The sequence below is a fragment of the Triticum aestivum genome, chromosome 6B (assembly GCF_018294505.1).
Source record: "Triticum aestivum cultivar Chinese Spring chromosome 6B, IWGSC CS RefSeq v2.1, whole genome shotgun sequence".
NCBI classification, from domain to species: Eukaryota; Viridiplantae; Streptophyta; class Magnoliopsida; order Poales; family Poaceae; genus Triticum; species Triticum aestivum.
Window position 1 is genome coordinate 664,784,672 of NC_057810.1, and position 144,179 is coordinate 664,928,850.

The 144,179-nt window shown below is 45.9% G+C and overlaps 4 protein-coding genes across 6 annotated transcripts; 1 reads left to right on the forward strand and 3 right to left on the reverse strand.

Annotated features, from left to right (window-relative positions):
- The first annotated feature begins 5,637 nt into the window (after window positions 1-5,637).
- Window positions 5,638-8,308, forward strand: LOC123138889 (eukaryotic translation initiation factor 3 subunit G). The gene is made up of 2 exons (XM_044558738.1): window positions 5,638-6,085; window positions 7,583-8,308. Exons 1-2 carry the CDS (start codon window positions 5,755-5,757, stop codon window positions 8,119-8,121), a joined length of 870 nt encoding a protein of 289 aa, XP_044414673.1. The 5' UTR covers window positions 5,638-5,754; the 3' UTR covers window positions 8,122-8,308.
- Window positions 8,309-8,668: 360 nt separating this feature from the next.
- Window positions 8,669-10,444, reverse strand: LOC123138891 (uncharacterized). 2 transcript variants are annotated; one of them, XM_044558739.1, is made up of 2 exons: window positions 10,251-10,444; window positions 8,669-9,499 (listed from the first exon to the last, which is right to left on the reverse strand). In XM_044558739.1, exons 1-2 carry the CDS (start codon window positions 10,379-10,381, stop codon window positions 8,878-8,880), a joined length of 753 nt encoding a protein of 250 aa, XP_044414674.1. In that variant the 5' UTR covers window positions 10,382-10,444; the 3' UTR covers window positions 8,669-8,877. The 2 variants fall into 2 exon arrangements, with proteins under 2 accessions (XP_044414674.1, XP_044414675.1); XM_044558740.1 differs by having other exon boundaries at window positions 8,669-9,496; window positions 10,251-10,423.
- An 8,495-nt stretch (window positions 10,445-18,939) lies between these two features.
- On the reverse strand, window positions 18,940-22,411 carry LOC123138892 (protein SMAX1-like). Its single transcript, XM_044558741.1, has 2 exons — window positions 20,950-22,411; window positions 18,940-20,842 (listed from the first exon to the last, which is right to left on the reverse strand). The coding sequence occupies exons 1-2, from the start codon at window positions 22,173-22,175 to the stop codon at window positions 19,147-19,149; spliced, it is 2,922 nt and encodes a 973-aa protein (XP_044414676.1). The 5' UTR covers window positions 22,176-22,411; the 3' UTR covers window positions 18,940-19,146.
- Window positions 22,412-37,421: 15,010 nt separating this feature from the next.
- On the reverse strand, window positions 37,422-60,922 carry LOC123138895 (amino acid transporter AVT1A). Of its 2 annotated transcripts, none has more exons than XR_006469361.1 (12): window positions 60,715-60,922; window positions 42,783-43,006; window positions 42,496-42,710; window positions 41,694-41,717; window positions 41,361-41,541; window positions 41,060-41,279; window positions 40,847-40,982; window positions 40,743-40,762; window positions 39,140-39,285; window positions 38,203-38,246; window positions 37,900-38,013; window positions 37,422-37,799 (listed from the first exon to the last, which is right to left on the reverse strand). XR_006469361.1 is itself a non-coding variant. In XM_044558743.1 (12 exons), exons 1-12 carry the CDS (start codon window positions 60,882-60,884, stop codon window positions 37,707-37,709), a joined length of 1,536 nt encoding a protein of 511 aa, XP_044414678.1. In that variant the 5' UTR covers window positions 60,885-60,922; the 3' UTR covers window positions 37,427-37,706. The 2 variants fall into 2 exon arrangements, 1 of the variants encoding a protein (XP_044414678.1); XM_044558743.1 differs by having other exon boundaries at window positions 37,427-37,799; window positions 37,900-37,962.
- Between the last annotated feature and the right edge of the window lie 83,257 nt (window positions 60,923-144,179).

Here is a 144,179-nt window from a genome sequence, read left to right on the forward strand (position 1 = left end):
TTTTTGTAAAGTAGCAGCCGTACACTCTGGTACGCCTTAATATGCCAGGGGCTTCGTTGTACCCATAATACGGCAAGTAAGTCCGAACACCTTCACGGTCGTTCGACACCCCGAACTTATAGCATTATATGCATCAGCTCTAAATCATGTCTTTGGTCAAATGTTGGGCTTGCCCGACTCCCATGTTTTGCTACCTTACGTTCCACTATATCGGCTAAGGTGGCACATGGAGAACTACTGCGATTGTGTATCGGTTCTTCCGAACGAGCACCTCAGTAGAGAAAGCCGAAAACTGACTGTCATGATGCGGCGAGAGTTGGTCCGCTGTTTGAGAGGTTACAAAATCTTTAAAGATTTCTTCCGCATTATGCGATAACTAATGCAGCATGCGATGGATCATTTTTTTATTAGGTGCTTATAGAGCCCCTAGTTCGGTCTTCCGAACACTAGGGGTTGTGCCTACCTTTCTTTTGTCAAACTCCTATGGCTAAATGAGGATGGTAAAGCCTTATAGTCCGATTGCCCGGTTCGTTGCGCTGAACACCTCCTTAAAGGACCCAAAATTGGGGTAAAGAGTGTTTAGATTTATCCCGAACACCCCCATACTTCCTACATGGGGGCAGAAGCCGACGACTGGCCAACTCTCAGAATTAATATAAGTAACAGCCGCACATGAGGTAATTTTTTTAAAATAACAAGCACTACATAGTAACCTTGTTTCATATTACAACGCCGAACAACATGAATATATTCATGGGAAAATAATATCCTTGGCACACTGTTCCGCCACCAGGCAGGATCCCTCCAGGACACTCTCGTAATACAATTCGGGTTTGCGATGCTCCTTCCCTTCGGGTGGTCCTTCAGTCATCAGTTTAACAACACCCATCTTTGCCCAGTGCACCTTAGCGCGGGCAAAATCCATCTGTGCACCTTCAATACAGACCGACCACTTGATGGCGTCAAGCCGAGGGCAGGCACTAACCAGCCACTTCACGAGCCCGAAGTAGCCGCTGGGAATTGCTTCGGCAGGCCATAGCCGGATAATTAAGTCCTTCATGGCTAGTTCGGCCGCCCTATGCAGCTCGACCAGCTGTTTCAGCTGATCGATAAAGGGCGCGGGATATTCTGGTGCAAGATATTGCGACCAGAACAGCTTCTCTGTAGAGCTCCCTTCTTTGGCTCGATAGAATTGTGCGGCATCAGATATGCTGCACGGCAGATCCGCAAACGCCCCTAGAGAGCCCCGAACTCGGGTTAGTAACAGGAATCTTTCCTTCAGATACTTGCTTTGCATAGAAAAACCCTTACCTGCCATAATCTTTCTGGCCTCCTGGATTTCCTGGAGGGTGCCTTGGGCCTCGCCCTGGGCATCGCGTGTAGCTTGATGAGCCTTGGTGAGTTTGGATTCTTTATCCGACAAGCCCCGAATTCTCTTCATGGCCTCTTGGAGTTCTTGTTGAACTTAACCGACCCTGGCCTTGTGTTTTTCATGAGCGTCCTGCTCCTTGGCTACCTTCTTTTCAGCTTCAGCCACCGCCTTCTTAAGAGCCTCGACTTCGGACGTCGCTCCTGGTACACATCACGACATTTTTTCGTCACAATCAATCATTGATTTGTACTGAATACAAACAAGGTTTTACATACCTTGGTTATCCTCCAACTGCTTCTTCACGTGGCCGAGCTCTTCTTCAGCCCGCTCCAGACGCTGCTTCAGTCCGGAGACTTCTGCATTATGAGAGGTGGCAGTCAATAAAGACGCCTGCTTAGACAAAAAACACAAGGGTATTGCATGGTAAGTCTCCTGCGAGTATATATTCGATCCTCTGTCCAGCTTTTAAGAGGCTGGTGCAGGCTTCAGTCAGCCCGCTTTCCGCAGACTGAATTTTCTCAATCACCGCACCCATAAGGGCACGTTGTTCTTCAACGATGGAAGCATTCTTTAGCGTTGTCGACAAGGTATCCGGCACCTCTGGCTGGACAGAGGTCGCCGGTGGAACAGCCGCACCCCCTTCTGTTGAAGAAGGTTTTCTGCCTGATTCTGGAGCCGTGTTGGTCTCCGGAACTATGTCCGGCTAGGGGCCGAATTCAAGATGGCCCCCGCCGTCAGTATCCATGGGGGTCTCCTCCTCCATGTGTCCGGCTGCCGAGGTTCGACCCTCTGGCGCCGCCTTGACGGTCTCCCCAACTCCTCCTTGGCCCGGGCCCTGTTGGGACGACACCTCGGTGTTGTCCACATGTTTGGGGGAGGAGGCCGTCGGGGAAGTCCCGCTGTGCATCGCGTCTGAGCCCAGTGAATTCTCCGATGAGGATCGCTCGACGCAGGACCTGGCCGGACTGCAAGATGCGGCACTCAATGCGTCAACATTGTGCGATAGTGAGTCTGGATATACGAATGTGTCTGGATTTTATGCACTCACGATTTAACCAGGGGCTGGACCCTGGGATCCCACTCTGGGCTGCTGTCGGTGGTGGTGGTGGAATCGTCTGGAAAGGAGGCTTTCCCCCTCTTAGATGACTCGGCCTCGAAGCGTATGGAGGCCGTCCTCTTGTTTCTCCCCCTTGCTGGGGGGGGGGGTTGGCTTTCCTCCTCCTCTTTCTCATCCTCTTCGGAGGAGGAGCGGGCCTCAAAGTCTTCGGACACTATGTCTGAAGTACCCTTGCGACGAAGGCCGCCCCTGGTCTCTTTGGCCTCCTTCTCGGCCTTCTTCTTCGGTGCCTTGTAAGGCGCCGGGACCAGCATCTTCATCATAAGTGGGCCGGCTTGTTCTTCTGGCAGTGGGGCCGGACAGTAGATCCACTCCGCCTTCTTCGTCCAGCCCTAGGAGAATTACTGGAAAATATATTAAGCATTTCCCTCAGAGTACGCAGATAAAGCGTACGTCATGCCAATATATGAAAACTTACCGAACTTGGGGGACGGGACAATTTGTTCCAACGGTCCTTGGCCGAGTCCGGCCACGATTTGCCGGACTTGAAGAGCACCTTCCAGATATCTTTGTGCGTTGTGCCGAAGAACTCCAGCAGGGTTTGGTGCTTGGCTGGGTCGAATTCCCATAAATTGCAAGCCCTGTGTTGGCATGGGAGAATCTGGCGAACCAACATCACCTGGACTACGTCAACAAGCTCGATGTTCTTATCTCCCATGCTCTTGACGCGCGCCTGGAGCGTTGCCAGTTTGTCTGACGAAGACCAGTCCAGGCCCTTCTTGGTCTAGGACATAAGCCGCAATGGGGCTCCAGGTCAGAATCCGGGAGCCGCGGCCCATTTAGCGCCGCGTGGCTCAGTGACATAGAACCACTGTTGCTGCCACCCTTTAACGAACCATTAAAGGTACCTGATGGCCATGTGACGTTGGGCATCTTGCTCACCATGGCGCCTCCGCACTCGGCGTGCTCACCGCTCACCACCTTGGGCTTCACATTGAAAATCTTCAGCCACAATCCAAAGTGTGGAGAGATGCGGAGAAAGGCCTCGCACACGACGATGAATGTCGAGATGTTGAGGAAGGAATTGGGGGATAGATCATGGAAATCGATCCCGTAGTAATACATAATGCCGCGAACAAATGGGTGGAGGGGAAACCCCAACCCGCGGACGAAGAGGGAGGAATACAACCCTCTCATGGGGTTCTGGAGTAGGGACGATCTAACCCGCCGTCGGGAGACGGTGGCCGATCTTCTTGGCTAGATACCCGACATCCCAAAGTTTCTTTATATCCTTCTCCCGGACAGTGGAGGCCATCCACTTGCCTCCAGCTCTGGATCCAAACATTTTTGGAATGCTCTTGTGGGCGGAGAAGGTGAATGCTTGGGCGCTGGAGCTCGAGAAAGAGAGAGAGAGAGAGTAGGCAGAGGAAGAAGAAGGTGTGGGTGAAGGAGCGGAATCCTTATCCCTTTATAAAGGAAGTAAAATCATGTGCCTCCCCGCATGCCCTAAAACTCGCTTATTCCCCAAGCGCCATGCTAATGGCATAGTTGGGTTACCCACGCCTGTATTGATGAGGATCCCGTGATAAGGGGACACGATCTCTACTCCGACAAGACGTGCCAATAAAACCGCCTCGCGAAACGTGTGGTAGAAGGTTGGGAAAACGGTTCGAATAATGACCGGGCCATGGCGTGATGTCACGCTATGAAGAAGTTGTCAGCAGATTAGACTCGTGGAATATTGTTCTCTCTACGGTGGTATGTGGAATTTGTTTTGCAGAGCCGGACACGATTCTCGTGTTCAATATCTACTTTGGAGTATTCGGAGAAGGAACCCGCCTTGCAATGCCGAAGACAAACTGCACGCCGGACTCATCGTCATTGAAGCCTGGTTCAGGGGCTACTGAAGGAATCCTGGATTAAGGGGTCCTCGGACAGCCGGACTATATACTTTAGCCGGACTGTTGGACTATGAAGATGCAAGATAGAAGACTTCGTCCCGTGTCCGGGTGGGACTCTCCTTTGCGTGGATGGCAAGCTTGGCGATTCAGATATGTATATTTCCTTCTCTGTAACCGACTCTGTGTAACCCTAGCCCCCTCTGGTGTCTATATAAACCGGAGGGTTTAGTCCATAGGACAAGAACAATCATAATCATAGGCTATCTTCTAGGGTTAGCCTCTACGATCTCGTGGTAGATCAACTCTTGTAATACTAATATCATCAAGATCAATCAAGCAGGAAGTAGGGTATTACCTACATAGAGAGGGCCCGAACCTGAGTAAACATCGTGTCCCCCGCCTCCTGTTACCATTAGCCTTAGACGCACAGTTCGGCACCCCCTACTCGAGATCCGCCGGTTTTGACACCGACATCCATTAACACTGAAGCTAAAGATTCAGGATCTGTCATCGTGCCCCCGTTGCGGGAGCGGCTGAAGTCAAGCGCAAGAGGTCCAAACTCTTGCTGCAACGCGATAATCCTCAAGTGCAAGGATTTCTTGTAGCACTTTTCATGATGGAACTTTGGATTTTCACTCGCCTAAATCCTGCAGTCTCATTGTATCTGTGCATAATTTTTGATGTGTGGTTTCCTCCCGTCAGCGAATGAAGAAGAATCATCTTTCCTTCATTTGTATAAAATGGAAATGGAACAAAGAATAATCATGAATACTGAGAAAATTTCTCTTAATAATACAAAATACTTGCAAAATAATCTGTGGTTGGATGGTTATGTGGATAGTGGTATCCCAGCTCACCAGAGTTTAAGTCCTGATGCTTGCATTTATTCTGAATTTATTTCAGAATTTCCGGCGATACTCGTTCAGTGGCAGGAGACGTTCCCGTCGACTACGAGGCGCCTACGGTGAATATGTAAAATCTCAAGATAATTTGCTGGCTTAGTCTCTCGGAGGTGCTCATAGGGGTAGTGTGTGAGTGTGCGCTTTCATAGGGATGAGTGTGTGCGCGTATATTATATATGAGCGCTGTTCAAAAAAAATACAAATACTTCGAGTTAGCAGATTTTTCTATAGGGGTCACAGATTTTTTAATTTTTTTGATGAAAGTAGATTTTTTTTTTGAGGCAACGTGCTACCAGCTGGTCCCGATCCAATAAGGCCCACCTGAGACTTGCTGCCGAAGCCCAACAACTGCATCCCGTAGCCCATATCCAAGGCCACGACCTCGCCGAACAAAATCATCCAGAAACTAATCCGAGCCACACATCCCATTCTCGCAACCAAAGCCAGAGCGCCCGTCTCTCCCCCCTCCCACGCCGCCGCACACCGAACCCTAGCGCCCCAGCGAGCGAGCGAGCGACAGCCATGCCGGCGGACGCGAAGATCCGGTGGGGGGAGCTCGAGGAGGACGACGGGGGCGACCTCGACTTCCTGCTGCCGCCGCGGGTGGTCATCGGGCCCGACGAGAACGGCTTCAAGAAGACGATCGAGTACCGCTTCGACGACGACGGCAACAAGGTCAAGGTCACCACCACCACCCGCGTCCGCAAGCTCGCGCGCGCGCGCCTCTCCAAGGCCGCCGTCGAGCGTCGCAACTGGTCCAAGTTCGGCGACGCCGCCAGCGGCGACGACGCCTCCGCGCGCCTCACCGTCGTCTCCACCGAGGAGATCCTCCTCGAGCGCCCGCGCGCCCCAGGTCCGTCGCCGGCCCGCGTCTCTTTCTTTCGAATCAGTTGTTGTGTCGTTAGTCAAAAATGGGGATCCAGGTGAACTGGTGTTGATCCAATCAGAAGTCTTATTCAGTCGAGTGGCTGTGTTATGTTTAGTGATTACATGTACATCTAGGAAATATACATGTGTATAGTAGCATTTCTAATATTAGGTTACTGGAAGGACAGTAAGAGGTAGAGGATATTGGGAGGAGAGGAAATAGATCCGTAGCTGTGATGTAGTACCGAACATTTCTCCTTAAGTTTTCCGATTGATGTGCTTTGAAGCAGTGCCGATATTGGGTACTGGGGCAGAATACCAGTTTCGTACATCTGCTACAAAAAAGAATCTGTTATACATGAAAAGAAGCTGCAATTTTTTTTTGAGTTGTGAGGTCTAGATAGGTTCTTCGGATGATTGTTCTGTTTTGGTCAGGCGGGTGATTGAAGTGTGTTGCATGCAGGCCCGTGTAGAATGCCTTATCATGGGATTTCCAGTTGCAGTCCTAATGCACAGCTGATTTTGGAGTGCACAAGAATTATAATTTGAATACATTACTGTCATCAGAGAACGACCCCATTCTCCTTGGGCAAATTTCCTGTGCCGGAGTGATCATGTTTACCAGAAACCCCAAATTTAGTTTCTATGTTTTGTTTTAGATGATGCCTTATCTAGGTGATCATATAGGATCCTGTTACTTCAGTCCAGTTAATGGAGGATGACGTTGACTAGGTTAAACATTTGTTCGTTATATAACACACGGGTTCTATGGCATGTTAACTAGTCTTTCTTCCATAGCCCACCCAAATCTAACCATGCATCATTGTCTGATGGGTGTTGTATGTCTATTACTCTATTTTGACATCACTTGTGTTCAGGTCAAACTTAACATGGACATTCATAACATTGGTACTAATTTTGTACGTCTTCTTTAAAACTTTAGGATGCTGGTGATTGACGTATTTTGCGTGCAGGTCCATGTGGAATCCTGATTATGGGATTTCCAGTTGCAGTTCTAATGCAATGTTTTTTTAGTGCAAGAATTATAGTTTGAATACATTAGTATCACCCGAGTGTCCCCACATTCTCATTGCAATTTCCTGTGATGCGGTGATTATGTTTATCAAAGAAACAAATTAACTTTCTGCGCTTTGTAATAGATGATTTCCTGCTCTAGATGATCATATATCTTAGTTAATGGAGGGTGTGGTTGAGTAGGTTTAATTTTTGTCTGTTCAGTAACTGGGGCATTTTAACTTGTCTTTCTTCCGTAGCCCACCCAAATCTAACCTTGCAGTATTGTGCCTTGGATGTTGTATGTCTGTTATTTAGCCATTATTTGTGCTCTGCTCAAAATTTAACATGGACCTTAAAAATAGACCTTAACATTGCTAATGTACTAATTCCCTGCTGATTACCTTCTCGTTATTGAAGCTTTGCTGTATCTTTTTGCCCTTATTTTTAACACTTCACTTGATTGTAGGGAGCAAAGCTGATGAACCAAGTGCGTCTGGTGACCCACTGGCAATGGCAAGCAAGGGAGGTGCTGTTCTCATGGTTTGCAGAACCTGTGGTAAGAAGGGTGACCACTGGACCTCAAAGTGCCCCTACAAGGACCTCGCTCCACCAACCGATGCATCGGACATGCCTCCTACTTCTGACGGCCCTGCAGCACTGAGTGGCCCTGCCAAGGGCTCATACGTTGCTCCAAGGCTAAGGGCTGGTGCTGTTCATACCGATGCTGGGCACGACATGAGGCGCAGGAACGACGAGAACAGTGTCCGTGTTACCAATCTGTCTGAGGACACCCGCGAGCCCGACCTCCTCGAGCTGTTCCGCACGTTTGGCCCGGTCAGCCGTGTCTATGTCGCGGTGGATCAGAAGACTGGAATGAGCAGGGGCTTTGGGTTCGTCAACTTTGTTCACAGGGAGGACGCCGAGAAGGCCATCAGCAAGCTCAATGGGTATGGTTATGATAACCTCATCCTCCATGTGGAGATGGCTGCACCTAGGCCTACTTAGTTACTGCCTACTAAGCATCCAGATTTCCTACAAGTGTCGTATCATTATGGTCTCCGAAATACCCGTACGTTTGTGTCGTGAGCTTGTGTCATGTTTTGCCTTGTTGAGAATAACTACACTCTGGTGGTGAAAAAGTGAATTTCTTAAGGGATGGCACTTGAGTTTATATTTCATCAAGCTTTGTATACCTGTTGCTTCATTTGGTTACTATACTCCACTTGCTTCTCTTTGCTACCTGGATGGTCAAGATCAGTTGAGAATCTGCCGATTTCACTATGCTGTTTTTTTAGCTCAGATATCATTTCGCGAACTTTGTGTAACTTTTCTACTTCTAGTAAAAATTCTGGTGTCCTTGCCTGATAATAACTAATAAGCACTAGCTGGTGAAGAATAATCCTCGCGTGATGGAATGCTATACGCTTGGTGGGTTCTCCTGTGACATTTCATGGTGACCAGTAGACCTGAAAGAAAACAACTTCCGTCACTTGAGCATTGAAATCTGTCATGATACATCGGTTTGAGCGACAATTGATGTGGGACGAGGGAATAGAAAAGAGTATATAATTCCTCAAAACAGGATATGTATTGGATTATACAAAAATAGCATATGTATTTGATGGTGATACAAAAATGGAAGAACTAGAAATGATAAAACGTCTCTCAACTCTGCCGAATGGTATGGCCTGTAACTCTACGCTCACGTCTGTACCGCGAAACCTCCTGTGCTCGAACCCGGTCATCATCCATCTTCGATGATCATTCGTCGTCGTCGTCGTCGAGATGGGAGGCATGGTGGACGCACATGAGCCACTCGCCGGCGACCTTCTCGAAGACGTTGGTGGCGAGCTGCTTGCCCCAGCTGCCGCCGCTGCCCCTCGTCTTCACCATCTCCAGGCAGGTGACATACCCAATATCCCCCTTGACGTGCACCTCCACGTCCTGCAGGTCGAACCGCAGCGGGAACTCGTGGTCGGCGTCGCACACCATCTCCCAGCTCCGCATCACCGTCTCGTAGCCCGAGATGCGCCCCGCCGACGGGTGCACCACGTACACGTGCTCCCCCTTTGCCCACACCGCGTGCATCGCTGCCAGGTCGCCGTCCCGAAATGCGTCGTAGAACCGCGCGTTTGCCGCCAGCAGCGACGACCGCCCGTCCTCTCGCAGGTGTCGGAGCTCATCCCGGAGCTTGGCAGCGCGCCCGTAGTCCTCCTCCTCGATCGCCGTCTCCAGGTCGTGGCGGAGGGTCTCCTCATCGACAACCGGGGCGGTGGCGATGGCAGTGTCGGCGTCGGCGTTCGGGCTCCCTTCTGCTGCCTCCCCGCTCTTCACGTGAGGGAGGATGCTGCTGGCTCTGCCTGTCATTTGAAGTCCTGTACTGCTAGAAATGTTTAAAGATAAATTGCAACATGGTCAGCCACATTAATCATAGTAACATTCCTTGCAACAAACAGAGATCATGGCAACATGTTCCAAATTGTAGAAGGGTAATAATCGATGTGGAAGTAGACTTGAAATAAGAGTTCCTTAATCTAAACAGGGTGAACGGAAGCAACTCAACCAAGTGGCAAATAATGCGATCAATAAGAAGATTTTACACTGAGGACTAAGCATACCTCAGTTAGACTATTACTACATTGAGACTAACGAGAAAGTAGTAGAACGAAGCTATTTACTGGTATGGTGACTGCAATTTTCACTTGAATTGGGACTCGAATTCCTCCCAGGATGAAAATTTCCAAGGTCCAGTCAAAGAAATGGTAGTACAATTTTATCTTTCTGCCTACTACTTGAGTTCATTTTTCAATAGAGGAGGAGAATAAAACTGCAACTGGCTTAATTATCATTAACCAAAGCACTTGACACTTTGACAGTAAAGTGTGTAACTAACTGCAGAAGGCCAAGATTCATAACTGCAGAAGGCCAAGATTCAGTAAAGCGTGTACTAACAAACTGCAGAGGACCGAGATTCAAGAATCCCAAGATCCCACCTTTACCTGATACTACCGGCCGGCAAACCGACGTCCTAAGTTGCCAGAATACTACAGCACGTACAGTACTATTTTTGCTCAATTCAGCGCAGTAATTGGAGATGGAAACCCTGAAATTAAAGCTTAGGGGAGAGGCCTCACAAGCGTTTTCCTCCGGCACGGAAGAAGCAGCTGCCAGCAGCGGATGCGGCGTTCGCGGGGATTTCCGGCCGCCACCAGGCCCTCGCCGCCGCCGCCGCCGCCATAGCTGGGGATGGATTAGGTCCTGCCATGACGGGATTGGCATCAGGGTAAGGTTTTCTGCTTCCTGTTCCTTTGTTATGTTCTCCTCTCTTTCTGTTCCTTTTCTGGGCCTTTGTAAGTGGCTCTTAGCTAGGCCCATCTCGGAGCCCAGGATGGTGTTGTGACTAGGTAATCTTAGGCCCACCCCTAAAAAAAGGTAATCGTTGGCCCAAATACTATTATTCATGCATGTTCCTAAAATTACAGTACTAGGCCCATCCATTCATTTGCCACAGATCCTATCTTTTTCACCTACACCACTCCTATTGTCTCAAAAAGAAAAGAAAAAACCCTGCACCACTCCATTGTCTAAAAGAAAACTCGCACCACTCCTTCACTAAAATAGAAACTTGTCACCACTCCTACCTTTCTTTTCAACAAAAAAAACTCCTACTTATTTTTTTAAACGCAAACAGAGCTTACAGTACCAACAGTGCTCGACGCAATATTAGCGTTGGTCTCCTGACAACATGACTAGATGTTCTTGCACACCAATTCACCAAGATGCGGCGGGGAACGATGACGACACACATCATGAGGTGGCATTGGTGGGTAGCACAATGCAACCACCGTCATGGGATGATCGTCACAAGGCTTGTGCGATGTTTTGCTTTTACAAGTCAAATCATCAAAATTGGAGTTGCGTATCCGCCGATGTGATGGTTGGTTGTATTGTATCAATGGGCATGGATTTGCGGCGTTCATTGAAATGTTCCATAGTTTGTTCGTGGTGAAGTAAGAGCGATCGACCTACGGGGCAATGGTGATGATCAGGGTGGTGCATATCAATACACGAATCACCTCAGCGACATATATTGAGGTTACTTTGTTGTGAAATTTTGGTTGGTGGTGTTCTAGGCTAACTTGGTAGGTAGTGGTGCGTTTATATCGTTCATGTTTTTCTGTCGCATTTTTCTCTAGTTACCTAGGCAACGACTTCTTAGTTGATGGGGAAAATGCAAATCCTTTTTACCTGTTTCTAAAACAATTTACTACATCCATGACAATTAACTCCTCCACTGATGGTAGAGTTATCCATGCAACACTGAACACAGTGCTATATCACTCTTACTCTCCTGTCAAAATCTTCTGAATTGCAAGCGATATCCCCTGTTAATTCTTGATCTTGATGGTGGGCTCCTCAAGGATACGAGGGTTACTACAAATGGCTTGGAAACTAGAATCATTGTTCACTGCAGCCGGACAATGCAAACAACTCACCCGATTAGCTTTGAAGGGTGAACTCAAGCTATGGTTTGGGTTCCTTTGACCGTTGCAACAATTTCCACAAAGTTTTGTAGCACTAATTTTTCTTTTCTTTAGTTTCACTATGTTTCAATATCGATGGAAAAATAACGAAATAAAATGAGTGAGTGACTATATTTAGGCTGGCTCGCAAAATAGTTATTTCTTAGGCGACATCAATAGTCGTCCGATCAATATCCTCTTGTTTCACTTGTCCGTCTTAGACTCCTAGTTAGTGGCGACTTAAATGTAGATAGTTGCTTCTCAATCCCATTAAAATAGCAAAACCAAAATGCACTAGATACCACCAGCCTAAAAGAAAAAAGAATAGATGATGCTCTTTCCTCATTGCTTGTTCCCTCTAAGTAATAAGAAACACTGAACACTAATCATGCACTAGACACCACCAGCCTATGCAATTTTTTTCTTCTGAAAAAAGGGCCCATGCAACCTGGAGCGGTATGTAGCTCTACATGTAGCCGCTGCTTCTTGGCACAGCCCCACTGTCCACTGCCCCCGCCGCCGGCAGGCAGCACCTCTCCCCATCTCTCCCTGTGGTCACTGGTGGTCGCTCAGTGGAAGTTTGTTTACCGATGGCACTGAAAGTATGGGAGGAATGTGGTCCGGCCCGGGGGTAGAACCAAAAATAAATGTCGAAAGCTGCCGTCGCCATGCATGCATGCACGCACGCACCGCCGGCCATCGCCTCGCCCATCAGCGGCGCTCACTTTGATGCGGCGCCTATAGCTACGCACCACCGGAATGGAGTGGAGCAATCAGTACCACCTCTCTCTGCGCATCTGCCATGCTACAGATGCTAGCCATCTGTTGTGTCCCAAAGGCCAAAGCAGGCGGGGGGTTCCGCGGAATTTTACTTAACGACGACCGCCGGCGGGCATGCCGCTTTATCAGTGGGTAGCTGGTGGCGATTGGCAAATAAAAGGTGGTGGTGGTTTCGTGATGTGATAACGTGCGTGCTCCCTCTTGGTGTTGGGTTTGTCCTCTGGCCCTTGCCCCCAAACCCCCAGCAGGCTTGCCCTTGGCGCCTTGCCCATCATCATCCACTTTGCCGCTACTATTTGTCACTTGTCACCCCGTACGGTTAGATTAGCTAGCTACCCCGCGTGCACGCACCTACTGCACCTCCAACTCCGAGGGGATAAACCTGTGAATGATGCCATAGCAAGAAACTACCATGCATACGTGTCGTTTTTTCTAGCAAAAGAGATCGCTCTCCCCTCCGATTTCATTAACGAAACCACCGGTCCGAAGAACCAGCAACCATACGTGTCGATGTTTTAGTAGTTACTTCAAATAGGGACCTAAAACGTCTTATAAAAGTTCACAGAGGTACGTCACTCTAGTAGATACGCTGCATAAATTGTTAATTCATCGCTACTGATCGATAGATAGATAGGTGTACGATGACACTGTCTGAAAATGAAGTGAATCTGCGGCTTGGTGCGGTGGTGATAAACTATATCACATGATCTCTCTTCTTTTATTGAATTTACGGGCAGTAGATGGGCAAGCACATGGGCCAGCTGAACGCTTTTGTTCATTAATGCGTGTCGTCCGAGAGCCTCGCAGCCTCCGGCCTCAGGGACCGTGGCCAAAGTTGCACTAATTTGTCCGGTGGCCCTTATCCCTAAACAAGCAACCATTTTGTCTCTGGCGTCTTCTATGCTCCGTATCAGTAGCTAATCACCACCAACTGCTGCAGCAGCTAGATCAGACAGACAGATCTCGTTAAGCAGCAGGGGAATAAACTTGGCCCGGCGACAAGCCATCATTCCATCTATTCCCTTCCATTTCAACCCACGATGTACCTGCCCTGCCCTGCATATGTATCTACTGCATCAACGATATGATATATATACTGCACTAGAGTATTGCTATTGCTCTGTTTTAGGGGATAACGTTGGTCGTCGTGTACGCAAGCACTAGTCAATTGCCCACACCAGGAATGTTCAGAGAAAAGAATTGGCTGCAGCAGGGTTTATGCAGTACGTAGCAGGAGTTCAGTGTTGGCTCTGGTTAATATCTTATGCCTTGCTTAGCTACACCAAGAAACAAACACGTACAGCGAGCAATCTTTTCAAGCAGAGAGACACGCACACATATACAATATACTGTATGGGCTAGCTATAAGCTAGCTACGCAGGGTTTTTAATTGCCAAATGCTCCGACCAAATATTCTTCAGACCAAAAGTAGAAGTCTCTCTATATATGATGAGTATTCGAATCTTGCATGAAAAGATGCAGCAGTACTGCTCCTATGATACAATACGAAATTACGTACGTACGTACACTGTTAGATATTCAAGCGTACATGCAGCGATGATGGGGGGGAAGGAAATCTCTGGAGGCCCCAGCCAGCCGATCGGAGGAATCTGAATGTGCGCAGCAGGGTTCAAACGGACTAGCTAGTCGATCGTACCGCGCAGCGCACGCTGCTGCGGGGCAACTTTTTCTCGCTTCTCCGGTAGTGTCGTGGCTTTTGCTTTTGGCCTAGCAACCCGCGCGCGCGCCATGCAGATGCGTATGGGTCTTTATTTTTCCGGTTGAAAAGCGGCAGACAGGGAGGGCAGGCGCGTGCGAGCTTCCCGGCCGCCTCCTTTTGGGCCCTTGCCGGCCTCCCGGCCGCATCGCATCGCATCCGTCGCCTAGGGGCTAGCCAACGGACACAATGCCTCTCCTTTCGTCGCCAACTTGGCAACTTCCCCCTGCTGCTTGGCTGCTTATGATTCCTGGCTTCCGTCCGACTGTTCACTGCTGCTACGTACTCTGCTGCGCAGTCGGATAGACGGATACGTCGCTAGCACTGGCATCCAGAGATGTCGGGAGGCAGCGAGAACAGTGCCGGTGGGACCATGGCTGGAGCATCCCCTGTTGAACCACTGGGGTATTCCTCTCGAATGATCCATTTGGCATGGCAATTTTCTGAAAAAAAATTTGAGACCGGAGCTTTTTTACTCAGTCCATCGTTTAAAAAGAACAAATTTGCCCGGTTACTCGATGAAAATTCTCATCAATCCCACAGAAATCCACATACTGCCAAAGAGAGGAACACTGTCGGGGTGGCCATCTTGATCGATTCTCGTGGTCTAAAACATGAAATAAGACCAGATTTATTTACACTACATGCAAATAGATAAGGATTTGGCAGAGTCTAGAAATTTTACTTTGTCGAATTCATCTGTAATATTGTCTGCAAGTTACATAATGTTTCTCTGTAATGCCCTCTCTAAAATCTGTTAGTGTACACGAGTGTTGCGTGTTACTGTTTATTACAAGGTAAATAGAGAGAAAGAGAAGATCTTAGAAATTGTTGAGATACCTAGCTATACATACTCATTAATGTGCCCCTCAAAGCCACTGGGAGAATGGGGACTAATTCCTTTTATACAATCTAACGTATTACTACTAATTAGCTTTATGAACCCAAAACACCCTTTGCAGGGAAAAAATTAGGCCGGGAGTGGGGGGGGGGGGGGTGCAGTAATGCATGTCTCACAAATCTCAATCATGATGAATTGTTGTTAAGGTTTTCTATTTTTGATAAATGAAAGATCCCTTTTATCACTAAACATCACACCAACTAACTAGGGATGCATACAACTACATCACTATAAATGATATTAACTCACCGAAATAAAAAATATAGCATGGAAGTTTCTCTAACACAATATATTCCAAAGCTGAGCCCCTCTTAGAACCCCTATGCTCAGGGCTACCGAGATCATCCACATGCTCGGAGCTACACAAGATCGTCCACAAGAAACCCCTGTATCGAGGGATATGACACTCATCGTCATCACCAAATTTGGCCAGGACCATTTCTTGGAATTCCATCTCAGAAAGCATGTCAATGACCCACAACAACATCTTCGGATATAAAACATTATATTGCATATCGTCATTGTCGTAGTTTGGTCCAGAAAGTAGCCAGGCCTAGGTTTTCACTATGGATACAGAGGATGTTGGTTGAGCCCTCAGTGCACCACCAGTGGTGGATCCTGACAATGGCTATACCACCATACCATGCATGATCCACCAGCCCCGGGTAACTACAAAAAACTGACATTTCACCAAAACTGGTAAAAAACCACCGAGATTTCACCAAAACTGACAAAAAACACTCCTGATATCCACCTAGAGGATCATGACGACTACCAAAAGGATGACTAATACTGACAAATAGAGATCATGACAAGACTATTGTATAGTGTTCATGTAACAAAAATCAACATCCTTCAATAGCTTAATCATTTCTGAAGGCTCCATTTTTTTACCTTTGAAAAGTAGCATATATGTTGAAAAAGCATGAATTAAGGATGTCTTATTTTACCCATGGACATGAATACCCATGGATATCCGGCCCGAATGGATAGGGTTTGGATATACTTTTGTGCCCATGGACGGCGTCCAAACCCGACCTAATTGCTCGTGGGTAGGACATGGATGTAATCTTGTACCCATGGGTATACCAAACCCGACCCGATAGTACGACTTAACGGGAAACAGATTTTCTATCCCTACCCCACGGTCACATGTTCCGCTGTAATTTTCCACTTTGTTTTCTAAAGCATGCAAAATAAATTGCACAATCTCCGCCATAACTTTTATCAGTTGACATTTGGTCCCCACTTTAACATACTCCAGTGCCCCTTTCCTTATTTTTATCTCCTTGTTAAATGACTTGTCATTCTCATCTTTTAGAAAATACTAAATGATATTAGGTTGTTAGTGGATGACGATTTACAATAAGTTGATTTTTACCATAAGGGAAGCCTAGCCTGCCATGAGGTGAAGAATGGAAGAGCTTATGTTAACATTGTGCTATGTCTTATCTATATGTCTTGAGAGGACCCAGTGCATATCCAGCGGGTATGGATATCCATTGGGTTTGGACATGGACACAATTTTCCATCCATGGATATTTTCATGGGTGGGCAAAGACTGCCTTCATCGATATGGATATGGATTTGATATTGTTTCAACCCCATCCAAACCCAACCCATTGCCATCCTTAAGCATGATCTGAACAAAAGGTTGTTTTAACCACCACGAAACTAAAGGAAGGCGCGATGAGGAAGATATGATAGCCATGTCGATGAAGAATATGGCTATCTATTTATATATCTATATGTACAAGTATATAACACTAGAAAATAGTGGTTGAAAATGAACTATCTATATTATCGTGAGTTCACTTCCCAAAGGGTCATTTAAATGTTAATTAGTGTATAAATTGGTCTTATGGTAAATTATCGTACAAAGAGGTTGTCAGGGTTTCAGGGGCATCACAAAGTATTCCTATTAAATTTGTAGTTCCACGATTGTCCCAACAACACAACTTCGAGGCTTCCCACTGTTATGAGCTCAAAGCAACTTTTCCATGACTATTTTTACAAAATCCAAAGCACAGCCAAACATACCAAAAGTAAGGCAGATATTCTAGCATTTAGATCATGCATGAATTCCTAATCCCCTTGGTCATTGGATTGCAAAGAGTTAGTGATAGGGTATCAAGAGTTAACACCTTTGCTCATTTTATTTCTATTATATTTGGCTATATGCTAAACAACATGCATTAGGCATAGGCACTATGATTTTTAATTTTGGTTTCAGTAATATTCATGGCCACAACAAAAATCATTGAGTTCCATTAAATTTTAGTGTTTCAGGTTTCAGTTTGGTGAGATGAACGAAATACACTAGGATTCAGCTGAAATCCAACCAAATACTTCAAAAATTTATTATTATTTGAATTTGTATACTACCATGCATACTTACCAAAAATATGTTGACGATGAGGCAATTATTGTAGTATGTACCAAAAAAACATAGACATTTTCGTAGTTCCAATGAAATTTCATCGGAAATGGAAAGCATACTATTTGCAGAAGCAGTTGTCACAATGTTTACTTGATCACATCTTTTATCTTCTGTTTTAGTTTTTCTTCCTAGATGATGCAAGTAATAAGTTGCATGTCTGGGTTTTAGTAATTGACACTAATTAACCGAAGCATCATGTTTGTTTTCCACCTATAGTTTGATTTCACTCTGACACACCCTGTTTTCCACTTATATGGAAGATTTTTACCGATTTAATTTATAGGTTGGTGTGGTTGTGCCACAGTGAAAATCAAGGGGCCAATCGAAATTAGGGAGTGGGAATAGAGCAAGTACAATAGTGGGCTTATAGCCCGCCTACATGGCATTTTTTGCCTATATGAAGGAGAGAGACATGAAAAAATTGTTGAAGTGTTCCTAGAAAAAAGTAATAAATACAATGAAAGAGAAAGAGAGAAGAGAAAAAAAGTAGTGGTCTAATAGCCAACCTTATTGTAGGAGTGACTATACATATTGCTTTAGATGACATGGTAGCTTCATATAGCCAGTAGCTGGCTATACTATTAACCATGCTCTTGGGGGAAAATGGCACACAATCTTGTAACTCCCATAATTCTAGAGCAATAATGCCACATCAACACTTAAGGTTTGATCTTGACCTGGCAATTTTTTATTGGATTAAGGGGGTTGAAGGGACCCCACCTCGATGAAATTTCGAGGGTGGGGGTGGAGAGAATTATTGGAACGCCTCATAATAGTCATGTAACAAACCCCGTGTGTTTACCATTAATTTTTTATCCTTGAGAGAGCTTCCTAGCATAATGGCAAGTGCGTTATGTCTTCCAGTTTAACTGCACGTCAGTCGCGTGAAAGCGGAATTCGGGTCAGTCGATTTGTTGAAGAAGAAAGAAACAACCGCAGAGCACATGTCAGTCGCCTGAAAACGGATTTTGGGTTACTCGATTTGTTGGAGAAGAAAGAAACAGCCGTAGAGCACCGAGGCAGGTTTGATCTCGTCTATTGTAGGGGGAACAAACAACCTCCTTGTCTGTCTTAAGGTGAAGGGGGTGCAGAATGGATAGCAGGTTCACCGGAGAGGGATGGGTGGGGCGGCGGCAGCACGATGGTGGGGAGAGGCCGAGGGAAAGGCGCCGACCCCGCACGCGGGGGGGGGGGGGGGGGGGGGGCAGACGGCGGAAGAAGAAGAACACGAGCAACAACGATCTGTTTATTAGAAAGGAAACGGTTGGAGGAAGAAGACGCGGGAGCGTTTGTTTTTTATCTAATGCTTCAGATTGATCCTCACAAAATAGGCTGACCCAATTTTTTTTTTCAATCGACGGGCTCCTAGCCATTCCCTATGTTTTCACTTAAGCCACCTCTTCTTCATCTACCTAATACCGAAAAGTTGAGGGAGAAAACTCTCCCCTTAACCATGTTTTTCTAACTCTAATCACTAGGGTTTCATATGTAAGTTTAGCATTTTGGCGCCGATGTGGTTGAAATAAAACCGGAAATGTGAACATACAATTTCTAGTCTCGTGCCTAATTAATCTCCGATGCTGAGCATTTACAAAGCACTAATGTACACCGACCATGATCATATTAATGACCAAACCAAAAAAACAAGATGCTCGCCGGACTGCGCGCGTCAATTTCCGTCGACGGCGACCGTCACCGACGTCGGGAATAGTACATCGCCGTCCATTCTTCGACGGCCAATGCCTTCCACGGCCGACAAACTCACCGTCGTTGCACCGTCCACGTCGCTGCTGCTCAAGCTACGCTTCAGCTGCCGTATGCTAGGGCACAGCACCTCGTCCGCCCACGACTCCAACGACGTGGCCGTGGCGGTCGACGCTCCTGCCGCCGTCCACGCGGCTCCGGCGAGCCTGTCCAGCACGCCGGCGTCCATGTGCACGGACCATCCACCACAGCCGGCGGCGTCGCCGAACTTGGCCGATACCACGTCGGAGACACTCCGTTTGAGAGGCCCGAAGTCGACTGATCGGAACACCACTGTCCCGTCGACGGCTCTGATGAGCTCGTGCACATTGGACTGTGCCGAGCGCGTCGAGGCCGAGGGCGGTTGCGCGTACTCCTGCTCGTGCTCCACCGTCAGGTCGCTGGACGAGTTACGTGATCCCTCGCCGCCGCTGTCCTCGCCGTCGTCGTCGATGTGATCGTCACACATGGACAAGTTCAGGTCAAGCGGGAGCGGCTTGCGTGGTTTCACGCGCCGGTATCCATCGAGCTCCTGCTCCGGCCTGCGCTTCGGCGTCGTGTGCCGCCGGACACGGAGCTCCAGGTTCCATGGCGAGCCGGTGGGTTGATCCGGCGCGGACGACGACCAGCTTGACATGACGATGAAGATGGCGCTGCCGAGGGCGACGTCTCGGCCGTGGGAGTCCGTGAGCCGGCCGGACTCGACGGCGTGCACGATGGCACCGTGCACGATGTCGTCGGCGTGGTCGAGGTCATCAAGCACCACGACGCGGAACGGGTTGGCACGTACGGTCTCAGCCACGCGGTCCAGCGCCGTCCTTCCGCGGCACGACACGACGGATTCTTCCCCGCCGTCGACGTCACCGGCTGTTGCACAGCCGAGGCGCAAAGTGACGGGGCCGGCACCAAAGATCGCCACGGAGAGCGCTTTGGCCATCCTCCTCTTCCCGACCATGTCGGCGCCGGCGAAGAGGACCCACGTGTCGGCCTTTGGCCCTACTCGTCGCCGCTTTCCGCCGCCGAGCCTGGCCTTCACGATCGTATCAGCCACCGCAGCCGCAGCCTCCGGTTGCCATCTCACCGCCTCCGTGAGCCGTTTCGCGAGCACCTTTTCGTCCGTGTCCCATGCCGATGTTGATGCCGATGCCGGCGTCATCGAAGGCACCGGCGTCCCCAACGCGAGGTCGGTGTCCACCACCGTGCCTCTAGCCGGCGCCGATGGCCTGACCGGCAGCGCCGCCTGCATGCTGCCGATAACACTTGCGCCGTTCCACTCGGAGCTCGTAACCGCTGGCTGCCGGCCGTGGGAGTGCAGCTGCGCGCACCGGTCCAGCCACCGACGCCACAGCTCATCTGCTTCCCGCGCCTTGTCCTGAAAACCAACGATGGGCGACGGCCGTGCGCTGGCCGGCGTCCCGATCTGCAGCCACCGCGACATGGTCTTCTCGGCGGGGTTGAGAGTGCTAGCCGCATCGGCGTACGGCATCTCGGCGCGCTCCCGCTCGTAGCCGTCCATGCAGGCGCTGCACATGCCCGGCGCCGGCCTGTGCGTCGTTGCACCGGTCATCGCCGACGACAACACCTCCACCGAGCTGCTCAGGATGCCTCGATTGACTCCAGCACTGTGGCATCAATATGACAGTTAATCACACACTCATGGTTTGCCAAAATAAAATCACATATACTCATGTGGGATTCGTGACATAATCAAGAAAGATTTGTTTACAACCTCGGCGAGAGCCCGAGCGACGGCGGCTGCGGTGGTCTCGGCGTGATGGGCACCGCCTGGATGTCCCACTCGCTCTCCAGCGCCGGGTGGTACACCTGGCACTTGAGATACGTGGCGCACGTTGCCGTGCCGATCACCCAGACGCGGCGGCGCTCGCCTTCGGCGCCAGAGTGCTCCAGCACGCGTGCCATCTCGGCCACCGCGGCACGCGCCGTGTCGAGCACCACCTCCCTCCTCGTTTCCTGCGGCTCGCCGAAGGCGACCGCACATCTTTCCTCGACGAGCCATTGGAGGTTCCCGAGGTTGACCACGACACCGGCGGTCTGTGACACCATCGCCGGTGCCAGTAGCTCAGATGTGATTGCTTCGCCGAGCTCCCTGATCTTGGCGACCAGCTCTGACCTATCCATGTCGGCCAGGTTGCCGAATTCGATGACCCGCGCATTGCCGAGGCGCTGGCGCTGGATCATCGCGACGACCTCCTGCACGACGGCGTCCACGTCCGCCGTGTCGCCGACGAGCACCGGGTTGCGCTTCTTGGCCCTTTTCAGCACGTCCACCACCTTGGCCACCTCCTCGTCGCGGTTGATCGGTGCCTGCCGGTGCTGCAGCGACCTGGTGGCGCTGACGTAGACGCCGGAGTCTGGGGCCGCGGGGTCGGAGAGGGACCGGAGCATGGCCGCCTTGACGGCGGTGCTGGAGAAGGAAGCCTCGCGCATGACGCGAGCCACGGACGGGTCGTCGAGGATGGCGAGCACGAGGTGCGGCACGCCGACGCGGTGGTCGTCGCCGCCGGCTGGCTCGACGGCGCTGCCGCCGATGCGGCGGTGGTGCGCGTACGCGCGCTTGAGCGCGGCGGAGAGCGCGTTGGAGAGCGGCGGGGGCTGCGGGCCGCTGCGGAACCCGGCGCCGTCGACATGGCCGCCGTGGTGGTGCTCCGTGGACGTCGGGAGGCGGTCGAGGGCCACGGCGAAACAGAGGTCAAGCGCGCGGCACCGGAGCGGGTGCGGCGACGCGAGGCCGGCGACGCAGGCGTCCCGGAGGAGCGGCGCCGGGCCGGAGAGCAGGGCCGCGGCGGCGTGGAGCGGCGTGGTGTGCGCGTGGCGGCGCCTGGACGCGTCGCCCGCGGCGCGGGACAGCACGGCCGCCGCGTCCGGGGTGAGCGGCGGGGCCGCGGCCGACGGCAGCGAGACGGCCGCGGACGGTGCCGCCGAGTAGGCTCTCATGCCGGTCGGTGGGCTCGATCGGTCGGTGGTCGGTCTTTGCTCGGTCTCCCTCGGCTGCTGGGGCTGAGGTAGCCGGGGGGTCGAGGTGGTGTTAGTTATAGGTTTAGCCGCGCCGGGGCACTGCGCACGTCGCTGTGATGGCGAGTGGAGTTTGGTTCACCAGAGGCGGGCGAGGTGAAAGGTGAAGGTGCGCGCGAGGAAGGGAGGGAGGTGCCACTGGAAAAAGTGGCGGGGAGGAGACAGGAGGAGATTGTTTAAGGTGCAAGCATTTGTAAGTGCTTCTGGCAGGGTGGGGCCGAGTATCTTGTAGCTTGGATTTGCATCGACATTCCAACCGTATCCTCTGCTCGTGCCCATGTATTCCTTCATTTCTTGCTTTTCTTTGAATTCCTACAGTTTATTTATCACAAATGTCAGATAATTTACATTTTGAGATTATAATCTACGTAAAAATTGGGAGTGGAGTTTGTTGTAGTCTCACATTCTATACCTTCAAGACCTTTGATTCAGTTAACTGGGAGAGTCTCCGTTCCATTATGGAGGCTCGAGGCTTTCCGGCTGCGTGGTGTGACTGGATTAACGAGATCCTCCGTTCATCCCGCTCGGCGGTCTTGCTGAATGGAGTTCCTGGGAGATGGTTTGAAATAAAGTGTGGGCTCCGTCAGGGTGACCCGCTCTCGCCTTACCTCTTCCTGATCGTTGCAGACGTGCTGCAGCAGCTGATCCGTCAGGACGCAGTGCTGCGGCATCCGCTGGTGCCCGGCTCCCCGGCTGTTGTGCTTCAATATGCCGATGACACACTGGTTATCACGAGGGCCTGCGAGGAGGGCGCGGTTCGTCTCCGTCAGATCCTGGATATGTTTGCTGATGCAACCGGGTTGCGGATCAACCTTGCCAAGAGCACGCTCGTTTCGATACATGTTGATCAAGAAACCCAAAGTGTGGTCGTTCGGGCGTTAGGCTGCGCGGTGGGGGCCTTCCCGCAAACGTATCTCGGTCTGCCGCTGTCTTGGGAAAAACTGAAGTTTGCAGATTTTCTGCCGATGCTCGCCAAGGTCGACAAATATCTTGCTGGCTGGGCGGCGCGCCTCCTCTCTCCTGCTGCGCGTTTGGTTCTTATCAACGCGGTTCTTGACGCCTTGCCAACCTACGCAATGGCGGCTCTGCTCCTCCCCCCCCCCCCCCCGCTTTGATCAAAGAGTTGGATGTAATGCGAAGAGCCTTTCTGTGGAATGTGGCCGAAAGAGCCTCGGGAGCACAATGCTTGGTTGCCTGGGATCAGGTTTGCCGCGCGAAAAGTGAGGGAGGCCTGGGGGTTCGCAGCCTTGCGGCTCAAAATGAATGTCTCTTGCTGAAAATGGTTCATAGACTCCATGCTGCTCAACGTTCGCGATGGGCTGCTTGGGTCTGGGCGGAGGCGAATGGACGATCGCTACTTGGGAATGGTGGCCGTGCCCTGGGGGAGCAGGGCGTGGTTCTAGCCAGGCTAATCCCCCTGTACCGCGCTCTCTCAATGGTGGACGCGAAAGATGGCCGCACTGTCTCCTTCTGGATGGACCGCTGGCTGCCTTGCGGTCCTCTTGCGACAGGGTTCCCTGCACTCTTCTCGCACTCCGTTTCTGTTGAAGTGACGGTCTGGCAGGTGCGAGCTGACGGGCTCCGCCGACATCTTGTCCCGCGCCTCACACGGGTCGGAGAGCAAGAACTGGTTGTGGTCTCAACACTGATTTCGAGCACGCCAGTCCGGGGAGGGGAGGACGAGAGGTCTCTCCTCCACATCACCGGCCCAGAGGGGCGCCTGTCGTCTGCCAAAGCGTACCGGCTGTTGAGGTTTGGTGGGAGGGCTTCGCAATGGGCTCAGTTCATCCCGGATGCGTGTGTGCCGTCCAGAGTCAGGTTCTTCTGTTGGCTGATGGTGCAGCGACCCCTTCACACTCGAGACGTGCTGCTGAGAAAACACATTGTGGAGGTGGCCGAGGCCGGATGCCCCATCTGTGAAAGGTCGCCGGAAAGCGTGGACCATCTAGTCTTCTCCTGTCCGTTTGCGGCAGCTTTCTGGAGGCATGTTGGCGTCAGCATCAATGGTGCGACGGTTGACTGCCTGGATCGGCTGGCTTCTTCGGCGAGCTCGGTCGTCAGCTCCGCCCGAGACTTCGCCATGCTCTGTTGTTGGCACTTATGGAAACATAGAAATGCGGTGGTGTTTCAGCGACTGCGGCCCTCTCTCGCCCGGTTACTGGGGTGCTGCCGGGAAGACGGTCTCCTATGGTGTGGGCGCCTGAAAGCAACTGACCGGGGCCATGTCGATACTTGGTTATCAGCCCTGGGATAGCAGTGGGGTGTGCCTTGTGTGTGTGACCGTTCTGGCTTATCTCCCCCCCCTTGTATTTCTCTCTTGCTAGGCGTCTTGATTGATGCTTGTAATCTTTGGGGGCCCCGCCTCCTTGATTAATATATTCAGGTGGGGGAAGCTCTCCCCCTGTGAAAATTCAAAAAAAAAACATTCTATACCTTCTTTTCTCCCAAATGCATGCATCTCGTTCCTTCTATCAATGAAAAGATACTAACTCGGTTTTTTTACTCCACATATATGATTTTTTAAATCAAACTATGCAAAATTTAACCAACTTTATATTAGAAATATTAGCATCTATGCTACTAAAGTTATATAATATGAAAATTAATTTCATGATGCATCTAATGATGGTGATTTTGTATTGTCAATGATAATATTTTTCTGATAAAGCTGACGACACTTTATGAAGTTTGAGTTCATATAAATCTAATATGCAAACTAAAAACAAACAGAGAAAGTACGTAAGCTTTGTGTATTCACGAGAAAATGCATGCATATCTAATTAGACCAAGAAGGAGTTGGATATCCTTGTTATCTTCTCCTCACACCGTCAAGTTTGATTGTGATCCAACAGGTGTTTTCAAGCACAAAAAAAGTGTTGTCAAAAAAACATTGGCAGAGCGAATTCTGGTTGCCTCCGTGTTTTTATATTTATTAGGTAGCTGTTGTTTTCCTTACAGATTCGAGGATTGATACTATTGTGATTTGTGAGTTTGACATAATAACTAGTAATATTTTGTTGAGTTGATCTAGTACTTTTGTAGCTTTACATCTTTGCACTAAAAATTATTTACTGAATATTTCTTTGAATTTCAGCACTATCGTGTTATCTAGCAAGTATGAATCCAACAATGAAAAAGGAAAAAAAAAGAGGAAACAAGTAGATGAGTTGATATAATCATGGGGATGAGTTATTGATATTTTTTTTAAGAATACAATGAACACTTCTAATTCAGACAAGCCGATGATAGTTCTTGTGGAGGATCGAAATAAAATTAATCTCCAAATCAGAATGTTGACATCAACATGAATAACAACAATGTGCAAGATCATGAGCACAATTTATTCCTCTACTAGTAAGTCTGGTAGTCCTAGTGAGAACTAATTTTTGGTAATTTGTATGATTTGGGGTGTCCCAGGCCGTCCAATCTCCATTCAATTTCCAGAAGCTGCCTATTTTTCACTTTTGTGGTCTAGATTTTTAAAAAGGAGGTTGAAAACCCCAGCCTCTGGATCATTACGATGCACACAACCATTTTCATTGATTATTAAGTAGAGTACATAACAAATACAACTAGGGCATGAACATTACAAGATGTAAAAAAAAAACTATGACTAAGTCGACTTGTTCCGCAACAATGCCTTAAAAAGGGATAAACGTCCTCACGCCATCGCCGCCACGCCCGCCAAAGAAGGCATGGACAAGGATTTTCATCATGGTTGCTGAGACCAGCCAATGAAGACCAACACCACAATAAGTAGACAATGCCTTCAACAAGGTAATGACTCAAGTTCATTAATGCCGAGCCCAACCATTAAAGGCAAACACAAAAGCTTTTACCCCGGATGTGAAGTAGTGTTTCATCTACTTGTTCTTCTTTTTTTCCCCTTCTTTCACTGTTAGATTCATACTTGGTAGATGTTATGATAGTGCTATTAAAAAATAGTTAATAATTTTTAGTGCAAAGACATAAAGCTACAAAGTACTAGATCAACTCAATGAAATCTCACTGGCTGTTATGTTGAACTCACAAATCACAATAGTATCAATACTTGAATTCGTAAGGGAAAATAGTTACCTAGATAGAAATTAAGAAGTGCTCTCTCCATCCTGCAATATAAGATGTTTTTGCAGGCTAACATGGATTGCAAAAACATTTTATATTGTGGGACAAAGGGAGTAGATGATGGAAGTACAACTTACTTGTGAGCTAATGGAGGCAACCGGAATTTACCCTGTCCACAAATTTTTGAGATAACTTGTTGTATCACAATCGAACTTGCCAGTAGAAGGGGAAGATAACAAGGATAGCATGGTTCCTAGTTAGGACGAGAATCCTACACACCAAACCATCCCCAGTTTGATCGGAGATGCATGCATTTGGTAGAAGAGGAGAGATTTTTTTAGAAATAAATCATGTGAAGTTACAAAAAAAATTGCTTGATAAAATTTTCAAACAATATTTTACAAATGTTTCGATGAATTTTCGTGGATTACATACAAAGTAGTGATTTTTCACAAATATCCCAATCCATGGGTTTTAGAAAAATCAATGGTTTTCAGACATGTTTCAGTAAATCTTTGAAAAACTTATTTAAGTATATTTAGTGAAATTATGAGCAAGTTTCACTATGCTTTCACATCTTCATTGCATTCCGAAAATGTTTCATCATGATTTCAGTATATTTTACGTAGGTTTCAGAACATTGCCAATATTCGGATGGATCAACATGAACAATAAACAAACCAAAATGTATGTCCCCGTGAATTTAACAAAAAAGATCACTTAATTATAGTTCCATTAAAGGATTTTCCATAGAATCCATCTGGTGTCGGAGAATGTTGAGAGAGATTTCACATCATGAATCATTTTCCAAAAATCTATTACAAACGTATTCCACAAATTAACCAACTCTCACGATATTCCCCAATGTTCTAGACCTGACGGAGACGAAGAAAGAAAACCGCAACACATGATGCATTCCTAGAAATCTCTTCTTTCTAACGTGCATAGAACATAATATGCATTAGGCACACATATTGCATATTGCACCTTAAATAAGAATTGGATTTTTTAAGGGAAAATAAGAACTGGGTTGGTGATATAGTGGACCACATATATGACGTGCTCAATGAACCGAGGTCATATGGGGCCTTAGCAGGATGACTTCCCGACTGTCTACTACAACAAGTTGCGTCCGACTACGGCGAGGGAGGGGCGATGACAGCAGCGCGCATTCAGCTTGCTTCAGTGCTTGTAGTCCTCGCTAGGTGGTCTATGAATCTGGATGTAATTTTTTTATTATTTTGATTTTTGTTGTACTGACATGATTGAAGATGAATAGATTGAAAGTTTTTTTTAAAAAATAGCGTATGCAAGCATATACCTCCGCCCATGTCACTAGAAAATGTTCAAGCTCAACCAGGCCGCATATGCATGTGACCTGAACTTTACGTGGACCATGTACATAGTAAGTTTCCTGTCTTGATTTTGGTGAAAAGGGATACACCACTTCCGTCTAACGAGCATGACATGCGTGGCATGGGCGCACGCATGCATGCGGTGGAGTGGTTATTCATCATCACCAGGTAGAACAGATGGACGCTACACATAACCAACCACGTACTACTAGTACACCGTTTTGTTTGCGAGCAAGGCACGGCAATAACAGCATGAGGGCATATGCTACTCGCACAAGACGCAACACAACAAAAATACACGGAAACGGGGATCCAAAATGGGTCGTGAGACGTTAAAAGCTTACCCTCCGTTCGGAATTACTCGTCCAAAAGATAAATATATCTAGATGTATTTTAGTTGTAGATACATCTATTTTTATGACAACTAATTCCAAACGGAGGGAGTACTACCTACCCTCGCTTGGCACGCTCCCCTCCCGGCCGCATCCTCGTCTAGTCGTCTAAGCATGCACAGCGTGTGCGTACGTACATCCGGGAGAGGCCCTAGATTGTACATGCACGAACTAAGTAGCTGTGGATAGCTGGCTGGCCCGTCGAGGCTCAATCCTCCCCGATCAACATGTCTGGGAGGCTATCCTCACATCAACCCCTTTGCACCACCTATGTAAGAATAACCTCTTGAACAACCCATGTCATCAAAAAAATAAAAAAATAAAAATTGGCACGATCGTCTCACTCCGTCGCCTTGGATAAGACGGTCCTTCTCAGGCCAACCCTCTTCCCCGCCCTCCTCCCATGTTTATATCTTAATTTTAGTGTCGATTATGTGCCATTCCATATATTTTTTAGATAAAAGGCTCCAGGCATAACTTTATAAATAAGGGAATAAAGCCACACATCACTCCATACTTCTTTTGTTTCTCATAACTACGATTGTCAAGCAACGAGATCATCACCACCAGACGCTCGCCCTATCATCATCCTTCTAGTATACTCATCCTATGGCAAGAGATCCTATGCCACTTGCAACCTGTGAGCCGCCCTGTCTCCACCTCTACAACAATAGGTTCATCATCGCCTATCCCACCAGGGTTAGGTAGCTCTGGTGATCTGAACCCAAAAACTTGAACCATAACCACCACAACCATTAGAGAAGAAGCTACCACCGTCACTACCTAAGAGACGAGTGCAATGTTGGAGAAAGACACACAAAGGCATGACAAGATCGGTCAGTTTTGCAGCATCTCAGTCGTTTTTTTATTGCAGCAAGCATGTAAGTAAAATCCGTCAACACATCCAACTTAATTCGTACAAGGTGCTCTCAATTCTCATGTTCTATTCTTTATCCCTTCCTCCACTCTTCGTTGACTTTGCTCGTTTTTCACCACCGAGCTCCCCCGTTGATCTCAAGTGGCTCGTTCGGGCAGAGATGTATGGGGGAGGACTTAGGTACCTACCCCTACTGTAAATTAAAACCATTGTTGTGCCCTTGATGATTATGCTTGGGTGTTCCTAGCCGGATTTGTGATGCCCCCATTTATAACCGTGCACTAATCATATACGCAAACATGCAGGATCAAGATCAGAGACTCACACGAAGATATCACAACACAACTTTAGACACAAATTCAAACAAAAAGCTTTATATTACAAGCCAGGGCCACGAGGACCCGAATACATAAGTCAGCGAAAGCAACGATATCTGAGGTCCCATGAAGGAGGCCTCGCTTTTCGATCTAGTGTCGTTGTTTTGCTCAGCCATTTTAAGGCAAAACTTGTCTAATTATGTCTATACTCAGATATTGTTGCTTTCGCTGACTTATGCATTCGGGTTCTCATGGCCCTGGCTTGTAATATAAAGCTTTTTGTTTGAATTTGCATATAGAGTTGTGTTGTGATATCTTTCTGTGAGTCTCTGGTCTTGATTGTGCATGTTCACGTGTATGATTAGTGCATGGTCGAGGCGGGGGCGTCACAAGATTAGAGGCTCCATAAGCTCCATTCATGCTCGAAGTTGTCTTGCCGCCTTCATGGTTCTTCTCGGTGTCGCTCAACCTTGACCCGTCCCATAGGCAGCCCCCCTCCTTTGTCTTGCGAGAGGGGTGTCGTGACTAGATCTACGATGATTGCTCCTTCTTTTTTATTATGGTCTCTGGTATCAATTAATCCTTTCTTTCCTCTACTTTCCTCGTAGGATTTTATCCCTCGAATATTTATATTCTCGTGAGTCCTTTGAAAACCTTACATTTGCTTTCCGCCATATGCCAAGAGGGTACGATGTTCACTCTTTTAGTTAATCCTCCCCCCCCCCCCCCCACCCACCCACCCACACACATCCCTGAACAATTTGTTCCTTCCTCTTGTCATGCAATGTACTTTCTAATATTTGGGCATGAGTTCTTGTCCATCTTAGGGACTTCTTCATTTGACAACTTCTTGTAGTTCGGCTGAATGCCACAATCTTCTTCTACTATGGAGGCGGCTTCAACATCCCAAGTACCACGACAATCCCTTTACCACGAGTGTGCTTTGATTGCTTCCTTCTTCTACCGGATTCATCGCTAGAGCATGGAACTGTGGCGGGTGAACGATGTGTTGACGTGGTAGCTCAAGTTGTGTGTTGTTAGGGCTTTCTTACTCGCAATGTGATTCCCAAGTCACGCCAGCTTTTTCCCGCCATATACCCTGAAGAAGAAACTATGTTGCCCAAGGGCCTGGTTGTGATTTCTTTTGTTCTTCGAGGTCCTGGCTGTAACGTGTGTTGCACCTCTCCGTGCGCTCGGGTCTCTGCTTGACATGATGAGCTAGCTTTTCCCGCGCGCAGCACCCCCACTGCCCCTGCCCTGTGGGCCCGCGCCCATTCTGCTTGTCCATGTGTGCCGAATCGAATTCACATCGGTCCATCAGCACTTCAGCAGCATCATACCGTAATCATCATCTTTTTGCCCCCACGCTTAGCGGGGAAAAGGCATGCGCTGATGGTATATGCGCATGCATGCGCACTAAGCTAAGCTAGGCTATGCACACTGAAGAGCACGACCCCACCTCTCCTCCGGTCATCTTTATACCAGAAAAATGAAAAAGACGGCGAGTCATCATCTGCTCGCCAAGGCCACTGTTTCGAACTACATGTGTGCAGTTCGGAATGGAAATTCGGTCGCTGTAGAACTTTATGTCTCTACGTGTATAGGTATAGGGCCCAAGGGCTGATGATGTATCGCCGGACAAAGCGTGCTCATACTGTATCCGGCACAACTGTGTACACTGTAGGTATGATGATAGCTAGCTCCATATAAGCTTCTATTGATCTATTCGTACAAGGAGCAGCCGGACGTGTACATGCATTGCAGAAGGAACAGTGATATATATATATATATGTATTCTAGTGCCAGTACCTTGCATGGTACGTACGTACGGGACTACTCATGTATATCTATCTACATTGTGCATGATGGGCGTTAATAGTATCCTGTCTTTGAATGATTAAGCGATCAATCGAAGACATTCTTAAAAGTTACGTGCTCAGTGAACAAGTGTCAGCGTTGCATGCGGATTCCCAGGTCAATTAGGGCACCCTACCAATGAACCCATAGTGCTGTCTGAATCGCCGTGCGCATGCATGCACGCACTGTCAGAACCCCGTAACTCGCACGCCGCGTGGTAATTAGCTACTCAGTGGAAATCAAATCGCACCCATGTCTTATGCACCAAGTTAGTGAGCCCACTTTTTTTTGGTTTGCTTTTTTCTCCCACTCTTTCTATCCATCTTTCTTTCTTTCAGAAACGGCAGGTCGAGCGTGCGTAATTATTGGAGAAAGGTGAGAAAAAAAGGCGAGCGGAGCACGCATATGATTCACGTAAGCATCAATGATTTAAAGGGAGCCCGGCCGGCTCCGCTCGTGGTTTATACACGCATAATTTCACTAGCCTTTTCCACGTCTCCTTGAAGGAATAACACCACCCCAACTTTCCCTTGAGTGGATGGCAACTTTGGTGGTGAAATCATGCCACCCCCCTCCCTCCGTGCCATGGGATGCAAGCAAAGCTCCAACTTTGGTAGCACCACAGCAAGAAAAAGGAAGCAACTATGGATGGGGGGCACACACCTTGGCTTTGCTTAAGTTACCATGCATCTCCCACAACTCGAAGCCCGGCATCATGAGGAATCATCACCGCATCTGCATCTGCAACACCGATCATCGATCCATGTATTTGATCGACCGATCGAGTGCGTGCCCGTGCGCGCGGTGGTCGACCGATCGGTCGATCAATCCTTGGCTTGAAGAAACGAGCAAAGTTGGTGCAAAGTGAAAGCGTAAGAAAACGAGGAGCATCATGGCCAACCACACCACACACCACACCCAACCTAAAGGTCGCGCCTTTTTAACAGGCATGATTACCTCTATCAAGCCTTTAATCAGGCGCCACTTTATAGCAGCATTATAATAGTTTTTAACCACGGACGGACGGACGGACGGATGGACGGCACGACCGAAACACTCCAGCTCGATCAGGTCCTCTACCTCAATTGAAAATGGTCACCGAGAAAGTGGGCGAGCTTTATCACCCCCCATTGAGTGAGAGCATCATCCTCATCTCTCTCTAGAGCAACGAAGAAAAGAAAAGCAAGGTGGTGCGAAGGCACCTGGGGAGGCCTTGACAAAGAGCATCATGCTCCAGTTGGTGGCCCACGGCATGGATGGATGGAGAGGGGGGGCGTGTAGTGTAGTGTAGCTAGGAAGAAAAAGGATGGCATAAACCTTTTGGAGTGAAAAGGAGGAAAAGGTCAGGGAGTTTGAGACACCAATCAAAGGAAGAGAAAGGATAGATTAGCCACTTTCCAAGGCAGAAAGATTGCATGCACTAGCTAAAAAGTCATTCATGGGCCTCATGTCTTTTAAGATGCATGGCCTAAATGCTACTGGCAATAATAGTGGGGAGGGAGGGATGCACCCTGCCTGCTGCAAAAGATGCCCCTCTTTCCTTTGCATAAAGGGGACACACCTTCTTTTCTTTCTGTTTGTGCTAGGTAGGCCAGTGAGGAGGATGTTTTTGTTTGTTTATTAATTTTTTTTTTTTGCTCTAGCATTAGCCACTTTTGGATTCCTTAAAAAATATTGTGAGGTGCCTAGGGAAAGGTTGAGCCCCATAAAGGGGCAAGCTCCGGCTTTACGTGAAAAGTTCCTCAAAGCAATTTGGAGTGCCTTCTGCCTTTTCCTTTTCACTACTAGTCAAGCTTAACAATTCCTTGCTTTTCCCCCCTGTGCCAACACATTTGCTCATTCTTGTAGTACACATTCCTTTTTTTGTGACTGTACTGCTGCTGCCTCTATGCTGCTTTTCCATGCGTTGGTAAAGCATGAGGGGGTGCCTTTGTTAGCGTTCAAGTGCTTGCATGCTCAATCATAAGATTCTCCAAAACACATCAAAAGGGGGGCTGCAAATTGAAGTCATAAATCCCCCCGTCCAAAAGTGCCTACAAGGTTCATAGCATCGCCTTTTATGTCCAAATTCACACGACTGAGAGAACATAACATGTGTACGCGATATTTTACACTTCTTTATAATCACAAAAAACCAAATTGTACTTTTGCAGATACTTACACCATGATTTTTATTTAGTATTCTTGGATAATAATTTTAGGGGGAGGGGGGGGGGGGGGGGGGGGGGGGTGCTCTGGATCATTAAGATTTAGTGGCTCGCTTCGCCAGATGTATCGACCATCATTCCTTCCCACTGCTAGTGGAATGTTATAGATCACCATGGTGCTAGCGCTAGGTGGTGCCTTTCTTTCAAAGACGGCGGTTGTGAGTTGATGCTCTTCTTGGTTTTATTTTTCTTTTAGCTTTTGTGTTGGTCATTTGTATTCGTTGTGTGCACCAACGCTATCTCGTCATGTTCTATAGAACTTATTTATTTATTTTTATCAACCTGATACATTAACAAAACTACCATTTTCAAAAGAGAAAAACCATTTTCTCAAAGCTTTTGAAAGAAAAAAAAGAGAGGCATAACTAGTCCGATATCCTGTTGAGATGCAAATTTTCACGTTTATATTTCTTGCGTGGACCAATGTTCTCTCATCCTGTTGTGTATGATGGATTTATTTATTTTTATCAACTTGATACATTGATAAACTCACCATTTTTCAACAGAAAAAACTGTTTTCTTCAAGCTTTTGAAAACAAATATAGACATAACTACTCCTATATCTTGTTGACATGAATTTTTTTCATCCGAAAATCTGAACATTTACTTTGTAAATTAATAAATATGTAGACTCTAATATGACACTGTTCACTTATTGTTTAATTTATTGTACATTCTGTAAATGGTCCTAATTTTTATGATGTTTTGCCTTAATAATTTTTTCTTCAGTTGTTTAGAAACTCAGAATGGTCTGCACAATTGGTTTCAAAGATGGTGGTTGTGAGTTGATGTTCTTCTGGTTTTTGTTTTCTTGTAGCGTTTGCGTTGGTCGTTTGTATTCGTTGCATACACCAATGTTTTGTCATCGTGTTGTATAGAATGGATTTATTTATTTTTATCAACGGATGTTGTGAGTTGATGATCTTCTTGGTTTTTGTTTTCTTTTAGCTTTTGCGTTGGCTGTTTGTATTCGTTACGTGCACCAATCTTTTGTCACCATGTTGTATGGAACGGATTTTTTATTTATCAACTTGATACATTAACAAAATTACCATTTTGCACAAGAAAAAAATGATTTTCTTGAAGCTTTTGAAAAAAAAAGATAGACATAACTAGTCCTATATCGGTATCATGTTGACATGCAAAATTTCAAATTTGTATTAGTTGTGTGCACCAATGTTCTCTTATTGTGTTCTGTAGAATGAATTTATTTATTTTTATCAACTTGATGCATTAACAAAATCATCATCTTTCAATAAAAACACTGTTTCTCGAAGCTTTTAAAGAAACATAAACATAAACTTGTGCTTTGTAAATTAATAAATATGTGGATGTTAATATGATCCTGTTCGTTTATTATTTAGTTTACTGCACATTCCACAAATGGTCGTAAATTTTGTGTTAATTTTTTCTTCAGTTGCTTAGAAACTCGGAATGGTCTGCACAACTGGTTGCTCAAAGTGCACTTGGAGGCAGAAATAAGATACGGCCCACCCCACCTCTAAAATACAAACCAGCGGCATAAGAATTAGCGGGTATCTTTTCGGGCCACAGAAATAAGATACGGCTCACCCCACCTCTAAAATACAAACCTTGAAAAGTTGAAATACATCCTCTGGCCAATTTAACTACAACAAGATAAAGCCCCTCCCCTTGGAATGCATGGTATCTTTTCGGCACACAGAATTAGCGGGCCAGCTGGAAATAATTAGACCACAACGCGTTGGCAGAAATCGAGAGCAACTAGTTGATGAGCGCTCCTTCGAGAGCCTCTTAACGATCAGCGCCATTTGGTGCGCTCTCAGCCGTCCGTTACGTGTCTTGCTTTGGACACTTTCTTTGGATTTTTTTTAATTTTTCCGCACGTGTTCTCGGCTTTTTAAACGGTTTTTTGACTTTTTGGTTTTCCACCAGTTTGCCTTAGCTTTTGGAACAAAAAAAATTGATTTTTTTGTGAAAAAACATGTTTTTTTTTGCTTTTGCGAGAGTCGCGGTTTTTCTTCCGTCAGAGGCACAGGTGTGCTTTCACGAGAGGCACGACCGTGCCTCTCAGAAACGGAAGAAAAATGCACGTTTTCTATATTTTTCCTTCCGCGAGAAGCACGGTTTTGCTTCCGCAAGAGACACGGTTGTGTTTTCACGAGAGGCACAGCTTTGCCTCTCGAAAAAGGAAAAAATACGGTTTTCTATTTTTTTTCCTTCCGCAAGAGGCACGGCCCTGCCTCTCGAAAAAGGAAAAGACAGAAACTTTTTCCTTCCGCGAGAGGCACGGTTTTCCTACCGCGAGAGGCACGGTTGTGCTTTGTTTTCTATTTTTTCCTTCCGTGAGAGGCACAGTTGTGATTTCATGAGAGGCACGGCCGTGCCTCTTTCGAAAGGAAAAAAAACCGTGCTCCTTGTTCAATTTTTCGTCCGATTTTTTTCGACCGGTTTTTTCATGAAAAAAAAGTTTGTCAAAATTTGTCAACATGAGATCTAGTTTTGAAGATCGTGATGCGGGGAATCCAACGGTGAAAATGGTTCGAGATTTAGACGCACGGTCCAAGAGATAAAACATTTTAAATAAACAGATGCAGAAAAAAGGGAAAAACTCCCATGTTGCGACAAGTGGCGCATATGCAGTGCGTCACTTGTCATAACCTAAGAAGGGTGGGAGTGATCTTTGCAAAGAGTACCCCTCAATTAGTGATTTCGGCAGAAATCTGGTACATCAAATAATATTTAAACCGCGAGAGTTATATCTCCCTTATAGCAAGATGCAATGAGCTTTTGCATGAAGGATTTCCTTGCACGCTACATTATTGCGCCAGCCCATTCATTAGCTCGCTTATGGTTGTTTGCTTATGTTTATTTCATTTTCTTTTGTTTTCTTTATTTCTTCATCAATTTTCTTTCATTTTCTTTGGCATACTCCATTTTTTGTTTTTCCTTCTATATACTTTGGGTTTTCTTAGTTTTGTATTTTTGTTTCTTTCTTGGCTTTCAATGTTTTTCTTTTTCTTTGATTTCTAGTTTTGTTGGGGGGGGGGGGGGGGGGGGCTCAATACAAGTCTATATTTTTCATATACATCACGTAGATTACAATTTTCAAATACATGATTATTATTTTTAAATACTTGTTTTCATGTCTATCTTTTTCTTGTACATTGTACACCCTGAATACATAAAAATAATTTATACATATTTAACATTTTTTCAATAGATGATTAACAATTTTTTTAAAATATATCTTCTTAAGTCTATCATTTTCATACACATTGTACATTTTATATACATAACATTTTTTATACACTTTTGATTTTTCTCAACATATGATTACCAATTTTAGAAACACATTTTTTGATATCTACTTTTTTCCATACAGCTTGTAGAGTTTTTGGATACATTGAGAATGATTTGGTATACACGTTTAACATTTTTCAAACATATGATAAACATTGTTTTTAAATACATGTGTTGATGTATATCTATTTCATGCACATTGAACATTTTTTATATACAGAAAAAAATGTTTATACACATTTTTTTTCCAATTGATGATTAACATTTTAAAAATACATGTTTTGATGTCTATCTTTCTCGTACACATTATACATTTCCTATATACATATAAACAGTTTTAAGACACCTTTAATTCCAATATATAATTAACATTTTCAAAATATATCTTGTGATGTCTAATTTTTTTCATACACCTTGTACATTTTTTATACACTAAGAACACTTTGTTATACACGTTTGTCATTTTTCATGTAGATGATTAACATTTTTTCTCATAAACATGTTTTCATATCTTATTATTTCATACACATTTTATATTTTTCGTACACATCAGAAGCATTTTTCTATACACATTTAACATTTTCCAAATGCATGATTAACATTTTTCAAACTTTTATGTACAATGTTTTTTGTAATATATACATTTAAATTATTCGAAATATAAAAAAGTAAAAAACAATAATTTACGAAAAGTAAGGAAAAAACGAGCGCTTAAGGCCCACACGCTAGACCGGGCCATTGGCATAGACGCTTCAGGCAGGTGTTCACGGTCTCACGCTAAGCGAGGCATGTTCGCGCCCTTGGAATGCATCCTAGCCCATCTTGATTGTATCTATTTGGGCCGCACGACTAGAGGATCAGCTAGCAATATTTAAACCACAACACTTGGCAGAAGTCTAGTAAACCAAATGCTATAGCAGCAGCTAAACGGTAACATCACTACAATTGTTGCTAGAGATGCCGTCTTTATGAATCGACTATACTAGGTCGAAGGATTTACATGGAACACACTAAAATTCGATGGTACACAGCAAAAGCATTATTGGCAAGGGAGTGACAACACTGAGAGATGTCAAAATAGAATAAATTGCCCTGAAAGAATCAATAGTGTCCGATTATGCGGGCCACTGAGGAGTAGGTTCCGAGGGCGGCACTGACGACTCCGACCACTATTATAGAGACGCTCGCAATCACCTGAAATTGGAGATGTTGGAGTAACCGTATAGTGTGCCCAGGAAAATCTTGAATGCAAGGAAGCTTGGAAAGCTTAAGTTTATGGAAAATGCTATATTACCTGAGGACGTGTGGCTTTATTCTGCGCGATCTTCAGGAAGCACAAGGCGGGCATTATGACTGCCTGTAATCAGGCAATGAAGTTAAAACGAGCACACAATTGTTCCTCTGCCATCTGCATTTGTTATATATATTTTTAGGACAAAGACTAGCAAGAGCATGATACTGTTATATCATGAGCAACCCAAGGGGATGTAGTCAACTTTACCAAAAAGAATATTGTTTGACCAGTTTTATCGTTTAACAGATTTTTCAGCTACCTCAGTAAGCTATATAGGCCATTAAGTGAAGAAAAATGGCATACCACAAGTGTACTAAGAAGGGATCCAATCAGAGCCATCATCAGACCTGAAATATGCAACACGCAAATCAGGAATACACCGTACACGGAGCTTAACAGCTATGTATCCAGACAAGTCTTCTCTGAGCCACCTTTACAGATTAGAGAGCTGCTATACGTACGATCAAAATTCGTATGAACATGTACGATGGTGTTGTGGACCCAAACATCAGAAAGCGGTGCCTCTCTTGTCTTACAAAAATCATATGGAAAACCATCATAGAAATGTAGTTTTGTTTACAGATTACAGAGCAGACGGCTTAAGCACCTGTACTGTGCAAGTACTATAGTAACCAGAGGTGTTTCACGAGGTCGGTACAAAAAGGGTGTGTTTTAGGGATATTTGGGTTTATAACAGAGAGTAGTCCTCAATTAAAAGAAGTCACCAGTAATCAAAAGTAAATTTTTTTTTTGCGGGTGAGTAATCAAAAGTAATTGATATGAACATCTCAGTGCTCATTATCGCTCCTAGTACTATGAATGGGTTCATTTTTCCAAGAGCACACATGAGGAAAATATTGAAACTTCAATGAATATAAATGCCGGTTGAACTACTATTGTTTGTATTGCGCTACTTTGCATGTAAAGTTCATGCACCATCTGCAATTCCAAAATAATGCGTTTACAACGAAACTCTACTGGGTTTTCAAGAGAACCAATGGAAATAAAATGTACCGCAACAAGTAAATTGGATTGACTGATGTAGAGGCCGGAGGTAATCCTCCTTTTCAAAAAAAAAGAAAAGTAAATTGGATTGAGAGTGAATACTGGATTAATAAAAGACAAAAAAAGCAAATGATGATAAGTATGCATTCTATATGCATAAGAGATTTGACATTCTTATTTTTAATAAAAATACATAGAAAAAAAAATCTGTGCCGATGAAAGGTATAAAGCATACCGAAGAATGGAAAAAGAAAGGCAATGACAGCCGTTGACGCAACAAGGGCAGTCCTCAGTATAACGGAGCAGATTGTTTCATTCAAAAATCCTTCAGGGCGCAAGTCTTCTAAACTCCGAGCCAATGGGTTTAAAAATAAGGCAAATCTGTTTGTGGTTAAGGATGAAGCTGTTCTATACGGAGTTAGGTACGGTGAAAATAAACATAATCCTATAATCCTTGACTTTACAAAGTTTGATGATAGAAAGGTTGGTGGAGTGAGCCTTAGCTTAACTGGTTGGGGGCTGGATGTACAAACCCAACATCTAGGTTTAAATTCTTATTCTACCCCATTTTTAGAAAACAAGTCATCCAAGTCGTTCTCGTGGGCGGCTGGGCGAAACCCTAGCCACCGCCGCCCGCACCTCCTCCCCGCCTCCCCCTCCCCTCGCCGCCGCCGGAGGCCCCCTTCTCCCTTCTCCCCTGGCGTCAGCGGTGGCGGGGCCGCTTCTCCCTTCTCCCCTGGTGGCTACGATGCAGGATATGGCGAGCGGGCGGGGAGCGTGGCGCTCCCGCAGGGCGTTGCGGTCTCGGACGAACGGGCCTTGGGTGTGGCGATGTGTCGACGCGGCAGCGACTGCATGGTGAAGGTGGCGGGACGGGTCGGCGTGTCGTGACAACGAGGCTGCTGGTGCTGGTTCCGTTAGATCTGGCGCCTCGAGTCACCGGTTGTGGGCAGCGAGGGGCGGTGTCCTCTGCCGTGGCGGCGATGGTGTCAGCGTGGTGGAGGTAGCGGTGTGGTGGTGGTCCTTGTGCTCTTGTCACATTTCGGCAACGATCTGCATGATCGATCCCCCTCGATCTGGACGTTGACGTGTTCCGGAACTACTGTTGGAGATCTTGCCCAAGGATATCTGGATCGGATAGTATCCGCTCGTGTGCGTCCATATCAGCCTATGTGGCTCCAGGAGGGTGTGATGTGAAGCTCTATTGTTTGTTGACACCATGAGTCATGTCGGCATCTCGATTTCCATGGCACAGACAGCGGCAGAGAAAGTCTTGATGGCTAAGATCGGAGGATCAGTAAGGCGGAGGGGGTCTTGAAGGCAATGGAGTCAGTCAGGTGTTTGAGAACTTTCAGTAACAAAAGTGTCAAGTGGGGGCGGCATCACATGAGGATTTCATTCTTGGTGGTGCTCCTCGGGTGCCGAGTTATGACTTTCATGATGAAATCTAAGGTCTAGCCTTTATTGGTTGTGCCTGACAATTGCCTTGTTGAAGGTATTATTTTGAGAGCTCGGTCTTTCTCGAGCGTGAAAACCTATGATCTTGGATCTATTGACGACGGTGCTTGTGCACTATTTCTTCTTGAAGGCGTCGCTTTTGGAGACCTTTTATGTTTTTCGGATGCTGTCTTTGGTGGTGGTTTTTATGCTGCTGCTGCTGAGAGGAGTTGATCACCGTGGTGAGGTCCTTTCTTTCCCTTTCCTTTTGTTTCCTTTTCATGATGTGTGCATCCTGAATATTTTTGTAACTTCTTGTTGGTGCAGAGCTTGGGTGTATTAATATCTTCGCGATATTAATATATTTTCCTTTTCAAAGAAAAATATATTCCAAAGGATACTTAGTGAAAGGGTTGATCACCTGAGACAACAAAAATGTTAATGATCAATATCACATAAAATGTTACAGTAGTAGTAATTAAATTAAGTCGAGCAAAATTGATACCGTGGTCCACATAGCAACTTTCGAGGCAAATGACTCTTTTGGAAGATTCAATGTTATTTGTGACAGTGTCTTGTCACCAAACATGAGATAGCCCATAATAGCAAATGAGCCATATATTACTGTGCAAATTGCGAAGCTGCACAATACAATTATGCATGCATTGAAGAATTTGACCATTACACTAACCCATGTAAGAAAGTTGTTCATGCATACCATATAAAAAGTGCCTTGGTGAATTTTGTGCGATCAGACATTGATTGGTAGATATTTGGAAACACTGAATGCCCAGAGTAGCAAAAACCATAAATACCGATAGCAAAGGGCATACCACTCCACCTCACTGCTTCCCCAGTCGGATGGAAACCTACACCTTCAGTGGTGCCGACTAGAGCAACAGATACAAAAACTACAAGAGTTGCAACAATACCGCCCGCTGCGCAAATAATCATATCATGTTAATAATACTAATGATGGTCGTAACAAAATTAATTATGCAGGCTAAGAGTAGTTCGACCTGAAAGGTATGATAGAACTCGAAGATCTCGCAGCCATACTGTGGGCAGGATTACAAGAGTAGTGAACACTCCAAAGAAATGTTTACTGTCAACATAAATCCCTAAGAAATTAAGATTAACGCCAGGAAAGATTGATGTCATACTATCACCTTCCAAAATAATGAATTCCACACAATAAGACTGCATCCAAAGAATAATACGCAGAGATAAATGTGTCTTTCCCAATAATCATACAGAGATAAGTTTGAAACAGTTCCATGATTTGCTCCATAATCAAGCAATTGGATGGCAAACTTTGGAAAATACAAGCCATGCGGAATTGAGCTACTTACATATAACTCGGTATACAAAATAATCTGCAAAAAGAGTAAACATCAATTAGTGGTGTTGTACGCTACCAGAGATAAACAATTTATGCATGAAAGTAAGATAAATTAAATAAGATACTTAGATGTGCATTTTCTCAGCCTAGAGATAGCTAGGACCTTTTTTCCGAGAATACTAGGGGGTACCGGGGTAGCTAAGACTGAAACTATGCAGAGGCCAGGGGGATTCCCTCCTTCTCGAAAAAAGTAGCTAAGACTGAGACTTCTGTCTTACAATTTTGATGTATTCATGTCATGTGAAAATTCTGAAGTGGGTGGCAACATTTTAAAAATAGGAATAAAGATCTAGAGCTTGAATCGAATCAGCAGGTGTTTATGTTAGCTTGTAAATTTTCAAATGTGGCAATGGTCTAGCAAGGAACATGTTTATGCCAGGTTGTGATTTTTCAGATACAGAAATGACACGGCAAGGATGAGGTTGTCAAACTAACGCCAAGCACAAAACAACATGACAAAAGGAGAGTTATGGGCACACCAGATGTGTCTGTATTGCTCCCACATGATACTTGTGCAAATAATTTATGTTTGTTTTTACCAACAAAGCGAATTATAATTAACTACCTAGAAAATGTACGCATTTTGACTAATCAAGACAGTATAGCATCGAAAACACAACCTTATAGCGAAGCACAGTAGTTTTTACGGTTATGTGCTATGCTGTTTTCCGGCTTTTGGTGGCACTCGGATGCTCATAACATTATCTAGAGTGTTATCTGATCCATCTTACTCTACAGAAATCAGGGCTTACAGATATGAACAGACGGCCAATTCTTCCAAAGGCAGCCTCCCCAATGTCTGGATAGTTTGTAATGCCATCTTTGCTCTCAAAGCAATGCTTGAGAAGAACTCCAGTATAACAACAAATAATTGCAACAAAAGACAGAAGTGCAAGACCAGACCATCCAGCTTCATGGATTGTAAACGGAGTGGAAAGAAGGCCAACACCAGCGAGCGCGTTAATACCTATAGAAAAGAAACATACGATAATCAAATATGTTCAACTTTAAGGAGGTTATTAATCTATCTTTGCTGTACCATTGAAGACTGTCTGCGTTACGCTGCACCCTCCGTTATGCTGAAACGAGAGGTCCTCGTCTCTAACTGAACCAGGAAGATGTCTCCGAAGGCTCTTGATAGATTCTAGTTTATCCGAGATAAAAGGCAACTTGAGGTCACCATCAATTGAGGACTTTCTAGTTGAAGAACCCAGGTAACCAAAGATGGGAGATGCAGCAATGGTGTAGGCGTCACTTGCTTCCCTGCAAAAATAAACACCACGTCGTGATCATTAGTCATTACCGTCTGTACATAAAAGGAAAACTTGTGGCATTCTTGCCAGCTATACTAGGAAATGCCAGCAAAGGCATCAACCAATTCATGGTTATCAATGTAAGAATGATACCCATTGACAGAAAAAATCCCGGGAAGTGTCATATTAGTGCTAGTGCTAGGTGTCAACAGAGGTACTCCGACCCACCGACTCCAGTGAATCCTTTGGCTGCCTCACTCCTCACCCGCCGACACCTCCGTCGCCAACTCATGTGGGCGCTGCCGCCGTCACTTCCCCTTCCGGTCTGGTCTCCTCCCCGCGCCGTCTCTGTATTCTCTTTTTCGTGCTTGCGAACAACAAGTTTCGGGGAATGCTAAAAATATGATGGCAAATTTGATGTTTTTTTGTACCAATTTATATTAACATGACGATGGTAAATTTAGTTTGCAAGCACGTTAATTTTTGGCAAGAAAATAAACAAAGACATATTTGTCATGCTCGTCAACTAAATTTTTCATCCTCAACAAACATAATTTCTCATAAAATTGTTTAAGTTGCAATGCCTAAAAATCTGACGTTGCTGGATATTCGGGTCTTTTTGTGTAGAGAATGAAGATAAAGCTTGCCATATGGTTTGTGCCTCGTAGGCCGCCCCGCGGGCATGGATTTTGTTCTCTGCATGGGCCTGACATGGCACACGAATTAAACGGATGGACTGCCCCTGCCATGAAGCAAGATCACCCCTTAAAGGCCGGGCACGGCCCTTCTATTTGCGGGTCAGCACGGTAGGATGACCCATACAACACCATTTTTTGGTTTTCCTATTTCTTTTAGATTTTCTGTATTTTCTTATATTTTTTATTTTTAATATATTTTCTTAGCTTTGTAGACCGGAACAAAGCAGGAGGCCAAAAACAACGCGGGCCGGCCCACAACGTGGTGTCGGGCCGATTCTCAAGGCCAGCCCTTTGCGCTGGCACGACATGACCCTTTTTTGCCTGCACATGTGGCCGCATTTGGATGGAAGGGAGGGAGCGAATTCAGGTGTAAATGGAGCGGCAAAGCCTCAAATTTGCGGGAGGGTGCAAGACGTGCATCCGTGAATTCTTAGAATAGACAAAAGATCGGGAATACCAAAGGACGCAAAGTTTCTGCTCCCGAGCTCAAATGAGCTATGGTGAACAATAGAATCGAAAAAATTCAAAAAAATCTATTTCTTTTATAAGAAACATTGACAAAAGTTCTAAGTGCTTGCGAAAATTTGTCAGGAAATAACATTCCTGTAAGGCGTAAAAAAAAGATGCTCCAAAATGCTTTTAGAAGTAGCATTTTCAGAGTATCCATTTTTGTTTTGCCACACCTTCTAGGAAGGTGATTTCATAACGAAATTTTTGCTAGGGCTTAGAACTTTTGTCAATGTTTCTCCCAATTTTTTTTGGATTTTTTTTGATTTTACTGTTCACCGAGCCCATTTGAGCTCGGGGCCAGAAACCAAACCCATATTCTGCCGTCTAAGAGCATCGCCAACAGCCTTCCAAAGTGTAACATTCCAAATTTTCAATTTGGAATGTTTTAAAATTATTAACTAAGCATCTATGCATGTTGTTTGAAATTTGAGTGGCATTTGAATTTCAGAGGCATTTGAGTTTGTTTTTTGAATTTGAATTCGAATTGGCAATTGGAATTTATTTCAATAATACCTGACAAATACTTGAGCAAAAGTATGAGAGGAGGAAACATGACACTCCAAAAAAAATGTCAGAATAAAATATTGCCAAAAGGTTTGAATTCAAATTTGAATTTTATTTGGAATTTTCAGAAAATGTTTCTTTTAGTTTCTGTTTTGCATCTGGAAAAATGTCCACATTGTAGGAATAATTCTTCTGAGTTTATTAATATATATATATATAGTATATATTTTTCTTTATTTAGTTTTTCCCTCTGCCTTATTTCAAAAAGAAGGAAAACCCCCCGAGCTGGCCAGGCCAACGGCCCAGCCAACGCCGAGCCGCCAGCCCCGCGCGCAGCGCCCGCACCCGAATCCCCCTCGCACCGGCCGCCCGTTCGCTCTTCTCTCTCTCTCCCTCTCTGATCCGCTGACCCCACGCCTTCTCTTCCCCCTGGCGCACGCAATGCCACGCCAGAGCACGACTGGAGCCGCCCGTCGCCGCGATCTTCTCGGGTTCGCGATCCCGCGTCACCCCCTCACCCAAGTCCATGCCCTATATAAACCCCTTGGCCTCCTCTCCTGATCCCCCCTAAAACCCTAGCCTAAACCCCACCACAGACCACGCCCTCGCAAAACGCATCTCACCGCCGCCGCCTCGGTTCGCCGTCGCTTCCAACGCCGGTGAGCAACCCCCTGCCCTCCCAACACCTTCAACCGAACCGCCACCTCCACTCGCACCGCCTTGACATCATCCCTTCTCCTAGGAAACGCCGGAGTCGCCGCCTTGAGCATCACCCGCCGCTCACCGGAGCTACAGAGCGCCCGACGCTCCACCACCTCGTCCCGCTCTCCTCCGACGCCCCCGAGCTCCACCAGCTCCACCCCCGACCTCGCCTCACTCCGCCGCAGCCGCCCGAGATGTCCGCTGCCTTTCCCGACCGCCGGAGCGACGCCGCCGACCACGCCCGAGCCACCGCCGTCGTCTCCGTCCATCGCCGCCGTTTGCTGTAAGCCCGAGCTCCTCTCTACCGTTAGATCTCGAACCAACGCCCCAGATTAGAACCCTGAAGGGATACGGTTTTTTATCTGTCGTTTTTTTTACAGTTTAGTTAGTGGTTCGGTTGAACCGACCGTTTACCTTTTCTATTTACCCGCGAGTGCATTTTAGTTAGTTTTCGCCTGAGCGATAGATAGGCCCAGTCGCGCCTGTTTTTTTGTTTCTGTTTTTAGCAGAAAATAGTTCTGTTTTTGTAAAAGCTCTAACTATTAGGATATTTATTGTTTTTAGTTGATTATTTTTTGTTAGTTTAAAAATTTACTGTAGTTTCTGTAGAAAATAGGTTTGTCCATGTTTAAGTTTATAAAGAATAATTTATATTAGTTTTAGTCAGATTAGTTTTTCTGCCATAAATTGAGTTAGGATTATTCTATTTTAGTGATTTTTTTACCGCTTAGTTTTGACCTTGCCTAGCAGTAGGAACTTGCTGGGGTATTTTTAGATTGTATTAAAATTAGTTTTACTCGAAATCAAGCTTTTCTAGTTTTATTTAGCTTGCTACTGTTTCCTGCTGTTCTAGTTATTATAAAATTTTATTTTACCTCTGTTATAATTATTTTAGATTAATTTCTGTAGTTATAGAGGGTGAAATTTTATTTATAGTTAAATAATAAAAAAATTATTCTAGTTTTGTTTTAGGCATAATAGGAGTTCTATAATAGCTTTTGATGTGATTCTTTTTGCACCTAGTTTATATGATGTTTTCCTTTCTGTTAGTTAGCAAAACCCTTGTTTAGTGTTTAGGTTCTGTTAGGAAAAGTTTTAGTAGGATAAAACTGTTTCCTAGTTGTTTGCTTGAAGTGATGAAAACCTTGATTTGTTTTTCTTCGAGTTTTCTTTGGTATTGGTTTGAGTGCTTTGGGTCATTTACATTAACTTGTTGTTATGTTATATAGTGCTATACTTATTTGTGCTGTTGTTTGACTCGATAGAATTCCCGGAGTGCGAGACCTGCTATTATGAGTTGCTAGCTTTCGAAGACCGTCAACCAGGCAAGTCATTTGATCATGTTTTACAATACCTATGATTTTGTTGCATTAGAATTATTCCTCCCCACCATGCATGAAGTAGGAGAATTTTAAGTTATGTTCTTGAGTCGTATCATGAGGTAGGATGAACCCATTTCCCTTGTTACCAATGCCCGGGACGATGTAGTTGATTGTTATGTTTTACAATACTTTTTCCGCCGCCGCAAGTTCATGTTCTACAAGATCCCATCTGGAGGCCTTTTTCGGCACCTTGCCAGAGGGGGAATCGATCACGGAGGGCTTCTACACCAACCTTGCTTCCCTTCTGATGATGTGTGAGTAGTTTACCACAGACCTATGGGTCCACAACTAATAGCTAGATGGCTTCTTCTCTGTCTTTGATATGCAATACAATGTCCTCCTCGATGTTGTTGGAGTTTTATTTGATGTAATCTTCTTTTGCGGTGTATCTGTTGGGATCCGATGAATTGTGGGTTTATGATCACATTATTCTGAATATTAATAGAGTCTTCTCTGAATTCTTTTATGCATATTATTATAGCTTTGTATTTCTCTCTGATCTATCTCTTTGGTTTGGCCAACTAGGTTGATTTATCTTGAAATGGAAGAGGTGTTTTGTAATGGGTTCAATCTGGCGGTGCTCTATATCCCAGTGATAGAAGGGGACAAGAAACATATTTGTATTGTTGCTATTAAGGGAAAAATGGCAGTGTTTATTCATATTGATTGGATTTACTTTGTCTACATCATGTCATCTTGCTTAAGGCGTTATCTGTTTTTTATGAACTTAATACTTTAGATGCATGCTGGATAGTGGTTGATGGGTTGAGTAATAGTAGTAGATGTAGGCAAGAGTTGGTCTACTTGTTCTGGATGTGATGCCTATATACATGATCATTACCTTGAATATTGTCATAAGCCTTTAGTGAAAATTATGGCCCCCGGGTCTACTTTTATTATATATAAAATCCAAATATCACTAGCATCTTTGTGAACATCAAATATAGTTAGCATAGGAGTACATATTAATACTCACAAAAAACGAGACAACGCAATCTTGCAAAAGCAGAAGAACTTTGTAAGAGAAATCAATTGTTGAGAAATTGAAAATCAGCTAAGTGACTCTTGGCAAAATATATCTAGGTCACGCTGCTTAGGTAAAGAACTATGTTATCATGAAGAAGTACCATTGGTCTTCTTTATTTCAAACCATAAAATCCTGAATTAGCTCATTCAAAAATCCAAGAAAGAATATTTACCATTATTTTATTTTATGTTTTCTTTTATCTATCTATCACTACAAGATTTAATCCTTGCAAATAACCGCCAAGGGGATTGACAACCCCCTTGATCGCATTGGGTGCAAGTATTTGCTCTTTTGTGTAGGTGCTGTTAGCGAGGTTTCGCGTGGTTCTCCTATTGGATTGATAACCTTGGTTCTTAACTGAGGGAAATACTTATCTCCATTGTACTGCATCATCCTCTCCTCTTCGAGGAAACCCCAACGCAGTTCACAAGTAGCAATCATCATACCGAATTATTACAAGTGGGTTTGGAAGAGCGTTAATTTTATGTGATAATGATCCCACTACTTTAGAGAATTATCAATCTTATGCATTATTTGATAAAAGTGGGTTGGAAGAGGTCATGACTTTAGTTGATGTTAATCCCACTATCCTGGAAGATTATAAAACTCGCATGCATGTGGATCATGGAGGGAAATACTAACTCTAATGTACTGCACCTCCTCTCCTCTTCGAGGAAAATCCTAACACAGTTTTTAAGTAGTAGGCATCTTCAAAGCAGACCCTCAAACTGTCTGCAAACATTCCGACCAAGCTATCTAGACGCAGTTTGCTATCCAGCGACATCTTGCACCGGTCCACGGATCAGTACGGATGTCCGTTTTGTTGCAAACTAGAAGCAAACTAGCGGGCTTTGCTGGAATCCGGACACCAGCCATGTAGGACTCTGGCACCCCGGCCCACCCATCCCCCTGGATCGTGAGTCTCCATCCTTCTCTCTTTTTGTGCATCCATATTCTTTCTCACCGCACCATCGTTCCACCATCTCGGCCGCTCGATAAGCCCTTCCCAAGACTCCACAACCTCCACCACTAGACCTGGCCTCCATGCCACTTGTCCTCCGCTGCCGGTCCACATCTCTCATTCATCCACCGCGCACGTACCATCCGCCCCTATGGTAGTCACCATGCCCGATAAGTGTTTACTGAAATGACATGCTAATTTTTTTGTCCCTTGTTTGAAGCAATGGATGGAGTACATATTCGAGCACCACGTTGAGTCATCCTATGACTCATGCGACAAGGAGGACTACATGGATAAAATGGTGATGATGCAGGGGGGCCTTTGAAAGTGCAACTATCCCTAGGTGGTTTTGGTAATTCATAACAACATATAGCTCATTGAGCTAATGCTATTCCAAGACTATTATTTCAGGAAAGCTCAATGAATGGCATGGCATGGATGATGAAAGTGGATCCCTCAAAATATTAAGGACAAAGGATTGGCTCAAGCTCAAAATCTCAAGACTCTTCATTTTACATTTTAGTGATCCAAGATCACATTGAGTCTATAGGAAAAGCCAATACTATCAAGAAGGGATGAGGTGTTGCTTAATGAGCCTCTTGCTTCATGTGCTTAGTGATATGCTCCAAAACCCTCAACTACTTTCCCACATCCACAAATGACCTAAACCTAAAGCCAAAATCGGTCACACCGATTCTTTCTATCTGGCGCCACCGATTCCAAAAGTCATAGCCACTGCCACAAAACCTAAGCAAATCGGTCTTACCGATAGGGATCTCGGTCTCACCGAGATGGGGTTGCAATCTCTCTGTTTCCCTTCGTAACATTTCGGTCTAACCGAAGTGAGCGGTCGGTCCCACCGAGATCGCAATGTAAACTCTATGTTTCCTTTTTGTAACATTTCGGTCTCACCGAAAAGAGCAAATCGGTCCCATCGAGTTTACCCGACCAACTCTCTGGAAAGCTTATTACCAAATCGGTCTCACCGAGTTTGTGTAATCGGTCTCACCGAGATTACGTTATGCCCTAACCCTAACCGAATCGGCCTCACCGAGATGCATGTCAGTCCCACCGAAAATCACTAACGGTCACTAGGTTTACTAAATCGGTCCGACCGAGTTTAACGATTCGGTCCCACCGAGTTTGGTAAATTGTGTGTAACGGTTAGATTTTGTGTGGAGGATATATATACCCCTCCACCTCCTCTTCATTCGTGGAGAGAGCCATCAGAAGGAACCTACACTTCCAACTTACCATTTCTGAGAGAGAACCACCTACTCATGTGTTGAGGCCAAGATATTCCATTCCTACCATATGAATCTTGATCTCTAGCCTTCCCCAAGTTGCTTTCCACTCAAACCCTCTTTCCACCAGATCCAAATCCTATGAGAGAGAGTTGAGTGTTGGGGAGACTATCATTTGAAGCACAAGAGCAAGGAGTTCATCATCAACGCACCATTTGTTACTTCTTGGAGAGTGGTGTCTCCTAGATTGGCTAGGTGTCACTTGGGAGCCTCCGACAAGATTGTGGAGTTGAACCAAGGAGTTTGTAATGGCAAGGAGATCGCCTACTTCGTGAAGATCTACCGCTAGTGAGGAAAGTCCTTCGTGGGCGACGGCCATGGTGGGATAGACAAGGTTGCTTCTTCATGGACCCTTCGTGGGTGGAGCCCTCCGTGGACTCGCGCAGCCATTACCCTTCGTGGGTTGAAGTCTCCATCAACGTGGATGTACGATAGCACCACCTATCGGAACCACGCCAAAAACATCCGTGTCTCCAATTGCGCTTGAATCCTCCAAACCCTTCCCTTTACTTTCTTGCAAGTTGCATGCTTTAATTTCCGCTGCCTATACACTCTTTGCATGCTTGCTTGAATTGTGTGATGATTGCTTGACTTGTCCTAAAATAGGTAAAATCCGCCAAACTCTAAAATTGGGAAAAGGTTAAGTTTTTATTGGTCAAGTAGTCTAATCACCCCCCCTCTAGACATACTTCAAGGTCCTACAAGTGGTATCAGAGCATTGGTCTCCATTTGCTTTGATTTCCATAGCTTTTGGTGGTCATAGCCTTGGTTTCACAACCTAGGAGAGTATGGCATCTAGCGAGGGAAATTATCACCGTAGAGGTCCTTACTTTGATGGTACTAATTTTGCTAGTTGGAAGCATAAGATGAAAATGCATATTCTTGGACATAACCCCGCCGTTTGGGCAATTATTTGTATTGGCTTGCAAGGTGAATTCTTCGATGGGAGAGAACCGAACCGTGAAGCTAATGCGGAAGAATTGAAGATGCTGCAATACAACGCTCAAGCATGTGACATCATCTTCAACGGATTGTGCCCTGAAGAATTCAACAAAATCAGCCGTCTTGAGAATGCAAAGGAAATTTGGGATACTTTGATTGATATGCATGAAGGTACTGAGTCCGTCAAGGAATCCAAGTTGGATGTGCTCCAAAGTCAGCTTGACAAGTTCAAAATGAAGGATGGTGAAGGTGTCGCTGAAATGTACTCTAGGCTTGCTCTTATCACAAATGAGATTGCCGGCTTAGGGAGTGAAGAGATGACCGACAAATTCATCATCAAGAAAATCCTAAGAGCATTGGATGGAAAGTATGATACCGTGTGCACATTGATCCAAATGATGCCAAACTACAAAGATCTCAAGCCAACGGAAGTCATTGGAAGGATTATTGCTCATGAGATGTCACTCAAGGATAAGGAGGAACTTCACAATAAGTCAAGTGGTGCTTACAAAGCCTCAAGTGAAGCCCCCACATCATCAAGTGAGAAACCAACCTTCAATGAAGAATTGAGCATAATGGTGAAGAACTTCAACAAATTCTACAAAAGTAGAAGCAAAGAAAGAAGCTCCAAGTCAAGGTCTTACAATGACAAGAGATCTTCTAGTCGAGAGTGCAATTGCTACAATTGTGGGAGACCCGGACACTACTCCAATGAGTGTACGGCACCCTACAAAAGAAGAGAAGATTCTCCAAGAAGAAGGAGCAAAAGAGAAGAATCACCACCAAGAGAGAGGAGGAGTAGAGATGATCGTTATGAACGAAGACCCTCACGGAGAAGTAAGGATTCGGAAACAAAGGACAAGTCATCAAGGAGCTACACAAAACAAAGACATCAAGCTCATGTTGGTGAATGGGTTTCCGGCTCCGACTCTGACAATCACTCCGAGAGAAGCTATGACTCCGACTCCGAATATACTCAAGATGAAGGTGTTGTCGGTCTAGCACTTGTGTCAACCAACTCCTACGACATATTTGACTCACCAAATTAAGGTGTTGGAAGATGCTTCATGGCCAAAGGTCCAAAGGTAACACATCCCGAGTATGTTGATTTTAATAGTGATGAAGATGACTTGCTTGTGGATGATGATTTACTTGTTGACAACTCTAGTGATGAATACTATGACGAAACGTCAATTAATCATGCTAATCAAACGAATGAAAATGATAAGGAGAAAATTGAGCTTCTAACTAAAGAACTAAACACTCTTAAGTTGGCTCATGAAACTATCTTCGAAGATCATCAAGAACTTTTAAGGGCTCATGAGAAGTTACGCTTGAAAAACTCAATCTTGAGCAAGAGCATGAGTTCTTAAAGGCAATCAATGATGATCTCCGCAAGAAAAGTTCTTCTTACATTGCCAAGCGTTTACTCTTATCTACTTACATGCCTCAAGTCAAGTCTAGTAACAAGTACAAGAAAGATACTTCCTCTAGTAGTAACAATAATAATGTCAAATCCAATGTTGTTGCTTCTAGTAGTTCTCTTGATTCCACTAATAATTCTCTTAGCCAAGTTACACTTGAGCAAGAAAATAGTTTATTGAAGGGAATTATAGAGAAAGGTGTTTACAAGAGCCTTGCCGGGAGTAAGCAATTCGAGGAAATTGTACGCAAGCAAGGAAGGCACCGGAAGAATCAAGGTGTTGGTTTTGAACGAAAGTTCAACGCCAATGGAGTTGAGTGGGAAGAAGATCAATACCCCAAGACAAAATTTGTTCCTCAACAAGAGAAGTATGATCCTACTTCCTTCAAGGGGACACAAGCTCAAGATGATCTTCCACCACAAGACCACAAGAACAAAGGCAAGGACAAGCTTCAAGAAGAGATTGATGCATTTGAAGAAGCACCTAAAGCCTCGTTCAGTTGGGTCCCCAAGACTACGTCAATTTCTAGTTCATCAAGTACAACTACAACTCCAAGGATTCCCATCAAGATGATGTGGATCCCGAAGAAGAAGAACTAGAGAGTTCTTGAGGGTGACTCCGCCAACATTGTTCACTCATATCATTTTGGCAAGAACAAGTGCAATCAACTTCCACATCTTGCACTAGTTCAAGGAGTCACAAACCCTCATGTTGGTAAGGCAAGGGACAAGGTAACCTAATGTTTTCATGGACATCATCTTGTGTGTGCATCACTCTATGTCTATGGATATTCTTGTTTGTTCCTTGTGGGACTAACCCATGTAGGCAAGTTGAAAGTGCAACTCACTCCAAAGGATTGCTCCAAATGATCTACATCAACATTGAGCATCTACATCTTCAACACCTACATGAAGTCATCATCGACAAAACCCAAGGTTAGTTCATCCCTCTAAGGGGGGATGTCACATCTAGGGGGAGCTTAACTCTAAGAATTGAGTCAAAGCAACTCTAATGGTGTGAACACATTAATGCATTATGTAAAAGTGGTAACCCCACTTGAGCTTAAACGATGAGTATGACCTATGATCAAATGTTCTCATTTGACTCCTAAGTCAATATACTCATATATAGATGACCTAGTCATCGCCAATTGCTTGATAGATGCTAAAATTGGTTGTGCATGCTTTGCCACATATTTCAATTGCCATCTTATTGTGTGAGCATGTTGGTGCATATTTTACTCATTCAAGGACATCCACTTGTTGTTTTGTTTGTTTGGATTCTTTTCTTTGTGCCAAGTGGATGGACAAGAATGCCTAAGAACCTTCTTTAGCTATCTATGCTTTTCTCGTCTCAAACTCTATTCATGCTACATCACAAAATTTGATCAAGTCAGATTCGAACCACTCTGTGTGAGGAGCACTCGGAGTCCCCGATTCGTCATAGACTTAAACTTCCAAAACCTCTTAGTGATTCTCGGTCTGACCGATCCTTCCATTTCGGTCCTACCGAGATCATCAAGTTGATCTGAGTTTTCAGTCTTGGTGCAACCGATTTGAACTTTTCGGTCTCACCGATTTGCTGTAATTGAACACAGTTATGCATCTCGGTGCCACCGAGTTGTTCCACTCGGTCACACTGACAGGGTCGAGCTATATATATAGCCCCGAGAATTTTTTTGGAAATTTCTCCGAAACCCTTCGCCCGCGCAACAGCTCGCTCTGCCATCATGGTCTCCTAATCGTCTCCTCGTTGCCAGCAGCCTCCTGTCGCTGGTCTCCGCCGCCGTCAACGGATTTCGTCCCCGCCGTTGCCGCTGTAGCAATTCCACCACCAAGTTAGGGTCTGGACTTAATCTTTGTGCTATCCATGTCTGATTCCTGGCACATTGTTTTCATATTGATTCTTGCCACGATTGAAACTCTTCTATCCACCCAAAGTAGTTCATAGATTAGATGTGATTCAAATTTTTAGGGTTAGGTTTCCGCCGAAACCATCTCGGACCCACCGAGTTGAAAAACTCGGTCTCACCGATTTGGCTTATGCCATTGCACTAGTGACTCTCGGTCTGACCGAGACTTACTAATCGGTGCAACCGATTTGAGGATTCTGTGAAACCCTAGCAGTCTTGGTACCACCGAACTGAAACTCGGTCCAACCGAGATCATCAGTTTAGGTTCCAAAACTGCTTCGGTATCACCGAGTTTGAAAATCAGTGGATCCGAAATGATTTCTGTGGAAAACTAAGACTGAACTTTTGAGTCATTCTTTTGCAAAAACCTCTGCATTTTGTGATGCTCATCTTTTCTATCTCATCTATAACTCTTCACAGGGTCAGCAGTCAGCTTTTGCAGTATGTCTGATCAAAGTGACAACCAGAACAGGTCAGAAGAGCAGATGAACTTGAGTGAGGGCACTAGTCCGTCAACTTCAGATGAAGGGAGCAGAAGTACTCCTAGCAATGTGCCTAAGGCTGCAACTAGGCAAAGGAGGAAAATAACTTCAGATTCAGAGGATGAAGATTACAAAGCTGAGGAAGATGAGGCTACTTCCAAGAAAGTGGTGCTCAAGAAGGAATATGGCTCAGCAAAGAATACAAAGCCAGGCATGAAGACCAAAAGGCCTGCAGGAAGACAACCAATGTCCAAGGCCAGAGCATCAACTCAACTGCCTAAAAGGCCTGATCCCAAAGAGCCAGCTGCTGAAGGAAAAAAGAGGAAGGAAAGGGTAAAGAAGACCATGGCCAAAATTGTTGGTCAACCTTCCATGATGGAAGAGGAAGAGCTTGCTGCACCAGCTCCAAAGGCAGCTAAGCTTATGGGAGATGCAATCAGATCAGGGGCTGCAACATCCAAGCCCAAGGAATCACCCAAAGCTGCCTCCAAGGCCAAGCAAGTTCCAAAGAGGAATACTAGGAGTATTCCAGCTGCTGAGAAGAACAAGGCCCTAGTGCCCAATGTTGCTGAAGATTCAGAAGAAGAAGGACAGGTTCTAAGAAAGCTCAAGCCCAAGATACCAGACCACAATGATGCCCATCCTGTGGCTGAGGACATGAGAATCAGGAAGGATTCAGGGCTGAGACTATGGAGAATGGAAGATCCATATACTTCAAGAAGAAGAACTGTTGTTGACTACAGGTTCCACACAAATGAACAACAGGACTTCTATGAAACAATTCTGTTGGACAAGAAGCCCATAGTCTGTGACATGAGGTGGGTTGGCTGGAAACTCATCAAGAAAAATGAACAACACTATCCTGGAGTGCAAGACAACTTTGTTGCTTGTGGAGTTGCAGAATTTGTTGGACAGAAGTTCACCAACTGGAATGATGAGCTTATCATGCAGTTCTACTCCATAGCACACTTTTACCCAGATGGAAGAATAGTTTGGATGTCTGAAGGTACAAGGTACCAGTCCACTATTGAAGGATGGGCAAGTCTGATCAATGCCTCCAAGGAGAATGAGGATGACCTAGACATTTATGCAAAGAAGAAGTTGGGTCACAATTCAATGGCTCACATGTACAAGGAAATTCCAGACAAGGCATTAGAGACTCACAAGTTTGGATCAGTTCACTTTCTGCTGTCAGGGTTGCCAACCATAAATTGGATTCTGAGGCACACCTTGTTGCCCAAGTCTAGTGACCATAACATGATCAGAGGGCATGCCATCAACATGTTGCATGTGTTTGATGTGCCACAGAAGTTCAAAGTAATGAGCCTGATCATTGAAACAATCAAGAGGACTGCAGCAGATCAGAAGAGGATCTGTGGATATGCACCTCAGATTCAAGAATTGATAAACTCAAAGATGGGCACAGGAAAATATCAGTTGGATAAGGAACACTTTCCACTTTATCCAGACTTTGAGGACAATGAGGTTGTCATGAATGAAGATGATCCACAATCAGTTCAAGCTCAGGAGAAGAAGGAGAAGGCAAAGAGGGAGAAGGCTGCCAAGATGCCAACTCAAGAGGAGGCATCTGAATATTTCTTGAAAACCAAACAGGAGCAGCTTGGTTACTTGATAGCATCATCTCTGAGGATTGAGAAGGGGTTGGCCACCCTAACTCAAAACCAGGAGAGCCTGGAAAGAATCATGGAACAAAAATTCTATGATCTAGATGTCAAGCTAACTGAGATTCAGTCAGTTGTGGAGCAGCTGCAGGATGACATGCAGGAGAGGAAGGGCAAGACTACCACCAATGTGTTTCCCAGAGTGCCCAGAGCCCAGAGGTCAGTTGCAGTGCCAGTGACAGACACTAGAGCAACAACTTCAGCATCAGCCACTGCCCCTACAGTTCCAGTGCAACCAGCTCCAGCACCAACTCCTCCAGCTCCATCCACTTCAACTGAAGCCTTTATCCAAGGATCCATCTCTACACCACCACCAGAAGATCAAGCCTGAGAGTCGATCTAGCACTATGCATTTTCTATGAACTTTTTGGTAACTTGTTGCCAAAGGGGGAGAAAAATGTATAGATCATAGGCTTCGAGAGAGAGAGTGTTGCTTTTGTTCTCTCTTGCTTTATTTGGTGGGTTTTCAATCTTTGTTTGCTTTTGGTTGAGATACTATGCTTGCGAGACATTGATGATCATGTGTTTGATCATAAGCTACACTTATGCATGCTTGATATTATCCTATCTATCTTATGTGATCACTCACTATGCTTGGTGATGAGTGCATGTGTTCATTGTTTATTATTTTGAGCGCTCCACCAAGATGTATGTGACATGGAAGAGTAACCCATGAGCCTAATTCATTGTGCATTTGCAGTCCAAAGAAAATCTAAAACTATGCACAAATTTAGGTGAGCTCTTGCTTATCACATACTTCTCAAAGCGACGATGTTATTTAAATTTTATTATCATTTGTCGAAGCTTTGATCTATATGTTGTCATCAATTACCAAAAAGGGGGAGATTGAAAGTGCAACTATCCCTAGGTGGTTTTGGTAATTCGTAACAACATATAGCTCATTGAGCTAATGCTATTTCAAGACTATTATTTCAGGAAAGCTCAATGAATGGCATGGCATGGATGGTGAAAGTGGATCCCTCAAAATACTAAGTACAAAGGATTGGCTCAAGCTCAAAAGCTCAAGACTCTTCATTTTACATTTTAGTGATCCAAGATCACATAAGGTCTATAGGAAAAGCCAATACTATCAAGAAGGGATGAGGTGTTGCTTAATGAGCCTCTTGCTTCATGTGCTTAGTGATATGCTCCAAAACCCTCAACTACTTTCCCACATCCACAAATGACCTAAACCTAAATCCAAAATCGGTCACACCGATTCTTTCTATCCGGCGCCACCGATTCCAAAAGTCATAGCCACTGCCACAAACCCTAAGCAAATCGGTCTTACCGATAGGGATCTCGGTCTCACCGAGATGGGGTTGCAATCTCTCTGTTTCCCTTCGTAATGTTTCGGTCTAACCGAAGTGAGCGATCGGTCCCACCGAGATTGCAGTGTAAACTCTCTGTTTCCTTTTTGTAACATTTTGGTCTCACCGAAAAGAGCAAATCGGTCCCACCGAGTTTACCTGACCAACTCTCTGGAAAGCTTATTACCAAATCGGTCTCACCGAGTTTGTGTAATCGGTCTCACCGAGATTACGTTATGCCCTAACCCTAACCGAATCGGCCTCACCGAGACGCATGTCAGTCCCACCGAAAATCACTAACTGTCACTAGGTTTACTAAATCGGTCCGACCGAGTTTAACGATTCGGTCCCACCGAGTTTGGTAAATTGTGTGTAATGGTTAGATTTTGTGTGGAGGCTATATATACCCCTCCACCTCCTCTTCATTCGTGGAGAGAGCCATCAGAACGAACCTACACTTCCAACTTACCATTTCTGAGAGAGAACCACCTACTCATGTGTTGAGGCCAAGATATTCCATTCCTGCCATATGAATCTTGATCTCTAGCCTTCCCCAAGTTGCTTTCCACTCAAACCCTCTTTCCACCAGATCCAAATCCTATGAGAGAGAGTTGAGTGTTGGGGAGACTATCATTTGAAGCACAAGAGCAAGGAGTTCATCATCAATGCACCATTTGTTACTTCTTGGAGAGTGGTGTCTCCTAGATTGGCTAGGTGTCACTTGGGAGCCTCCGACAAGATTGTGGAGTTGAACCAAGGAGTTTGTAAGGGCAAGGTGATCGCCTACTTCGTGAAGATCTACCGCTAGTGAGGCAAGTCCTTCGTGGGCGACGACCATGGTGGGATAGACAAGGTTGCTTCTTCGTGGACCCTTCGTGGGTGGAGCCCTCCGTGGACTCGCGCAGCCGTTACCCTTCGTGGGTTGAAGTCTCCATCAACGTGGATGTACGATAGCACCACCTATCGGAACCACGCCAAAAACATTCGTGTCTCCAATTGCGTTTGAATCCTCCAAACCCTTCCCTTTACTTTCTTGCAAGTTGCATGCTTTAATTTCCGCTGCCTATACACTCTTTGCATGCTTGCTTGAATTGTGTGATGATTGCTTGACTTGTCCTAAAATAGCTAAAATCTGCCAAACTCTAAAATTGAGAAAAGTTTAAGTTTTTATTGGTCAAGTAGTCTAATCACCCCTCCTCTAGACATACTTCAAGGTCCTACAGCCTTGCAGACACGAAGTGTGGGAAGAGCATGTTCTCAATTTCAAGGAATTGATCAAAGGTCATCCCGTGCTCAATGGAACAAGGCACATAGCCATTTGATGCTGACGGGAGACTACATTGCCCCCGATGCCCTATCCGCTGATGATTTTCTCAAGTACTTTCTGGTTGCAAAACAATGTCGTTGATCTTCTTTGTCATGGCATCCAGTCCTATGATGACTACCTCATCTTGAAGAAGGATGTCGTAGGAAGGATTGGATTTCTTTGGTTACCAGAAGTGCAGGACCGCTGATTCATGGGAGGAATACCTCCGAATGTGTGAGAGCACATGTGGAGATTCCATGGTCAGATTTTCTACTGCCGTGGTCGAGGTGTTTGGACCTCAGTACTTCAGAGAACAATCTGCCACGGAAACCGAGAGGCTCTCGACAATGTTCGAAGCAAGAGGGTGGCCAAGTTTGCTCGAATCTCTTGAGCGAATGCATTGGAGATAGAAGAACTATCCAGAAGCTCTACGAGTTCAATATCAGGGTCATGTTAAGAATCCCACCATCATTCTTGAAGCAGTTGCATCACATGATCTCTGGATTTGGCACGCTTTCTTTGGTATGCCCGGGTCTCACTATGGCATCAGTGTGCTGCAGTGATCTCTATTGTTTGCTAGACTGACTGAAGGGACAACTCCCTTCTTGCAAATATATTATCAATGGGCATGAATATAACATGGGCTACTACTTGGTAGATGATATCTATCCTCCATGGGCTACCTTTGTCAAGACCATTCTGAGCCACTTGGTCAGAAAATGTCTCACTTTGCCCAAAGACAAGAATAAGCTAGAGAAGATGTTGAGGGGGGCATTTGGAGTTCTCGAAACCCGTTTTACAGTTTTTCGTGGACCTGCTAAACAATGGGGTAAGGCCTTGTGGGAGGTGATGACATGTTGTGTGATCATGCATAAGATGACCATGGAAGATGAGGGTGAAGATGCTACCACAACTCTTGAATTTGAGAACATGGGTGGTCTTATCTAACTTGTAGATTAGAATTCTACCACGCTTGATGAGTTTGTTCAAATGCATCAACAAATTCGGCATCGAGGAACTCATGAGCAACTCAAGAAAAATTTAATTGAGTATCTGTGGGTGGTTAAAGGGGACTACTAGACATATATGTCACTTGAATTCAAGTTTGAACTACTTTAATATGAAAACTTTGTTTGGTGTAATATTTAGATTAGAACTACTGCCGCATTTTACTATTTTCAATAATCTACAATTTGATACCCAGTTTTGAGCCGACGGACTTTTAGAAAATAGACATATGCTTGTAGCTAGCTTTGGGTGGCCGGTTTCTGTATTACTGTGTGTGGACTGGTCCCACTAATCCGTGGGCTGATACAGTGTCGGATTTTAGGGTCGGCGTGCCCTTAACCTCCCCCTCGTCCCTAATCTCTTGCAACTGTTGATTTTCTCTAAAAATTAGTGAGCTATCTGGAAGGGAAACATCTTTTTTGCCGGGACACAGAAGAAACATCTCTGAATTTTTGTTGTCCAAGTTGCAAACTTTATGCCGCGATTTTAGATGTAGAGAGAAGAGGAGGACTGAACACATCCGAATAAATCAAGGTAAATGCAGTGTAGTGCGAGTGAACTTACGAAACCGGAGCGGAGGATCCTGGATCCACTGCAACAAGGACTACTTGGGACGGGGATTTTTCCTTCATAACTCGTTCTTCTGGATGCTGCTTCACATGAAGTGGAACAGCGGAACGAACGGGCCTCCTCAAAAAGAAATGAATCTCCAGCAAGAGAAATGTGGCTTCCATGATGTACTCATAAGGTACGGGCCATGGTGTAGTGCATGATTGAGAGTAGTTGCGCAATAAATTAGTCATCTTTCGAACGTAAACTCCACATGTACTATGAAATAAATGCATTTTTCCTGTACCTGTGGTTTTTTCTTCGTATGGGTTTATTAGTCACCCTCGCACTTTGATCAAATTTTATCTGTAAATTTAACTAATAAAATATGAGTTTTGTGTAGAAAAATAATACCTTTGGAAAGTTCTTTTGAATACGATTCCAGTGTTCTAATATTTGTGACGTATAACTTATATTTGGTAGTCAAATATATCATCAAAGTTTGATCTAATATAACAGACGGGTCTATAAATCCGGATGAAGAAAATATACCTATGTATAGCAACGGTGATTGTCCGCCTCGTGCATGTAGCAACCATAGTGACCAATCTCTCTCCACGTCCCTCTCTAATGGTCCAATCAACATTGGACCCCATGATTAATGTGATGTTGTTGGTCTTATTTTTTTACATAGTACAGTCGAAGTCGCTCAAACATACAAGCATACACTCACTCCTATAAACGCACATGCGCACACACTATCACTATGAGCACCTAGATTAAGCCGGCACATCATTTTGAGGTCGACGAAGTCATCACGAACGCATTCGTAATCGACGGGAACGTCTTCTTCCACTGAACGCACAATATTGAAAGGGCTGAAATAAATTCAGAAAAATATGAGCACCAACGTCAAATAAAGTCTGACACTTGAACTCTATTCGGCTGAGGATACCACTGTCCTCATAACCATCCAACCATAGGTTAATTTGTTTTTTCTTTCTTTTAAGGATACATAATTTGTCTAATGAGATTGATTTTACAACACTTGCCGCGTTAATTAACAAGCTCGAGAAAAACACATCAGATGAACGAGTAATAAGTGGGCAGGCAACATAAAACAAGAAATGCAAATTGACCATAGCTCAGATGGTTATGTTTCTTGTGGTGGAACCAACTCATTAGAATTTAAGTCCTTGACTTAGTATCGGCGGTCACATTTTTCTGAATTTATTTCAGGCCTCCAGGTGATGTGCATTCTGTGGGAGAAGATGTACGGAGGTGCTCGTAGGGACTCGTAGGGACTGGATGTATGTGCATGCCTTTTATAAAGATGAGTGTACATTTTTTAGAATGAAGGCTCACAAAGAGCCCGACTTTGAATTAACAAAGCCAACAACCGGCCAGGATTACAACTCGACATAACAACCACACAACTCACCAAGAAAAAGAAAAAGAAAACAAAAAAGACGGCAAGATACAACGACGCCAGGGAGCAGCTCACGGACCTAGCATACAACAGGCTAAAGAAGATCAACAATGAGCACCTAGCTTGGGGATGACAAGGCCCTCCTGCACACACAAAGTCTAGGAATAGGAGAATGCCGGCGCAGAAGAGGAAGAACAGACGCCGCCGAGCAGGCCAGCCGTCGCCAAAACACCAGGGCCCAGTGAAATACACTACCATCCAGATCCATCATCGAAGAAGGCCCCTGCCTCCTCGCCTGGCTCGAAAGGCGCCACATCGTCGACATATGTACATGTTCACCCTAGAACCTGGATGGACGACATCTATGGAGACCACAGGAGTGGAAGCAGGCAGTCCCGTCTTGTCGCCAACTTCTCACCTGGAGCAGAACATCGCCAAAATCCAGACACCCGAGCACACAAAAGACAAGCTGCCAGGATGAATGAAAGAGCAACAGCCAGGACCAAGATCAAAATGATAAGCTTTGGCTCTACGGCTCGCTGGAGTGACACCAACAAAAGGGATCCCTATCCCCTCCTGTATGGGAACCACGGGCACCGGACAGGGGCACTACAGGAGCATGAAGAGCACCCAACCATCATGGTCCCTCACCAGGGAGGGCATCGCCACCACTGGAGAAACACTGTCGCCGCCGACACCCACCACACACATCTCAGCAAAGTCCAACAACCATCCTTGTTCCCTAAGCGGCGCCTTCAGGAAGGATACGACGCCAAGGGCGGCGCCGCCGCCCAACAAAGTTGGGGTTTTCACCCGGGAAGCCAAGGGAAGGGGACGGGGGCAATATACCTAATGGCGCCTCCAGGAAGGTGAGTGGCGGCCGCGGGCGTCACCGCCGTCGAAGCCGGCATAGCTGGCTTGGGATTTCTCCCAGTCGAATGCACCCGTCACCGGCACCCACCCAGCGGAGGAATGGCGTCCATGACGAGGCAAGCCAGAGCTGGGGGGTGAGGGTCCGCCAAATCAGCAGCGGAAGGGAGAAGGCGGCCAGATATGGCGACATCGGAGCAGAGGCCGCCGCCGCGCCCTGGCTCGCATCCACCACAGAGCTCGCCACCCGCACGGCCGAGATCTGCGACTCGCGCCCGCGCCACCTTGCGCCGAGGTCCGGTGGCGCCCAACCAGCCGGGGCCGCAGCCCCGGATCCTGAGGCTCCCCGCGAGCAAGAAAGGGCAGCAACGAGAGGCCCCGCCGCCACCTTCATCAGCAACACCCCGGGCTTGGCCGGCGGCTGCTTCGGGCGGCGGCGGGGGGGGGGGGGGGGGGGGGGGGAGAGGGGAGAGGGAGGTGGGGGCCAACGAAGATTCAGCAAAATAAGTAGATTCTCATGCATGAGCTACAAGCCACAAAGATACTCCTATACCATACGGTACCGATTAGACAAGACAAGATAATGCATACTTTGGTCTCAAAATAAGTGTCGTGATTTTACTTTAATTTTGTTTAAATCTAAACTCAGAATACAACCGTTATTTTGGGATGAAGGAAGTACATACTTAAGAAAATAAGTTCTATATGCACACAGCGGCAAGATAAATTAACTCGCAATGGAGACTAGGATGCCGCTTGACGGGTCGGAGGGGGAGATTTTGCGGCCCTTTTGGTTGCTCGGCATCGTGGCAGCATACAGCAGGGCCAGCAGCGGCTCGCCATGTGTGGCCGCACGGCACCGACAAACATCCATGGCGTCCTTGAAGAGAGAACCCACGACCATAAACGCATGTACCATACTGGGCACACAAGCCACACTCAATGGGAGGACCACGACGATGACCTGCTGAACTAAACATTAAAACAGAGCTAGCTATGCCTTCTCACAGCGATTTTGGGTCCTAAGCCGTCCGATTAGGCACACGAACGCATCAGATGATTCTATCGTCCCGCAGCATTCTCTGGGCCTCGTCCGCCTCATCCGCTTGCACAAGCTGACAAACCAACACGTTAAAAGCGCTGCTGCTCCACAGGTTTTTCTAGGCACCTTCTCATGAACCGGGCTGTTGGGCCGCGATCTTCGTGGAGCGATTGGGCCAGCTGATCTGTGGTGCTATTCTCTAAAAAACAAAAGTATGTGGCGCTGCAGCCTGTGTTTGCTTGATTAATTTGCTGTTTCTTAATGGTGCACAAGGTGGCCGGCTGTTGCTTTCCCGAGTTCCGTCACCGTCCGGTTATAAGTGGACGGGAGTATTTGGCTACATATAGTTTCATTGCATCATTCTTTATTCATTTGCTTCCTTTGTGCAGCATCTAAGATGTCAAGGCTACGGACGATATCGAGACATGCTCCACCACTTACTCCAATGTCTTACCAAATGAATGCCAAACAAACTTTTTTGTACTATGACATTCAAATGCTAATTTAGATGGCAGTGTCACCTGTGTCAATTTTAAAACCCGTATACCCCACCATAAGTATATTGATGTACTATTCCCTCAAAAAAGTATATTGATGTACTTTACAAAATGCTCCTTTTCTTTCTCTTATTGTGTGATGTCCAAATTTTCTCATATAATTGAATTTTTTCCTATTATTCCCATAAAATATACGGGCGCAACAACGCGCGCTTTTATGTTCTAGTGGTCATTCATATAATAATACATCCTATCTTGTTGGCTATTAGTAGTACTTTTTTTACCTTCTCTCGTTCTCTTTTAGTTATTGTATTTGCTTTGAAATACTTATATAGCTAGGCTCTTGCATGAAAGTCCACTTCCTTTTATTTTTTCATCTCTCTACTCCATATAGGCAAAAGTGCCATGTAAGCAGGCTATAAACCCACTATTGTACTTGATCTTAGGAGACCATATCATAGTAAATAATATGCCGCACGGCACTAACGAACATCCATGTCGTCCTCTAAGAGAGAACCCACGACCATAAGCGCACGAATCATACCGGGCACACACGCCACACTCAATGGGAGGACCACGATGTCGACCTGCTGAATTATTGCACTAGTATATGTACGTACATTTAGAGAAATTAAAAAGAGATCTTTAGGCTGCTTGTAATGAGAGCATTATAGGTATCATGCATGCTAACTAGATAATTTAATAAAGTGATATTGAATTAAATGAGGAAAAATGAATAGAGTATCGTATCAGAGCACGACTAATAGTATAGCTAGTTAGCTAGCTGATGGCTACATGAAGCTGTCATGCCATTTATAGCTGTCATCTAGGGTCATTCATATAATAATACGGCCTATCTGGCTATTAGTAGTACCTTTTTTTTACCTTCTCTCGTTCTCTTTATTTATAATTATTGTATTTGCTTTGAAATACTTATATAGCTAGGCTCTTGCATGAAAGTCCATTTCTTTTATTTTTTTCATCTCTCTACTCCATATAGGCAAAAGTGCCATGTAAGCAGGCTATAAACCCACTATTGTACTTGCTCTCAGGAGACCATATCATAGTAAATAATATGCCGCACGGCACCGACGAACATCCATGGCATCGTCGAAGAGAGAACCCACGGCCATAAATGCATGAATCATACCAGGCACACACGCCACACTCAATGAGAGGACCACGACAACGACCTAATGAATTATTGTACTAGTACACGTACGTACATTTAGAAAAAATAAAAAGAGATTCTTAGGCTGCTTGTAATGGAGTATTGTAGGTATCATGTATGTTAACTAGATAGCTTAATGAGGTGATATGGAATTAAATAAAAGAAAGAGGGTTGAGTATCATATTAGAGCATGACTAATAATATAGCTAGCTAACTAGCTGCTGATTATATGAAGCTGTCATGTCGTTTATAGCTATCATTTATGGTTATTCATATTGCAATATGGGCTATCTAGTTGGCTATTAGTAGTACTTTTTTACCTTCTCTTTTTCTCGTTCTTCACATTTATTGTATTTGCCTTGAAATACTCATATAGCTAGGCTCTTGTATGAGAGTCTACCCCCTTTACCTTTTCATCTCTCTCCTCCACACAGGCAAAAGTGCCATGTAAGCAGCCTATAAGCCTACTATTGTATTTGCTCTCATGAGACAATGTCATAATAGATAATATGCTACTTGTGTCATGCATACGGCAATAAATAAGGTCATCTAAGATACTAATATATGATAATACTATGCACTACAGTGATAGTATCATACACTAGTAATTATATGCATGATACTCCTGACATAAAGGAGGAGTATGCCACTCCTCTCCTCCTTGAGCCCACAGAGCTCCACGTCCTTGGCCCTGAGCTCCGCATCCTTGGCCTGGAGCTCTTGTGTCAGGCGCCTCACCTCAGACCCCGTGATCTGGTGCGCCGCCATGGAACCAGGTAGAAGCAATGGGGAGAGGATGCAAAGGGGGCGAAATGACTAAAAGGCAATGGAGTCTACGGGAAGGCGGAGGGAGCCAGCCGAGGAGCGGGGTGAATCTTTTGGTTTTCACCATGGAAAAACACAAGTCGACGACTTTTCACATCAGGGAGCAATAGGTTTTTACAGGCGGAGTCACCATGATAATAGCTATTGCGCCTGCTCCCGTCAATTAAAAACTAAAAATCCTGCCGCGCCGGCCGCACCCAAAGACCAAAGCAACACCGCAGTGGATATTTAAATTTACCTGCCGGCAAGGAGATGAAAAAGGGGTGAAAAACAAATGTGGCGGTGGCCTAGCTAATCGGTCGCACTAGCCCTACTAGCTAGCCACTGTGCTTCACTGATGTACTCGGGGGGAAAGGTGGTCTTCCGTGATTTGATGACTCATTTACTTGCTTCGGCGCTATGACCGAGGAGGACCCAGAAAACGCGTGGTAGGGCGTCCCACGTCTCGGCAAGAAAGAAAATATACGTGCACCACCCCGGAGGACCCCAAAACTGCGCCGGTAGGGTGTGCCACATCTCGGCACGGAGGAAAAATGTGTGTGTAAAAATATACTGTACCAGACGTACTACCTATGGTTCAACCTGGAGACCCAGCCAGTCGGTCAAAAACACCCCACTAGCCACACAACTTCATCATGCTAACGTGGCACGAAGGATAGGCGTGGTTAGCTCTGTCTCGACCAGCCACAACGTCTCCTGTTCTAGGCGATTCCTCTATTTTCCAAGCTTTTTTAGTTATAATAACACCATGGCAAGCTCACGCCGCTCTTCATGTGTGCCCATGCGTCTAAAGAAGGCGATGGAGAGGAGAGAGAGATCACAGACATGGAATCCACCAGTAAGTGAGTCAACAGTCAAGCACGTGTTGATGAGCCACTCCCTCTACTCAACTCAACGTAATACTGTATAAAATCAAGTTATTATGGGACAAAGCCAACAACCGTTGTTGTTTCAGACTATCGACTTACGCTTTGTAGTCCAGGTTGCCGCTTCGAATCTCCTCTTCCAAATTTGTTAGTTTCAGGTCCAAATTTGATCAATGACAAGTGGGACCCCCATGTGTCGTTCCGATATTTCAGTGTAGGATGGGTTTTTTGCACAAAAACTTTGCGCAGTTAGACAAGTAACGACACGAGTTACACTTATTTTGGAAGTTTAGGAACAAAAATGACAGCGGCATAGAATATCACATCCACCCCGCAGCTTAGATGCTATGGTGATACGAGTTTTTACGTCGCTCGAAGTGAGATCCAATGGCTTGGGAGTAGTCTTTGTAATTATGCGCAATTTCCAAACTCTCTAAGGTTTTTTTGCAAATAAAACATGCAGGCCTCGTGTGTGCCACTGCATCTTGGATCCAACGGCTCCCAGTTGCTCACATTAGGTGCTCCCCGTAGCTTAATTAGCTGCTACGGTGATACAAGCATCTAGGTCGTATGATCTGTGATCAGATGCCGCATGCGTAGTACTTGTACTTTTTGTACAATTCCCAAACTCTCTCAGGCGTATATTGCAAAAACATTCAAACCTCCTACTATGAGCCGTTAGATCTCCGGGAACTCGTATCACCATAAAATATACGGTGCGGGAGCACCTCATATTCTTCCGTGCGAGAAACATCAGGCGTTCTCACAGCTTGGATGTTACGGTGGTACGAGCTTCGAGATTGTTCGATCTGAGATCCAATGGCATCTGAGCAGTCTTTGTGCTTGTAAGTACTGGCCGAACTCTTTGGTGGCTTTTATGCACAAAAAAACATTCGAACCACCAAGGATTTGCTGGATCACAGATCCAACGGCTCCGAAGAGCTTGTATCACCAAAGCATCTAAGGTGCGGTAGGACATGATATTCTTACACACAGGAAAATATGAGGTCCTCCTTCATCTTAGATGCTACGGTGATACGAGGTTCGAGGTTGTTGGATATGGAATCCAAGGGCATCTGAGTAGTTTTTGTACAAATTGTGTGTAATTCTCAAACTCATTAAGGTTTCCTGTAAAATATGAAGACATCATGTGAGCTACTATATCTCAGATCTACAAGCTCCAAGCAACTCGTATCAGCATATAGCATCTAAGGTGTGGAGGCACATGATATTCTCCCGGGGAGGGGGGTGCACAACCAATCGGTGTTTGGGAGGGTGGGGACAAATATAATGTTCGAAAAATATAATCTAAAAAAATATATCCTAAATAGAGCTTCAAAATTTTATCTATGGTCCAGGGATTAACCCCCGATAATCTACACAGCTCTGCCTAAACACAACATTTGCATGCATGTAGTACTATACTTAATATTGATATTTCAGTTTCCTGTTCATTTCAAATATTGAACTGAAGACCATGCATGTCTTACATTTTACTCCCTTCGTTCCTAAATATTAGTCTGTTTAGAGATTTGAAATGGACTGCCACATCAGATGTATATAGACATATTTTAGAGTGTAGATTCACTCATTTTGCTCCGTAGTCACTTGTTGAAATCTCTAAAAGATAAATATTTAGGAACAGAGGGAGTATTTTTGAATTCGTGTCATACATGCATGGTTTGGAAAAATAGATGCACTATACTTACTGGATTGGTTTTGTATTCGTGTGTGTGTGTGTGTGTCGTCATATGCTTGATACATATAAAGTTTTCTCACCACCATACCGTTCATCTCTTAAATTTGAATTTGCAATGAAAAACTTACTAGGGATGCCATGAAATGTGAAATCCATGTTGAGATCACCATATCACAAACTCACTCTAATTCAAGAACTCGTCATAAATCAATTACCACGTTGAGATTACTATTTGCAAGGAAAATACGGGCATTGTAATACATATAGATTCATTCAGCAATTTAAAAGATTCCTTTCGTATTCTCGAATGATAGGAGTAGCACCCAACGGCGTACTAGCCAGACCCGGGCTCGTGTTGATCCTTAAAAAAACAATACCCGGGCTCGTGTCCTTCTGGTGGCGTGCGTGGTACTCACATTAGCGAACCCCAACCAGTCGAGCCTCCGCATTTCGAATCAAAATATCTGGCGCGGCAGAATTCCAGCCCTAGGAAATTCTCCTCATGTACCCGGTCCATAATGACTACCGATGAACAATGGAGGGATGCTTTAGTAACTAGACAATGTTACCTACTTTGCTGAGCACAGTTCAATTCCCTCGGTTGCCGGTACCCAAGGTCAGCAGTCAACTCCATTGCCTAGTAGTACTTAGGAGTACTACACCAGGATGAGCACATAATTGAGCCCCGTTTGTTCATGGCTAGTACTTGAGTTAATATATCAGGCAATGCACTGGTACAACGATTATCTTTTTACTCTGCATATAACTTGTCTAAAGTCTAACTAAGCAAAATGTTTGACCAAATCCTTTCTTAAGAAATATTAACATCTATAGCTGCAAAGATGTACCACTTGAAAATTTATTGCATGATGCAAGTTATGATATTGTTTCTAATCCTAGATTTTGAATTTCATAAAATCCTATAGTGACCGGAAGTTCATGAAACTGAGCATGGTCTCGTGATATGGCACAAATATGTTGTCGTATTTTTTGGGTTCAATTTCAGACAAGCTGCTTATGAGAAGCCGCACAAATGAAGAGCCAATGTATTTTGAAACAAAGACCTGTCACATTAAGGTGAACGCTTTCACTATTCGAACCATGGGCATTTACGTGCCGCCATGAGTCCCGCTTCTCATCGGCAGGTGCCGTTGAGGGAGTCCTGGATAAGGGGGTATCCGGACAGCCGAACTATATACTTTGGCCGGACTGTTGGACTATGAAGATACAAGATAGAAGACTTCGTCCCGTGTCCGGATGGGACTCTCCTTGGCGTGGAAGGCAAGCTTGGCGATTCGGATGTAGATCTCCTCCTCTGTAAACCGACTCTGTGTAACCCTAGCCCCCTTCGGTGTCTATATAAACCAGAGGGTTTAGTCCGTAGGACACAACAACAACAATCATACCATAGGCTAGCTTCTAGGGTTTAGCCTCTCTGATCTCGTGGTAGATCAACTCTTGTAATACTCATATCATCAAGATCAATCAAGCAGGAAGTAGGGTATTACCTCCATCGAGAGGGCCCGAACCTGGGTAAACATCGTGTCCCCAGCCTCCTGTTACCATTAGCCTTAGACGCACAGTTCGGGACCCCCTACCCGAGATCTGCCGGTTTTGACACCGACATTGGTGCTTTCATTGAGAGTTCCACTACGTCATCGCGATAAGGCTTGATGGCTCGTCTCGTTGTCAAAGACAACATCACCTCCGGGGGAGCCCTGGCTTTGGGCCAAACTCTCCGGCTGGGTGGCTTCATTATGACCGCCCGATCGGCTATTGCGTCGACGATGACTTCTCAGGTCATTAAAAATAGCCTCCATGTTGATTCAGAATTTGCCGAATAGATGGACCCAATGGAGCTCTTCTCCCTCAATGAGCCCTTGGATCGCATCGCCGCCCTGGGCGTCTCTACGGACTATGACCGGATCAGGCTTAAACCTGATCAAAGGGAGATTCGCTCTCCACCGGTCACCCATGAGATAGCGGTAGTGGAAGAGCACCATCCTAATTCTCCCTCCACTTTGAGGACGAGCTATGTCCGGATTTCCGAGCTCTCCGAGCCGGACACCCGCTCGCGGGAGGACATGACCCCGGTCCTGGACTCAGGATCGGGGGGCGAGCCAAAGAAATCGGGCAACACCCCAGAACCCGAACCGTTAAGCTCGGAAGCTTCTTTGCCCCTGGGTCCCAGATCGGGTCGGGATTCGGATTAAAATCCACCCACCCACCCAGATTTATCCAATCTTTCCCATATAAGACAAGAGCCCCAAGAAACAGTACATCACTACTGGTCCAGATTCCTCCTTGTGATAAATAGGTCAAGGACTATCGCGAGGCAGATGCAATCTCCCTCTTTTGCAAAAAATGCACGGACAAAGGGATTCTCAATGCTATAAGTCGCCGTGCCATAGTACACTTCGCTGACTTAGCGGCCATAGTGCAAATGTACTGCGTGATGGAAAGCGCCTGGAAAACCCAAACAAGTTTCTGGGACAATCCGGCTCTAGCCAAATCCTCTGTCCGAACTAAATGGGTAAACTCTCGTAAGTCACCCAATTCAAGTACCAAAAAAATAAAGCCCGCCGCAAGGCGCGGAACCGTATTGGAAGAATGGCTAAACGGGCCGTGCAAGATTCACAGCACACCGGATACTACGCCAACGCATAGCCTTAGAGCATGTTGGATACTCCGACAGGTAACAAAGAGCGGCGAGGATCTCCTCACAAAACATACAGCAGAGCAACATCCCGCCAGAGACAACAATACGGTATTTACAGTCTTCAAGACTTTCGCCTCAAATAATAGGCACAAGCGAGCTCAGCGCAGCCTCGCAGAAGTTTGCCAAGTGGCAACAATCAACCCATGGAACGACACGGCTATAACCTACAATGCCAGTGACGAACCTCAATTCCGAACAGTCCGAGCACCAGCCGCTTTGGTCCTTAGCCCAATCGTGGATGGCTTCAGGCTTACTAAAGTGCTCATGGACGGCGGAAGCGGACTAAACCTCATTTATGAGGAAACCCTTAACAAGATGGAAATTGACAAGAGCCGCATTGAACAAAGCAGCACGACCTTCAGGGGAATCATCCCTAGTCGGGAGGCACAATGCGCGGGAAAAATCACACTGGATGTGGTATTCGGCACGCCGGAGAATTACATGTCCGAAGAAATTACATTCCAAGTGGCCCCGTTCAGCAGCGGATACCACACCCTCTTGGGGCGGGACGCATTCACGAGTTTTCAGGCTATACCCCATTATGGGTACATGAAGCTCAAAATGCCCGGGCCTAATGGAATCATCACTCTAGCTAGCGATCCGGATGTCGCACTCTGCACCGAAAATAAAACTGCCGCCCTCGTCCTGGAGGCATTATCAGAAGCCCTCGCGGCCGAAGAACTGACAACACTGCGAGCAATAGTGGACAGAGACGACGTGATACTCGACAAGCGACCTAAATCCACCTCCTTTAAACCAGCGGATGAGATAGTCAAATTCCAGGTCCACCCAATGGACCCTTTGAAGATAGCTTCCATCGGGACACAGCTAAACCCCACAACAGACACCGCACTACGAGACTTCCTGCGTGAAAATTGGGATATTTTCGGCTGGCATCCTTCAGACATGCCGGACATCCCACGCAGGCTGGTCAAACACAGCCTTAATATACTGAAAGGATACAAACCAGTCAAGCAGACTCTTAGAAGCTTCTCAGAGCCTAAGCGGCAAGCCATGGGGGAAGAGCTAGCCAAGCTACTCGAGGCTGGATTCATCAGAGACATCAAACATCCGGATTGGCTAGCAAACTTGGTAATGGTACCAAAAAAGGACAAAACATGGCGCTTGTGTGTCAATTTCAAAGACCTCAATAAAGCTTGCCCTAAGGATCCCTTCCCCTCCCCCGCATTGATCAAATAATCAACGCCACCGCAGGACACGACTCATTGTGTTTCCTCGACGCATACTCCGGATACCATCAAATAAAGATGGTGGAGTCCGACCAGGCCGCAACGGCCTTCATCACTCCGTACGGCCCCTTCTGTTTCAACACCATGCCCTTCGGGCTCAAAAACGCCGGCGCAACCTATTAATGCATGACTCAGGCATGCCTGGAAAAAGAAATCGGCAAGACAGTAGAGGCCTACATAGACGACGTGGCCATCAAAACAAGACACGTCGAAACTTTAATAGATGACTTGAGGCTTACGTTCGATAATCTCCGAACATATGACATCAAGCTCAACCCGGAGAAATGTGTCTTCGGAGTACCCTCCGGAAAATTGCTCGGCTTCATCGTTTCCAATAGAGGAATTGAAGCCAATTCGGAAAAAATCCGAGCTCTGTCACAGTTGGCTATCCCAACAGACCTCAAGCAGATCCAGAAACTAACTGGATGTGTGGCTACCTTAAGCCGCTTCATCTCCCGCTTAGGAAAAAAGGCACTACCCCTGTATCACCTTCTTCGATGCACCGAACACTTCGAGTGGAAGGATGCGGCCACGGCCGGACTGGAAGAAATAAAGGCACTCTTGCCACCAACCCAGTCCTAACCGCGCCAAACATTGGCGAACCCATGCTATTATACATAGCCGCAACAAACCAAGTTATGAGCGCAGTGCTCGTCGTCGAACGAGAGACAGACGGACACAAGTTCCCGCTCCAAAAGCTGGTATATTACGTGTCCACTGTCCTTACTCCATGCAAATCTCGGTACCCGCACTATCAAAAGATAGCATATGCGGTCTTCATGGCATCCCGGAAACTACGACACTACTTTCAAGTGTGTTCGATCATGGTGGCCTCCGAAGTACCACTCAATGACATAATAAATAACCGCAACGCAACATGCCGAATTGCTAAATGGGCTATTGAGCTCCTTCCATTCGACATAACATACAAACCACGGCGGGCCATTAAGTCGCAAGTACTGGCTGACTTCGTCACCGAATGGACAGAGGCCGAACTCCCTAAAGAGTACGGCACGTACTCAAATTGGATCATGCATTTCGACGGCTCCAAAATGCTGGCCGGATTAGGAGCAAGTGTCATCCTGACATCCCCCACCGGAGACACGGTATAGTACGTCCTCCAAATATTATACACAGACTCCAACAATGCAGCCGAATACGAGGCTCTATTGCATGGTCTTCGGATGGCAGTCTCCATGGGCATTCAACGCCTCGAAGTGCGCTGGGATTCGGACCTCGCAGTATCTTAGGTAAATGGAGACTTTGACGCCAAGGACCCGAAAATGGTGGCTTATCGCAATGCCGTCCTCAAAATGTCAGCTCGGTTCAAGGGGCTCGAATTCCACCATGTGGTCAGAGAAAATAACCAAGCGGCCGATATCCTCGCTCGCATCGGCGCTAGACGCGACACCGTCCCACCTAATATCTTCTTAGAAAGGTTGTTCAAGCCGTCCGTGGCATAGGAAGGGGAGTCCGTCACTATTAGTCCGGGTCCGAACACAACCCCAGATTCTGAACCTTCTGACGTAATCGGAGGCTCTGCCACCGAAATAACATCTTCGGCCCACGAAATAATGGCTGTCATCGCCCCGTGGACCGAGCCCTTCTTGGCCTACCTTAATAGGCAAGAGCTCCCCGAGGACCAAAATGAGGCACGTTGTATTGTGCGACGCTCTAAAGCCTACAAAGTCCATGAAGGAGAACTCTACAAGAAGAGCGCCACCGGAGTGCTCCAACGATGCATCTCCGAAGAGGAAGGGCGGCAGCTCTTAGCCGAAATCCATTCTGGACTAGGCGGGCACCACGCGGCAGCCCGAGCTCTCGTGAGCAAGGCCTTTCGGACAGGATTCTACTGGCCGACAGCCCAGGCGGACGCACATGACCTTGTCCAACATTGCGTTGGTTGTCAACTATTTGCCAATCAGAGCCATATGCCCCCTACCACTCTCCAAACGATCCCCATAACTTGGCCCTTCGTGGTCTAGGGGCTGGATATGGTGGGACCCCTTAAGGGGAAGCCATAAGAAAAAAATACTTACTGGTCATGGTGGACAAGTTCACCAAATGGATAGAAGCCAAACTAGTTAAAACAGCCGAATCTGGACCAGTGATAGAGTTCATATCGGAGGTTGTACACCGCTACGGTGTCCCACACAGTATCATCATCGACAATGGCTTGAATTTTACAGCCGAGGAGGTAAAAGCCTGGTGCGGCAAACTGGGCATTAAGCTCGACTACGCCTCTCTCTATCACCACCAAACAAAAGGTCAAGTCGAAAATGCAAATGGTCTTATTATGAGCGGCATCAAACCCAAACTAGTGCGATCCTTGAAGGAATCAGACACGCATTGGGTTGAGGAACTCGACTCCGTACTCTAGGGGCTGCGGACCACGCCGAATCGCACCACCGGATACACACCATTTTTTATGGTGTACGGCACAGAAGCAGTGCCGCCCTGTGATATAATTCATGACTCACCTCGCGTGCGCATGTATGAAGAGAAGGAAGCCGAGCTAGACCGGCAGGACAACTTAGATGCTTTGGAGGAGGAGCGTGATGTAGCTAAAGCCCGTTCCGCATTCTATCAGCAACAGGCTCGAAGGTATCAAAGTAGAGAAGTACGGGCCAAAACTTATAACATTGGCGAACTCGTTCTACGCCTACTTGAGAAGAAGAAGGACAAGCTAAAGCCCAAGTGGGAGGGTCCCTTCATCGTTGATAAAGTTCTCACCGGAGGAGCGTACCATCTGCACAGTGCATCTGATAACAGACTCGAGTCGAACCCATGGAATGCGGCCAGACTCCAGAGATTCTACGCCTAGCGCCGAACCCAGTGTTTGTCTCCTCAACTCCGCCTCTGCAATTATGTTCTCTTTCCTCCTTTCTTGCCCCTTTTTTCTTTTTGTTATAGCCTTAAAACTGTATGGATGCCCTGAGCACTCCGACCACATTATGCGTGCACACTATACCTGGGGGCTTCCTATTCGGAAGCTAAATATAACCACTTTAATGGCTTCTTGCCAGCCACATATGCATTTTTCTTTCCATATGTGCCTTTTCTTCACCATTATATGCATCAATATGACTTAAGTTTTGGTCATGCTGGGTTGTCTGGCTCTTGTATTTATGCCCTACGTTCCCGTTAATTCGGCGAGGGCATAAGGGGAGCACCTCTGCGATTGTTACTGCCGGTTCAGCCGGATGTGTACCTCAGACTGGGTGAAGCCAAAAGCTAACGTTCTTAAGGGAATATTTGGTCGGTGAACAAAAGATGTTCTCAATCATAACAACGAAAATACCCAGATGTTTTGTTTCCCACGCTTCTGTTCGCAGTTTGGACATGCACATCGATGCATGCGTACCTAGAGAAAGGAACCCCTAACGGAACTATTCTCTCTGGAAGATGTTTCTTACTATCCATGTAATATAACATAACTAGTTGGGTACTTGTCTGTTCAAGCACTTATGACCCCTACGCCTAGTTTCCACGCATACCCCGATTTTTCATAACTGTGTGGGTATTCGGATACACCCCGGACTGTCAGATCCGGGGGCTGAAGCGAAAAGGTCCGCCATGACAAATGATTTTCACTCCGTCTAGGGAGTACATGAGACCATTCAAATTACATAATCATATAGTCTGGCTGTACTCTTCCTCTATACCATCCAACATGCTGTCTAGCTTAGAATCCTGCTGGGAATACTTTGCAGCTAACACTACTTGATCATACACCAAACTAACGGGTATCTCTTGTCCATCTGGCCCAGCCGGTCCGACTTCGGCCATATGGTTCGGGTCAGCCTTGGCGTATAGCGTCTTCACCATGGCACAAGCTTCTCTCGCACCTTGCCGGCAAGCTGATACCTTCCATAATCGGAAGCGCCACCGTGCTCCTTTGAGCATCTCTACAAGTTCGCTCATGCCTCCTGGCAGGGAAGCGGATGACCACAAAGCCTGGGCAATACCCTACATCACCTGCCGAGCTCGTTCATGCAGTTGTGAAAGCTCTTCCAACATATCGCCTGCAGAACTGGGCATCTCCTCTTCAGGGCATCATCAACATACCTGCAGACATAACTTTGTCAATATGCCTCCTCACCGAACTATACCATAGTTCGTTCAAGCACTTACTATAAATGCCACGTCGAAGCCTCCGGTTCTCCTTCACAGAGTCCGTGAGCTGAGCCCAAACATCTTTCAATTCGACGCTCAGTTGGAGATTAGCATCTTGCAGCTTATTCTTCTCCAGAATAGACTGTGTCAGCACGCGTTCGCCCGCCTTCAGCTGACTTCGCAGATGCAGCTCATTATCCCCCACAGTCTCCGGATTTCCTTCGGGATTGTCTGCCGAATATTTCGTCAGATTTATAAACCATGTCGAATACACAAACTGGTAGAAGGAAATTATTACCAGAAGAAGCCTTTTTGGATCCCTCTCGTTCGGCTACATTAGCCTTCATTTGGGCCTTACACTCCTCCAGCTCTTGAGACAACTGGGCATTCTTCTCTACAAGAACCTACATATTTAAATGATCCTTAAATCAGTTGTGCCAACTGTTTCAAGTCTCAGGGGCTACTACTACACATACTTATTAAATTCTCTTACCCGTATATCCTTCACATACTAGTCCGTTGCTCTGGCAAGTCCATCTTGAGCAGTGCGGATATAAGCGTGTCTGGAATTGAAGGCATTGAACGCCTCTTCGGAAAAAATACCACCGCGGAGTACGGCCCATCGGTGCCGGTCATTCATGGCGCTCTCCACTTCTGAATTTGTGGCAGAAAGCATATCCGTATCCTCCGCAGGAGGACAGTTTGGCACTGTCCCCACATCAGCCTCCGCCCGTGAATCCGGTCCAGGAATCCAACTGCTGGAGGCGTGGCCGGTAGGGTTTCCGGACATAGTCCGACGTTTCCTGACAGGACATAATTAAAGCCGTCACGCCTCGACAAATAGACCAAATAGACCATGAGACAAGTTCAATGAATACCTCTGCGCCTGCGTACCGCTTCTAACCGCCTTCCTTTTAAGCCTACCTTGTCTAGGCGCCTCTTGCTGAGAGGCCCTCGCGGGTCCTGCACGGCATACCGACCGCCGTTTCTATAAAAACACGGCGTGTGATCATAATGTATGACAAAATTAAGGAATCCTTTTGGAAGGTTGGTAGCCCGACAGTACTTACATGCGACACGGGAAGCAGTCCGGGATTATCCGCGATGATGGCCACTAGAGAGCCGCCACTACTTGCCTGATAGAAAGTCCCGTCGACTAATTCCACGGATATGTCCGGATCTTCTTCAAGTCCGGGGTCGAGAGCCCGGCCAGGATCCTCTGGCTGCGGAGAGGGGCTATTGAACTCTTTTACGACCTTCCTTAGTTCCTGTTTTGAAACAGCAAGGTAAATAGTTGTGGTCAAGAAGGTAAGAACGAATAGAGTCGAGTAACAAATAACAGCTTACCCAGCTTCGGGGGTTGTACATGGAAAATCCATCTCGTGGTTTAATGCGGAGTAACTCCTCTTCTTCTCCTTTGTACAATTCGGATAGTATCCTCGCCAAAGATGTGGCGGAGTCCGGACCTTTGCGACTGCAGGGGGAGGCATCGTCTTCTCCATTGAAGTGCCACATGGGTTTTCCCCTATATTGAAGTGGCTGCACTCCCCTTATTATGCATATTGACATAACTTCGATTATCGTCAATCCTGATTTGGCTAGGGTTTGTATCCGGCTCATCAGATAGAAGACTTCCCTGTTTTCTTCCTCCTGGGGGCTCCGAGGGTGCCAACTTTGCCGTTTCTTCAGCGGAGTATCTGTAAACTCAGGAAGGCCTGTCCGGACTGGGTCCGGAAGGGGAACGTCATCAACATAAAACCACTCTGAGGGCCAGTCTTTGGACGCCTTCTTTGGAGTACCGGGAAGGTATCCGGTCTGGGCGATGCGCCATATTTTGGCTTCGCTCACTTGATATATAGACCCCTCCTGGTTGCGGGGGACGAGGCAAAATAACCTCTTCCATAGCTCGAAATGAGCTTCGCAGCCCAGGAACAGCTTGCAGAGGGCGACGTAGCCTGCGATGTGCAGTATGGAGGCGGGGGTAAGATTATGCAACTGGAAACTGTAGAACTCCAGGAGCCCGTGGAGGAATGGGTGGATTGGAAACTCGACGCGTCTTAGCAGATATGGGACAAGGCATACCGCTCCCCCCGAGATGGGTTAGGGAATCTCTCCGCTTGCTCCCCGCCATTATAGGTGGCTAGTCCGGATCGGACGGGGACCATGTACGCAGGCAGAAGGAACCCTTTGGTCTGCAGCTCTATTAGGCGGTTGTGAGGGATGGAACACTTTTCCCAATCCCCTGGCTTCGAGCTGGGGGAGCGGCGAGCAGGGCTGCGACGACCGTTCATGATGGGATGGCCTCTTTTGGGTGCGCTCTGCGGAATGCTTGCTTGGGGGAAGATGGTGTGATTTGGATCTGAAGATTCCTGTCTACTCAAATAGACGGCTCACCTACGGGACTAGGGTGGCAAATGCAAAAATGCCCCGGGCCCTCGTCTTTGATCGACACGTGGAGGCGGCCATTATTGAAGCACAGAAGCCGAGGAGTACAACCTTACTGGGAGGCCGGGCACTATTTGCTGCGACAGGTGCACCGGATTTGGAGAAGAACCCGCCTTGCAATGCCGATGACAATCTGCGCACCGGACTTGTCGTGGATTTGTCACGGCAGATGTCCTAGTGTAAGGACTTAGTCGCGAGGCCAACGCATCTATGTGGTAGCTTGAGAGGGGTTGAGCGGAATCGAGAGACGCAGGGCGGATCAACACGCAAGACAAGGGTTTAGACAGCTTCGGGCCCCGGGAAACATCATCCGGTAAAAACCCTACATGTTGTTTGAGGCTAGGTCTCATTATCATCACGAGGGAGTCGCCGTAACCCGGCTCTCCTCTTTGTGTCTAGCCCTAAGATTGTTTCTTGCTTGTAGCCTGTCCCTCTTTGGGGAGCCCTGCCCCTCCTTATATATGTTAAAGGGGCGGTTTACATGACTAGTCCTATTTGGATTAGGATTACTCTATTACAAGTGGAGTCCTAGTCTTGCTTCCTTTGTAGGAGAATAGTCCTTACGCTTTCCTCATAAACCGGCCCACCATTAAACGTGAACCGGCCTTCTGGGCCTTGGGCCTCGTCATCCATCTAACCCGCCCACCGGGTTACTAATGAACCGCCAAGACCGGGCGGGTAGCCCGTGAATCATCCAGTCCGGCCGGTTTACGCCACGGGGTATATCCCCGTCATTAGCCCCCAGTTTAATTTGGATCTATCCATGTTAAACTGATCCTGTAAAAATAAACACAAGAACAAACTTGACAGGTTGTGCTCCGGGTTAAGAATTCTTGTAGACCGGCACCTGATCGTCCTTGAGTCCTTGTCATTTCCTCCTTCTAGAAAACCCAAGTCAATAGACTAGCTTCATAATCAATTTGCTCGCAGAAAAAATATTGTAAAGAATAACTCCTTTGATTCAGCTCCCAATGCTTAACAAAAATAATGGTCTTTGAAATCCTCATCTGATCTTCCGCCGGTTTAAGAATGTAAAACTTGCCGGTTTATAAATATTGATAGTACCAGTTCATACTTGTAATTGACCTCCAGCTTGAAAATATACCTCTTATAAGACTATCACTTGTAGCCCTCAAGTCTTAAGAAGGTAGCATAGCAATAGCTTAAGACTTGCTTCAATATAAATATCACAATCTTGAAGAAATCCAGTTTGTTCATCTCAATCACTAGTCAGAATTGAGTATTCCCAATATGTAGCCCCCAAGTGTCGGGTTGTCATGCTTGTAGTAACCTGGGACTTGTAATTTCCTGATGCTCATAAAAACTTCAACCAGTGTATCCCCCAAGGGCTAGGTCATTATGCAATAATGAGCAGGGACTTTGTAAATATAATCATGTAATCTTTGAACAGCAACGGTGTATAGCCCCCAAGGGCCGGCTCAGTAAGATAATATTGAGCTGGGACTTGATATATACTTCAATAAAAATAATATCATATAATACAACCCCCATCATGGGGCTTGAATCCACGTCCACAAGGTTAAGAGCCTTGTGCTTTACCAACTGAGCAATGTACCCTTCAATATAATGGATAAAAAGCTTTGTACCTTGAAATGTTGACAGGAGCAATTGGTAGCTCCCAAGGGCCGACTCATTATAATGTGATGAGTCGGGTCTTCAATAATATGGGCAGAAAATTACTTTGCATTAGCCCCCAAGTGTCATAGTGCATGCTTGCAGCGACATGAGACTTGCATGTAAACTCAATTTGAATAATGTAGCCCCCAAGTGCCGGGTCGTGAGCCTGCAGCGACTCGGGACTATTCCTTCCATTGTAGAATAAATCATATCCTTTGATAAAATAAAATAATACCGGTTACTAATAACCATAAAAATCCAGCCATGTTGGCTATTCAAGATAATATAATCCAATCATTTATAAGCGCATGATTCCAATGGCGCAATCCAAATATATACTGGCGACGTATAGTCCAAAGCCAGGCCGGTTTAATAAACTCCGGATAATTTCCCATCATATACTGGCGACTTATCGTCTTAAAGCCAGGCCAGTTTAATAAACACCGGATAATTTATCATCATGCTTTATTCAACCTGTCTCTGGATACAACAAGTTTAAAGTGTCCTGGCGGTTTACCGCCGGACGGGTCATAATGCCCAACATATAACCCAGGTTTATAACCAAGGCTGCACTTAAGAATAATCAAATATGAAATATATCATACCTGTGACATTGAATCACATTGTTGGCTTTACCAACTTGTTGTAGTAAGGATGATAATCCCAATCTTGAGTAATGATAACTCCTTTCATACTGTGCCGGTTTATGATAAACCGTACCGGGTTGTGATAAACACCAGTTTAACCATATATAATACTGGCGACTCGTAGTCAAACCAGACCGGGCTGATAGTCTCCGGATTATAACTTGATCCTGTATTGACAACTTGTAATTGAAAGCCAAGCCGGGTTAATGAACACCGGTTTACTCCATAATAGGATGATAATAGAAAATCAAACCAGGCAGATGGCCCCCGGATTAAAGGGGAATCAAATTCATCGGCTGAATCGGAAAAAAGGGGTTTGTCGACATAAAAGAAATCCGACAAAAGCAAAGAAAAAACAAACCATGAAAATAACATGGAAGCAAAGGCAATGATAAAAAACCATTTGCAAAAATATGCTCTACTGAGCTGATCAGATGGTATTACCATGGTCGGACAGGATCAAGGCCCCCAATAGGAGTGACAATGATTTAAGTCAGCCAAGTCCCCAAATGATTCGTGGCATATATGCCAGATCAAGAGGCGTGGCAATGGTTCGGGTTCGACCATGCCCCCAAGTGATTTTGTGGCCTTAGGCCGACCAAGAGGCGTGACTGGTTCAGACTTGACCACGTCCCCAAATGATCTGGTGGCTGTCGCCTATCAAAGGGTGTTCGTTGGTTCGGACACGACCAAGGCCCCCAGTGATATATAAAAAACAAATGTCAAGGGGTAAACCGGAGGCCGCTTTAAACAGAACCACTCCGTGTAACCTCGCATGATGAGAAATACAGAGACCCCGCTTTATGAAGCGGAAGCCCCCATGTGATCAATAATACGTTAGGCCAATAAGGCAGGATACCCATGTTTGAACCGCGCATCATGGCAGCAGGTCCTCTTTGGTAATTTTTAACTTTTTTTGCAAGAGATAAATTCTTCTTGAATCGGGAACTTGAACCGGATAGTGAGAGCTTCAAAGCTTTGTGGGAGAACAGACGTCCCTTAAACAGGATTGCAAACCGGAATCTTTATTTTCAGCCGGAAATTATGCGACGGCCTTTCAACTCGAACTTGCGAGAAATTAATTCCTTTTTGAACCGGACATCTTTAAACTGGATTTGAGCGCTTGAGAGCTTCGTGGGAGGATATACTTCCCTTGAACCGGATTGTAAACCGGATACTTGAGAGCTTCAGTGAGACTGACTTCCCTTGAGCCGGATTTTAAACCGGAATCCTTTCTGATGTTCCGGAACTTCTTCATTGAGCCGGGACTTTGTAACTGTCATATACTTTCTAAGCCGGAAATTTTCTGACGGCCTTCAAATAATAGTAGCCTCCGGGACCGGTTTATCTTTCCCTCCATCGTCCCGGGGTTCTTAAATTTGCTGAAACTGGCAAGATTTGCTGAGTTATGTCATCGTAGCCCCCAAGTCTCAAAGGTGACTCGAGGAGTTGGCTTGAGACTCTCCATATTTGACCGTGATATAAACCGGCATAACTTGTATATCATTGGCGTTGATAGCACGATGTGAATCCATAGAAGGTTGAGGTGACTGCGGCGGGTTGTAAATGATCCCATATGAGCCGTGTCAGCAATTCGGCCAATGGTTCCTTCCAACTGGCGATTTGAAGTTAATCAAAACTGTAGTGGCGGCGATTTGTGCGCCCAATAATCAGCTCATGCAGACAGGTGCGGCCCGGTATGTTGATGTAGACCAGGCCGCGAGAGACGGACGACCGCAACATCAGGGGCAGCTCGGACAGATGAGTCGGTTGCGGCATTGTAAGCCAGTGCAGATGAGGAGCAACGGCACCAATGTCGTTAAACCGGTACAGACGGGCGAGTTAATCGCAGGCGCGGTCCCGGCAATGCTGATGTAAACCGGGCCGTAAGGGCGGCGTCTTGCACGCGTCCATTCTGCGTGTAATGTGATACGGACGAACACCGGGCAGGACGTTGCCAGCGCGTGCTCCGTGCCCGTAATATAACACCTCATTTGTAATAAACAATTGTCCTGCGTCAAAAAATATCACATGCCAAAGTAATTGTTCCTTAAAAATAATATGCGCTAATAAAATAGGCTTTAGATGGATATCACCTGATATGTTAGGTCGGAATTACCCACCGCGAAGTTGATGATCACCACGGTGAAGCTGAAATCAATCATGGACAAGTCGGCCAGACGAGTAGACAGATGATCCGGCCGCGGTGTTGTAAACCGGTGCGGACGAGCAAGTTGTCCTCCGTGTTGTAAACCGGCGTGGGCGCGTGATCCGGCCGCGAGAGCGGACGGGTGAGTCGTCCATGGTGTTGTAAGCCGGTGTGGTCGCGAAAAACGGCCACGGCGTTGGAAACAGCCCGGACTCGGGCGAGACAAAACGCGGACGCGGACGATGAGTCAGTCACGCGTGCGGATGTAGCGGGGGCAGTAACTTGCACAAATAATGCTGGCGCGCACCCTTTATGCAACACCCTTGTAAGGAATAATGGTCCTGCAAAAAATTATCATAAACCAAGTAATTGTTCTTTGATGAAACAATACATACTAAAAGTAGACAGAAAAAATAGCACCTGATATATTTTGTCTGATAAACGCGGACACTGTTGATGTATAATGCTTAGTGCACGTCCCGATGATCTTTCTGATGTACGTGATACTAATAGTCCTCATGTAGTATTCTCGTGAGAAGTACTATTAGACTATTAGTAATGGACTTTGGATTTGATTCTCCACGTGAGCTGCAGCTTTTGACAGCATGTTGCTGCCCCACATGGCTTTGCTTGCAAAATTTGTCTCAACACGTGTGGCTGTGCAGACTCGTTGACTCAAGCTTTCGATGGCTTACACCTGCTCATGCATGCGCCGAACGGGACTAGCCAGCGCATTTCTCGGTGCTGCCCCAACCACATATTCGCATGTAGTGATAATTTTGTGGATGTACGGCTGCAGGCGAAAAATCTTCCTGGGACTTGATCCGGCAGTAGCAATTTGTGGACGTACAGCTGCGGTCTTGTGATCAAGGGAGCGAACCCACGACCAGTAAAAAGTGACGTGGCATAGTAATTAACCCTGAAGGCTTGCACGCGGCTATCCGAGTTCGAATCTTATCTGCTCAAATCTGACTGGCCGGCTACCTTTGCTTTGGCAGTACTATAATTATTGGGTTTGATGCAAACAACAATGTACCCTTGTAATATTCCCTCGGGACTTCATCCGGCAGTAGCAGCGACAACGGCTGCCCCGCGACTGTAGTGTGATGATTTGTGGCAGATTCCAATCCGGTCTTGACTGACTGTAGAGAACACGATCTGCCCTTGGATTCGACGGGTCGCCAGAGACGGTAGCAGCAGCCAATAAACCCTAACAACTCTATGGATCTTGTATCTGCTGGCTCCAAAAGTTTAACCGTAATTCTGATCTCCCAACAATAAATTTGCGGACTCTGTCCATGGTCGTCCGGATTAATCATGAACCTCTCGATCCTTGAGAAAGATCCCGCTCAAGAACTCAACACCACTGTGCACGAGCCCCACGGTGGGCGCCAACTGTCGTGGATTTGTCACGGCAGATGTCCTAGTGTAAGGACTTAGTCGCGAGGCCAACACATCTATGTGGTAGCTTGAGAGGGGTTGAGCGGAATCGAGAGACGCAGGGCGGATCAACACGCAAGACAAGGGTTTAGACAGCTTCGGGCCCCGGGAAACATCATCCGGTAAAAACCCTACATGTTGTTTGAGGCTAGGTCTCATTATCATCACGAGGGAGTCGCCGTAACCCGGCTCTCCTCTTTGTGTCTAGCCCTAAGATTGTTTCTTGCTTGTAGCCTGTCCCTCTTTGGGGAGCCCTGCCCCTCCTTATATATGTTAAAGGGGCGGTTTACATGACTAGTCCTATTTGGATTAGGATTACTCTATTACAAGTGGAGTCCTAGTCTTGCTTCCTTTGTAGGAGAATAGTCCTTACGCTTTCCTCATAAACCGGCCCACCATTAAACGTGAACCGGCCTTCTGGGCCTTGGGCCTCGTCATCCATCTAACCCGCCCACCGGGTTACTAATGAACCGCCAAGACCGGGTGGGTAGCCCGTGAATCATCCAGTCCGGCCAGTTTACGCCACGGGGTATATCCCCGTCATTAGCCCCCAGTTTAATTTGGATCTATCCATGTTAAACTGATCCTGTAAAAATAAACACAAGAACAAACTTGACAGGTTGTGCTCCGGGTTAAGAATTCTTGTAGACTGGCACCTGATCGTCCTTGAGTCCTTGTCATTTCCTCCTTCTAGAAAACCCAAGTCAATAGACTAGCTTCATAATCAATTTGCTCGCAGAAAAAATATTGTAAAGAATAACTCCTTTGATTCAGCTCCCAATGCTTAACAAAAATAATGGTCTTTGAAATCCTCATCTGATCTTCCGCCGGTTTAAGAATGTAAAACTTGCCGGTTTATAAATCTTCATCTGATCTTCCACCGGGTTACTAATGAACCGCCAAGACCGGGCGGGTAGCCCGTGAATCATCCAGTCCGGCCGGTTTATACTCCCGGCCGGTTTACGCCACGGGGTATATCCCCGACAGGACTCATCGTCATTGAAGCCTGGTTCGGGGGCTACTGAGGGAGTCCTAGATAAGGGGGTATCCGGACAGCCGGACTATATACTTTGACCGGACTGTTAGACTATGGAGATACAAGATAGAAGACTTCGTCCCGTGTCCGGATGGGACTCTCCTTGGCGTGGAAGGCAAGCTTGGCAATTCGGATGTAGATCACCTCCTATGTAAACCGAGTCTGTGTAACCCTAAACCCCTCCGGTGTCTATATAAACCGAAGGGTTTAGTCCGTAGGACACAACAACAACAATCATACCATAGGCTAGCTTCTAGGGTTTAGCCTCTCTGATCTCGTGGTAGATCAACTCTTGTAATACTCATATCATCAAGATCAATCAAGCAGGAAGTAGGGTATTACCTCCATCGAGAGGGCCCGAACCTGGGTACACATCGTGTCCCCAGCCTCCTGTTACCATTAGCCTTAGACGCACAGTTCGGGACCCCCTACCCGAGATCCGCCGGTTTTGACACCGACAGCCGTCCGAGCAAGCGTGTGAGTCGATGGGAGGCGTGCGAGCAGACCGCTGTGCCGGCGGGAGGCATGCGAGTAGGCCGCTGCGCAGGATCACTAGGAGGCGAGCCCTTTGATCAAGCTCCGCCGCCCACCTTCGTCTCAACTGCCCCCACTTTTAATGGCGCCAGCGCCATAGTTTAAAATCACCCCCACACTACCTGGTATTGCTACAATCTTCTCTCTTACTTTCCGATTCTCCTGTCGTCTACCTCCAACCAGCCTGACCTAACCGTACGCCATGCTGCATCATGATGGTCTGCCCTTAGTCGTCCAGTTTCCTGAGGAAGCCACCCCGCTTTGGGACGGGCTTGAACTGGCCTTGCGGGAAGATGCCACGCCTGTCCCCGCTCCCGTTGCCTCGACTGTGGCAGCGCCCATCCCCGTGGCATTGATGGGCTGGGAGCCGCACATGGTTGCTGAGCTTGATGCCACAGGGTTCCATGAGGTCCCCGCTGACATTCTGGCCTTCCTTGAAGCTAGGGCCAACGTCCAGGAGTACGCCAATAACGGCACAAGACGGCACCATCGCCGTCGCCATCGCCATCGGTCAGTGGCCCGATGACACACAGAGCATGACAGAGGAGCCTCTTCCCACTGCAAGACGCCCCCGCCGCCACCGCGTAATCTAAATTTGCCATGAAAAACATTCGGATTGCCATGCTTAATATCCGACCGTTTATCATTTCCTATTATTTTAGATAGATCGTCGTATGAATGTAAAGTCGGAGTCAGACTGAATGAAATCTATGGTTTGATCGATTGAATGTTCCGCTAGAGCTGTATCAAGTTAAATATAAAATGTCATCAAGCCACATGTATTCCTTCTAATCACAAGCATTTCATATTAAATACCACGACAATTCCAAATATTTTCTTAGGGAAGTCAATTCCAAAATAACGTGCATTGCACCTACAAATTGACTAGTACTAGTAGTACGTGAAACTGGTGCCGTTACTTGTGAACACGTCCAGATATGGTCAACGACAGCATCGCCTGCAAGTTCTTCGTGTTTGCCCGTGCGTCTAAACATAGAATGGGAGGATAGAGAGAGAGAGAGAGAGAGAGAGAGAGAGAGAGCAGACATGGAACCCACCAGTAAGTGAAGGTGAATAGTACGTGCTAACGAGCCGGTTCCACTAATGTACTAAAAATGATATTAAAACATGTTATCCATTAAATAGGTTGTGATAATATAACAACATTATATCAATAGAGGGGCGGGGGGGGGGGGTACAACAAACGTTGTTGTACTATGTTGCCTATTGACGTGCGGCTTGAAGCCCGTGGTCGCATGTTCAATCCTCGTCCTTTTTAATTTTTAATTTATATATGGATCCAAATTCGTTCCATGACAGGTGGGACCCTCGATGTGTAGTTTGTAGCACTTTAATTTGTGGGTCGAAATTTGTTCCATTACAGGTGGACTACCGGTGTGTACTTTTGTAGCTAATTTGTACTCCCTCCGTCCGGAAGTACTTATCATCAAAATGGATAAAAGGAGATGTATCTAGACGTATTTTATTTCTAGATACATCTCTTTTTATCCATTTTGATGACAAGTATTTTCATACGGAAATAATAAATAAAGAGAACTGCAGAGTTTTTTTTGCAAAAATACCATGGTGCGACGTTGAAGGTGAGAAAGGACGTGCGAGAGAGCGATGACCGAGGCAGAGGAAAATTAATTGGGGGAGGTGTGGGGGTTGTAATGGTGTTTGGATTAGTTGTGGGCCAAATGCTACGAAAATATAATCGAAACCAATCAGAATAAATGCCTTCACAAATTAATCCAAGGTTGGAGTCCCCCTCGAAATGTAAATAGCTCCGGCTTTGCGAGGGATGGAGAGGTAGCTTCAATGTGTGGAAGATACAGCGTGAGAAAGCGAGGTCAACCAAGACATGAATAGATAGAGAGACAAAGTGAGTGTGGTCCGACATTCCTTGAAAAGATATATATGCTCTGGAGAGATATTGTTCGATTGAGCTTTTGGGAAGGGTGACGGATGTAAGATAGAGCTTGAGAGATGATCCAGTCACATACATGTAGATATATTTTGTGTGTGGGAGGAAGCAAGGTCAATCGATTGCATATATAAAGGCAGAGAGATTGAGAGAGTGTGGGTAGTCGTGCGATCGAAAGAGTGAGACGGGTTGGAGAGAGTGACCTAGATAGACAATATGTGTGAGAGAGTATACAATATGAATATGTTGAATTGGGCTCAAACATGGAGATATATCGTTTGTGTCTGAGAAAGAGCGAGGTCAATCGAGACATACACACACACAAAGTGAGAGAGAGAGAGAGATAGAGAGAGAGAAAGAGAGAGATTGATCAAGCATGGCCCGTCATGAGGTCGAAAGAGTGGGAGCGGCTTGGATGGACTGACCTAGATAGAAAATCTGTGTGAGAGAGTACAGAGTGTGTCGGTCGAGGCCCGAATAGGGAGATATACCATTTGTGTGTGAAAGAAAGTGAGGTTAACCAAGACTTAGATAAAGAGAGCGAGATTGAGCCAGTGTGGCCCGCCATGCAGAAGAAAGAGTGAGACAGTCTCAAGAGAGTGACCTAGATATACGATGTGCGTGCGTGCGCACGAGAGGGGGCGTCTGCATAGGCGATGCATGTATCTAGAGAGAGAGGGTGGGAGGGAGGGAGAGAGAGAGATCTCGACATGGAGTGCAATGGCGGGTGTGTGAGGTAGATACATTTGGTAACAGAGTGGAAAAAGGGGGGTTGTGCAGTTGAGAGAGTTAGGGATCAAAACATGTAGAGAAAGAATGAACGTGTGTCGGAGATCGATAGCTTCCTAAGGTGGTTAGGAGAGGAAGATTGATCGATATAGGAAGTATGTAGCGTGCGTGCCGAGGGGGGGGGGGTGGGGCTAAAAGCAACATTTGAATGTAGATAGTACAACACTTAATATTCGACATTTCAATTTAGTGTACATTGTAAGATTTGAATTGAGACCATGCATGTGGGTTCCGTAATTATTTCAAATTCGTGCCATACTAGGTTTGGAGAAGTTGAGATTGGCTCGATTGTTGTGCTATTTTGTAGGTCATATGTTTGAATCCACCCAAAGTTTTCTCACTACCATGCTGTTCATCATACACATATGAATTTGTGTATTTAAAAAGTAGCATGGATACCGTGAAATGTGAAATCCATGGTAGAATTGGAGATCGCTATGTGACACACACTCTAACTCCTCATTAATTAATTTATAGTATCTCGTTTCGTATGACTAATTATTTGCAAGGAAAACACGGGCATGGTAATACACAGAGATTCATTTGCAAATGTAAGAAGATTCATTTTCATTCTCAAATATAGGCGCACTAGGCAGACCAGGGTCATGTCGTGGTGGTCGCGTGTGTCGTACGGACGCTAGCACCCACGCACCCACCCCCTCCCACCCTTCCACATTTCAGATTGAAATATCTGGCAGCCCCAATTCCAGCCCCGCAAAATCTCCCTTCTCCACCATCCCCTTCCGCGCCTAGAGCGCTCAAATCCCTAATTCGCCGCCAACCCAAGCAAAGTTCGAATCGCCCCTCATCTCGTCTCTTTCCCCACCTTTGTGCCGGACGACGACGATGACGACAACCGCGCTTCACCACCGCACTGGAGTGACCTCAGCTACGCCCTCATCCACCGCACTGGGTAGTCCACCGACAACGTCAGCCGTCGCAACCGACGTGCCTCACAGACACCGACTTCCATCACATCAGGTGTGCTTCACCGATGCCGTCTCCCACCTCACAGGGGCTACTTCACCGAGCACATCATCGCACCTCCGCCCCCCGAGGCCATTGGGGCTTCACCTACGGTCTCGTTCATCGCATCATAGCGGTCCGCTACCACTCAAGATCTGCATCCGTGCGTGGCTAGCCAACGCCGGCGCATCACCCTCAACGACTCTGAAGTGACCCGCACTCTAGCTAGGCGAGCATTCCCAAACACCGACCCGAATTTGTTATCCACCTATAAGTCCCTAGTGCACTGTTCCGACGATGTTTGGATGTCCTTTCACTGCTTCTTAGCTTACACGCCTATGCAACTCTGACTTCTACTCTTATTTCTTCTGGAGATATCATCTGAAACAAGCAAAACCATTTTTTTAGCAAAGTATGACGGTGGTACAGGATCTGGTACACATCTTGCACACCGGTATAACCTTGTAAGTACCTGCCCTACGGTACAACAACAAGGTCGACTCCTCTTATTTGATCAAGCTTTCGCCGTGTCAAAAATGCAGAGGGGGATGCAAGGAGCACAAGGCCTGCACATCCAAGCAAGTGGTAACATGGACTTGTTCATGGAACATCCCAAGCGCAAGCACAGCTGTCGTGAGCCTGTACAATGAGCTGGCGTAAGTCCCTGCATTGGCGGATCCATGAATTCAAGTTACCATGGGCAAAAATTTAACTTAAAAAATACGAAGGCACTTGCACTCCGGAAATCAACATAACTTGAGAAATGATCCAAAGTAGTTCCAGATTATAAAACACTAAACATGTAAGCACCAAAAAACACAAAATGCAACATGGTGTACAAGGACTACTAACATGGTCTGTACCTGCTTGAATTATTCGTTCTCTGGCTGAAAATATCAAAGTGTAATTGCACCTATAACCAGTGCGCAAACTGCATATCAATATATCTATCCCGCACAAGTATGCCAATAGTTTCAAACAACAGATTAGAAAAGTGTTTATGCTACGTTGTCATGATACGGGGACTTTCTAGCAGATAGCCTCGACGTTTCCTCAAGCCATGAAAATGTATTATAATTGGCTTGTCATCAATGCCTCCAAATCTCTATGTCTCTATCAACATAGCAGGTCATCATTAGACACTAAATCCTTCAATGGGAGCTTGCAAAATGCTTGCATTAGATCCCTCATTAGACACTATATGTTCATCACCAGGAGCATGTAAAATGTTTGCATCAAATCCTTCATTAGCAGTTTGTCCATTAGACACTTCAGGCTCAAGAACAACATGAGCTTGCATGTTTTCACCGCAAACTTGATTAGATACATCAGGTTCAGTCAGTTTAGTATCGATTGGGGGAGTTATACAATAAGCAGAAATTGGTTTCATTTTCTCATAGATTCCCTACATACAAGCAGTTTTACAACGCGGCCAGGTTTAACTATTGGCCAGAAATTGAACAATTAAATTAGATATAATCAGGGATGTGATGTACCTGCTTGTTGCGCATGCTGCTCTTGCAAGTTGCGACTGTCTGTTTGCCCAAGCTCGATGCCATGCTCATGCTGCCACCGCTGCCTCCCATGCAGGCTACAGCCAGGGTTGGATCTTCATCTTCTTGTCCTTCCATTCGCTTGAAGCCCGGCGACCTGCGTCCAACAAGGGCGCGAGGAAGTGCTGTGTCGGTCTGTCCAGCGGCGGCTAGGTTAGGAGCGAACCAAACTGGAGGCTGGAGCGACTGAATTGGGATTTTTCCTGCTGTCGATTGATATGGGAGGCGCTCGTCTGGGCCGCGAGCCTGCTATAGGGCCTGCCTTGCACTTACGTTATTGGCCCATCCAAATTGAAACATTTTTCTTCATTTTTTACATTGCCTGCTTGTGCGTTGGGATAAACAAAACTAGCCTGGGCCAACCTGGACGACTCAAACTAGGTGCACACTTCCGAGCCACCCGAGGCGGCCACCCATACTAGTCCCTACGATGGCATCGCCCCTTTTTGCGTGTATGATTGGGGTAGTGAAAATATTCTAGTGGCGCTTTTGATTTACCCACAGAATGGTTGAATTGCTTGTTTCTATGAACTGAGTTCGCCAATAGTGTGAAGGATGCCAGTCTTTTGAGCCTATTGTAGATTGCTTAGATATCGATATGCCAAATGTAATCGCATGAAATATGCAGTAAACGCCAGTGTGATGTGTGTGGCTAAACTAGTCTGACAACCCGTCCTCATATAACATACCAAGGACGCCCCATCTTATCAGATTAACCATTGGACTTACCAATGCAGTGTGGGAAGAAAGAAGTATTGGGACTACGTATCCAAGCAATTGATGCCATGGACTCCTTTGTAGAACCTTGTAGCGAAAAAGAAGTTGTAGTGTGCCTATACAAAGAGCTAGCGTAAGTTCAGTTACCTGCTTCTCGGAATTTTAGTTAGCCATTTATTACAAAATTGTTCAATTACATTGGTTGGCTTAATTTAGTTTGCTACTGATTACAAAATGCCATAGCCTGTTAATCCTATTATAGAATGCTCCTATCTATGTGTTTGATATTTACTGTTAAGAATTAATTGTTTGCCTGAACTGAAATAGCTACTTAAGCACGTAGATAGCTGGTCATATGTACTTCTAGAGTGCAGCAGAATTCATGTGTAATTTACGTTCTGATACCCTGTTTGTTTAAACGGTTTGCTGTTATCACTTGTAGCACTAGTAATATTTGTATGTTCATAGATAGACAACTGTCAGGTTTATATGAGGGACACTGTCTTTTTAACTTATATACATGTGTTGGAATCATTTTGCTTACATCAAAGAAATTTACAGATGTCTGTGTTGCTGGTAAACGGTGCTGACTTGTTACTTTAATACATTGCCAAGAACTTGTTAGTTTTACTAGTTCATATGTAATTAAATACGTTGACAAAACTGGTTAGTTTGACTAGTTTGATGTTGGTTTCCTATGGCTCTGGCAACACTTTATTTATGATGGCTAACATTCAAGTTTGCAGGACCCAACTGAAACTCTGTTGGCACAACAGGTGTGTTGTCAGAAACTTCCTTGTTTACCTGGCTTACTGCTGTAACTTGTTGCTGTAATCATCTTACCAACTTCAAGTTTTCAGGATCCAATTGGAAGTCCAATTGCACATCAGGTATATTATTAAAAATATAATTGTGTAGTAGGTTTGCTGCAGCAACCGGTTGCTCTAATCACGTTACTGGCTACTCAACTTTTCAGAATCCAAGAGAAGCTCCAATTTCACTACAGGTACCTTTTGCAAAACTTGTTTATTTGACTGCCTTGCTGCTGCAATTGGTTACAATGATGTTAATAACTACTTTTCAGCATCCAATTGAAACTCTTTAATTCCTTGTTTGTTTAACTGGTTTGCTATTATAACTCCCAGTTGAGATGTTTTGCTAATTTCTACTTTTCGAAATCCAGTCGAAACTTTAATGGCAAAACAGTTAGCCCAAGATCGAAGAGCGAGGTCCCCATGGACGTTGTATCACTCCACAGCAGTGGCACCGGCCCAATCGTGCATCATGAATTGCCAACTGCTGATGCTCTAGAGGCTACACTATTGGTTGAAAGAGATTCTACTTTTGCACTTAGAGGTGAAGTTGACATGTTGAGGAAGCAAACAACACAATCACAAGCAGTTCTCAAGACAATCATTAAATATTTCGTGGAATTCAAACAAAGCAATCTGAGACTGACTGCATTGTTAAGGTCCTGAAGGGAAAATGGAAATTAAATTCCCACTTGGTAAATCATGGGTGAAATGTTATTTCCATCATTGAATAAGATTTGTGTTGTTTGTTCATGTAATCAATCAAACCATTTGTTTTAGAGATCATGCAATAATTGTTTTTTGTTTTTTTGGGTTGTAATTTTTTTGAGCACAAGTCTGTATTAATTGATAAGACTCTGAGACAATTCATTTTGATTGTTGTGCCAGACCTACAAATATGCCAATTGCTGAATGTGCATTCATCAATAATAGTAGTATAAATGGTCCTTAAGTGGCATGCATCTGAAAGGGCCAAGATGCTGTACTAGCTTCGCTAAAAAAAGGATGCTCTTCTAGCAAAAAAAAGTACAGTGGCCTGGCTTATGTATGTTAGTTGATATTATTGATCCATATACTCTATAAGTGTTTATATGTCTGTTAGTTTTGTACATTATTGGTTGATTGACTCGGTATTTTGAATCTTGAGACATCGCTTGTGTACATATCTAAATGGGAGTACACATTATGCTGCGTGTGACACTTGAGATGGACATAAAGTGGTTTCAAATATTTGAATTCACCTTAAACTGGAATCTAGCTTCTGAATTTGAGTATCGGCATTTGTAAATCATATTCATATATGAAAATGGAATACATCTTTGTCGTGCTTTTGAAGATATATAAAAACGCATAGAATGATTTATAAAGATTCGTATAGGAATACAGAATGGATTCGAATTTAGTTGCCAGGGTAAACGTGGATGCTTATGGTCCCAAAATTCGAAAGAAGCGGCAAAATGTCAACTCCCACATCGTCTGCCCGAAGCCAGTGTTTGGGAGATCGAAATTACTGTGTACCCCTTACACGAACAATGCATCTGTCCAATTTCCACGGCTCTCAATAGGGGTAGGTTAGTAACTTCAACTAGACGTGACACGACCGCATTTGAGCCCATTCCGACAGGTGGGCACCAAACATGGGCGGCAAAACACATTTGATTCAAGCTCGTCTGAAAGACGTCTGTCTCTCCCTCCATTTCCCCATTCTTACACGGTGGGCGGCAAAACAAACTCGACTCAGCCGAAATCAATGTAGGCAATTATTTTTGATAGGGGCACGTTCGTAACTTCACTCAGACGTGACACAACCGCCCTACCTGTCAGCTCCATTCATACACCATGGGCACCAACCGTGGGCGCCAAAACACCCTCTCCTCGCCCGAAATCGTTCTGGGCAAAAATTGGGGAGATGCGAGATTACCGAGCTATCCCCAACCGATGTGACGTCCAAATTTTAAATGGGGGCTAAGTTCATAACTGTCCCATGTTTCAGACAGGCGCGTCCCAAAAACATGGTTCCCCATACATATCCCTCCATTTTCCCATTCATACACCGTAAGCGCTAGAACACCATCCCCACACTAGCCTCCTCTGCCCGCCACCCCATCCATCGCCGCCGTCCCCCACCCCATCCATTGCCACCGTCCTCCACCATGCCAGAGCTCCTACCAAGACCGCGTTGTCCACTGCTAGAGATGGTTGTTTATCATCCATGGAGATGGACCAGGAGCCTTGCATCGCGTCCTCTCACTTCATCGGCGCGGTCGTCCTCTTTGCCGGGGCCGCTCACACGACCTTCTCGTCCACCGCAACGGGACTTATATCCCCCGATGCACCCATCTATTGTCAGAGATCTCCTTCAACCCCACCGACAGCCATCACACCCCCGATGCCTACACGGCGCCGCAAGAGAGGTGGTACTTCATATCTGCTCAACTTTTTGATCTCAACCAGAAAATTGATTGTAACTTGGTTACTGTATTTTACTTTCAGCTCTTAGAATTTAGTTCTTAGTTCGAAGCAAACAATGGATGGTAAATATCATTTCTACTGTTTGCAGCTTTAAATCTGCCATGTCACAGTCATACTAGGATTTAATTGATCATGCTTAGGATTTAATTGATCATGTTGGTTTCGTGGTGGTTTCTTTAATAGAAATCGGAGGGGAAACCCTCTTTTGCTCAAAAAATGCTTAGGGTTTCCCCCTTTTATGATCAGCATACATGCTTCGTGTCATAATAGCACTGCTCCACCCATCAAGCTAAACAAGCTTAGTTGTTAAAATAATAATCTGATATTATTAAAATAGAGTCGTTTAATTGGTCAGCTAAATGTTCCTAATTTAGTTTCGAAAATGCATGTACGCTGCTCGGGTGTGTATCTACAAGGTGCCCACAGTGGGCCGCGGCCCACCCTGGGATTTTGGGTTGGCCAAGGCCCCGTTTCCCCTCTGTTCTGATGCGCTTCCGATCTCTATTCACCCCCAGCCGCCTGCCTTGCCGGTGACTTGCCATCCCTGTACGGCATGACTCTAGGAGGAGAAGCCGGACTAACAAGAGGTCAGGAGCCGCTCACCCAATAGTTTCACCGCTGCCCGGGCGTGCTGCTATGCCTATCTTCCCAGTCCGTTCAGGGCTCAGGCGAGCAGTAGCCACTAAGCCAACCCGATTTATCCTGAGATACATCCTCAACACTTAGCAGCCACACCTCACCACCCATTTTCTAATTGATTCATTACTCATTAGGCTGCACTGTCATTAGGGTTTGTTGTGTACTGAGTGCTACCTACACTTAATGGTTCAATTGTATTTCAGTAATCTTTAGTACCGGTAAAGTTCACAGGGTTTCAAAAATCCGGCCCTAGGAACAAACACTAGTCATTTTGGATTGTTGGTCATAGTGACATTGACCCAGATTACTACTGCAGGCCAGGTTTATTGACAATTTTACTTGTCTTTCTTACTCATTCGATATAATATCCAATTATTCACATCAATTAGTTGCAAACAATAAGTGCTATACCAACTTCTTGATTTAGATTTTGGACGGTCTCTTACTGTAGTTACAGTTCTTCATACTTGTCCTAGTAAGCTCACAAGTAATGATTGATTCACTACATCTATGATTGCCTTGTCATATTTTTTGTCAATATTCTTTTAGGGTGGATCACCCTGTTACAAAATACTGGAACCGCAGACATGAGTGAATAGTATTTCTCTGTGTGGTCTCTTCCATCATGTGTTGGCAACGAACACTGCATTGTATAGAAAGAAAGTATCATTTCCACCTTTTACATACACTACGATCTTTTACATGGAATACAATCTGCCTACTTGCTTTGTGTTGCACTAGCAGCACTCCACCCTTGAAGGTAAACATTATGCCAATCATAATTCCTTACTTTATTTGTTCAAATATGAATTTGATATGATTCTAATGTTCCTACTTCAGTTTTGAAATGTGTATCTTCCTGTTATAGAGACATAAGAGGTTTGTATTTCTGTGTGTGGTCTGATCAACACGGTTGGGGGGTGAACTTTGCATATGAAGGGGTTTATAGGGAGACACTCTTTTAGTTGAATCCGCAATGCATTCCATAGATAATCTGACTACTTTTTATATTTCCATGAATCTCAGATACTGAACAACATCATAATGATTATGAGCTTGCGCGCATGAAAAGAATAAAGCAGAACAATGGCGTGGCTGTCAAACTTGGCATTAAGGGACTGAAATGAAGTCTGGATGCAATGCAATGCAAACTCTCTCCATCTACAGATTCATGCTCAGAATATGATCCTAACAGTGATTCTGAGCTAGAGGGAGACCTAAGTCAATGTAGCTCCCTAGTGGAGGAGTCAGAGGCAGATGCCCTATCTTATTCACTCATCAAGGTGCTTGCTCTAACTTTCCAAGGTTATATTGGTCACACATATCTTGCAACTGATGCTTTGCATTGCTTCTACTTTGTTGCACTGCCGTTAGCCTAGTTTACACTTTGTGTATGTGGATACGCCCTGCTTATCCATTTTCAGTACATATTCCATCTGTCATCATATCATACTTATCCATTCAAATGCTGTTCTTGTGTATCAAACGTTCAAAAGGAAGAGGGTGATTGCTGATCACGGAGGAGCACGAAAAAAGTATTTGGAAAAGGTAGTGACACCTGATAAATCAAATAGCCCATTAGGTGTAGTTGCAATATCACTAGACCCAGAAAATACGGCCACAACTCTAGTAGACTCTAGCCCCGCTACACTGGCCATCTCTGATGCCCCAACTCAGCAGACCCCAATTGCCGCAAATAGTATGATGATGCCAGTTGACATAGCACCACCTCTACGATGCAAAACCCCCATTCTAGCAAAGAGTACATCCCATTCTAGCAAAGAGTACATCAAATCCAGTTGCTAAATCCCTTTTCGAACGAGAGAGAGCCCCAACTGCAGCAAATAGGACTCCTGTTCCACTTCTTCCCAGTTTACAAGATGAAGCTTATATTGTTGTCAGGAACTTTGTGCACATCTTACCTTCACGGAAATATTATACCACAGACAAAGAACAATTTCCAATCTTCCTCCGCAACTTATGCGTAAGTATTGTACTAATGTTATTCATGGTAATTACTGCATATGTTTCTGCTAACAAAAGACACAAGATTTCATTCTTTTAAATAGGCAAGGACCAAACTGGATTGGTAAGACGATCAAGGGTTGGTTTCTCTTTTCAAGCACTCGTTGATGAAGTATCGTTCCTACCTGAGGCAAGCGCACTTCAATGGCAAGCCTCTAAACGAAATTTGTGTAAAGTCTCCAGTGCTACATTTATCAGAGAGTGATTGGAATATTCTGGTTACACATTGGTCTAGTCTGCAGCGTAAGGTACTGTCTATGATATCACATCACAATTTGAACTACATTTCTGCATGTGCCTTAATGTCTCACTTGTATGAAAACTATTTGCAGAAGAACATTCATTCTCAAGGGACCACAGAATCTCGCAACTATATCTATCATTAACTGTTGTTTAATCTGTTGTTTTTATCAAAATGCATGTTCGCAACAATCGTAAGTTCCAAGTTTTACTTGTAAAACCAAATTCCTTATTCATACCATGCACATTACTCAATACTCCCTATATGTATGCATGTTTTTGTGGATCTATAATCCAGTGTGTGGTGACGCAACCCACATTCGCACCTTGTCATCTCCTATTTTATCTTACTGATGTGGCTGATGATATGAACAACAAGCCATGCACATTAACCTAAATAGATATAATGATTGTCTTTGCCCTTCATCTATGCTTGTTATGTTGACATGGTAATCCAGTAGTGTGGTGAAGCTCCCCGCATTATGAACAATGCCAAATTATGGTATTGATATTTTAACTCACTCTTTATTTTCTAATTTGAAATTGGATGGAATTAACAACACAACTATCATCTTTGTTTATACATGTGCAAAACCTGTCATCTCTCTGCTTGTTTTAGGGTGAGCTGCGTGATGGCATGCACAAGTCTACTGAAGGCTGTGAGACAAACCCAACATATATTGCAGCAAAGAAGGCAAAACATCTTGAAGAAAGCAAGACAACCCCAAAATCTTGTCTTGATGAAGTGTTCAAGTTACTTGAGACTAGCAGTCAGAAAAGCTCACAAAATTCGCTGTCTGACTCAGTTTTACTTCTTCAGTCCCAAGTTCTAGCAAAAAAGGCATTCTGCAACTCAACTTCAACTTGAAGTCCTATCTCTAAGAAAGATTGCAGAGAACACCAATGAGAACCTCATTTCTAAACGACTACACCTCGAAGCTATGACCGACATGCTAGGCCAGTCTCACAGCCTTGCTCAGCAGCTTGCGCAACAGTTCCTATGCAAGGCTAACCTTTCTTGAACTGTCTTGGAAGTGGTCTTGGTTTAGAATTATTTTGTTACGCTGCAATGGCGCCCAGTTTTTGTAATCTACTTCTTTGTTGCGCTTTATGATCACTAGTGGCAAACTTCGATGCCCAGTGGATGTAATATACCATAAATCCTTTATTGTATAGTGTAGGTTTATTCTAAGTTACTATGCCGTAATTTGTTTATTGTATAGAGTAGGTTTGTTCTTAATTCCTACTAGTTACTGCCATCACCCTCTATCTGAAAATAAATGGAGAAAATCTGATGTAGTCGACCGGGCCGAAACATTCGCCTCTAACTGGCCTACTTTTTAGCGGGCCACAATTGCGCCGGCCTGCAACTTTCTTGGTCCTGAAATGCCATTGGGGCCTTCACACTTTGTGCCAGGCCCACAACTTACACGGGCTTACATTCGGCCAACAGTTTAGTTTCCCAAAGCTTAGTTGGGCCCATGTAGCTTTGGGCCATCAACAGGCTGAATACTGTGTTAACCTGTTATGGCCCAGAAGTAAGCATGGGCCTTTACCAGGCCAAAATGCATGTTGGGCCTCAATTTTCACTAGTCGTCGACGAGCCTTTGTCGGTGTCAAAACCGGCGGATCTCGGGTAGGGGGTCCTGAACTGTGCGTCTAAGGCTGATGGTAACAGGAGGCGGGGGACACGATGTTTACCTAGGTTCGGGCCCTCTCTATGGAGGTAATACTGTACTTCCTGCTTGATTGATCTTGATGAATATGAGTATTACAAGAGTTGATCTACCATGAGATCGTAATGGCTAAAACCCTAGAAGTCTAGCCTATATCATTATGATTGTGATTGTCCCTATGGACTAAGCCCTCCGGTTTATATAGATACCGGAGGGGACTAGGGTTGTACAAAGTCGGTTACAGAGAAAGGAATCTTCATATCCGATCGCCAAGCTTGCCTTCCACGCCAAGGAGAGTCCCATTCGGACACGGGAGAGAGTCTTCTATCTTTTATCTTCATGGCCCAACAGTCCGGCCCACGTTACATAGTCCGGCTATCCGAGGACCCCTTAATCCAGGACTCCCTCAGTAGCCCGTGAACCCTGCTTCAATGACGAGGTGTCTGACGCGCAGATTGTCTTCGGCATTGCAAGGCGAGTTCCTCCTCCGAATACTCCAAAAATAGTCTTTGAACACGAGAATCATGTCCGGCTCTGCAAAACAATTTCCACACACAACCGTAGAGAGTATAATATTTCACGAGTCCAATCTGGTGACAACTTTTTGCAGCATGACATCACGTCGCCGCCCCCATTATTTTGAACCTTTTTTAGCTTGCCACTCCATATTTCGAGTTGCAGATTCATTGGCATGTCTTGTCAAAGCAGAGGTCATGTCCCCTTATTACGGGATTCTAATCAATACGAGCGTTGGTAATGCACGGTGCTTGGGGAATAGGCGAGTTTTAAGGCAAGTGGGGAGGTGCTTGATATTCACAACCTTTATAAAGAGATAAGGATTTACCCCTTTCACCCACGCCTTCTCTCTTCTCTGCCTCCCCCATTCTCGAGCTCCAGCGCCCAAGTTATCATCTTTCCCGTCCCAAGAAAGCACTCCAACCATGTCCGGATCCGAATTGCAGGGCAAGTGGATGGCCTCCTCCGTCAAGGAGAAGGACATTACGCAGCTCTGGGAGGCTGGGTATTTGGCCAAGGAAATCGCCCACTGGTTTCCAGCCAAGGGACAGATCGTACCCACACCGGAGCCCCATGAGAGGGTGGTGTTCATCCCCCACTTCGTCCGCGGGCTGTGATTTCCTCTCCACCCATTCGTCCATGGACTAATGTTCTACTACGGGCTAGATTTCCATGATCTAGCCCCAAATTCTTTCCTCAACATCTCGGCATTCATTGTCGTGTGCGAGGCCTTCCTCCGCATCCCGCCCCACTTAGGATTGTGGTTAAGGATCTTCAATGTGAAGCCGAAGGTGGTGAGCGGCCAACACGCAGAGTCCGAAGGCGCCCTGGTGAGCAAGATGCCCAACGTCACTTGGCCCGAAGGCTCCTTCATGGATACCGTCAAAGGGTGGCAGAAATCGTGGTTCTATATCACCGAGCCGCGTGGCACCACCTGGGCCGCGGCTCCCGAATTACGATTAGGAGCCCCGATGCAGCTCACCTCTTGGCCAGAGAAGGGCCTGGATTGGGCTGCGTCGGACGAGTTGATAGCGCTGCAGACGCACATCCAAACCATGGTGGACAAGAACATCAAGCTTGTCAACGTGATCCAGGTGATGCTAGTTCGCCGGATCCTTTCACGCCAAAGCCGAACTTGTAATTTGTGGGAGTTTGATCCGGCCAAGCACCAGACCCTGCAACATTTCTTCAGTGTCACACACGAAGGCATCTGGAAGGTGATTTTCAAGTCTAGTGAAGCGTGGCCGGACACCACAGAGGACCGTGGGCACGATTTGGCCCATCCTGCTAGTCTGGTAAGTTTTTTCATGTTTTCAAGGTGTATCCTTTACTTGCATACTCCAGGAAGACACCTAAGCCTCCCTACTAATTCTCTCAGGGCTGGACAAAGAAGGCGGAGCGGATTCACTGTCCGGCTCCGCTGCCCGAAGACCCAGCAATTCCACTTCTGATGAAGATGCTGGTTCCGGCACCCTATCAAGAGCCGGAGAAGAAGGCCAAGGGGATGAGAGGTGGCCTCTGTCGCAAGGGTGCTTCGGACGTGATGTCCGGAGACACCAAAACTCACTCCTCCGCAGCTGAGGACGAAGAGGAGGAGGAAAGCAACTCTCCCCCTGAGGGGGGAAGGAAGAAGAGGGCGGCCTCCACAAATCTGGAGGCAGAGGCATCCAAGAGGGGGAAAGGTTCCCTCGCGGATAACTCCACATGGGACGTCGACAGCAGCCCAGAGCGGCGCCCCCGAGAGAAGCCCCTGGCCGAATCGTATGTAATCAGAAACCCAGATGCATTCATACATCCGGCCTCTCTACTTCATAGTCTTAATCATGTTGACTCATGTATTTGTAGTCCGACTCGGTCCAACCTTAAGCAGTCCTCATCTTTGGGAGATTCACGGGACCCGGAGGTGATGGACAGCGGGTCCCTTCCAGCGGCCTCCTCTCCCAAGGCTATGGATGGCACCGAGGCGTTATCCTAAAGGATCCTCGGCCAGGGAGAGACTCAAGAGGCCGTCAGAGCGGTGCCCGAGGGTGAAACCTCGGCCGCCAGAAACATGTGGGAGAAAATACCCATCGATACGGACGATGGGGGCCACATCCAATTCGGCCCCCAGCCGAATACAATTCCAGAGACTTATACGGCTCCGGAATCAGGCAAGCAGCCTCTTTCGAAAGAAGGAGGTGCGCCTATTCCACCGGTGACCTCTGTCTATCCAGAGGCACCGGATAATTTGCTGGAAGCGCTACGTGGCACTTCCATTATTGACGAACATCGTATCCTGATGGGTACGGTGGTTGAGAGGGTGCAGTCCGTTAAGAGCGGACTGACCGACGCCTGCACCAGCCTTCTAACAGGTTTTGAGGTGAGCGACACAATTATATAAAAAGAATGTCATAGTATAGACAGTAACCCCTGAGACTCTGTCCGGTGTTTGGAAAGAAAAGCCGAACAGAGGATCAAATATTTTTCATAGGAGACTAACCAGACATGTCTATGTGAATAAGCAGGTGTCATTGCTGGCTGCGACCTCTCATGCTGCTGAGGTCTCCGGACTGAAGCAAAGTCTGGAGCGGACCGAGGAAGAGCTCGGTCGAGTGAAGAAACAGCTGGAAGACAATCAAGGTATGCAATAACCTTGTCTATATTCAAGAAGGATGAATGATTTGTGCTGACGAAAGTGCCATGATATTTATTAGGAGCAGTGACCGAGGTAGAAACCCTCAAGAAGGCGCTGACCGAGGCGGAGGAGAGAGCGGCCATGGAACAAGCCGCCCGTGAAAAGCATGAGGACAGGGTCAGTGAGGTCCAGCAAGAGCTCCAGGACACCGTGAAGAAATGCGAGTTCTTGGAGCACAACATTGCGGATCAAAATTACGAACTTGCCAAAGCCCGCCAAAGCGCACACAATGCCCGGGTTGAAGCCCAGGGCGCCCTCTAGGAAGTTCGGGAGGCCAGAAAAATCGCGGCGGGTAAGGCCTTTATTATGCAGAGCAAATATGTGAAGAAAGGATTCAACTTACTGACTCGGATTTGGAGTTCTCCAGGGGCGTTTGCGGATTTGCCGCGCAACATTTGAGATGCTGCAGAATTCTTCCGAGCCGAAGAGGGGAGCTCCACGGAGAAGCTATTTTGGTCGCAACACCTTGCACTAGAACATTCGGGGCCCTTAGCGATCAGCTAAAACAGCTGGTCGAACTACATAGGGTGTCTGAACTAGCCACGAAGGATTTAATAATCTGGCTATGGCCCACCGAAGCCATACACAGCAACTACTTCAGGTTCATGAAGCGGCTGGTCAATGTCTGCCCTCGGCTTGATGCCATTAAGTGGTCAGTATGCATCGAAGGCGTGCGAATGGCATTCGCCCGACTCAAGATGCATTGGGTGAAGATGGACGTCGTGAAACTTATGACCGAGGGACCGCATGCAGGCAAGAGCACCGCACGCCCGAGCTGTATTTTGACAATGTCTTGGAGGGATCCCGCATTGTGGCGGGGCAGTGTTCAAAAGACGTTATCTTTGAATGAAGTCATTCATATTGCGCCTTCCTGTATTATGAGACAAAATCGTTATGTAGGCTTCTGCCGCCGTCCATGAGGACTTGCGTGAGGTGGAATCCGTCAATGATTGGGTCGAGGACCAGTGCGGTTGAACCGCCATGACGGATACTGGTCGGATGGTCCCTACGATCGAAAGTGATTGGGCAGGATGACCATGGGTTAAACTTTGGGGCGACAGGCTCCACCGCGTAGATGTCCCTGAGCGCGCGCTTGCGCTCCCTCTTGGGGATGTGGGTAGCCTATATCATGTTCACCATTTTAACTGGGGGGGGGGGGAGGGGGACTTCTTCTGTCCCCTTGTGTTTGGTGGCCTGGGCTCCTCGTCATCGTCCTTGCTTTGCGACCCCTTCTGCTTGTTCTCAACATTTAACTTGCTGGCCTGTTTAACAACCCAGCATTCTCTGTTGGTATGATTACCTGGTTTATCAGGCGTGCCGTGGATTTGACATGGACGATCGAGTATGCGGTCCAAGCTGGACGGGCCCAGATTGTTTCTTTTATATGGCTTCTTTTGCTAACCAGACTTAGAGCCACTGAATCCAGCGTTGACCGCCATGTCCTCGGTGTTGTCACTGTTGCTTCGACGCTTGTGTCTGTTGCGCTGGGGCTTGCTGTTGTTGTTTCTGGCTTCAGAAGTGCCAGGTTTGCTTATAGTGTTATTGCTATGGGCTAGCCAGCTATCCTCGCCTGCGCAGAAGCGGGTCATAAGCGCCGTGAGGGCTGCCATGGACTTCGGCTTTTCTTGGCCGAGGTGTCGGGCGAGCCATTCGTCACGGATGCTGTGTTTAAAGGCCGCTAGGGCTTCACCATCAGGACAGTCATCGATCTGGTTCTTTTTAGTTAAGAACCTAGTCCAGAATTTCCTGGCTAACTCTCCGGGCTGTTGAACTATGTGACTTAAGTCCTCGGCATCTGGAGGCCTGACATATGTGCCCTAGAAGTTGTCGTGGAAGGAGTCTTCCCAACTGCCAATTGAGTTTTCGGGCAAACTGTTCAACCAGTGCCGAGCAGGTCCCTTGAGTTTTAGCAGGAGGTATTTGATGGCGTGAAGATCATCACAACGGGACATATGAATATGGAGGAGAAAATCTTCAATCCATACCATGGGGTTTGTTGTCCCATCATATGATTTGATGTTCACAGGTTTAAACCCTTCTGGGAATTCATGCTGCATTACTTCATCAGTGAAGCAAAGGGGGTGTGCGACGCCTCTATATCGGGCCAAGTCACGATGTAGCTCGGATGGAGTTCGTCTATGGTTTTTGGCCCGTGCGTGTTTATGTTCGTCACATACGGCCGGATGGCCATCGTCGTGCGTCGGGGCACCCCTCGTGATCCGTAGATCGATCTGGTCTGACCTGCTCTGTTTTTCAAGTCATGCCGCATGTCATATGTATATCCCTGAGCTGTTGTATCTCTGTTTTTACGACGAGGTAGTGTGGGCTGGTGTTCGGCTTGAATTGCCGCTTTGTCTCGGCCATGTGGTGGTCGGTCAGCCGCATTACGCGCTGGTAGGCGGGCTCCAGCGCCTCATCATCGAATTGGGGTAACAATTTGCGCTTCGGATAACTTTTGGTTGGGCACTAGAGGCCGTATTGTTCGGCTGGTAGGACATCAGTCCATCTATCGTTGAGCAGATCTTGATCAGCTTGAAGCTGTTGCTGCTTCTTTTTCAGGCTCCTTGCAGTGGCTATTAGCCGGCGCTTAAAGCGCTCCTGCTCGAGAGGTTCCTCAGGCAAAATAAAATCCTCGTTGCCGAGGCTCACCTCGTCTTTGGAGTGCGGAAGGTAATTTCTGTCCTCCGAGTCTTCGTTTATGGCATGTTCATCACGGATAACTCGCCCATCTTCTCGTTCACCCTGTTCGGAGGTTGGCTTAACGGGGTCTTCATTGTCTTCGGCATCGTCGAGAGTATTGTTTTCTCCTGTGTCGATATTACTGTCTTTTTTGTGGCGTGGCTTAGAGCGGTGCCACTAATGCCGGCGCTTTGGCTGTATCTCAGGAGGCTCATCCTCGAATGGATCCTTCTCATTGTCGCTGTTGTTTTCTTTGGGTGTGTCCACCATGTATACGTCATATGAGGATGTGGCTGTCCAACACCCTGTAAGTGGTGGTTTTTGTGCCTGCTCCTCTCCGGCATCGTCGTCCATACCGTCGATGTCTTTGGAGTCGTAATCGAGCATGTCGGTTAAGTCTTCGACGGTGGCTATGAAGTGGGTGGTGGGTGGGAAGCGAAATTATCCATCATCAGCCTTCAATCCAAACTGGATATAGTTCGGTTGAGAGTCTCCTGAGAAGGAGAGGGATTTTAATGAGTTTAGCATGTCGCCTAAAGGTGAGTGCCGGAAGATGTCCATAGAGCTGAACTCAACGATCGACGCCTGACCAGGTTCAATGGGCGCGGATGCATACGGTTCGGAACCTATGGCCGGAGACGAATCCAAGGTTCCGCTAACACAGGCCTCACTTGAGGTCAGATCTGTGTGCGGCTCTAGCACCGCTGAGTCTACGGCTTCCACGGCGGGGTTGAGCTTCCCGTCCTCGGATGGCGCAATCTGCTCCGGATCTAGGGCCAAAGTAGTTACAGGCGCTACATCCTAGGCACGATCCGATGAAAGATTTAGGTCAAGTTCATCGTGGTGGTAGGGAGCGGCCGTCATGGGCTCGAATCCGTTGAAGATCAAGTCCCCGCGGATATCAGCAACATAATACAAGCTTCCAATCCTGACCTGATGGCCAGGGGTGTAGTTGTCGATCTGTTCCAGATGGCCAAGAGAGTTGTCCCGTAGTGCAAAGCCGCCGAATACGAAGATCTGTCCAGGGAGGAAAACCTCCCCCTGGACTGCATTGTTCTAGATGATTGATGGAGCCATCAAACCTTTTGGTGATGGCGCAGCAGAACTCTCGATGAAAGCACCAATATTGGTGTCAAAACCGGCGGATCTCGGGTAGGGGGTCCTGAACTGTGCGTCTAAGGTTGATGGTAACAGGAGGCGGGGGACACGATGTTTACCGAGGTTCGGGCCCTCTCTATGGAGGTAATACCCTACTTCCTGCTTGATTGATCTTGATGAATATGAGTATTACAAGAGTTGATCTACCACGAGAACGTAATGGCTAAAACCCTAGAAGTCTAGCCTATATGATTATGATTGTGATTTACTCTATGGACTAAGCCCTCCGGTTTATATAGATACCGGAGGGGATTAGGGTTACACAGGGTCGGTCACAGAGAAAGGAATCTTCATATCTGATCGCCAAGCTTGCCTTCCATGCCAAGGAGAGTCCCATCCGAACACGGGAGAGAGTCTTCTATCTTGGATCTTCATGGTCCAACAGTCCATCCCACGTTACATAATCCGGCTGTTAGAGGACCCCTTAATCCAGGACTCTCTCATCCTTCAGCACGCTAAAATGTAGACTAGGCTTTTTTGGCCCAGTTATATGATAGGCCATTACCAAGACGAAACATATCTCGGGCCTTAGTTGGCCCTCTGATATCATGGGCCTTTAACAGGCTGAAAGCTTTGTAGAGGCGTCAACGGGCCGAATTATACGACAGGCCTTTAATAGGACCAAAGTCATGTTGGGCTGAATAGTAGCCACTGTTGGGGAACGTTGAATAAAATAAAAAAATTCCTACGTTCACCAAGATCAATCTATGAGTTCATCTAGCAACGAGAGAGAGGAGTGCATCTACATACCCTTGTAGATTGCGTGCAGAAGCGTTCAAGAGAACGGGGTTGAGGGAGTCGTTCTCGTTGTGATTCAAATCACCGGAGATCCTAGCGCCGAACGGACGGCACCTCCGCGTTCAACACACGTACGGTCAACGTGACGTCTCATCCTTCTTGATCCAGCAAGGGGGGAGGAGAGGTTGATGAACATCTAGCAGCACGACGGCGTGGTGGTGGATGCAGCAGGGTTCCGGCAGGGCTTCGCCAAGCGACTATGGGAGGAGGAGGTGTAGCAGGGGAGAGGGAGGCGCCAAGACTTCAGGGTGTGGATGCCCTCCCTCCCCCCTTTATATAGGCCCCCCTGGGAGGGGTGCCGGCCTTGGAGATGGGATCTCCCAAGGGGGGCGGCGGCCAGGGGGTGGAGTGCCCCCCAAGGCAAGTGGAGGCGCCCCCCACCCTAGGGTTTCCAACCCTAGGCGCAGGGGGGGGGGGCAAGGGGGGTGCACCAGCCCACTAGGGGCTGGTTCCCCTCCCACTTCAGCCCACGGGGCCCTCCAGGATAGGTGGCCCCACCCGGTGGACCCCCGAGACGCTTCCGGTGGTCCCGGTACAATACCGGTGACCCCCGAAACTCTACCGATGGCCGAAGCTGCACTTCCTACATATAATTCTTTACCTCCGGACCATTCCGGAACTCCTCGTGACATCCAGGATCTCATCCGACACTCCGAACAACTTTCGGTTTGCTGCATACTCATATTCATACAACCCTAGCGTCACCGAACCTTAAGTGTGTAGACCCTACGGGTTCGGGAGACATGCAGACATGACCGAGATGGCTCTCCGGTCAATAACCAACAACGGGATCTAGATACCCATGTTGGATCCCACATACTCCTCGATGATCTCATCAGATGAACCATGACGTCGAGGATTTAAGCAACCCTGTATACAATTCCCTTTGTCAATCGATACGTTACTTGCCCGAGATTCGATCGTCGATATTCCAATACCTCGTTCAATCTCGTTACCGGCAAGTCACTTTACTCATACCGTAATGCATGGTCCCATGACCAGACACTTGGTCACTTTGAGATCGTTATGATGATGCATTACCGAGTGGGCCCAGAGATACCTCTCCGTCATACGGAGTGACAAATCCCAGTCTCGATCCGTGTCAACCCAACAGACACTTTCGGAGATACCTGTAGTGCACCTTTATAGTCACCCAGTTACGTTGTGACGTTTGGTACACCCAAAGCACTCCTACGGTATCCGGGAGTTAAACAATCTCATGGTCTAAGGAAAAGATACTTGACATTGGAAAAGCGCTAGCAAACGAACTACATGATCTTTGTGCTATGCTTAGGATTGGATCTTGTCCGTCACATCATTCTCCTAATGATGTGATCCCGTTATCAGTGACATCCAATGTCCATAGTCAGGAAACCATGACTATCTGTTGATTAACGAGCTAGTCAACTAGAGGCTCACTAGGGACATGTTGTGGTCTAAGTATTCACACGTGTATTACGATTTCTGGATAATACAATTATAGCATGAATAAAAGACAATTATTATGAACAAGGAAATATAATAATAATCCTTTTATTATTGCCTCTAGGGTATATTTCCAACAGTCTCCCACTTGCACTAGAGTCAATAATCTAGTTACATTGTGATGAATCAAACACCCATAGAGTTCTGGTGTTGATCATGTTTTGCTCGCAGAAGAGGTTTAGTCAACGGATCTACGACATTCAGATCCGTATGTACTTTGCAAATATCTATGTCTCCATCTTGAACATTTTCATGGATGAAGTTGAAACGACGCTTGATGTGCCTGGTCTTCTTGTGAAACCTGGGCTCCTTGGCAAGGGCAATAGCTCCAGTGTTGTCACAGAAGAGAGTTATTGGCCCCGACACATTGGGTATGACTCCTAGGTAGGTGATGAACTCCTTCATCCATATTGCTTCATGTGCTGCCTCCGAGGCTGCCATGTACTCCGCTTCACATTAGATCCCGCCACGACGCTCTGCTTGCAACTGCACCAGCTTACTGCTCCACGATTCAACATATACACGTATCCGGTTTGTGACTTAGAGTCATCCAGATCTGTGTCGAAGCTAGCATCGACGTAACCCTTTACGACGAGCTCTTCGTCACCTCCATAAATGAGAAACATGTCCTTTGTCCTTTTCAGGTACTTCAGGGTATTCTTGACCGCTGTCCAGTGTTCCTTGCCGGGATTACTTTGGTACCTTCCTACCAAACTTACGGCAAGGTTTACATCAGGTCTAGTACACAAGATGGCATACATAATAGATCCTATGGCTGAGGCATAGGGGATGATACTCATCTCTTCTTTATCTTTTGCCGTGGTCGGGCATTGAGCCGAGCTCAATCTCACACCTTGCAATACAGGCAAGAACCCTTTCTTGGACTGATCCATTTTGAACTTATTCAAAATCTTATCAAGGTATGTTCTTTGTGAAAGACCTATGAGGCATCTCGATCTATCCCTATAGATCTTGATGCCTAATATGTAAGCAGCTTCTCCAAGGTCCTTCATTGAAAAACACTTATTCAAGTAGGCCTTAATGCTGTCCAAAAGTTCTATATTATTTCCCATCAAAAGTATGTCATCTACATATAATATGAGAAATGCTAGAGAGCTCCCACTCACTTTCTTGTAAACGCAGGCTTCTCCATAAGTCTGCATAAACCCAAACGCTTTGATCATCTCATCAAAGCGAATGTTCCAACTCCGAGATGCTTGCACCAGCCCATAAATGGATCGCTGGAGTTTGCATACCTTGTTAGCATTCTTAGGATCGACAAAACTCTCCGGCTGCATCATAGACAATTCTTCCTTAAGATAGCCGTTAAGGAATGCCGTTTTGACGTCCATTTGCCATATCTCATAATCATAGTATGCGACAATTGCTAACATGATTCAGACGGACTTTAGCTTCGCTACGGGAGAGAAAGTCACATCGTAGTCAACCCCTTGAACTTGCCGATAACCCTTAGCGACAAGTCGAGCTTTATAGATGGTAACATTACCATCCGCGTCCGTCTTCTTCTTAAAGATCCATTTGTTTTCTATCGCTCGCCGATCATCAGGCAAGTCTGTCAAAGTCCATACTTTGTTTTCATACATGGATTCTATCTCGGATTGCATGGCTTCAAGCCATTTGTTGGAATCTGGGCCCGCCATCGCTTCTTCATAGTTCGAAGGTTCACCGTTGTCTAACAACATGATTTCCAGGACAGGGTTGCCATACCACTCTAGTGTGGAACGTGTCCTTGTGGACCTACGAAGTTCAGTAGCAACTTGATCCGAAGTACCTTGATCATCACCATTAATTTCCTCTCTAGTCGGTGTAGGCACCACAGGAACATTTTCCTGAGCTGCACTACTTTCCGGTTCGAGAGGTAGTGCTTCATCGAGTTCTACTTACCTCCCACTTACTTCTTTCGAGAGAAACTCTTTTTCCAGAAAGGATCTGTTCTTGGCAACAAAGATCTTGCCCTTAGATCTTAAGTAGAAGGTATACCCAATGGTTTCCTTAGGGTATCCTATGAAGACGCATTTTTCCGACTTGGGTTCGAGCTTTTCAGGTTGAAGTTTCTTGACATAAGTATCGCATCCCCAAACTTTTAGAAACGACAGCTTAGGTTTCTTCCCAAACCATAATTCATACGGTGTCATCTCAACAGATTTAGACGGAGCCCTATTTAAAGTGAATGTAGCTGTCTCTAGAGCGTATCCCCAAAATGATAGCGGTAAATCGGTAAGAGACATCATAGATCGCACCATATCTAATAGAGTGCGATTACGACGTTCGGACACACCATTACGCTGAGGTGTTCCAGGTGGCGTGAGTTGTGAAACCATTCCACATTTCCTTAAGTGCGTACCAAATTCGTGACTTAAATATTCTCCTCCACGATCTGATCATAAGAATTTTGTCTTTCGGTCAGGTTGATTCTCTACCTCATTCTGAAATTCCTTGAACTTTTCAAAGGTCTCAGACTTGTGTTTCATCAAGTAGACATACCCATATCTACTCAAGTCATCAGTGAGAGTGAGAACATAACGATATCCTCCGCGAGCCTCAACGCTCCATTGTTCGCTCCATTGTTGGTTGCTCGCTCCATTGTTGGTTGCTCCGCGAGCCATAACGGTATGTATGATTTCCAATAAGTTGGTTGCTCGCTCCATTGTTCCAGAGAATGAAGTCTTGGTCATTTTGCCCATGAGGCATGGTTCGCATGTGTCAAATGATTCATAATCTAGAGACTCTAAAAGTCCATCAGCATGGAGCTTCTTCATGCGCTTGACACCAATGTGACCAAGGCGGCAGTGCCACAAGTATGTGGGACTATCATTATCAACTTTACATCTTTTGGTATTCACACTATGAATATGTGTAACATTACGTTCGAGATTCATTAAGAATAAACCATTGACCATCGGGGCATGGCCATAAAACATATCTCTCATATAAATAGAACAACCATTATTCTCGGATTTAAATGAGTAGCCATCTCGCATTAAACGAGATCCTGATACAATGTTCATGCTCAAACTTGGCACTAAATAACAATTATTGAGGTTTAAAACTAATCCCGTGGGCAAATGTAGAGGTAGCGTGCCGACGGCGATCACATCGACCTTGGAACCATTCCCGACGCGCATCGTCACCTCGTCCTTTGCCAGTCTCCGCTTATTCCGCAGCTCCTGCTGTGAGTTACAAATATGAGCAACGACACCGGTATCAAATACCCAGGAGTTACTACAAGTACTGGTAAGGTACACAACAATCACATGTATATCACATATACCTTTAGTGTTGCCGGCCTTCTTGTCCGCTAAGTATTTGGGGCAGTTCCGCTTCCAGTGACCCTTCCCTTTGCAATAAAAGCACTCAGTCTCAGGCTTGGGTCCATTCCTTGACTTCTTCCCAGCAACTGGCTTACTGGGCGCGGCAACCTCTTTGCCGTCCTTCTTGAAGTTCTTCTTACCCTTGCCCTTCTTGAACTTGGTGGTTTTATTGACCATCAACACTTGATGTTCTTTCTTGATTTCTACCTCTGCCAACTTCAGCATTGAAAATACTTTAGGAATAGTTTTCACCATCCCCTGCATATTGTAGTTCATCACAAAGCTCTTGTAGCTCGGTGGGAGCGACTGAAGGATTCTGTCAATGACTGCCTCGTCCGGGAGGTTAATGTCTAACTGGGACAGGCGGTTGTGCAACCCAGACATTTTGAGTATGTGCTCACTGACAGAACTGTTTTCCTCCATCTTACAACTATAGAACTTGTCGGAGACCTCATATCTCTCGACCCGGGCATGAGCTTGGAAAACCATTTTCAGCTCCTCAAACATCTCATATGCTCCGTGTTGCTCAAAACGCTTTTGGAGCCCCGGTTTTAAGTTGTAAAGCATGCCGCACAGAACGAGGGAGTAATCATCAGCACGTGACTGCCAAGCGTTCATAACGTCTTGGTTCTCTGGGATGGGTGCTTCACCTAGCGGTCCTTCTAGGACATATGCTTTCTTGGCAGCTATGAGGATGATCCTCAGGTTCCGGACCCAGTCCAAATAGTTGCTGCCATCATCTTTCAACTTGGTTTTCTCTAGGAACGCGTTGAAGTTCATGTTGACATGAGCGTTGGCCATTTGATCTACAAGACATATTTTGCAAAGATTTTAGACTAAGTTCATGATAATTAAGTTCATCTAATCAAATTATTTAATGAACTCCCACTCAGATTTGACATCCCTCTAGTCATCTAAGTGTTTCATGATCCGAGTCGACTAGGCCGTGTCCGATCATCACGTGAGACGGACTAGTCATCATCGGTGAACATATCCATGTTGATCGTATCTTCCATACGACTCATGTTCGACCTTTCGGTCTCTGTGTTCCGAGGCCATGTCTGTACATGCTAGGCTCGTCAAGTTAACCCTAAGTGTTTTTGCATGTGTAAAACTGTCTTACACCCGTTGTACATGAACGTAAGAATCTATCACACCCGATCATCACGTGGTGCTTCGAAACGATGAACTTTAGCAACGACGCACAGTTAGGGGGAACACTTTCTTGAAATTATTATAAGGGATCATCTTATTTACTACCGTCGTTCTAAGTAAACAAGATGCATAAACATAATAAACATCACATGCAATTATATAGTAGTGACATGATATGGCCAATATCATATAGCTCCTTTGATCTCCATCTTCGGGGCTCCATGATCATCTTCGTCACCGGCATGACACCATGATCTCCATCATCATGATCTCCATCATCGTGTCTCCATGAAGTTGCTCGCCAACTATTACTTCTACTACTATGGCTAACGGTTTAGCAATAAAGTAAAGTAATTACATGGCGTTAAATCATTGACACGCAGGTCATACAATAATTAAGACAACTCCTATGGCTCCTGCCGGTTGTCATACTCATCGACATGCAAGTCATGATTCCTATTACAAGAACATGATCTCATACATCACAATATATCATTCATCTTTCATCACAACTTTTGGCCATATCACATCACAAAGCAATTGCTGCAAAAACAAGTTAGACGTCCTCTAATTGTTGTTGCATCTTTTACGTGGCTGCAATAGGGTTCTAGCAAGAACGTTTTCTTACCTACGAATAACCACAACGTGATTTGTCAACTTCTATTTACCCTTCATAAGGACCCTTTTCATCGAATCCGCTCCAACTAAGGTGGGAGAGACAGACACCCACTAGCCACCTTATGCAACTAGTGCATGTCAGTCGGTGGAACCTGTCTCACGTAAGCGTACGTGTAAGGTCAGTCCGGGCCGCTTCATCCCACAATACCGCTGAAGCAAAATAAGACTAGTAGTGGCAAGAAAGTTGACAACATCTACGCCCACAAAAGATTTGTGTTCTACTCGTGCAATAGAGAACTACGCATAGACCTAGCTCATGATGCCACTATTGGGGAACGTTGCATAAAATAAAATTTTTCCTACGTTCACCAATATCAATCTATGAGTTCATCTAGCAACGAGAGAGAGGAGTGCATCTACATACCCTTGTAGATCGCGTGCGGAAGCGTTCAAGAGAACGTGGTTGAGGGAGTCGTTCTCGTTTTGATTCAAATCACCGGAGATCCTAGCGCCGATCGGATGGCACCTCCGCGTTCAACACACGTACGGTCAGCGTGACATCTCCTCCTTCTTGATCCAGCAAAGGAGGAGGAGAGGTTGATGAAGATCCAGCAGCACGACAGCGTGGTGGTGGATGCAGTAGGGTTCCGGCAGGGCTTCGCCAAGCGACTACGGGAGGAGGAGGTGTAGCAGGGGAGAGGGAGGCGCCAAGACATCAGGGTGCGGCTGCCCTCCCTCCCCCTTTATATAGGCCCCCGTGGGAGGGGCGCCGGCCCTGGAGATGGGATCTCCCAAGGGGGGCGGCGGCCAGGGGGTGGAGTACCCCCCAAGGCAAGTGGAGGCGCACCCCCACCCTAGGGTTTCCAACCCTAGGCGCAGGAGGGGGCCCAAGGGGGGCGCACTAGCCCACTAGGGGCTGGTTCCCCTCCCACTTCAGCCCACGGGGCCCTCCGGGATAGGTGGCCCCACCTGGTGGACCCCCAGGACCCTTCCGGTGGTCCCGGTACAATACTGGTGACCCCCCAAAACTCTCCCGATGGCCGAAACTGCACTTCCTATATATGATTCTTTACCTCCGGACCATTCTGGAACTCCTTGTGACATCCGGGATCTCATCTGGGACTCCGAATAACTTTTGGTTTGCTGCATACTCATATTCATACAACCCTAGCGTCACCGAACCTTAAGTGTGTAGACCCTACAGGTTCGGGAGACATGTAGGCATGACCGAGATGGCTCTCCGGTCAATAACCAACAGCGGGATCTGGATACCCATGTTGGCTCCCACATACTCCTCGATGATCTCATCGGATGAACCACGACGTCGAGGATTTAAGCAACCCCGTATATAATTCCCTTTGTCAATCGGTATGTTACTTGCCCGAGATTCGATCGTCGGTATCCCAATACCTCGTTCAATCTCGTTACCGGCAAGTCACTTTACTCATACCGTAATGCATGATCCCATGATCAGACACTTGGTCACTTTGAGCTCATTATGATGATGCATTACCGAGTGGGCCCAGAGATACCTCTCCGTCATACGGAGTGACAAATCCCAGTCTCGATCCGTGTCAACCCAACAGACACTTTCGGAGATACCTGCAGTGCACCTTTATAGTCACCCAGATACGTTGTGACGTTTGGTACACCCAAAGCACTCCTACGGTATCCGGGAGTTACACGATCTCATGGCCTAAGGTAAAGATACTTGACATTGGAAAAGCTCTAGCAAACGAACTACACAATCTCTGTGCTATGCTTTGGATTGGGTCTTGTCCATCACATCATTCTCCTAATGATGTGATCCCGTTATCAATGACATCCAATGTCCATAGTTAGGAAACCATGACTATCTGTTGATTAACGAGCTAGTCAACTAGAGGCTCACTAGGGACATGTTGTGGTCTAAGTATTCACACGTGTATTACGATTTCTGGATAATACAATTATAGCATGAATAAAAGACAATTATTATGAACAAGGAAATATAATAATAATCCTTTTATTATTGCCTCTAGGGCATATTTCCAACAGCCACCTTTATCACGGGCCGTTAGAGGGCCAGATGTCATTGTCGATGTCAAAACCGGCAGATCTCGGGTAGGGGGTCTCAAACTATGCGTCTAAGGATCGATGGTAACAAGAGGCAGGGGACACGATGTTTAACCAGGTTCGGGCCCTATTAATGGAGGCCATACCCTACTTCCCGCTTGATTGACTTTGATGAGTATAGGGTTACAAGAGTCGATCTACCACGATATTGTAATGGCTGAACCCTAGATGTCTAGCCTGTATAATTATGATTTCCCTACGGACTAAACCCTCCGGTTTATATAGACACTAGAGGGATATAGGGTTGCACAGAGTCGGTTTACAGAGAAAGGAAAGTGCATGATCCGAACGCCAAGCTTGCTACCCATGCAAACGAGAGCCCCATCCGGACACGGGGAAATGTCTTTAATCTCATATCTTCACGACCCATTAGTCTGGCCCATATCATGTAGGCCAGACGCCCGACTACCCCTTAGTCTAGGAATCCCTCAGTAGCCCCTGAACTAGGCTTCAATCACGACGTATCTGGAATGTAGATTGTCTTCCGCATTGCAAGGCGGGTTCCTTCTCCGAATTCTCCAAAGCAGCTTTCCACACACAAGAGCGGTATCCGGCCCTACTTAATACATACAACCCTAAGCTGTAAAAGGCAACAATACTTTAAAATAAGTCACGTCCACAGGCAAATTTTTCGGTGAGACATTATGTTCTGGCCTTATTAGTATTCTGGACCGTTTTACAGCCCCGTTTCGTATTCCGAGGCACGGTCATTGACACGTCTTGTCAAAGCAGAGATCGCATCCCCTTATCATGGGTTTCTCATCAATAGGGGTTTTGCGTAATCCAACCATGTCGTTCACATGTCCCCTTGGGAATAGGCGAGATTTAAGGCTTACGAGAGGGCACTTGATATTCGCTGCCTCTATAAGAAGACAAAAACCCATCTGTTCACCTCACGCCTTCTTCTTCCTCTCCCTTTCAATCCCCCGAGCTCCAACACCCAAGTTCTAAACTTTCCCTTCGCCCCAACCTCCCCAACAATGTCCAGATCCGGCTTTTAAGGCAAGTGGATGGACTCCAACGTAACAGAGAATAACATTTAGGATCTGCCTGAGGCGAGGTACCTGACGACATAGATCAAACACGGGCTTCCAACCCCAGGGAAGGTCATCCCCACCCCAGAGCCCGGTGAAAGGGTGGTTTTTATCCCCCACTCTCCGAGGACTTGGGTTCGCCCTTCACCCCTTCGTCCGAGATCTAATGTACTACTACAGGTTGGATTTCCATGATCTGGCCCCGAATTCCTTCCTCCACATCTCGGCGTTTATCGTCGTGTGTGAGGCATTTCTCCGTGTCTCTCCACACTTCAGCTTATGGCTCAAAGTTTTTAATGTGAAGCTGAAGGTGGTTGAAGGCCAACACGCCGAGTGCGGCGGCGCCATGGTGAGCAAGCTCAACCACGTTACCTGTCCCAAAGGGATATCTGTGGATACTCTCAAGGTGTGGCAGCAGGAGTGGTTCTATATTACCGAACCCCGCAGCACCAAGTGGGCTGCTGCTCCTGCTTTCAGATCTGGACCTTCGCTGCGGCTCGCATCCTGGACCAACAATGGTCTAGATTGGGGATCCCTTGACGAAGTGTCGACGCTGCAGAAGCGTATCAAGAGCATGATAAAAAAGGAGATCACCATCGCTGATGTGATTCAGGTGATGCTTATCTGCCGAGCTCTCCTTGCCAACAACAACCTCTCAAAATGTGGGAGTTCAATTCGGAGGGGCCATGGACCCTACAACACTTCTTTGGTACGATGCACAAAGGGATCTGGAAGCTGCTTTTTAAGAAGCAGCAGACATGGCCACGGACGCCCGATGACACCGGCCTCGAGTGCAACAATCCGGCATCCCTAGTAAGTATCATATTTCCGAACACTACTTAACTTCTCGATCTTAGGGAGGGGTCCTGAAAATTCCATCCCCTGAACAGAACTGGATAAAGAAGGCCGAGCAGATTAAGTGTCCGGCCCCTCTCCCCGAAAACCCAGCCGACCTTTTGTTAATGAAGAAGATGGTCCCGGTGCCCTACCAGGCACCGGCAAAGAAGGACAAGAAGAAGAAGACCAAGGAGGCCGAAGGTGGCCTCCATCCCGAAGAAACTTCGGGCGCCCTGTCTGGAGGAACTGAAGCTCCTTCCTCTCACGTGGAAGAGGAAGACGAGGACGACGAGGAGGAGGAGGAAGCGAAGAACCCTCCTCCCAAAGGGAAAAAGAAAGCGGCCTCTGTAGATCCGAAGGAGGGGGCGTCCAAGAGGGGAAGGATATCCCTCTCAGATGACTCGGATTCAGGCACCGAGGTCGTCCCCAAGCACCGCCGCCGAACCATGCCCCTTGCAGAATCGTGAGCACCTTAAGATGCCTTATATACATCTAATCTCTTTATATATTATAACAATAATATCAAAGTTCATCTTTTAGTATGACCCGTGACATTCCCCAAGAATCATCGTCATCGGGGGATCTTTCGCCGGAGAAGATGGAGAGCGAGACGCCTCCACAAGCTTCCCCAGCTCCTAGGGCGGATGATCCCGTGGTGTCGTCTCAAAGGATTTCTCCGAGCTCCAGAGAAGTGCAGGAGAGGACCGAGGCGGCGCCAGAGGCTGCCGAGAACATGGGGGGCAAAACCTCCATGGAGACGGGCAACGGGGGTCCTGAATCATTAGACCCTCGGTCGGATACTGTTCCGGAGACCCAAACAGTTCCGGAATTGGGTCAGCAGCCCCCTCTGCAGGAGGGGGAGACGACTATTCTGGCAGTGACCTCTACTAATGTAGAGGTTCCGAACATGCTGATGGGTGCTCTGCAAAGTGCATCTGTCTTAGAGGAGGACCGTACCTTGATGGTACGGTGGTTGAAAAGGTTCAGTCTGCTAAGAGCGGACTGAATGAAGCCTTCACGAGTCTACTAATAGGCTTCAAGGTATGGGATGAAATGTCTTTCAGCCACTTTCCATAAATAATCCGCCTGTATATAGGTGGTATCCCCTGAGACTCTGTTTGGCCAATGAAGGAGGGTGAACAGAGGGTCTATAGGTATCCGCAAGGAATAACATACTTATCCTTTTTTGATAAAAATCATGCTTCACTGTTAGCGGCGACCGCTCAGGCCGCCGAAGTTTACGAACTGAAGCTGAAACTGCAGCTGGTCGATGAGGACAATATCCGTATTAACAAGCGGCTCGACGAGGCGCAAGGTATGTTTTCAAGTGCTCCATATTCAATTGAATTAGTTTGCAAATGCTAAGTTGAAGCTCACGCGCTGCTGTATGCATAATTGCAGATAGCGCTGCTGAGGTCGAGACCCTCAGGAGTGACCTTGCCCACGCGAATGAGCATGCAAGGGTGAGCGATGCGGACGCTGATAAAGCGGCTGCCAATTTGAAGGACGAACAGACACTTGGCACTGGTTCGAGGAGCGCGTATCCAAGATTGAGCAAGAGCTCAAGGACGCAACTCGCAAGTGCGAGCTCCTTGAGGAGGGGAATAAAGCAAAGGCCGCAGAACTCGCCAAGGCCCTTCAGGATGCCCAAGAGGCAAGGTCCGAATCCCGAGCGGCTCGCAAGGAGCTCCGACAGGCCGGACAGATAGCAGCTGGTAAGCCCTTTCTTTTACAGTCTAAGTTTGGCGATCAGAGGTATGCCTTACTTCATCGACTATGGAGTTCTCCAGACTCCTTTTCGGATCTTTCGAAGAGCGCCACTGACGCAACGCAATTCTACCAGGCCCAGGAGGGGCATGCGATGGAGAAGTTGTTTTTGTCGCAATTTGTGACATATGAGCGTTCAACGCTGCTGAACGACCAAATGGCGCAGCGGGCCGAGTGATACGTCTCCAACATATCTATAATTTTTGATTGTTCAATGCTATTATATTACCTGTTTTGGATGTTTATGGGCTTTAGTTTACACAATATTACCATTTTTGGGACTAACCTACTAACCGGAGGCCCAGCCCGCATTGCTGTTTTTTTGCCTATTTCAGTATTTCGAAGAAAAGGAATACCAAACGGAGTCCAAACAGAAAACCTTCGGAAGCGTGATTTTTGGAACGAACGTGATCCAGAGGACTTGGAGTGCAAGTCAAGAAGCAGCCGAGGCGGCTACGAGAGGGTAGGGCACGCCCCCCTATAGGGTGCGCCCCCTGTCTCATGGGCCCCTCGGGTGGCCACCGACGTACTTCTTCCTCCTATATAAGCCTACATACCCCAAAAACATCTAGGGAGCCATGAAAGAAATAATTCCGCCACCATAACCTTCTGTATCCGCGAGATCCCATCTTGGAGCCGTCGCCGGCGTTCTGTCGGAGGGGGATTCCGCCAGGGAGGGCTTCTACATTAACACCATAGCCCTTCTGATGAGTTGTGAGTAGTTTACCACAGACCTTCGGGTCCATAGTAATTAGCTAGTTGGCTTCTTCTCTCTTTTTGGATCTCAATACAATATTCTCCCCCTCTCTTGTGGAGATCCATTCGATGTAATCTCTTTTTGCGGTGTGTTTGTCGAGATCCGATGAATTGTGGGTTTATGATCAAGTTTATCTATGGATAATAATTGAATCTTCTCTGAATTCTTTTATATGATTGAGTTATCTTTGCAAGTCTCTTGGAATTATCGGTTTGGTTTGGCCTACTAGATTGATCTTTCTTGCCATGGGAGAAGTGCTTAGCTTTGGGTTCAATCTTGCGGTGTTCTTACCCAGTGACAGAAAGGGTTGCAAGACACGTATTGTATTGTTGCCATCAAGGATAAAAAGATGGGGTTTATATCATATTGCTTGAGTTTATCCCTCTACATCATGTCATCTTGCTTAATGCGTTACTCTGTTCTTATGAACTTAATACTCTAGATGCATGCTGGATAGCGATCGATGTGTGGAGTAATAATAGTAGATGCATCCAGGAGTCGGTCTACTTGTTGCGGACGTGATGCCTATATACATGATCATGCCTAGATAACGTCATAATTATTCTCTTTTCTATCAATTGCTCGACAGTAATTTGTTCACCCACCATAATACTTATGCTATCTTGAGAGAAGCCACTAGTGAAACCTATGGCCCTCGGGTCTATCTCTTATCATATTTGCTTCCAATTTACTTTTATTTGCATCTTTTATTTTCTGCATCTATATTATAAAATACCAAAAATATATTGATCTTATCTTTTTATCTCTATTAGATCTCACTTTCGCAAGTGGCCGTGAAGGGATTGACAACCCTTTATTGCATTGGTTGCGAGTTCTTTGTTTGTTTGTGTAGGTTCATGGGACTTGTTGAGAAGCCTCATACTGGATTGATACCTTGGTTCTCAAAACCTGAGGGAAATACTTACGCTACTATTGCTGCATCACCCTTTCCTCTTCAAGGAAAACCAACGCAAGCTCAAGACGTAGCAAGAAGGATTTCTGGCGCCGTTGCCGGGGAGGTCTTCGCTCAAGTCAAGACATACCAAGTACCCATCACAAACCCATCTCCCTCGCATTTACATTATTTGCCATTTGCCTCTCATTTTCCTCTCCCCCACTTCACCCTTGTCGTTTTATTCGCCCTCTCTATCCCAATCTCTTTCTCTCTTTCGTTGCCTTTTTTGTTTGCTTGAGTGTTGGATTACTTTTTGCCATGGCGCAAGATAATACCAAATTGTGTGATTTATCGAATACCAATAATAATGATTTCCTTAATACTCCGATTGCTCCTCTTAATGATGTTGAGTCTTGTGAAATTAATACCGCTTTGCTGAATCTTGTTATGGAAGATCAATTCGCCGGCCTTCCTAGTGATGATGCCGCTACTCATCTAAACAACTTTGTTGATTTGTGTGATATGCAAAAGAAAAAAGATACGGATAATGGTATTGTTAAATTGAAGTTTCTATTTTCGCTTAGAGATCATGCTAAAGTTTGGTTTTCGTCTTTGCCTAACAATAGTATTGATTCTTGGAACAAGTGCAAAGATGCTTTTATCTCTAAGTATTTTCCTCCCCCTAAGATCATCACTCTTAGGAACGATATTATGAATTTTAAACAACTTGATCATGAGTATGTTTCCCAATCTTGGGAAAGAATGAAATTGATGATTCGTAATTGCCCTACTCATGATTTGAATTTATGGATGATCATACAAAATTTTTATGCCGGTTTGAACTTTGCTTCTAGGAATCTCTTAGATTCGGCCGTGGGAGGCACGTTTATGAAAATCACGTTAGGAGATTCTACAGAACTTCTTGATAATATTATGGCAAATTATTCTCAATGGCACACCGAACGATCTACTAGTAAAAAAGTGCATGCTATAGAAGAAATCAATGTTTTGAGTGGAAAGATGGATGAACTTATGAAAATGTTTGCTACTAAAAATACTCCTCTTGATCCCAATGATATGCCTTTGTCTACTTTGATTGAGAATAATAATGAATCTATGGATGTGAATTTTGTTGGTAGGAATAGTTTTGGAAACAATGCTTATAGAGGAAACTTTATTCTAGACCGTTCCCTAGTAATTCCTCTAATAATTATGGAAATTCCTACAATAATTCTTATGGTAATTTTAATAAGATGCCCTCTGATTTTGAGAATAGTGTGAAAGAATTTATGATTTCTCAAAAGAATTTTAATGCTTTGCTTGAAGAAAAATTGCTCAAAGTTGATGATTTGGCTAGGAATGTTAATAGACTTTCGCTTGATGTTGATTCTCTTAAACTTAGATCTTCTCCCCCTAAGCATGATATCAATGAGTCTCTCAAATTAATGAGAATTTCCATTGACGAGTGCAAGAAAAAAACCGCTAGATTGTGTGCTAAGAAAGATAGCTTTATAAAAGCGTGTTCTTCTAGTTTCCATGAAAATAATGATGAAGATCGTAAAGTTATTGATGTGTCCCCAATTAGATCTTTGTTTTGCAATATGAATCTTGAAAATTATGGGACTGAAGATGAGTTAACTTTACCTAAAAGGCATCCCAAATATTCGGAGTTTTTAGATCTTGATGCTAAATTTGGTAAAAGTGGGATTGGAGAGGTCATGACTTTAAATTGCATTGAACCCACTATCTCGGATTTCAAGGAATTTGATTATGATAATTGTTCTCTAGAAAGTTGTATTTCCTTATTGCAATCCGTTGTTAATTCTCCACATGCTTATAGGCAATATAAAGCTTTTACCAAACATATCGTTGATGTCTTGATGCAATCTTTTGATGAAAAACTTAATTTGGAAGTTTCTATACCTAGAAAACTTAATGATGAGTGGGAACCTACTATAAAGATTAGAATTAAAGATCATGAGTGTTTTGCTTTGTGTGATTTGGGTGCTAGTGTTTCCACGATTCCAAAAACTTTATGTGATATTCTAGGTTTCCATGATCTTGATGATTGCTCTTTAAATTTGCACCTTGCGGATTCCACCATTAAAAAACCAATAGGAAGGATCAATGATGTCCTTATTGCTGCAAATAGAAATTTGGTGCCCGTTGATTTTATCGTTCTTGATATAGATTGCAATCTTTCTTGCCCTATTATTCTTGGTAGACCTTTCCTTAGAACGATTGGTGCGATTATTGATATGAAGGAAGGGAATATTAGATTCCAATTTCCATTAAAGAAAGGCATGGAGCACTTTCCAAGAAATAAAGTCAAATTACCTTATGAATCTATCATGCGAGCTACCTATGAGCCAAGTGCCAAAGATGGCACTACTTAGATCTATCTTCGCTTTTATGCCTAGCTAGGGGCGTTAAACGATAGCGCTAGTTGGAAGGCAACCCAATTTTCTTTATGTTATTTTTTTTGTTCCTGTTTAGTGTTAAATTTTGTTTCTACTTTCTGTTTAGATGTGTTTTTATCTTTTAATTAGTGTTTGTGCCAAGTAGAACCTATAGGATAACCTATGATGATAGTTGATTTGATTCTGCTGAAAAACAGAAACTTTGCGCTCACGAGAAAAAATTCAATAAATCACAGGAACGAGATTTTGCATTGATTCTTTTGCTGCTGATCAATAAACAAATTGTTTAGGACTTCCTATTTTTGTAGGATTTTTAAGGTTCCAGAAGTTGGCTTTAGTTACAGATTGCTACAGACTGATCTGTTTTTGACAGATTCTGTTTTTCATGTGTTGTTTGCTTATTTCGATGCATCTATGGCTAGTATGTAAGGGTATGAACCATAGAGAACTTGGAATACAGTAGGTTTAACACCAAAATAATAAATAATGAGTTCATTACAGTAACTTATGTGGTGGTTTTGTTTTCTTTCACTAACGGAGCTTATAAGATTTCCTGTTGAGTTTTGTGTTGTGAAGTTTTCAAGTTTTGGGTAAAGCTTTTATGGACTATGGAATAAAGGGTGGCAAAAGCCTAAGCTTGGGGATTCCCAAGGCACCACAAGATATTCAAGGATGGCCAAAAGCCTAAGCTTGGGGATGCCCCGGGAAGGCATCCCCTCTTTCATCTTCGTTCATTGGTAACTTTACTTGGAGCTATATTTTTATTCGCCACACGATATGTGTTTTTCTTGGAGCTTCGTGTATTATATTAGTCTTTGCTTGTTAGTTTACCACAATCATCCTATTTGATTAGAATTTGCTAGAATACTCTATATGCTTCACTTATATCTTTTGAGCTTGATAGTTTTTGCTCTAGTACTTCACTTATATCTTTTAGAGCATGGCGGTGGATTAATTTTGAAGAAATTGCTAGTATCTCTTGCTTCACTTATATTATTTTGAGAGTCTCTTAGAACAGCATGGTATTTTCTTTGGTTATGAATTTGGTCCTAGAATGATGAGCATTCAAGTTGGGTATAATAAAAACTATCATAGAAAGTGAATTGGATGCTAGGATCAATTTGATGCTTGATAATTGTTTTGAGATATAAAGGTAGTAATTTTAGGGTCATGCTAGTGGATAATTATGAAATTGAGAAATACTTTTGTTGAAGTTGGCAAGTCCCGTAGCATGCACGTATGGTAAAAGTTGTGTGACAAATTTGTTGCATGAGGTGCTCTTTTGAGTGTCTTCCTTATGAGTGATAGTCGGGGACGAGCGATGGATTTTTCCTACCAATATATCCCTCTTGGGGCATGCCTAGTAGTACTTTGCTTCGAGGGCTAAGTAGATTTTTGCAATAAGTATATGAGTTCTTTATGACTAATATGAGTCCATGGATATACGCACACTCATCCTTCCACTTAGCGAGCCTCTATTTTATCGCGCAATTTTCACCGGTAGCATAAACCCATTATTTACCTTCCTCAAAACAACCACCATACCTACCTATTATGGCATTTCCATAGCCATTCCGAGATATATTGCCATGCAACTTTCCACCATTCTGTTTATTATGACACGTTTCATCATTGTCATATTGCTCTTTGCATGATCATGTAGTTGACATCGTATTTGTGGCAAGGCCACCTTCATAATTTTCATACATGTCACTCTTGAATCATTGCATATCCCGGTACACCGCCAGAGGCATTCATATAGAGTCATATTTTGTTCTAGCTTTGAGTTGTAATTCTTGAGTTGTAAATCCATAAAAGTGTGATGATTTTCATTATTAGAGCATTGTCCCAGTGAGGAAAGGATGATGAAGACTATCCCCCACAAGTCGGGATGGGACTTCGGACTTTATAAAAATAAAAGAGGCCAAAGAAGCCCACAAAGAAAAAGAAAAAAAAGAAAAAAAGAAAAGAAAATAAAAAAAGGAAAAAAAGAAAGAAAGAAAAAAATGAGAGAAAAAGAGAGAAGGGACAATTGCTACTATCTCTTTTTTCACACTTGTGCTTCAAAAATAGCACCATGATCTTCATGATAGAGAGTCTCATATGTTGTCACTTTCATATACTAGTGGGAATTTTTCATTATAGAACTTGGCTTGTATATTCCAATGATGGGCTTCCTCAAAATGCCCTAGGTCTTCGTGAGCAAGCAAGTTGGATGCACACCCACTTAGTTTCCTCTGTTGAGCTTTCATATATTTATAGCTCTAGTGCATCCGTTGCATGGCAATCCCTACTCACTCACATTGATATCTATTGATGGGCATCTCCATATCCCGTTGATACGCCTAGTTGATGTGAGACTATCTTCTCCCACTTTTTGTCCTCACAACCACCACATTAGACCACCATAGTGCTATGTCCATGGCTTGCGCTCATGTATTGCGTAAGAGTTGAAAAGCTGAAGCTTATTAAAAAGTATTAACCAATTGCTCGGCTCTTCATCGGGGTTGTGCATAATGGGAGTATTTTGTGTAATGAAAATGAAGCATGGCCTAACTATATGATTTTGTAGGGATAAGCTTTCTTTGGCTATGTTATTTTGATAGGACATGATTATTTGTTAGTATGCTTTGAAGCATTATTATTTTTATGTTTTCTAAGCTTTTATCTTGAGTCATTTGGATCTGAGCATTCATGCTACATTAAAGAAAATTACATTGAGAATTTTGCTAGGTAGCATTCCACATCAAAAATTCTGTTTTTACCATTTACCTACTCGAGGACGAGCAGGAATTGAGCTTGGGGATGCTCGATACGTCTCCAACGTATCTATAATTTTTTATTGTTCCATGCTATTATATTAACTATTTTGGATGTTTATGGGCTTTAATTTACACATTATTATCATTTTTGGGACTAACCTACTAACCGGAGGCCCAGCCCGCATTGCTGTTTTATTGCCTATTTCAGCATTTCGAAGAAAAGGAATACCAAACGGAGTCCAAACGGAATGAAACCTTCGGAAGCGTGATTTTTGGAACGAACGTGATCCAGACGCCTTGGATTGCAAGTCAAGAAGCAGCCGAGGCGGCCATGAGAGGGTAGGGCACGCCCCCCCCTATAGGGCGCGCCCCCCTGTCTCGTGGGCCCCTCGGGCGGCCACCAACATACTTCTTCCTCCGATATAAGCCTACATACCCCGAAAACATCCAGGGAGCCACGAAAGAAATAATTCCGCCACCATAACCTTCTGTATCGGCGAGATCCCATCTTGGAGCCGTCGACGGCGTTCTGTCGGAGGGGGATTCCACCATGGAGGGCTTCTACATCAACACCATAGCCCTTCCGATGAGTTGTGAGTAGTTTACAACAGACCTTCAGGTCCATAGCTATTAGTTAGATGGCTTCTTCTCTCTTTTTGGATCTCAATACAATGTTCTCCCCCTTTCTTGTGGAGATCTATTCGATGTAATCTCTTTTTGCGGTGTGTTTGTCGAGATCCGATGAATTGTGGGTTTATGATCAAGTTTATCTATGGATAATAATTGAATCTTCTCTGAATTCTTTTATATGATTGAGTTATCTTTGCAAGTCTCTTCGAATTATCGGTTTGGTTTGGCCTACTAGATTGATCTTTCTTGCCATGGGAGAAGTGCTTAGCTTTCGGCTCAATCTTGTGGTGTTCTTACCCAATGACAGAAAGGGTTGCAAGACACGTATTGTATTGTTGCCATCGAGGATAAAAAGATGGGGTTTATATCATATTTCTTGAGTTTATCCCTCTACATCATGTCATCTTGCTTAATGGGTTACTCTGTTCTTATGAACTTAATACTCTAGATGCATGCTGGATAGCAGTCGATGTGTGGAGTAATAGTAGTAGATGCAGGCAGGAGTCGGTCTACTTGTTGCGGACGTGATGCCTATATACATGATCATGCCTAGATAATGTCATAATTATTCTCTTTTCTATCAATTGCTCGACAATAATTTGTTCACCCACCATAATACTTATGCTATCTTGAGAGAAGCCACTAGTGAAACCTATGCCCCCCTGGCCTATCTCTTATCATATTTGCTTCCAATTTACTTTTATTTGCATCTTTTATTTTCTGCATCTATATTATAAAATACCAAAAATATATTTATCGTATCTTTTTATCTCTATTAGATCTCACTTTCGCAAGTGGCCGTGAAGGGATCGACAACCCCTTTATTGCGTTGGTTGCGAGTTCTTTGTTTGTTTGTGTAGGTTTGTGGGACTTATTGATGAGCCTCCTACTGGATTGATACCTTGGTTCTCAAAAATTGAGGGAAATACTTACGCTACTATTGCTGCATCACCCTTTCCTCTTCAAGGAAAACCAACACAAGCTCAAGACGTAGCACCGAGTTGCATACGATGTCCGGATCGGCCATGAAGGAGGTCATACTCCGGTTGTGGCCGGCCGAACCCGTTCCGAGTAGCTATTTGGCCTAGTGCGGCGACTCATCGATGCCGTGCCCCGAATTCATGGTATCAAACGGTCGGTGTGCATAGAAGGTGTACAGAGGGATTTTGCCCGCGTCAAGGTGCACTGGGCCAAGATGAAGGCCGCCATTATCGCGGTGGAGGGTCCTCCCGAAGGCAAGGACCACCACACACTGGAGTGTTATTTAGAGTCCTAGAGGGTGCTCGCCTGATAGAGGGTCAAAGCTCAAAGGATATTATATTTGAAGGAATGTATCTGAACAACCCGTACGTGTTTGTTATATACACGAAGGCTTTGTAATATATCTGTGCCATTATCGGAAATTTCTATCATCCTGTGCGGCCGTTTTTGTATTCATGAGAGTTTTCCAGTCGTTGGCTTCGGCCCCCACGTAGATGCTACGAGGTTGTTTGGAATAGCACATGAACACTCTTGACCCAACGTTTTGGTCCATGACGGAGGTGTCAGTGCGGCGAACCAGGCAATCGGACTATACGGCTTTACCACTCTCGCATAGCCATAGGAGTTTGACGATGGGGCTATAAAATAGCCCCTGGTATGTATTCCACTATCTGAATGTGGATGCATTACGTATATGACTAGGAAAAATAGTCCTTCGTCTAATACGGAAAAAGCGTTAAAGATTTAGTGAGTCACCGAACGGCTGACTAGCTCTCGCCACATCATGATAGTCAGTTTTCGGCTTTCTCTACTGAGGTGCTTGACCGAACGAACCAGAAACACAATCGCGGTAGTTCTCGCTTTACTACCCTAGCCGAACAAACGGAACGTAAGGTAGCAAAGATAGGAGCCGGGCGACCCAACTATAGACCAAAGACATGATTCAGAGCCGATGGATATAATGCCAAGTTCGGGACGTCGAAGTGTGCTACAAAGCTGTTCGGGCTTGTGTTCAGCGCCACATATGTCACCATATAGAGCCCATGGCAATGGGTGTTGGGGTATATGAGTGAGACAACTGGGAGACGGAATACAACTTTATGAATAAAGTTGATACCGAGAGATTGTCCCTACTAGGATCTGATTTGATACGTCAAAACATGATCTTACAGAGGGTACCATAAGCACAAAAGTCATTTGAAATGCCAGGGGTCTAATAATAAGGGGAAAAGCTTTGTACATGTCCTTTAAATAAGGCTTGGTCCGAAGAGTTCTTTGGATATGTCGGCGCATGTCTGCGCCGCATTCGCCTTGAAGAGAGGGGTTCCTTGAAGGGAACAGTCTTCTGTTATCCACAAAGAACTGGGCTCGAAGAGAGTCCTTGTGAGTCCATAGGATATATAGGTTCGAGTGCACCTATGGTAGAAGAGAAAAATAGTTGAAGAAAGATGGGAGGTCATACAGGGTCGAACCATACTATAGACCTGTTCGTATTGTGCCTCCGTTGATGCCCAAGGTATTTTGAGTGCATAGTGATGCATGCGCGGTACGGATTCAATGGTTGTGCGTGGCGATCGACGGAGGCGAAACTGCTAGTCTAGCTCCGGAAGTACCGAGCCGTCAGCTTGCGGGACAGACGGACTTTTTTTAGCAAAGTCCAACGGTTTAATGGATGATGAGGTGTGCGGTTTGAGGGGAGGCACTCTGTACTACGGCTGCGAGAGACACAGTGTGCTCCTCGGTACGGAGGGAGCGTTCCGTGTTTCCGTTAACCGTTATGACGCCGCGTGGACCGGGCATCTTGAGCTTTAAATAAGCATAGTGCTGCACCGCGTTGAATCGAGCAAAAGCGGATCGTCCGAGCAGTGCGTGATATCCACTTCAGAAGGGTACTGTTGGAAATATGCCCTAGAAGCAATAATAAAATGGTTATTATTATATTTCCTTGTTCATGATAATTGTCTGCTGTTCACGCTATAATTGTATTAACCAGAAACTGTAATACATGTGTTAATACATAGACCGTAATATGTCCCTAGTAAGCCTCTAATTGCCTACCTCGTTGATCAATAGATGATATGGTTTCCTGACCATGGGCATTGGATGTCATTGATAATGGGATCACATCATTAGGAGACTGATGTGATGGACAAGACCCAATCCTAAGCATAGCACAAGATCGTGTAGTTCGTTTGCTAAGAGCTTTTCTAATGTCAAGTATTATTTCCTTAGACCATGAGATTGTGCAACTCCTGGATACCATAGGAATGCTTTGGGTGTACCAAACGTCACAACGTAACTGGGTGGAAATAAAGGTGCACTACAGGCATCTCTGAAAGTGTCTGTTGGGTTGGCACGAATCAAGACTGGGATTTGTCACTCCGTATGACGGAGAGGTATCTCTGGGCCCACTCGTTAATGCATCATCATAATTAGCTCAATGTGACTAAGGAGTTAGTCAAGGGATCATGCGTTACGGAATGAGTAAAGAGACTTGCCGGTAACAAGATTGAACAAGGTATGGGGATACCAACGATCGAATCTCGGGCAAGTAACATACCAGTGGACAAAGGGAATTGTATACGGGATTGATTGAATCCCCAACATCATGGTTCATCCGATGAGATCATCGTGGAACATGTGTGATCGAACATGGGTATCCAGATCCCGCTGTTGGTTATTGGTCGGAGAGATGTCTCGTTCATGTCTGCATGGTTCCCGAACCCGTAGGCTCTACACACCTAAGGTTCGGTGATGCTAGAGTTGTTATGGGAAATAGTATGTGGTTGCCGAAGGTTGTTCGGAGTCCCTCATGAGATCCCGGACGTCACGAGGAGTTCCGGAATGGTCCGGAGGTAAAGATTTATATATGGGAAGTCCAGTTTCAGTCACCAGAATGGTTTTGGGGGTTATCGGTATTGTACCGGGACCACTGAAAGGTGTCCGGCGGTCCACTGGGTGGGGCCAGCTGCCCCGGGGGACTTAATGGGCTTAACAAGGGTGGGAACCAGCCCCCTAGTGGGATGGTGCGCCCCCAAGGTCTCAAGGTGCCTATGGTTGGAAACCCTAGGGGGTGGAGGCGCCTCCCACCAAACTTGGGGGGCAAGTCCCCCCTTGGCCGCTGTCCCCCTTGTAGATGGGATCTAGGGGGGCGGCCCCCTATCCCCTTCCCCTATAAATAGTGGGGGGTGGGAGGGCTGCCACACCGATCCCCTGGCGCAGCCCCTCCCTCCTCCAACACCTCCTCCTCCTCCTCCGTAGAGCTTGGCGAAGCCCTGCAGGAAAACTGCAAGCTCCACCACCACGCCGTCGTGCTGTCGGAGCTCTCCCTCAACTTCTCCCCCCTGCTAGATCAAGAAGGAGGAGATATCCCCGGGATGTACGTGTGTTGAACGCGGAGGCGTTGTCCGTTCGGCGCTAGAACGGATCTTCCATGATTTGAATCGCCGCGAGTACGACTCCATCAACCGCATTCTTGCAACGCTTCCGCTTAGTGATCTTGAAGGGTATGAAGATGCACTCCCCCCCCCCTCTCTCTCTCTCTCGTTGCTAGCATCCTCTAGATTGATCATGGTGACACGTAGGAATTTTTTTCAATTATTGCTACGTTACCCAATAGTGGCATCATGAGCTAGGTATATGCATAGATTCTATGCACTAGTAGAACACAAGTTGTTGTGGGCGATGATTTTTTCAGTTTGCTTACCGTTACTAGTCCTATCTTGATTCGGCGGCATCGTGGGATGAAGCAGCCCAGACCGACCTTACACGTACGCTTACGTGAGACAGGTTCCACGGACTGACATGCACTTGTTGCATAAGGTGGAGTGGGTGTCCGTCTCTTCCACTTTAGTCGGATCAGATCCGATGAAAAGGGTCCTTATGAGGGTAAATAGCAATTTTCATATCACCGTTGTGGCTTTTGGGTAGGTAAGAAACGTTCTTGCTAGAAACCCATAGCAGCCACGTAAAACATGCAACAACAATTAGAGGACGTCTAACTTGTTTTTGCAGGGTATGCTATGTGATGTGATATGGCCAAAAGGATGTGATGAATGATATATGTGATGTATGACATTGATCATGTTCTTGTAATAGGAATCACGACTTGCATGTTGATGAGTATGACAACTGGCAGGAGCCATAGGAGTTGTCTTAATTTATTGTATGACCTACATGTCAATGAAAACTCCATGTAATTACTTTACTTTATTGCCAACCATTAGCCATAGTAGTAGAAGTAATAGTTGGCGAGACAACTTCATGAAGACACGATGATGGAGATCATGGTGTCATTCCGGTGACGAAGGTGATCATGCCGCGCCTCAAAGATGGAGATCAAAGGCGCAAGATGATATTGGCCATATCATGTCACTTTATGATTTGCATGTGATGTTTGTCATGGTTACATCTTATTTTCTTAGAACGATGGTAGCATAAATAAGATGACCCCTCACTAAAATTTCAAGAGATGTGTTTCCCCTAACTGTGCACCGTTGCGAAGGTTCGTTGTTTCAAAGCACCACGTGATGATCGGGTGTGGAAGATTCTAACGTTCGCATACAATGGGTGTAAGCCAGATTTACACATGCAAAACACTTAAGTTGACTTTAGGAGCCTAGCATGTACAGACATGGCCTTGGAACTCGAGAGATCGAAAGGTCAAACATGAGTCGTATAGTAGATACAATCAACATGGAGATGTTCACCGATGATGACTAGTCCGTCTCACGTGATGATCGGACACGACCTAGTTGATTCGGATCATGTATCACTTAGATGACTAGAGGGATGTCTATCTAAGTGGGAGTTCGTTAAATAATTTGATTAGATGAACTTAATTATCATGAACATAGTCTAAAATATCTTTACAATATGTCATGTAGATCAAATGGCCCACGCTAATGTTGCCCTCAACTTCAACGCATTCCTAGAGAAAACCAAGCTGAAAGACGATGGTAGCAACTATACGGACTAGGTCCGAAACTTGAGGATCATCCTCATAGCTGCCAAGAAAGCATATGCCGTTGAAGCACTGCTAGGTGATGCACCCATTTTCCCAGCTACTCAAGACATTATGAATGTCTGGCAGTCGCGTAGTGATGATTACTCCCTGGTTCAGTGCGGCATGCTTTACAACTTAGAACTGGGGCTCCAAAAGCATTTTGAGCAGCACGGAGCATATGAGATGTTCCAACAACTGAAAATGGTTTTCCAAGCTCATGCTCGGGTCGGGAGATATGAAGTCTCTGACAAGTTCTACAGTTGTACGATGGAGGAAAATAGTTCTGGCAGCGAGCATATACTCAAAATGTCTGGGTTGCACAACCGTTTGTCTCAGCTGGGAGTTAATCTTCCAGATGACTCGGTCATTGACAGGATCCTCTAGTCGCTCCCACCTAGCTACAAGAGCTTTGTGATGAACTACAATATGCAAGGGATGGATAAGTCCATTCCAGAGTTATATTCAATGCTGAAATCAGCAGAGGTGGAAATCAAAAAGGAACATCAAGTGTTGATGGTGAATAAGACTACTAGTTTTAAGAAAGGCAAGGGTAAGAAGAACTTCAAGAAGGAAGGCGAGGGAGTTGCTGCGCCCGGTAAATTAGTTGCCGGGAAGAAGCCAAAGAATGGACCCAAGCCCGAGACTCAGTGTTTTTATTGCAAGGGAAATGGTCACTGGAAGCGGAACTGCCCCAAGTACTTAGCGGATAAGAAGGCCGGCAACACAAAGGTATATGTGATATACATGTTATTGATGTGTACCTTACTAGCGCTTGTAGTAGCTCCTGGGTATTTGATACCGGTGCGGTTGCTCATATTTGTAACTCAAAACAGGAGCTGTGGAATAAGCGGAGACTGGTGAAGGACGAGGTGACGATGCGCATCGGGAATGGTTCCAAGGTCGATGTGATCGTCGTCGGCATGCTACCTCTACATTTACCTACGTGATTAGTTTTAAACCTCAATAATTGTTATTTAGTGCCAGCTTTGAGCATGAACATTGTATCTGGATCTCGTTTAATGCAAGATGGCTACTCATTTAAATCCAAGAATAATGGTTGTTCTATTTATATGAGAGATATGTTTTATGGTCATGCCCCGCTGGTCAATGGTTTATTTTTATAGAATCTCGAACGTGATGTTACACATATTTATAGTGTGAATGCCAAAAGATGTAAGGTTGATAATGATAGTCCCACATACTTGTGGCACTACCGCGTTGGTCACATTGGTGTCAAACACATGAAGAAACTCCATGCAGATGGAATTTGGAGTCTCTTGATTATGAATCATTTGACACATGCGAACCATGCCTCATCGGAAAAATGACCAAGACTCCATTCTCCAGAACAATGGAGCGAGCAACCAACTTGTTGGAAATAATACATACTGATGTGTGCGGTCCAATGAGCGTTGAGGCTCGCGGTGGCTATCATTATGTTCTCACCCTCACTGATGACTTAAGTAGATATGGGTATGTCTACTTAATGAAACACAAGTCTGAGACCTTTGAAAAGTTCAAGGAATTTTAGAGTGAGGTAGAGAATCAACATGACAGGAAAATAAAGTTCTTACGATCAGATCATGGAGGAGAATATTTGAGTCACGAGTTTGGTACGCACTCACGGAAATGTGGAATTGTTTCACAACTCACGCCGCCTAGAACACCTCAGCGTAATGGTGTGTCCGAACATCGTAATCGCACTCTATTGGATATGGTGCGATCTATGATGTCTCTTACCAATTTACCGCTATCATTTTGGGGTTATGCTTTAGAGACAGCCGCATACACTTTAAATAGGGCACCGTCTAAATCCATTGAGACGAAACCGTATGAATTATGGTTTGGGAAGAAACCTAAGCTATCGTTTCTAAAAGTTTGGGGACGCGATGCTTATGTCAAGAAACTTCAACCTGAAAAGCTTGAACCCAAGTCGGAAAAATGCGTCTTCAGAGGATACCCTAAGGAAACCATTGGTATACCTTCTACCTCATATCTGAAGGCAAGATCTTTGTTGCCAAGAACGGATCCTTTCTGGAGAAAGAGTTTTTCTCGAAAGAATTAAGTGGGAGGAAAGTAGAATTTGATGAAGTACTGCTTCTTGAACCGGAGAGTAGCGCAGCTCAGGAAGATGTTTCTATGGTGCCTGCGCCTACTGGAGAGGAAGTTAATGATGATGGTAATGAAACTTCGGATCAAGTTGCTACTGAACTTTGTAGGTCCACAAGGGCATGTTCCACACCAAAGTGGTACAACAACCCTGTCCTGGAAATCATGTTGTTAGACAACGGCGAACCTTCGAAATGAAGAAGCGATGGCGGGCCCGGATTCCAACAAATGGCTTGAAGCCATGAAATCTGAGATAGGATCCATGTATGAAAGCAAAGTATGGAGTTTTACAGACTTGCCCGATGAACGGCAAGCCATAGAAAATAAGTGGATCTTTAAAAAGAAGAGTGACGAAGACGGTAATGTGACTGCCTATAAGGTCGGCTTGTCGCTAAGAGTTATCGCCAACTTCAAGGGGTTGACTATAATGAGACCTTCTTACTCATAGCGAAGCTGAAGTCCGTCCGAATCATGTTAGCAGTTTTCGCATTCTATGATTATGAGATATGGTAAATGGACGCCAAAACGACATTCCTTAACAGTTTCCTTAAGGAAGAATTGTATATGATGCAACGGGAAGGTTGTGTCGATCCTAAGAATGCTGACAAGGTGTGCAAGCTCCAGCACTCCATCTATGGGCTGGTGCAAGCATCTCGGAGTTGGAACATTCACTTTAATGAAATGATCAAAACGTTTGGGTTTATGCAGACTTATGGAGAAGCCTGTCTTTACAAGAAAGTGAGTGGGAGTTGTGTAGCATTTCTCATATTATATGTAGATGACATACTATTCATGGGAAATGATATAGAACTTTTGGAAAGCATAAAGGCCTACTTGAATAAGTGTTTTTCAATGAAGGACCTTGGAGAAGCTGCTTACGTATTAGGCATCAAGATCTATAGAGATAGATTGAGACGCCTTATTGGTCTTTCACAAAGCAGATACCTTGACAAGATATTGAAGAAGTTCAATATGGATCAGTCCAAGAAAGGCTTCTTGCCTGTATTGCAAGGTGTGAGATTGAGCATGGCTCAATGCTCGACCTCGGTAGAATATAGAGAAAAGATGAGTGTCATCCCCTATGCCTTAGCCATAGGATCTATTATGTATGCCATGCTGTGTACCAGACCTGATGTGAACCTTGTCGTAAGTTTGGTAGGGAGGTACCAAAGTAATCCCGACATGGAACACTGGACAACGGTTAAGAATATCCTGAAGTACCTAAAAAGGACTAAGGATATGTTTCTCATTTATGGAGGTGACGAAGAGCTCGTCGTAAAGGATTACGTTGATGCTAGCTTCAACACAGATCTAGATGACTCCAAGTCACAAACCGGATACGTGTACATTTTGAATGGTGGGGCAGTCAGCTGGTGTAGTTGCAAGCAAAGCGTCCTGGCGGTATCTACATGTGAAGCGGAGTACATGGAAGCCTCGGAGGCAACACATGAAGCAATCTGGATGAAGGAGTTCATCACCGACCTAGGAGTTATTCCCAATGCATCGGGCCCGATGACTCTCTTCTGTGACAACACTAGAGCTACTGCCCTTGCCTAGGAGCCCAGGTTTCACAAGAAGACCAGGCATATCAAGCGTCGCTTCAACTCCATTCGTGAAAATATTCAAGATGGAGACATAGATATTTGTAAAGTGCATATGGATCTGAATGTCGCAGATCCGTTGACTAAACTTCTTCCATGAGCAAAACATGATCAACACCAGAACTCTATGGGTGTTCGATTCATCACAATGTAACTAGATCATTGACTCTAGTGCAAGTGTGAGACTGTTGGAAATATGCCATAGAGGCAATAATAAAATAGTTATTATTATATTTCCTTGTTCATGATAATTGTCTGGTGTTCATGCTATAATTGTATTAACCGGAAACCGTAATACATGTGTGAATACATAGACCGTAATATGTCCCTAGTAAGCCTCTAATTGACTAGCTCGTTGATCAATAGATGGTGTGGTTTCCTGACCATGGACATTGGATGTCATTGATAATGGCATCACATCATTAGGAGAATGATGTGCTGGACAAGACCCAATCCTAAGCATAGCACAAGATCGTGTAGTTCGTTTGCTAAGAGCTTTTCTAATGTCAAGTATCATTTCCTTAGACCATGAGATTGTGCAACTCCTAGATACCGTAGGAATGCTTTGGGTGTACCAAATGTCACAACGTAACTGGGTGGCTATAAAGGTGCACTACAGGTATCTCCGAAAGTTTCTGTTGGGTTGGCACGAATCGAGACTGGGATTTGTCACTCCGTATGACGGAGAGATATCTATGGGCCCACTCGCTAATGCATCATCATAATGAGCTCAATGTGACAAAGGAGTTAGTCACGGGATCATGCGTTACAGAATGAGTAAAGAGACTTGCCGGTAACGAGATTGAACGAGGTATGGGGATACCGATGATCGAATCTCAGGCAAGTAACATACCAGTGGACAAAGGGAATTGTATACGGGATTGATTGAATCCCCGACATCGTGGTTCATCCGATGAGATCATCGTGGAACTTGTGGGAAGCAACATGGGTATCTAGATCCCGCTGTTGGTTTTTGGCCGGAGAGATGTCTCGGTCATGTCTGCATGGTTCCCGAACCCGTAGGGTCTACACACTGAAGGTTTGGTGATGCTAGAGTTGTTATGGTAAATAGTATGTGGTTGTCGAAGGTTGTTCGGAGCCCCGGATGAGATCTCAGACGTCATGAGGAGTTCCGGAGTGGTCTGGAGGTGAAGATTTATATATGGGAAGTCTAGTTTCAGTCACCGGAATGGTTTCCGGGGTTATCGGTATTGTACCGGGACCACCGAAAGGTGTCCGGGGTCCATCGGGTGGGGCCACCTGCCCCCGGGGGACTTAATGGGCTGAACAAGGGTGGGAAGCAGCCCCCTAGTGGGCTGGTGCACTCCCAAGGGCCCAAGGCGCCTAGGGTTAGAAACCCTAGGGGTGGGGGTGCCTCCCACCAAACTTGGGGGGCAAGTCCCCCCCTTGGATGCCCCCCCCTAGATGAGATCTAAGGGGGTTGGCCCCCTTCCCCTATAAATAGTTGGGGTGGGAGGGCTGCCGCACCCTTCCCCTGGCGCAGCCCCTCCCCTCCCCCTCCCAACACTTCCTCCTCCTCCGTAGATCTTGGCGAAGCCCTGCAAAAATACCACAAGCTCCACCACCACGCCGTCGTGCTGCCGGAGCTCTTCCCCAACTTCTCCTCTCCCCTTGCTGGATCAAGAAAGAGGGGCCATCCCTGGGCTTTACGTGTGTTGAACGAGGAGGCGCTGTCTGTTCGGCGCTAGATCGGATCTTCCGCGATTGAATCGCCACGAGTACGACTCCATCAACCGCGTTCTTGCAACACTTCCGTTTGGCGACCTTCAAGAGGTATGAAGATGCACTCCTCTCTCTCTCTCTTACTCGCTCATTGCTAGCATCTCCTAGATTGATCTTGGTGACACATAGGAATTTTTATGAATTATTGCTACATTACCCAACAGGTACGATATCTAAGATCAAGTCTTCACTGTGGAAGTTGTTGGGCGAGCCGAAGACAACTTCCAATGTTATTGAGCTCGAGCAACGGGCCTCTATGCCAGGTATTATTCCTTTAAAGGTAGTTTTAGTGGTCTTGATTCTTGACGGATCAATACCCATTTTGTGGACGGTGTCCTGGTAGATCAGGTTAAGGCTACTGCCACCATCCACGAGGACCCACGTGAGATGGAATCCATGAGGACCCACAAGGACCAAAGTTGCCGATCCTCCATGATGGATATTGGTTGGGTGGTCCTTTCGATCGAAGGTTATCGGACAAGCCGACCATGGGTTGAATTTTGGGGCGACCGGCTCTACGGCGCAGACGTCCCTTAGTGCGCGCTTGCGCTACCGTTTGGGGATGTGGGTGACATGGATCATATTCACTGTTTTAACCTTGGGGGGAAATTGTTTCCCCCCCTGTGTTCGATGGGCGAGGCTCTTCATTGTCGTCCTTGTTGGGCGGCCTTTTCCCCTTGTGTTCGGCTTTGAGCTTGCCGGCCTGTTTAAAGACCCAACAGTTTCTGTTGGTGTGATTGGTAGGTTATCGGGGGTGCCATGAATCTGGCAAGGCCGATCAAGTATTCTATATAAACTAGATGGACCATCTTTATTTCCTTTGAAAGGGTTCTTTCGCTGACCAGACTTGGAGCCACTGAATCCAGCATTAACCGCCGTGTCTTCGTTATTGCTTCGACGCTTGTGCTTATCGCGTCGTGGCCTGCCATTGCCATCCCTGGCTTCAGAGGTGCCTAGGTCGCTGGTGCTATTGCTTCGAAGAGCTATCCAACTATATTCTCCCATGCAAAAGCGGGTCATAAGTGTGGTGAGGGCTGTCATGGACTTTAGCTTCTCTTGGCCGAGGTGTCGTGCGAGCCACTCATCTCGGACGCTGTGTTTGAAGGCTGTGAGGGCTTCAACATCTGGACAATCCACAATCTGGTTCTTTTTAATTAAGAACCTGGTCCAGAGCTTCCGAGCTAACAAGCCGGGTTGCTGGATTATGTGATTACGGTCATCGGCGTCCGGGGGCCGAACATAGGTTCCTTGGAAGTTGTCTCTGAAGGCGTCCTCCAAGTCTTCCCAGCTTCCAATAGAGTTTTCTGGGAGGCTGTTCACCCAATGCCGGGCTGGTCCCTTAAGCTTTAGGGGGAGGTATTTGATGGTATGTAAGTCATCACCTCGGGGCATGTGAATGTGGAGAAGAGAGTCTTCAGTCCATACTGTGGGATCTGTTGTGCCATCGTATGATTCAATGTTCATGGGTTCAAACCCTTTTGGGAACTAGTGCTCCATTACCTCATCGGTGAAGCATAGGGGGTATGCGGCTCCTCTTTATCGGGCAATGTCACGACGCAGTTTGGCTGGAGTCCGTATGCGGTTTTTGGCCCGGGTGAGATTGTGTTTATCACGCCAGGCCTGATGACCGTCTTCTCGCACTGGTGCACATCCACTTGATCCATAAATTGATCTGGTATGACAGGCTCTATTGTCCGGGTCCTATCACAGGTCGTGCATATATCCTGCAACCGCTGTTTCTCTGCCTCTAGGGCGGGGTGGCGCAGGTTGGTGTTCGACTTGGGTTGCAGCTCTGTCCCGTCCGCGAGGTGGTCGGTCAGGCCCGTCAGCCGCGTTACCGCCATCGGTATAGGCTATGGGACCTCATCTTTGAATTGGGAGAGTAACCTACACTTTGGGTAACTCTTAGTTGGGCGCTCGAGGCCGTACTCCTCGGCTGCCAGGACATTAGTCCGTCTGTCATAAAGTAAATCCTAATCGGCTTGAAGTTGATGCCACTTCTTTTTCAGGCTTCTTGCTGTGGCTATTAGCCGGCTCTTAAAACGCTCTTGTTCGAGGAGGTCCTCTGGTACGATGAAGACTTCGTCACCAAGGCTCTCATCCTCTTTGGAGGTCGGTAGGTAGTTACTATCCTCCGAGCCCTTGTTCCCGATAGGATCATCGGGGTTGACTTGCCCCTCTTCCCAATCATCCTGTTCGGATGTTGGCTCGATAGGGGCGTCTTGGTCTTCGGTGTTATCCGGGGTATTATTATCTCCGATGCCAGTATTGTTGTCTTTTTCGTGACGCGATTTTGATCGGCGCCGCTCATGCCGATGCTTCATGGGTGCTTCAGCAGGTTCATCCTCTAGATTCTTCCCATTGTTTCCGTCATCCTCTTTCGTGTGTCCACCATGTATACGTCATACAAGGAAGTGGCCGTCCAGCGTCCGGTGAACGGCAGGTTCTGGCTCTTCTCATCTCCGGTATCATTATCCATACCGTCGATGTCTTCGGAATCGTAGTCGAGCATGTCGGTTAGATCCTCGACAGTGGCTATGAAGTGGGTGGTTGGTGGGACATGAAATTCCCCACTCTCAGCCCCTAGTGAGGGCTGGGTGTAGTTTGGCAGCGATCCTTCTGTAATGGCGAGTGATCACATTAAGTCCAGGGCCTCGTTTGAGAGTGAGGTTTGGACAGGGGAGCGAGAGTCCTGGAGTAGGGCGGGACAGGAGTTCCCAGGACGAGCTCGCGTAACACGGACCTCGAGAGTTCAGGTCTTGTGTTCGGGGAGGAGTCCAGCTTCATGTTGACGAAGGGAGCCTGGTATGGCCTTGGGTCTGCTGGTGAAACGATCCCCTCCATATATCCGGCGTTAAGCTCTATGGCTGCGGAGACTCTAGTCGGCTCTAAACTCCCGTCTTCGGACTCGGCGAGGTGTTATGGATACAAGGCAGGATCTGCAGTTGAGGCCGCGAACCCTCGGAAGATCATGTCTCTTCAGATATCATCGACGTAGTTTAGGTTTTCGAAACTGATCTGATGACCAGTGGCGTAGCTATCCATCTGCTCCAGATGGCCAATTGAATTGGCACGCAGTGCGAAGCTGCCAAATATGAAGATTTGGCCGGGAAGAAAATTCTCCCTCAGGACGGTATTGCCGCGGATGGTTGATGGAGCCATCGAGCCTTCTAGTGACGACACAGTGGAACTCTCAATGGAAGGACCAATGTTGGTGTCAAAACCGGCAGAGCTCGGGTAGGGGTTCCCGAACTATGCGTCTAAGGATCGATGGTAACAGGAGGTAGGGGACACGATGTTTACCCAGGTTCATGCCCTCTTAATGAAGGTAATACCCTACTTCCTTCTTGATTGACTTTGATGAGTATAGGTGTTACAAGACTCAATCTACCTCGAGATCTTAATGGAGAAACCCTAGATGTCTAGCCTATATGATTGTGATTGTCCTACGGACTAAACCCTTCGGTTTATATAGACACCGAAGGGATCTAGGGTTGCAGAGAGTCGGTTTATAGAGAAAGGAAAGTGCATGATCCGAACAACAAGCTTGCTACCCACACAAAGGAGGGCCCTATGCGGACACGGGGAAAGGTCTTTAATCTCATATCTTCACGACCCATTAGTTCGGCCCATATCACATAGCCCGGACACCCAAGGACCCCTTAGTCTAGGACTCCCTCAGTCGCGTCGGACCATATATGGCCCATGGGCAGCACGGGCCATTCCCAGTTCGAAAGATAAACTGGGACGAAATGGGCCCATGTCTTCATTGGGCCTCTAACAGGCCGTAATGTCACTGGGCCGTAATTGGGCCCAAATATTTGGCGAACAATTAACGGGCGAGATCTGGCTTCGGGCCGTCAATGGGCCATGTTTAAATAGGCCATTATTGGGTTGGCCCACTAGTACCTGAGTAAATACTACGGGACTTTGACTGGGCCGGCCTTTTTAACCTATATGGGTCTTTGTTGGGCCGTGCCATGTTTCAACGTATCATAGGCGCCTTCGGTCCAATGAGTGGATGAAATCCGTCCCAACGGTGAGCCGACACGTGGTTCCCCTAGCCAATGAGACATTTACACGTGGAAAATCCCCCTTGGTCATGGCTGTTAGCGGGTTATCGGATCCAAAACCGGACCCGATAGCTTAACGGCGACCCATTATGGTGGATGCCATGTGTTGGTCACCCTTGACGAAAGCACTTCCATGATGCGTGATTT

Coding starts and splice junctions, on each gene's coding strand:
- LOC123138889 (XM_044558738.1), top strand. CDS start 5,755: ATGCCGGCGGACGCGAAGATCCGGTGGGGGGAGCTCGAGGAGGACGAC. Junction 6,086..7,582: donor CGAGCGCCCGCGCGCCCCAG/GTCCGTCGCCGG, acceptor ACTTGATTGTAG/GGAGCAAAGCTGATGAACCA.
- LOC123138891 (XM_044558739.1), bottom strand. CDS start 10,381: ATGGCAGGACCTAATCCATCCCCAGCTATGGCGGCGGCGGCGGCGGCG. Junction 9,500..10,250: donor CGTGCCGGAGGAAAACGCTT/GTGAGGCCTCTC, acceptor AAACATTTCTAG/CAGTACAGGACTTCAAATGA.
- LOC123138892 (XM_044558741.1), bottom strand. CDS start 22,175: ATGAGAGCCTACTCGGCGGCACCGTCCGCGGCCGTCTCGCTGCCGTCG. Junction 20,843..20,949: donor TCGCTCGGGCTCTCGCCGAG/GTTGTAAACAAA, acceptor TTGATGCCACAG/TGCTGGAGTCAATCGAGGCA.
- LOC123138895 (XM_044558743.1), bottom strand. CDS start 60,884: ATGGAAGCCACATTTCTCTTGCTGGAGATTCATTTCTTTTTGAGGAGG. Junction 42,711..42,782: donor AACGCAGACAGTCTTCAATG/GTACAGCAAAGA, acceptor TCTTTTCTATAG/GTATTAACGCGCTCGCTGGT. Junction 37,963..38,202: donor CCCTTCTTAGTACACTTGTG/GTATGCCATTTT, acceptor GCCTGATTACAG/GCAGTCATAATGCCCGCCTT.